General features: G+C 39.1%; 2 protein-coding genes across 7 annotated transcripts; both read left to right on the top strand.

Annotated features, from left to right (window-relative positions):
• Nucleotides 1–11,237: 11,237 nt before the first annotated feature.
• On the top strand, nucleotides 11,238–58,505 carry TTK (TTK protein kinase). Of its 6 annotated transcripts, XM_027091841.1 has the most exons (23): nucleotides 11,238–11,373; nucleotides 12,499–12,639; nucleotides 14,978–15,200; nucleotides 15,568–15,674; nucleotides 17,876–18,019; nucleotides 18,692–18,803; nucleotides 18,967–19,039; nucleotides 19,130–19,224; nucleotides 21,112–21,199; nucleotides 22,273–22,393; nucleotides 26,547–26,695; nucleotides 33,560–33,696; nucleotides 35,057–35,183; nucleotides 38,633–38,725; nucleotides 42,153–42,310; nucleotides 42,442–42,593; nucleotides 43,962–44,086; nucleotides 45,657–45,737; nucleotides 48,784–48,960; nucleotides 49,468–49,552; nucleotides 49,855–49,952; nucleotides 51,658–51,769; nucleotides 58,086–58,505. In XM_027091841.1, exons 2-22 carry the CDS (start codon nucleotides 12,501–12,503, stop codon nucleotides 51,742–51,744), a joined length of 2,571 nt encoding a protein of 856 aa, XP_026947642.1. In that variant the 5' UTR covers nucleotides 11,238–11,373; nucleotides 12,499–12,500; the 3' UTR covers nucleotides 51,745–51,769; nucleotides 58,086–58,505. The 6 variants fall into 6 exon arrangements, with proteins under 6 accessions (XP_026947642.1, XP_026947652.1, XP_026947632.1 ...); XM_027091851.1 differs by lacking the exon at nucleotides 58,086–58,505 and having other exon boundaries at nucleotides 33,563–33,696; nucleotides 51,658–52,162; XM_027091831.1 differs by lacking the exon at nucleotides 58,086–58,505 and having other exon boundaries at nucleotides 51,658–52,162.
• Nucleotides 58,506–67,460: 8,955 nt separating this feature from the next.
• LOC113612201 (2-oxoisovalerate dehydrogenase subunit beta, mitochondrial-like) lies at nucleotides 67,461–140,943 on the top strand. The gene is made up of 9 exons (XM_027091875.1): nucleotides 67,461–67,860; nucleotides 79,385–79,462; nucleotides 80,960–81,028; nucleotides 114,694–114,827; nucleotides 115,047–115,202; nucleotides 117,630–117,738; nucleotides 118,034–118,041; nucleotides 140,009–140,017; nucleotides 140,686–140,943. Exons 1-9 carry the CDS (start codon nucleotides 67,476–67,478, stop codon nucleotides 140,926–140,928), a joined length of 1,191 nt encoding a protein of 396 aa, XP_026947676.1. The 5' UTR covers nucleotides 67,461–67,475; the 3' UTR covers nucleotides 140,929–140,943.
• Nucleotides 140,944–144,179: the final 3,236 nt, after the last annotated feature.

Genomic DNA, 144,179 nt, shown 5'->3' with positions numbered 1-144,179 from the left:
TGTCTTCGATCTGTCAGCTGAGAGGGTTTAGAAGCATAGACACCCTACTGGCAACAAGCACACTTAGTACCCAGATTTTGGTTTCTAACACTATTCTCCAACCAAAGTAAACAAGGGATCCTTGGAAAAATGACTGATTCTAGGACTGGGGCAGGAAAGTATAAGAGGATCCCAGAACATCTTTTAGTACCAAGAAGTAAAAAAGTGCTCAAAGAAAAAACCTGCAAATTGGTGTAGGTTATGGAGAAGGGACACAGGAAACAACTGGAAAAGCTCCAGTGCCCAGAGCTGGAACACTTTGAGCAAAAAAATAAAGTGGTATTGAACTGTAACCCGAAGTGTAAAATAATACCTATGAGTCCATATGGATAGAAATAAATGATTGAATGAATGAATACATGGGGAAGAAGAGATAAGTATCTCTTGCAGAAGAATTCTAAATAATTAGGTAGCTACTCCACGCTCAAGGGGGTGGGGCATAACAGCCTGCTCCCTAAGTAAGGGCTGCATGTAGTGACTTCTTTCCAAAGAGTACAATGTGGAATGGGAAGGAAAACAGTAACTTTAGGGTGGATAAATCTGACAAACACTACCTCAGCCAGGTGATCAAGGTCAACAGCAATGGTGATAAGAAATATTGATAATATGTACCCTTGCTCTGATGTGATAAAGGTGGCATTTTACCTCCGTGGTCTTTCTCCCCCAAACCCATAACCCCAGCCTAATCATGTGAAAAACATTAGATGGTTTCCAATTGAGGAATATTCTACAAAATATCTAAGTAGTTCTCCGCAAAACTAAGTTCATCAAAAGCAAGGAAAGTCTGATAAACTGTCATAACCAAGAGGAGCCTGAAGACACATGAAAACTGAAAGTAATGTAGTATCCTGGATGCGGTCCTGGAATGGAAAAAAACACTAGGTAAAAACTAAGGAAGTCTGAATAAACTACTGACTCAATATTGGTTTAATAATTGTGACAAATGTGCCATATGAATGTAAGATATTCATAATAAGGGAAAATGTGTGGAATACATGGGAACCCTGTATTTTGCAATTTTCATTTAAATTCAAACTGTTCTAAAGAATAAAGATTATTTTTAAAATCATAAATAAATAAAATGTGAAAAATAATTATAGACTTTTGCAATAATTTCAATCATATGGTATATCTTTTTTTTTTTTTTTGCAGTATGCGGACCTCTCACTGTTGTGGCTTCTCCCGTTGCGGAGCACAGGCTCCGGACATGCACGCTCAGCGGCCATGGCTCACGGGCCCAGCCGCTCCGTGGCATGTGGGATCTTTCCAGACCGGGGCACGAACCCGTGTCCCCTGCATCGGCAGGTGGACTCTCAACCACTGCGCCACCCAGGGAAGCCCCATATGGTATATCTTAAAGAAATAACTACCAAATGTATCTTATGGTAAAATAGGTTGAATAGTACCTAAGCATAAGCATGTTGTGAAATTTAAATGAGGTCAACCATGTAAAGTAGTATGACTACTCAGTGAATGTTGTTTGCTACTGTTCTTGTTATTACGGAAGCTGACTCTGACTCAGGTTCAATCCTCAAAGAATCAGCAGTGCAGTAGAGAGACAAGTAAGAAGATGAGTGTAATAAAGGGTAATAAGTGATGACAAATGAGTCTTCCTTTACTAACTATGTGACCTTGTAATCTGAGTTAATCTCCCTTACTAACTATGTGACCTTGTAATCTGAGTTAATCTCCCTTACTAACTATGTGACCTTGTAATCTGAGTTAATCTCCCTTACTAACTATGTGACCTTGTAATCTGAGTTAATCTCAGTGCCTCAGCCTCTGGCACCCAATAAATATAGCAATAATAATGATACTAATCTCAACAATACCATTGATGACAAATTACAACAGAAGTATGATGGGGTGCCGTGGAAACAGTAGTATCTCCTAACCTAGACTGGGGATGTCAGTGGCTTACTAGAAAAGGTAATAGCTAAGATATATGTCATGAATACATGTTAACTAATTCATGTATTCATTCAACAAACATTCAATGAGTTTCTACTTTGTTTATCAGGCACTCCCCCATCATTTTTTGAGAAACACATCAAGAGTGATTTCCCCATCACATTTCAGCCTTCTAATAATTTTTATTTTTCTTTTAAATAATTGACATTAGTCAATTTCATATCTGGAGCTAACAGGCATTCTTTAAAGAAAAATGTCTTTGTAAATTGGACACTGTTGTCCAGAACATATATAGAATTAAATTGCAGGGGGTTGGCAGTAAATAGGGCCTAAACGGTCATAAAAGTAACCCAAGTTTTAAAGTCAAGCTAGAAAGTGAAAGGAATATTATGCTCTCATGCCCTACTGAGAAGATCATTTTACCAAGAAACTAAATCAAGTCTGTAAGTAATAAGGTCTATCTGGTAGAGCTGGTCTGCAAACTCACAAATTTTAATTGTCAAAGATGAATTAGATTCAGCAACATTTTTTAAAAATAGATTCAGCAACATTTTTTTTAAATTTTATTTATTTATTTTTGTCTGCACTGGGTCTTTGTTGCTGCGCACAGGCTTTCTCTAATTGTGGCAAGTGGGAGCTACTCTTCGTTGTGGTGCAGGGTCTTCTCATTGCGGTGGCTTCTCTTGTTGTGGAGCTTGGGCTCTAGGTGCACAGGCTTAGTAGTTGTGGCGCACGGACTTAGTTGTTCCGCAGCACATGGGATCTTCCTGGACCAGGATCGAACCCGTGTTCCCTGCATTGCCAGGCAGATTCCTAACCATTGTGCCAGCAGGGAAGCCCTCGGCAACGTTTCTTATATCACTAGTAAGATTTTGGTCCAGAATCATACAAAAGATGTCCAAATAAAGGATGATATATGAATTAGTGTTGGCACAAAATCCTCAAAACTGTGAAATAACTGGTTTCTTGGTAAATCTGTGGTGGTATGCATTCATTTGTTCTTTTTTGATCTAGAATAAGTAAGAATAAGACCAAAGGAAAACAACATAGTTTGAGCACATTTTATTAGATCCTAACTAGTAGGTTGCTTATTTTACTGATAGAATTTTCCTTTGGCACTTTGTCTGCAACAGATCATAGATTTTTTTTTAAATTTAATTTAATTTAATTTTATTTTTTTTTGCGGTACGCGGGCTTCTCACTGTTGAGGCCTCTCCCGTTGCGGAGCACAGGCTCCGGACGCGCAGGCTCAGCGGCCATGGCTCACGGGCCCAGCCGCTCCGCGGCATGTGGCATCTTCCTGGACTGGGGCATGAACCCGTGTCCCCTACATCAGCAGGCGGACTCTCAACCACTGCGCCACCAGGGAAGCCCCAGATCATAGATTTTAAGAGCAACTAAGGAGATAAATACTATGTTATAATGGAAAACATCCTGGTCCAGGAATCAGGAGACCTCAGTTCTATTTTTATTTCTGGCCCTCACATGTGTGGGCATGGGCAAATCACTGGTCTCTTTAAGGTTCTCCTTACCTGATAAATGAAGATAATGCATTCCCTATCTTCTTCATATAATTGTCGTGTGGGTCAAATGAGATAATGACTATTAAAGTATAGTTAAAGCATGGCATTTTTATTTTTTGGCCAGTGAAAATAGTATAACACCATAATGATGGATATATGCCATTATGCATGTCTAAACCCATAGAATGTATAATACCAAGAATGAACCCTAAGGTGTCTATGGACTTTGGGTGATTATGATGTGTTAACATGGGTTCATCAGTTGTAACAAGCGTACCACTCTAGTGGGAGAAGTTGATAATAGAGAAATCTATACATATGTGGGCCCAGGGGGTATATGGGAAATCTCTTTAACCCAAAACTGTTCTAAAACAAAATGAAGTCTTAAAAAAGGGGGAAAAAAAAAAAAAAAAAGGAAGGAGGGAGGGAGGGAAGGAAGGAAGAGAGGGAGGGAGGAAAATTTGTACTTAATTCCAAAGTCCAGGAGGATGGAGTCAGTATTAGATTTAACTTTATTTAGAAAAATATTTTTACATGCCCAAATGTTATGTAATAATTCATGTTGATTATATGTTTTTGCCACTGAAAGAAGAGTAAAACTGAGTGTCTTGTCTTGGCCAAAAAACAAAAAGCATGGCATTTTAACCACTGAGGTTGTTACCCATAATTTTACTGTAAAGAGAGTAAGTTCTTTAGTGGATATTGAAAAGTTTTTTTAAAAACTTTGTGGGGCTTTCCTGGTGACGCAGTGGTTAAGAATCCTCCTGCCAATGCAGGGGACATGGGTTCGAGCCCTGGTCTGGGAAGATCCCACATGCCGCAGAACAACTAAGGCCGTGAGCCACAGCTACTGAGCCTGCGCTCTAGAGCCCGCGTGCCACAACTACTGAAGCCCGCACGCCTAGAGCCCATGCTCCGCAACAAGAGAAGACACCTCAACGAGAAGCCCGTGCACCACAATGAAGAGTAGCCCCTGCTCGCCGCAACTAGAGAAAGCCCACGTGCAGCAACGAAGACCCAACACTGCCAAAAATAAATAAATACATAAAATTTATTTTAAAAAAAGCTATTGTGATATATCTTTTCATTAATAATTGAATTAAGTAACCATATATAATGTTCTGAATTTTACTTTGTAAGTACAAAAAGGAAATAACCATCGTTATTTCTTCCCATGGGGAAAAATATGGATATTCTATAGTGTATTCTCATGTTGAAAAAACCACCCCCAATACCAAGGTAATTTAAAAGAATTATATAGATTTGGCCACCACAAGTGTAATTTAGATAACTTAGCATTGTTAATTGTTTTTATTGTTCTTAAAAAAATAACATGAACTATATTCTCTAATCTTTGATTAGATATTTGTTAACATTTTCTCTCTCACAGAGGGCTATACTGGGAAAAGACAATATAAGTTTTCTTTAGAATTTTTATCTGTCCCCCCACAACAAATCCTTTTCTCCCGAACCTCTATGAGAAAAGGAAGTTTTACAGTGGAAAACTGACAGATAGCACCTTAACAAAATGATCATGTTAATATGACCAGTAATGGGACAGACTGATGCCATATGCCTTCTCAAGTGAGGCACTGAAAAGGCCACTGCATAGGTAATACTACATGGCAGTGCGTCTCTAGAAGGGCGAGTGGTTCCATGGCTCCTTTTCACTAGGCTCTCAGGGGAACTATTAGGTTGAGTCATAAAATGAAGTGTGGGTGAAAGTTTTAGGAGTGGGTATGAGCAAAATGTACTGACAGCAAGTGTTTCTGGGAGACTGTGTGTCCCCTCAGAAAACCAGCATTCATATAGAAACAGTTCTCAGCTGCTGGAGAAGCGGTAGTATGCTACACCGACGTTTTTGCACGGGGCGCATAGAAAAATGTCCATGGGGCTCTGGAGCCAATTCAAATATTTCTGTCTCAGGATGGCCCAGAGCCAGGGCCCTGCCCCAAGTGATCATGCTTCTCATCTCCCAACAAAAGCTCACTGATGAGGTCCGTCCTGGTGGTTTTGAACAAGACACCACTTAATCAAGAAATGTATCCCAGGCCAGTGCCTCTCAAACTTTAAGGCGTACACAGGCCCCTGGGGATCTTGTTAAATTGCAGATTCCAATTCAGTATGTTGGACGTGGCACCCAAGATTTTGCATTCCTAAGGAGTTCCTAGGTATTGCTGATGTGGGTCTGCAGACCACACTTTTGAGGGTCCTACACATCCCATTTCTGTCCCCACAAACAAAGTGATGACCAGTGATTACTGGTAAAACAGGCCTAATTTAGCCAACTTTTATCAATTGGCATGAAATTAAAATTGTTCTGGCTGAAAGACTTGCATTCAAGTTTTCTTGAATAGCATTTTAACTATAAATTAAACTGATTTTATGCTTATCACTAATGAATATATATAAAACTCTGTAACAGTCTGCTGTATGGCAGATCTTTTCTCCAAATTAGATTGAGGATTTCATTCTGAAAATGGCAGATGGTGGAAAACATTAACATTCTAAATTCTCTTAAGACCTATCTGGACCACATAGCATGGAGCAAAAATTGGGCTTGTTGGGGCTTCCCTGGTGGCGCAGTGGTTGAGAGTCCGCCTGCCGAGGTAGGCGTCGCGGGTTCGTGCCCCGGTCCGGGAAGATCCCACATGCCGCGGAGTGGCTGGGCCTGTGAGCCATGGCCGCTGGGCCTGCGCGTCCGGAGCCTGTGCTCCGCAACGGGAGAGGCCACAACAGTGAGAGGCCCGCGTACCGCAAAAAAAAAAAAAAAAAGGGCTTGTTATGCTAAAATATTAATTTTATCATTTACTTTTAGTTTGAGCAGAGTTTGCAAACTGATAGCTCTTGGGCCCAAGTCGATCTATAGATGTGTTTTTTGTGGCATATGTAGTTCTTGTTTGTTGTTGTTGTTTATTTGTCATAGTATTTTACAATTGGAACCTCATCCATAAAAATACTTTAGAAATATTAACCTTCTTTTGATCTGTTGACATGCTAAACTTTCTTTACTAAAGAAAAAATTTAAAAACACGAAAACATTTGACTCTCCATATAATTGTTATGACTATATTGTTAATTGATTACATTCAATGAAATCCAGAGCAGAATAATGTGAGAAAAGAAATAGCAATGCTGTTTAAAAAAAAAAAAAATCTATGAATTCAATGAAACACAAAATGATATTGATAATAAAACGAAATAGTTAAAGGAGATAATTAAATTCAAATACTAAATATGGAAAATGAAATCCATGCACTGAGGTTGATATCTTTAATTGACAAAATATGCTCCCACTTTAATAATTAAGAAAATTATACATTAGAATTTTCAATGATCTTGTGGTGATTGCCACATTAATGCCCCATGAATCATTCTTCCCAGTACCTGTGCCCTTGTGGATCCCCTTCCGAATCGACTCTGGATTTGGCCATGTGTCTGCATTGGCCCATGGGGACATCAGCAGACATGATACAAACAGATGCTTGGTAAGTGTTTGTATGTTGAGGCTTTAGATCACCAAATAGTACAATTTACTTGAAATGTCACAGATATCTCTAACTGCCAAGTCAGAATCATAATAATAATCACTAAGAGACTCTGCATCTAGATATTTGGCTACTTAAGGAAAATTAGAAGGTTAGCAAAACCTAATGGATTATGTTCATTCCTAGTCACCGTGGTAGGCCAACCATACCCAGGCATTCATGCTCTTAGACCTGGGCTTGCCACTCAGCATTCTTAGAATGATGCTATGGTCACATGAAAGGGCCCATTTAGCTTCTTTTAAGATGAAAGACCGCATGTAAAGAGAAGCTAGTCATCTTGGCCTCCAAGTGAGCCCTGCCACAAGCCTGTGGACTTGCAGACTATAGCTGCATGTATAAATGCAGAGACCAAAAGATTTCTTCTACCTCCTTCTCTCTCACTTGTAGATTAATTAAGTTACTTACGTGGAACAAACCTGTAAATTAAAATATTCTTAATAAACTTATACAAACCTGTAAATTAAAATATTTGTAATAAACAAAACATTGCTGTATTCCGTATTCTAAAATATGAACATAATTATATGTATTAAAATTGTTTGAATGCCCAGGGAGTGTGGAGAGTGAGGATAAATAAATGAATAAAGTTAAAGCCAAAGTGTAGTCTATCACATCCAAGATTTTTTTTAAAAGGAGCTAAAAAATGATGACTCATGATAAAAGCAATTTTTATTTTTTGAGTTATTTATTTATTTATTGTATCTTTATTGGAGTATAATTGCTTTACAATGTTGTGTTAGTTTCTGTTGTACAACAAAGTGAATCAGCTATAAGTATACATATATCCCCATATCCCCTCCCTCTTCAGCCTCCCTCCCACCCTCCCTATCCTACCCCTCTAGGTCATCACAAAGCAACGAGCTGGTCTCCCTGTGCTATGCAGCAGCTTCCCACTAGCTATCTATTTTACACTTGGTAGTGAGTATATGTCAATGCTACTCTCTCACTTCGTCCCAGCTTCCCCTTCCCCTCCTGTGTCCTCAAGTCCATTTTCTACATCTGTGTCTTTATTCCTGCCATGCCACTAGGTTCATCAGTACCGTTTTTTTAGATTCCATATATATGTGTTAGCATACGGTATTTGTTTTTCTCTTTCTGACTTACTTCACTCTGTATGACAGACTCTAGGTCCATCCACCTCACTACAAATAACTCAATTTCGTTTCTTTTTATAGCTGAGTAATATTCCATTGTATATATGTATCACCAGTTTTGAGCAATTTAATTACGTGCCTACATGTAATTTTTGTAAAGTTTCTTGTGCTTGGGGTTCGTTAAGATTCTTCAATCTGTTGGCTGATAGCTTTTACCATATTTGGACAATTTTTGGCCATATTTCCTTCAAATACATTCTTTAGTTCTCCTACCTTTCCTTTGAAAATTCCAAATTTTAAGAAATTTTTTATTTTGGAGTAATTTTTAATTGCACAAGTGCTGCAAAAGTGCAGGGAGTTGATGTGCACTCTTCTCTCAACTTCCCTATTATTAAGATCATATGTACTGTGGTACCTTTGTCAAAATTAAGAAACTAACGCTGGTACATCACTATTAACTAAACCTCTATTACTTGGATTTCATCAGTTTTTCCATTAATGTTCACTTTTTGTTCCAGGATCCAATCCATGATACTACCTTGCTTTTATTTGTCAAGTCTTAGTCTCTTCTGGTCTGTGACTGGGGATATTAATTTTAATAATATATTTTAACACAATATATCAAAACATCATTTAAAACTGATCAATATTTTAAAAATTATCAATAATGTATTTTACATTATTTTTTCATACTAAATCTTCAAAATCTAGTGTGTATACTTACAACACAAATTAAACTCAGACACTTTCATTGGAAGTACTTCATCTGCATTTAGAGCTCACAAAATTTACAGTTGAAAAAGTAGATTCATATTCTCCAGTTGTTCCAATATACTTAAAATTCTTCCAATAATTGCACTGAGTATCAGTTTTTAAATTTAAATTAACTAATTAAGAAATTCAGTTCAGTTGCAGTAGCCATAGTTCAAGTGCACGATTGCCCTATGTGGCTAACAGCTACCATATTAAATAGTGCAGTTCTAGACCACTGTAAGGACTTTTGCTTTTATTCTGAGCTCTGAAGGGTTTTGAGCAAAGGAGTGACATGATCTCATTGAAGATTACTCAGCTGTGCTGGAGAACAAATTGAGGTGAGGGCAGAAGCTAAGAGACCAGCCAGGAGGCTACTGCAATAACCCAGGTGAGTGAGGCAGGTGCTCGGTACTAGGGCAGTAGCAGTAGAGGTGGAGAAAGGTGGTAGGATTCCAGGACTACCTGGTTGGACCTGACACAATCTGCTTACAGATTAGATGTGGGGTCAGGAATGACACCAAGATTTGGGGCTTAAAAATGGAACAAGGAATGTCTTTTACAGAGAAGACTTTGTAGGAAGTACGTTGGGAGTGGGGAGATCAGGGGCTGTTTTGAACATTTTGAGTTTAAAATACCTATGAGACAGTTAAGTGGAGACGTTAGGTAGACAGTGGATATTTGAGTCTGGGGTTCAGGAGAGAGAGTTCTGCTGGGGTTATACATTTGGGAATCGTTAACACATAGATAGTATTTTATTTTATAAAATATTTATTTACTTTTGGCTGCGTCAGGTGTTGGTCTTAGTTGCGGCACGTGGGACCTTTCGTTGGGGTCCCCCAGCTCTCCAGCTGTAGCGCACTTGTGGCACACAGGCTTAGTTGCCCCGCAGCCTGTGGGATCTTAGTTCTTGACCAGGGATCGAACCCACATCCCCTGCATTGGAAGGCAGATTCTTAACCTCTGGACCACCAGGGAAGTCCCCAACGGTGGTATTTTAAAAGGTAAGATTTGAGGACTTCCCTGGTGGTCTAGTGGTTAAGACTCCCCTGCTTCCAATGCAGGGGGCACAGGTTCGATCTCTGGTGAGGGAAGTTCCGCATGCCACAGAGTGCGGCCCCCACCCCAAAAAAGAAAAAAGTAAGATTGGAGGAGCTTACCAAAGGAGTGAGTGTACAGAAAGAAGAGTTAGTAGCAGAATTTTCAGGAAAATGCAATTTTCAAAATGCATTTCAAAACGCAAGTTTTGAGATCAGGCCCCAAAGAGATCAACAAGAATTGGTGGAATAGTATATTCCTCCAATTAAAAGCAGTGTTAGGCTCAACGATGCAAAGGTAGTGATTAGCCAACCAGGTATAGCAAATCATTTTGCTGTGCTGAAGCAAAAATACAGAGCCAGAAGGTATGGAAAGATGTATTCGGTGAGGAAGGGCTTTCAGGCTGGCCGGGTGGCTAGTCAGAGCTGGGAATGCGAGGGTTCTAAGGACAGCTTTGGAGTTAACAAGTGACAGCTGCAGTTAGTTTCCTACACGTACACAAAACTAACCAACCTGTCCTGCCACAGAGCATATGTCATAATGCGGGTACAACAGGCATCTCGTTCCGCAAATGAAGAGAGGCACTGCCTTGGACCACAAAGCCACTTAGCCGCAGAGCCTCGCCCTCGCGTAATTACCAGGGAGGTGCCCTTCCCCCGAGGGCACTTGAGCTCTAAAGTGGGACAGGCCCGGAGGGAGGGGGGCTAACAAGGCGAGTTCAGAAATACCAACAGTGATGGGAGTGTGAGTTTTGCGCAGAATTCTGACAAACGGGAGGGCCTTGGCTTGAAGACGAGGCATACAGTCATTTAAGTATAGTGGAAGAACTAAGGCTAGTGGAAGCTCAAGGACAAAAAGCACTGAGATTCTTGAGTTGGCGCTGTGAACTATCCTTCCTGGCCGCATCCTCCCTAAGTCGGGCAGTGAGGAGCCTGAAGAACCGAGGAGTGAGGGGGCTGTGGCGGGGAAGGGCCGACTGACACGGCCCCTTTTAGGTCCTGATGCTGGGAGCAGCGTCCGCACTCCTATTTTCCTTTCACCGGGTCACTCTGCCCGGGAGTGGCTAGCTCTCGGGCAAAACTACGACCTGGTTAAACGGGAAGGTGCAGGAAAGCCAGTCTACCGGCGCCCCGGGGACACCCGCTGACGGCCAGCATCTCTTTGACTCCCGGCGCCGAGTGGACAGAGTCAGACCGGAAGACCCCGCGGGGCTGGGCTCGTGGGCCGCAGTAGAAGGGGCGGTGCCAGGGCACACGAACCAATCACGGCAGACGTGTTCACGTAGCTAGCACTGGCCAATAGGCGGCCGCGGCGACCGCGGCGGGGAAATTCAAACGTGTTTGCGGAGCGGGGCTGGGATTCCATCTTTTGTTCTCAACTCAGCTTTCCGGCGGAGAGTCCGACCTTACCGGCGCACGGAGGGACGGCGGCGGCCGGTGTGTGGGCTCTTTAGCCGCGCCGCGCGGGCCGGTGAGCGGTGGGGGCGAGGCGGGGAGGGCTCACAGCCTGGCAGAAGACGTAGGGTGCGGCTCAACGGGCTGGAGGGGGAGGGGCGGGCTCTCTGCCCCTCCAATCCTCCCGGTAGTGCCGGAGATTTTTTTTTGTTGAGAACCCGGGAAACGAGAGGTAGATGTGGACTTGGCTGGAGAGAGGGCCTGGCAGGGCATCTGGGGAGACTCCCTCTCTTGTCTGGTGTTTTAGAACAGGGAGAGGAGATGGTGGCCGTGATTCTGACAGTTACCTTTGGAACCTGGCTTCAAGGGGTGATACCTAGCTGCCCGCTTTATCCCCCTTTTTCATTGTTACGCTCGAGGTCTGGGGCGCCATTGATATCAGTGGCCCTGGGTTACTGGATTGATGGGTTTGAGAATCACAAAGATGAGATTGACAGGAAGAAAGACTGCGGACACTGCGGACTAAACATCAACACCATGCAGATGAGCAAGTGCTCAGTACTGTACTAATACAGTAGATTCTTGGTATTAGAATGATTAAGGTAGCACATCATGTTTCTGCCAGATATGCACAAGAACAAGCTGCTGATACCTCATTTATCAATAAAGGGCAGTGATGTTGCATGTATCATGCTTTGAAAGCACTTGCAATGTGCAGGTTTACTGACATAAAGCAGATGAATAAATGAATGGTTATTCTCACTACCAAAAGGGTTTTTTTATGCCTATATGTCACTACCAGAATCCAAGCAAACATACCATCACATTTTTTTAAACGACTGAATTTGCAGATGGCCCAGAGGAAATAATTCTGGAAAAAGAGTGAAAGGAAGGCAGAGAAGAAAAATGGAAAGTTTGAAAGGGGGCAGCAACTTCTGTGTTGTGCAATGGCTTCATTGACGTTCTGGTGGAAAGAAGAGGTGGACTTACGTGTTGGAATCCTTGCTGGGTAGATTACAAAGACATGCTGTTGTTTTTGTGCACATAGCTTCATAAATACTACCTTGATAATATCTGTGTTGAGATATTCATATTTATAATGCTTTAGTCTCCTGGGTTCTAAAAGGCTAGTTGCAACATTTTTTTCTTTAATGCTAGTAAAAATAGGAATTCTGAATAGTTCGATTTTTTTTTTCCTTAGAAATGGAGGCTGAGGATTTAAGTGGCAGAGAATTGACAATTGATTCCATAATGAACAAAGTGAGAGATATTAAAAATAAATTTAAAAACGAAGACCTTACTGATGAGCTAAGCTTGAATAAAGCCTCTGCTGATACTACAGGTGAGTTCCCTTGTTTTGAATACCTCTGTGGTAAAGGAAGGAAATGTTAACCACTGGGTGTTCACATGGTGTACTTTTCTCAGTAATTGACGCTCACCAGTTAGAGTACAAACATTTTATGTTTTAACCCTTTTGTGTGGAAATATTCCCACAATTTTCCACTTTCTTAAGAAAGGACACTTAACATCACATATTACAGTGTGCTCAGAGGTAATTTTCATAACTCTTCCATTATTGGTAGCTCTCATTTCTGCTGATATGCCTGCCATCAATAGGTATGCCATTTTTTTTCCATTCCTTTTTTTGCTGCAAACTGAGAAAACCTCACCAATCTCAATAAAAGGATGTACAGGTTTAAGGTTAAACACTCAGTATTTGATTTGAAGAATCTTCCTCTTACTCTCCTGGCCTTTCCTATTCTCCCTTGCTCACAGCAGCTTCCTTGCTATGCCTCCTGTGTGCTGGACCAGCTCCTATCCCAGTGCCTTCGTCCTTGCTCTCTGCCTGGAACACCGCTGCCCAGCTACCTGCCCACTCTTACCTCCTTCAAGTCTTTGTTCAAATGTCATCTCATCAAGGCCTTCCCTAACTCACCTATTTAAAATAGCAACCTGTGGGTTTGGGTGTGTGTCCCCTGTTTCCTTTCCCTGTATTATTTTTCTCTATAGCACTAATCACTTTATATCTCATTTACTCATGTGTTTATTGTCTCTCTCCTCCACTAGAAAGTGAGCTCTCTGAGGGTGTGGCTTTTATCTGTTGTGTTGTGTCTGCAGAACTAAGAATGGTGCCTAGCAAGTAGTAGGTACTTAAATGTTTATTGAATGATGAATGAGTGAAAGTGCCCAAAGTTTAATGCCCTAGTTTTATGAAAAGTATTAGCTCAGAAGCCGAATTCTTTACTATATTTTAGATTGTTGAGATTTTTGAAAAGTGACCTTTGGATAAGTTTGTTGTATCTGTACTAACCATTAAGTGGATGAGGGATTGAAAGCAAATGGAAGAACCTATAACTAGTCATGATGGCAGGTCATATTCACTTGAAACCACTTAGAAACTGATCATTTTGGTGTTAAGCAAATTCTTAATATGGTGATATTCTATCACCACACTTTGTGTATTTAAACAGTGGTAACAAAGCTTGTATGCCAAGGTAGATAAGTCCTTATTTAAAATCTTTAGTTGCTCAAAACTGTGAATACTTAACATATATTGATAATTGGGATGTAAAACATGATACTGAGGAAGATTAAAACCGTGGTTTCTAGATGAGAAGAATTTAGTATCTACTATGCTGCATTGTAACATATGTTTGACATCGAATGAATACTAACACAATAAGACAGGATGCTTTAAGGTTTTAACAGAGGGAGAATGAGGTATGAGAAATACATCTTCAAAGACCTTTTTTTAGACACCTTGAAGGCTAACTTGTTAGGAAGGCGATGGGAGGTAAAACTGAAAATGAAGTTAAGATCAGACCAGATTAAATTTAAGGGTAAAAACAAAGTTATGAATCTGTTTTTTTGGTTTTTGGTTTTTTTTTTTAGTAAAAAGCAGAAACAGTAATTTTGTTTGTAAAAGCAAATATTTAACCCTTGTTGAAGGTAACTGAAACTAATAGAAGGAACGATAGTTTCTCTGAGAAATCTAAATATAATAATGTTTAATAATGACTAAAATATCCTGAACAGGACAACTAGTAACACTAAAGAAGGTTAAAAATAGATTAACAACATGAAAATTTTGGAGAAATGTGGGTAAATTGGAGGGAGAGGAAAATGACCATACTAGTTGCTTATCTTTTGTAAATTGGTTTTGTTTGATCGGTTTAAAACTAAGTTTGAGGAATATGGATATAATGTTGGATCAATAAGGTTGTAAAGGTTATGTTAGGACTAGGGCAGTAAGTTTCTAAATTTTGAATGAATAAGTATGAAGAATTTTCCAAGAAAGTTGGTACTGGTGGTGGTGAGAGAGGCTCAGGTTTTCTTTGCATCGTTAGGACGCTAAGATAGAATTATGCTGCTGCAGCATACAATATTCTTAGACTGCATATGGTTTTCTAAAGCTCCTCATAAACATTTATTTCCAAGTTTTTTTTCCTTCAAAATATATAGCTTTTTGTAGTACAGTATACCATCATAAAAATATATATACAGTAAATAAGTTTGCTTATATTTACATGAGTTGTTAAAGTTTTAAAAAAGTATTTTAGGGAGTTTGTGTATGTTCATACTGAGAGTATCAGTGATTAACTGTAATTTGAAAGAAAAGTGCAATTTGGCATTTGTTTTATGTCTTTCCTCTGTTGTGGTATATTTTGTCCCCTGTTCAGATAACTCGGGAACTGTTAACCAAATTATGATGATGGCAAACAACCCAGAGGACTGGTTGAACTTGTTGCTCAAACTAGAGAAAAACAGTGTCCCTTTAAATGATGCCCTTTTAAATAAATTGATTGGTCGTTACAATCAAGCAATTGAAGCACTTCCTCCAGATAAATACGGCCAAAATGAGAGTTTTGCTAGAATTCAAGTGAGATTTGCTGAATTAAAAGCGTAAGTATTACCATTTTAACTGCATTTAGCTAACTACATTACATAACACATAACTACATCACCAAAAGGTAAAATGAAAACATGTTGTCAGAATTACTTGTAAGAAATTTAATATTTTTTGACGAAATCCTTTTGTTTATAATTAACAAGTGAGTAATGTAAACCTTTATCTTTACTATGTACATATTTCCACAAAGTTACATACTCTAGACTCTGCCTAAAAAGATTGTAAAAATTAACTTATTTAATTTTACATACAGAAAAAAGAACAATATCCTGTGTCTTCTGGAAAATAGAATGAGGAGTTATCAAACTTAGGCAAATGTGTCTTTTTTCTTAAAGCTTGACTCTGAAATCTTTATTTCAGTATTCAAGAGCCAGATGACGCACGCGACTACTTTCAGATGGCCAGAGCAAACTGCAAGAAATTTGCTTTCGTGCATATATCTTTTGCACAATTTGAACTATCACAAGGTAATCTGAAAATGTCAAGTCCGAATTTTAAGTAGAAGATAACTTCCTACTGTAACGTACATTCGAATATTAAATCATGTGTATGAAATAGAAGTATGAGGCAAAACGTCAGGTGAGAATATGGGGGAAGAATGCTACCTAAGTGTACATGTGGAGAATATTTGTCATACTGGCCCTTCCACTTGTGAGGAGTAACCCAGGAAGATAAGCATGAACATCACGTGTGTGCTATTAGATTCAGGAAACATCTAAAGGAAAGTGGCTTCTTTACTGAGTATTTCTGGGATGAGGATATAAGATATTTAAACCAGAGCTTAGATAAGTTTATCTTGTGCGATGGTGTCATAGCACCAAAATATATATCAGAATATAATTGTAGCATTAATTGGTAGTTCAATTAAAAAAAAGTAAACTGCTGTAGAAGCTTTTATTTCTTGCTCACTTGGTTCTCCCTAATCTGGACATTTTAGATAGAACAAGGGCAGTCTCTTCCTCAGACACTTTTAGCCTGGCCATTAGCCTTTACTCCTTTCATTTTCTGGGGCCTTTGGATCTATCCTGCTGGCCCTCTGGCCATGTTTTCCTGTTTTTCCATTTGCCTTGTTGCTGCTCCAACCCTGATCCCATTTCCCACCAGTAATACACATATTATTACCATTTTTTCTTTTTGGCTCAGCCGGAATCCTTGTAGTCGTGTCCAAAGCAGGGCTAACTCCTTAGAGAGTGTTCGCCAAGACCGAGGTTGGAGAAAAGCACTGTATAAACTCAAATCCTGAACTTCTACTTATGCAGATGATTTCTGAGTCCTAGTTATCTGAATCATCTTCTCTGGTCTATCCTGTGCACTATCAGGTGACTTAAAAAAAAAAAAAAAAAATCATCCCTTTCCTGCCTAGGAGAACTGACTCACTGCTCGTTAGAGTATGGCCAGGCCTTTAAGATCATCTATCTCTCCTTCATTCTACTTTTTAAAATTTTTGAGGTGTTATGGCCTATCCACAGCAGCTATAAACTTATATCTTTAGAATACAAATTTTGAAAATCTCAAATTATATTATCTGTAAATAAGAAATAAACCTCATTGGTACCACTGGGATGTAGTAGTAACCTCAAGGTCCAAATTGTGATTATTTTGAACAAGGTTGATGAATAGGGTTTCAGGAAAAATGCAAAATCCCCAAAGTCCTATGTGCTTTTGGTGTGTACGTGTATTTTTGTAGGAGTGGAGGACATTCCATAGTTTTTATCAGATTCTCAAAGGGGTCTATGACCTTAGTAAGCTCCCTAATTACTAGTTCCTGTCCAAGCCTTTCTTTCTTCTTTTGCTGTCCTGAAATGCTCAATATATGAAATCTCAGTACTCTGAATAAATGTAGTCTTAGTCTCTATCAAATATGTTTATGTTCTTAAAATTTGTAAACTGTGAGAAACTAGAGGCTGACTCTTAACCATTTTTACACCCAAGTGCCAAGTGCATAGCATAGCCTAGTGGCTCCCAAAAATGCTAACACATTTCATAACATACATGAAGTATACATTTAATATTTATAAATGAAATTCTAAACTAAATGTATTGGGTAAGTTTGCAGTTGAAAGAAAATTTGTTTGGTAATTTATCTGTAGTCAAAAGGTGATTTTGGTAGTTTCTCAGTTATTTTGCATTTTGGGGGTGGTGTAGCTAAGTCTGGTAGCTGAAGATTAATCTTTATTGTTACATTTTTTCACATGAATCCTTTTGATGGGAATTCCCTTTAGCAAAAGGTGTCAACCTTAATGACTAAATGTTATTATAAATGATAATTATTATGCTGTGTTGTAACAGATTGATGCTCTTGAGACTGTTGCAACATCTAAGGCTTAGTTTTCCCTTTTACTAAATTCTCTCAAGTTTCTGTTTGAGTTGACCTTTGCTGCCCCCATTTTGTAACTGCTTTGCTAACATTTCTTTTACTTGTGAAAATGGACCGTGGCAATAAACCAATACATAATCACATCAGTTACATCTTACACAAGTAAACTGTTTGACATGACTTGTTATCAGAAGTGAGAAATTGCTTATTTTTTTATGAATAACGTGCGTGAGCCTTGGAGTAAACATTTTTGCCTAAGACTTTTCAATTTTTTTCCTAGGTCCTGATGAATACGCCTCTGGGGAGTAAAGGTTGCTGCATTAAAATGACGATTATTTTTTACTTTGTTAGGTAATTTCAAAAAAAGTAAGCAACTTCTTCATAAAGCTGTGGAATGTGGAGCAGTGCCCCTAGAAATGCTGGAAATTGCCATTCGGAATTTAAACCTTCAAAAAAAGCAGCTGCTTTCAGAGGAAGAAAAGAAGAGTTTATCAGGTAAATACGTTAGTGTGTGCTAATACTTTTCTGTGGTGTTTTGTCCTGCAAAAAAGGATTCAGGATAATATTTTATAGAAAAATATCATTTATTTAGAATGATCAAAATCTAAGATTACGTTTTAGATGTAAAGGAGGTAAGACTTTTAGAAGTAACAAAGTCATTACTTTCTTGTTGGAATTTTTTTTTCCCTAATCAAACTCTAATTGGTAACACATTAAAAACAGCTTGATCTAAAACAATAAGGTCCCACTGTATAGTACAGGGAACTGTATTCAATATCCTGTAATAAACAATAATGGAAAGGAATATGAAAAAGAATATATATATAAAAATTACTTTGCTGTACACCAGAAACTATTACAGCATTGTAAATCAACTATACTTCAGTTAAAAACAAACAAACAAAAACTTGATCTAGGCGAGAGAATGACTTTTTGCTATTAGAAATAAGGAATGTGTCTACTCTTGAGAAAACAGTTATATAATTATGGAATAGTTTTGAAGTATAGGTAGAGAATTATCTTCATAACATCTTCATGTCTGCATATCTTATTTGGGGACAAATATTTACTATGAATTGACTTTTAAAACATTCTTATTTATGAGATTACTTTTTTGTGTATTTCTTATGTCCTTATAAATTTAATTACAATTTCAAATGTTTACAGCATCTACAGTATCAAATGTGCAAGAACCGTTCCCCAGTACACTTGGACATTTACCGAATAGGAACATCAGTTGTGATTCCAGAGCACAGACTAAAGCCAGGTTTTTGTATGGGTAAGGAAACTGAATCCATTTTTTAAATGCTCGTCCTACATTTATATTATTTATACATCTGCATATATATTTTCATGTTACAATAACAGTGTTTAACAGTTGATGAAAATGCATGTGTCAGTATTATTCTTTTAAAAATCAGGAGTATTTTCTTTCTGTTTAGGGAGAACATACCCCCTCAAGATGCAGAGATAGGCCATCGAAATCCTTTGAAACAAACAAACAAAGCTAAACGAGTAAGTTATTTTTAACTCTGATTAAAATGGTAGTGGTGAGGTCTATACTGATTTCCTAGTTAGTTACTCAATCTTTCAAAACATTTTTAGTCATGCCCGTTCGGAAGAGTCCCAGTTAACCTTCTAAGTAGCCCGGATTACCATGAGAAGACAGATGCTTCAGTTGCACCACCTTTTACTAAAAGGTATGTTTGAGTTTTAATTTTTTAATTTGGTTTCAAAACTTGAAGATTGATGGCAGAATGATCTTAAAGTCTTTTACTATGTGAAAGTAATTATGATTACATTTTTATTTAGTATGAGTGGGAGATATGACTTTATTTTGCTTTTGCACTCATTAAAATATTCATTAAAAGAACTATTAAAGAATTAGGAAACACAGAGGAAAAAAGATTAAGTCAACACGAAGCTTAAAAAGACTATGCAAACAGCCCTGGGGTAAAAACTCCTGATGTTTGAACATTTCTCCCTTATGGTAGCCTCTCTGGTAAGACTCTTTTTAGTGGGTATGGAAGTCTCCATAGGGGTGAAGGGAGGTCTGGGAACAATTTCTTTTGCAGCTAGTTCAAGGAAAGGCGCAGCTATCAGTGGGAGAGATGATTAATTCACTCACTTGCTCCTTCTTTTTTTACATGTGCACCTCACTTTACAGTCAGCATAGCCCTTCTTCTTCTTTTTTTTTTTTTTAATTTATTTATTTTGGCTGCGCTGGGTCTTCATTGTGGTATGCAGGCTTCCCTAGTTGGCAGTGCATGGGCTCAGTAGTTGTGGCATGCAGGCTTAGTTACAGTATGTGGGATCTTAGTTCCCTGACCAGGGATTGAACCCTTGCATTGGGAGGGAGTCTTAACCGCTGGCCCACCAGGGAAGTCCCCACTCATTTGCTTCTGAGCCTAGGGCTTCAAGAAGTGGGGCAGGGTAGGTAGAGATGAAGTATTGTTCACTACATCTAATGTGTTCTCCTTCCTTCAACTTGAAAACTGAGAATCTCGTATTCCAGCTTAGCTAGGGGACCTCATTTTTCTACTCTATTTTTAACTATAACCACTATTCATTACATTATTTCTAATGGGAAAGGCTCCTTGGATGCTAGAAAATCATTTTACAAGTAAACTTTAGAAATATAACCGTTTGTTTTTAGCTGGTGTCTTCTATACTTAAATTCTTATTATACTTAGGGCTTGACTGAACATTGATATTAAAGAGCATTTTGGATGTCAAGGTTAAGCTCCAAAATCTTATGACTATTTTCTTGTCATCTCCATTTCAAGTGCTAGCTTAGGAGATTTTCTCCCACTCAAAAAAATAAACAAGCCAGCCATTTTCTTGGTGCTTGTTTTGATAGATTGTGAGCTAGGCAGTCTCCCACAGGAGGGCCTACACCCTAGTTCTTATCCTTAAGCTATTTGCAACCTGAAGTGTAGTTTGATCTACATACTGCTTTTCCCTTGTCCTTTCCCACATTCATACCTTGACTCCAGCTGTTACTTATTACATAACAGGGTAGGCAATCACCTACTTACTACTCATCTCTCTCACTTTTATCACTGCCCAGCACTTTAGTCACGTTTATACTGGAATCTTGTTATTTTTAAAAATATCTTTCCAGGGGACTTCCCTGATGGCGCAGTGGTTAAGAATCCTCCCGCCAGTGCAGGGGACACGGGTTTGAGCCCTGGTCCGGGAAGATCCCACATGCCGCGGAGCAACTAAGCCCGTGTGCCACAGCTACTGAGCCTGTGTGCCACAACTACTGAAGACTGCATGCCTAGAGCCCGTGCTCTGCAACAAAGAGAAGCCACCGCAATGAGAAGCCCACGCACCACAATGAAGGGTAGCCCCCGCTCGCCGCAACTAGAGAAAGTCTGCACGCAGCAACGAAGACCCAACACGGCCAAAAATAAATACATACATACATTCATACATTTATTTAAAAAAATCTTTCCAAGTGATTTTTCCAATTAAAAGGTGTACATATTGTTAAAAAGTCAACTTTAAAATTGAAAAAATAATTCGTTGAAATGATTGATTTCAGGTTAAACATTACGATTGTTTTGTTTCATGGGTAACAGACAGATCTCTGGATCAGAATGCCGAGATACAGTCGTTTCTGGATCTAAATCAAGTGGAAATGATTCCAGTGACTTGAGACATTTAACGGTATGTCCATTTTTAAATCTTTCCATGAAGCAAGGGTTCCTGACCCAGGGTCCATGGAGCTTTTTCCGGGAAAGGAGTCCATGATTTATGTATCTCCAGCAGTGCTCCTGAAGCCCCAAGATATGCCGGACCACTGACGGGAAGTGGCACATAAGTCCTAAACTGTTTCTCCTCAGTTGAGGTGGTAGGGCAATGATCAGCGATCTTCTGGGGTAACTCTGAATTAGCAATTATTATATAGTGTTTTAGCAGGTTAGTTGGCCTGGATTTGGGAATAGCGGGGCGAGCCATGCCCCCCAGCTTTTGTTTCTTGGTGTGTTTAATCATATGACCTGGCAGGGCATCTTAGACAAAAATGAGGGAGTGGCTTTGTGATGGGGCAGAGGTGAGGGCTTAGATAATCCTGGCGTCCTGATATGGCAGATGTGTGAACTTCAAAGACAGGAAACAGCTTTAATCCCTGGTGCACTGATTTTTAGGGGTTATACTATTGTTACTATAGTTGAGTTAAACCCCTGGCATCACAATGTAGGTCTTTTTGATTTTCGATTCCTTGTAATTTGTCTCTCTCTTTCATGGTCTTTGCTTTTAAATAATGAGTTTAACTAGTTTACAGCTATCTTAGAGAATAGTGCATAGTTGTGTCAAAAGTTTATTTTCTGGATTTAGAATAATACTGTCTTAGACTTATGCAAATCTTAATTTTGACCAGTGCTGTTATTTTTGGTGATAAAATATGATCACAGTAACAAAATAATGAAGTGTGTTTTATGTTAGATTCAAATTTTCCAACCTCTCGTTTTAAGTGACTAAATTTTACCATTTGATTAATATGTCTATTGAAAGTAAATTGGCCAGTTTTATGGTTGTGGCCATTCCCGTTGCTCTACTCAGTAATTCAAGAAGTTATCTTCCTTGCACGTGAGTCCACGTGCAAGTATAATAGATAATCTTCCTAGCAGTCTTTTCATATAGGCGAGACTTTAGTATACTGAACACTAAGACAGATTAGTACTACTTCCGTTGATGAGACTTTATATAAAATCCAATCAAATCTTATTCTTTTTATGTAGTCTGTTAAAAATATTCGTTCCAAGGAACCTCAGATGTCAGATGAGAAGAGTTCTGAACTTATTACTGATTCAGTAACCCTGAAGAATAAAAGTGAATCAAGCCTTCTAACAAAATTAGAAGGTAAGAGTGACAAAACAGACTACTTCTTTAATTAAGAGAATCACTTTGTACTTGTGAAAGTTGACCGGCCACCTAACAATTGCCATGTAAGACTATCTATGACTGTGTCCCTTTATCTTGTATTTCAGTTAAATTTTATAGATTGTATGAAAAGTATTCAATTGTATAGCAAAGAAAGTTTATTTGCCTAAAAGGTGCATTAAAGGAAGTTAGGAGGGAAAATACCGTGACACGGAGTTATTGTTCTCAGTTGGCCTGATAAATACTTTCTGGAAAGGACGCAGAGGCTGTATTTCTATGATAATTCTCCCTTTCCTCTTTTATCAAACATTTGCTTTTCCAATATATGAGTACTGTGGTGCATGTTCTAAGGATATATACATGAATGAGACAGGGTCCCAAGGAGATTGCCAAGCAGTGTGGGACATCTGCTGATAAATATAATGCTGGGTAGAATATAGAGTATCATGAGAACCACATCAATAAAATGCTATGAGGATTCAGTGCAAGGAGAAATCTGAGGAACTAATTCGGTTTAGGGGAAATAAGGAAATAGTTTGTGGAGGAGAAGAAACGTGAAGCATTGTTAGCATTTAAATAGGAAGAAATGGCAGTGATAGAGTATTTCAGATGGAGGGAGTAACATAAGCAAAAGAATAAAATATTCTAGGAACAAAGATGGTCAATTATGCTGAAAACTGTAGCACAGGTAGTATAGAAGTGGGAGATAAGACTAGTTAGACTTAGAATGTCAGGCTTAAATTTTTTATTTGTTTAGATGTCAGAGCACCATCAGAGGTTTTTGAATGGGATCATGAATTGGATGACCATTGTCCAAACAAAGTTTGCCAGATTGGGTGTAATGTTTTCTTTTGATTGGACTGAAGAGGAACACTGGGACTTTTCTGGTTTTAGCCCGGAAAGTCCCATGTCACAGGAGAGCCCTCCATCCCTGCAAACTGGGCGGCCATTATTTTGATTGGGAACATCAGCGTCCCTTCGGATCAGCAGGGCATTGTTTCCAGGATCCCCCTCGGCTGCCCAAATCCGCAGTTGCTCAAGTCCCTTCTGTAAATTGATGTGGTATAGTCAGCCCTGTGGAAGCTGCGGGTATGGAGGGCCAACTGTAGATTCCTCTTGCTAGTAATTGGGGGAAACTCATATTCTGTATTTTCATGGCACCTATTACAAACGGATATGATTGAAAAATCATCTTTACCAAAAATTCTTGTTTATAGTACTGACCTGGCACCTAATTTAATGCTTTCATTTCTTTCACACACATTTCCGTCAAGTGTATTCCGAGTGGGGCTGTGGGGTCACAGGACGTTGTATATATTCGTCTCATCGATAGTGCTGGACGGTTTTCCAAAGTGTTGTGTTTCACCAGCACTTATGTTACTCTTGCTCCACATTCTTCCCAATAGTTTTTATTGTTGGTTTTTAATGTTAAACATTCTGATTCTGCTAAGTGATATCTCGCTGTGGTTTTAATGCGCATTTCCCTGATGTCTAACGATGCTGAAGGCCTTTTTGTGTTCATCGGCCATATGGGTATCCTCTTGTGAAGTACTTGTTCAAGCCTCCCCAGTTTTTCCATTGGGTTTCCTTTCTTTCTCGCATTGATGTTAGGAGACATTAATATGATCTAGATACAGCTCCTTTGTTGGGTATATATTTTACAAGTAACTTCTCCTATTATGTGGTGAAGACTTGATGAAATTGTTAATTATCATGCATTTTAATTTATCAGTCTTTTCCTTTGTGGTGAGTGTATTCTGTGACTTTAAACAAATCTTTTCCTCCTCCAAGATCATAAAGATATTTTCATATATTTTATTTAATTTATTTTTTTATAAATTTATTTATTTATTTTTGGCTGCGTTGCGTCTTCGTTGCTGCGGGCGGGCTTTCTCTAGTTGCGGCGAGTGGGGGCTGCTCTCCGTTGCAGTGCGCGGGCTTCTCATTGCGGTGGCTTCTCTTGTTGCAGAGTTTGGGCTCTAAGCGTGCGGGCTTTAGTATTGTGGCGCACGGGCTCCATAGTTGTGGCTCGTGGGCTCTAGAGCACAGGCTCAGTAGTTGAGGCACACGGGCTTAGTTGCTCCGTGGCACGTGTGATCTTCCCGGACCAGGGCTCGAACCCATGTCCCCTGCATTCCCAATAGTTTTTATTGTTGGTTTTTATTGTTGGTTTTATTAGTTGGTTTTAGGCGGATTCCTAACCACTGAGCCACCAGGGAAGAAGCCCTTTCCATATATTGCAGAAGACATCATTTTACGTTTCACATTTAGAGTTATATTCTACTTGAATTTGATGTTTGTGTATAGCTAAGATCAAGTGTCTGGATTCATTCTTTTCTCCCCATGTGGATATCCAGTAGATCCAGAAGCATTTATTGAAAAGACCCTTTTTCCCCTCAGTGATTTGTTATAAATTAGATGAGTCTATGTTTGATGTCTGGTCTTGAATTCTTCTCTGTTCCATAGTCCTTTGTGTCTTTGTGCTAATACTGACATAATTACTGCAGTTAAGTCTTCATATCTGTCAGTGTAAATTCCACCTTTGTTCTTTGTCAAAGCTATTTTAGTTATTCTAAGCCTTTTGGATTTCCATATAAATATTAGAATCTGTCAGATTTCCTTTTTTTTTTTTTTTTCCGGTACGCGGGCCTCTCACTGTTGTGGCCTCTCCCGTTGCGGAGCACAGGCTCCGGACGCGCAGGCTCAGCGGCCATGGCTCATGGGCCCAGCCGCTCCGCGGCATGTGGGATCTTCCCGGACCGGGGCACGAACCCGTGTCCCCTGCATCGGCAGGCGGACTCTCAACCACTGCACCACCAGGGAAGCCCCATTTTTTTTTTTTTTTTAAATGGGATTTTGATTGAGATCTAGTGGGACAGGTTGACATCTTAACAGATGAAATTTCTAGTCCACTAACCTGGCATATCCCTTCATTCATTTAAGTAATCTTTAAAAGATTATTGAAGAAATACTTTTCTGTGTAGAGATTTTGCTTATCTTTTGCTAGAGATGTACTTAAAGATCTGATTTTTTTTTTGATATGATAATGAATGGGATCTTTTTAAAAAAAAATACTTATCCTCTACTTTGTTGCTGATATGTAAACATACAACTGATTTTTAGCTATTTATCATATTTACAGTGACATTGCTAAAGTCACTGAATAATTCTAATATTTTCCTATAAATTCTTTCATGTTGTTTGAAAATAATGTAACATTTTTTGCCTTCCAGTCCTTTAACTTTCTTTTCTTTGCTGTATTGCACTTATAACCTCTAGCATAATGGTGAATAGAAGGAATGATAGGTGGCGTTTTTGTTCATTCCTTATTTTAGAGAGCCACTTTCATTATTTTACCCTCACATGATAATTGCCTTAGAGTCTTACAGCTATTCTTTATCAAATATCAAAACAGAGTGAGTTTTGCTTTATAGCTAGACTAAAAGTTTTTTTGTGACTGGGTATTGAATTTTATGAAATGCCTTTTCCGCATTTTTGGAGTTGACCACAGACTATTCTCCTCTATTATTATGGCAAATTGAATTAACTTTCAAGTGTTAAGCAACTTTGCATTTAGGAATAAACACAACTTGGTCATAATTTATTATATATTTTGTATATCAGTTGCAAATATTTTGTTTAGAATTTTTGCATCTGTTATGATAAGGACAGAATATTGACATTCATAAAATAGTCAATGTTATTGTTGAGGCTCTTTCGTTCAGGCGCTTAAGGAAGTAAATTACAGGCTAGTTTAACGTAAAAATTTTGTTAAAAAGCTAGAGGTCTATGAAAAGTGGTGAACTAGCTTCTCTTTATTAGTAAGACATACATGTTTTTAAATTTTTACTTATTTATTTCCTTGTTTTCTGGTAAAGACCAGAAGCATTTAAATTCAGAATGGTCTTTGGTAAAGCTCTAGGTAACAACCAAGGAAGATGGCTGTTGCAGCTTTGAAAAATTAACTTGCTAAAAGCAAATTGTCAGCAGCTGGCTTAAAGTTTTTAGTTTCTTTGTTTTTTAAGAGCAAAATGCTAATACAGTTTTTTAACATGTTCTATCATTTAGGTTTATTTTGTTATTATCAAATAGTCTTGCCTTTTAATGACAATAGCAACAAATACAATTTCAGAAACTAGAGAACATCAAGAACCAAAGGTTCCAGAAAGTAACCAGAAACAATGGCCATCTAAGAGAAAGTCAGAATGTGTAAACCAGAATCCTGCTGCATCTTCAAATCAGTGGCAAATTTCAGAGGTAATCTCAAAAGTTGATACAGAGGTAACTTTCCTTTTCAAGTGTAGCATTGCTATTGTTCATAATGTGATGATCATGTTAAATGTTTTCTTCTTTTATTAAATTCTTGTGTACCATATTTAGTGGAGCAGTTTGCTCAAGTGTGTGGTGTTTTGTTTTTAATTCACAAAACAATGATCAGTAATAAAGGTTTAGTTTAGTAAGAATATATGTCAAGCTGAATTCTTTTCTGTTTTCAATAGTATTTTTGGATGCTGGTAGACTGGGGCAGGGGTCAGCAAACTACAGCCTAGGAGCCAAATCTAGTTCCCAGCCTGTCTGTAAACAACATTTTATTGAAACACAGCCATACCCGTTTATTTACTTACTGTCTGTGCTTGCTTTTGAACTGTAACAGCAGAGCTGAGTAACTGCAGCAGAGACCACCTGGCCTGCAAAGCTGAAAATGTTTACTATCTTACCTTTTACAGAAAACAGTATGCAGATGGCTGAACCAGTGCAATGCTGTACCAAGCATTTGACAATTTCCTATTGTCGTCCTCATGGATAAAATAGAAAAATATAGACTAGATAATGTGAATTCATAATAGGTTGAATGATCATTCCCACTGGCTGGGCTCCATTTCAGAAGCAAGGATCTGGTAGAGAGCCATACCTGTATGTAGTCCATGGCCATACTCTTGTCATTATTACTTTTCGGTTGTATTCTAACTCAGCAGTTCTCAAATATTTTGGTCTTGGTGCCTTCTTTTATACTCTTAATTATCGAGGTTCCTAAAGAGCTTTGGGGGAATTCCCTGGCAGTCCAGTTGTTAGGAGTCCTTACTTTCACTGCCAAGGGCCCAGGTTCAATCCCTGGTCGGGGAACTAAGATCCCACAAGCTGCATGACGTGGCCAAAAATGGGGAAAAAAAGAGCTTTGGTTTACGTAGGCTATGTTTATCTGTATTTGCTATATTAGAAAGTAAAGCCAATACATTTTTAAAATATTTACTAATTTATTAAAAATAACAAGAATAAATTTTTTACATGTGAATGTAGATACACTTAAAAATAAGTATTTTGTTTTATTGAGATATAACTGATATACAACATTATATTAGTTTTAGGTGTACAACATAATGATTCGATATTTGTATATTTGTATATACAGTTGACCCTTGTACAACATGGGTTAGAACTGTGTGGGTCCACTTATGCATGGATATTTTTCAATAAATATGTACTATAGGACTACATGATATTTGGTTGGTTGATTCCGAGAATGTGGAACTGTGGATACATAGCGCCAACTGTAAACTTATATGTGGATTTTTGACTTCATGGGAGGTTGGTGCCCCTAATCTCCCAGTTGCTCAAAGATCAACTCTATTGCAAAATGATCACCACAATAAGTCTAGTTAATATTCTTTACCATACATAGCTACAAATTTTTTTCTTGTGATGAGAATTTTTAAGGTCTACTCACTTAGCAACTTTCAAATATGCCATTCAGTATTATAAACTATTGTCACCACGTTTTTCATTACATCCCCATGATTTATTTATCTTGTAACTAGAAGTTTGTACCTTTTGATCCTCTTCACCCAGCCCCGCCCCCCCCCCCCCCCCCCCCCCCCCCCCCCCAGCAAACTATCTGTGAGCTTGGTGTTTTGTTGTTGTTGGGTTTTTTTTTCCCCCATGTAAGATTTTACATGTAAGTGATACTATGCAGTATTCGTTTTTCTCTAGCTATTTCACTTAGTATAATGCCCTCAGGGTCCATTGGTGTTGTCACAAATGGCAAGATTTCATACCTTTTTATGGCTGAATAATATTCCGTTGTGTTTATGTATTGCATTTTCTTTATCCATTCGGCCATCAATGGATATTTAGGTTGTTTCCATTTCTTGGCTATTGTAAATAATGATGCTATGAACATGAGGGTACAGATATCTTTCCAAGTTAGTGTTTTCCTTTTCTTTGGATAAATACCCAGAAGTAGAATTGCTAGGTCATATGGTAGTTCTATTTACATTTTCACCAACACTGCACAAGACTTCCATTTTCTCCACATCCTTGTCAACACTTCTTATTTCTTCTCTTTTTGATAATAGGCACTCTGACAGGTGTGAGGTGATATCTCATTGTGATTTTGATTTGCATTTCCCTAATGATTAGTGATGTTGAGCATCTTTTCATATATCTGTTGGCTATTTATCTGTATGTCTTCTATGGAAAAATATCTAATCACCTCCACTGTCCATTTATAAGTTGGTTATTTGATTTTTGGTATTGAGTTGTAATGAGTTCCCTGTGGTTTTTTTTTTTTTTGGCTGTGTTGGGTCTTTGTTGCTGTGCACAGGCTTTTCTCTAGTTTGCGGCGAGCAGGGGCTACTCTTTGTTGCTGTGTGTGGGCTTCTTATTGCTGTGGCTTCTCTTGTCGCGGAGCACGGGCTCTAGGCGCATGGGCCTCAGTAGTTGTAGCACACAGGCTCTAAAGTGCGGCTCAGTAGTTGTGACGCATGGGCTTAGTTGTTCCATGGCATGTGGGATCTTCCTGGGCCAGGGGTCGAACCCATGTGCCCTGCATTGGCAGGTGGATTCTTAACCACTGTGCTACCTGGGAAGCCCCTCCGTGTGTATTTTGGATATTAACCTCTTATTGGATATGTGGTTTGCAAATATTTTTTCCCATTCCATGGATTGTCTTTTCATTCTGTTGATGGTTTCCTTTGCTGTGCAGAAGCTTTTTAGTTTGATGTAGTCCTACTTGTTTATTTTTGCTTTTGTCTTTACTTTAGGTGTCAGATCTAAAAATTCATTGCCAAGACCTGTGTTAAGGAGCTTACCACCTATGTTTTCTTCTAGAATTTTTATATTTTAAGGTCTTATATTCAGGTCTTTAATTCATTTTGAGTGAATTTTTGTGTATGGTATGAGAAAGTAGTCCAGTTTCATTCTTTTGCATGTGGCTGTCCAGTTTTCCCAACACCATTGATCTATGTGTCTGTTTTTATGACAGTGTCATACTGTCTTGAATACTATAGCTTTGTGATGTGGTTTGAAATCAGAGAGCATGATGCCTCCAGCTTTGTTCTTCTTTCTCAAGGCTGCTTTGTCTATTCATGATCTTTTGTGGTTCCATATGAATTTTAGGGTTGTTCTATTTCTGTGAGAAATGCTATTGGAATTTTGATAGGGATTGCATTGAATCTGTAGATTGCTTTGGGTAGTTATGGTCATTTTAACAATATTCTTCCAATCCATGAACACAGAATATCTTTCCATTTATTTGGGTCTTCAGTTTCTTTCATTGGTGTCTTACAGTTTTCAGTATACAAGTGTTTCACTTACTTGGTTAAATTTGTTCCTAGGTATTTTATTGTTTTTAATGGGATTGTTTCTAACAGGTGTTTTTAGTGGAGTCTTTAGGGCTTTCTGTATATAATATCATGTCTGCAAATAGTAACAGTTTTACCTCTTCCTTTTCAATTTGGATACCTTTTATTTCTGTTTCTTGTCTAATTCCTGTGGCTAGGACTTCCAATACCATGTTAAGTAACAGTGTGAAGAGTGGGCATCCTTGTCTTGTTCCTGATTTTAGAGGAAAGCTTTCACCGTTGAGTATGATGTCTGCTGTGGGCTTGTCATACATGGATTTATTATGTTGAGCTATGTTCCTTCTGAAAAATAAGTATTTTTCAAATCAAAATAATTACAGTGAAGAGAGTGATATTGTTTTACAATTTTTACAATTTCTATAATGGTTGGCTTAACAGAAGACTGGATTTCTTGTATCTACTTTTGCATTCAATCTATTTCACTATCACATGCCTTCTAGCCTTGGGAAAACTCTAGTTTACATTCATGAAAGAATGAAAGTGAAAAAGGCAAATAATGTCCTAGTATGATTATGAAAATAGTTTTAACCTCTCAGACTCCAGGAAAAGATCTTGGGAACCCCTCTCTTTCTGCTATTTCTAGATCACTCTTTGAGAACTGTTGATCTAAGTAATGGAGTAGGTAACAAATGTTAGATGAGAAGAATCCTGACAGGTTGAACCTTGGACAAACAGCATTTCCTCTTTTTTTCTTTTTAAAACTTGTAAACCGGTAGAATGGTAAAGGGACTTAAAACTATTTATCTGTCATTAGGGAAATGCAAATCAAAACTGCAATGAGACACCATTTCATACACACTAAGGTGGCTATCATTAAAAAGAGACAGTAATAAGTGTTGATGAAGATGTGGATAAATGAACCCTCATACACTGCTGGTGAGAATGTAGAATGGTGCAGTCACTTGAAATGGTATGGCATAGCAGTATAACTTACCTCCACTGCTTCTTCTTGGGTCAAGGCAGAAGAGGACCATTCGGAGACCTAAATAAATGGTGATCACCTTACCAGAGTTATTATGAGGTGCTGGTTGAGAAAATTTACACTTAAGAAAAAAATCTAAATGTGCCTTCTTAAAAGAGATTTCCTACTAGTAATTTTCTGCCTTTTACTCCTGGTTGCACGTGAGGTCTAGTTTTCCTCTGCCTGCTAGTTGCCCTCCAGGTTTGCATCTATATGCTGCTTCATTAACTACCAACTTGCATTGCGCTATTCATAAAAATTGCTTTGTACGCTTAGTTATTTTATGTTTATTCATGCATTTTTTATGATCATATCAATTATAGTGCTCATTATAACATATTTAATTCCTAAGAATTTTGGGGGGAAGATATTAAAAAGTAAAGCACCTATCATAATTACTAATTGTGCTTAATTTGAAATTAGAATGTCCTGAATTTAAAAAAAAAATGGTATGGTAGTTCCTCAAAAGGTTACATACAGTTACCATATGATCCAGCAATTCTACTGCTAGGTATATACTCAAGGGAATTGAAAATATATATCCACACAAAAACTTGTACATGAATGTTCATGGCAGCATTATTCATAATTGTAAAAAAGTAGAAATAACCCAAATATCTATCACCTGGTGAGTCAATAAGCAAATGTGTTACTCTGATTTTATTATTTCATTTTTTTATTCAATAATAAAAGTAATGAAGTACTGATAAATGCTATAGCATGGATGAACCTTGAAAACATGCTAAATGATGGAAGCCTGTCACAAAAGGCCATATATTTTGTGATCCCTTTTATAAGAAATGTCTAGAATAGGCAAATCCATAGAGACAGAACGTAAATTAGTGGTTGCCAGAGCCCAGGAGGAGTGGGGAATGAGAGTGACTGCTAATACAGAGCTGCTTCTTAGGATGATGAAAACGTTCTGTAATTAAATAGTGGTGATGATTGCCTACTCTTGTGAATATATTAAAAACCACTGAATAGTACACTTAGGTAAAGAAGAAAAGACTAGGCAGTTTCTTGAGGTTGCTACTTCTGCAGCAGCCCACTCAAGTGGAGGCTGTTTTTGTCTCCCATCTCACTTACCTACAAGCTCCCCGAAGCTATGTCCAGACCATTTCTTCTCTTGCCAAAACCCTGTCCTTTTGAGGCGCCTGCCTTCTGGATATGCTCTCCTATCTTGCTCGTTGCCATCATCTCTGAACATCCTAGTGACTCCCCATCATTCTTTGAAAACATTAGGCTCTGGATCACTTCTTTCAGCTTCAACCCAACATCTATCATCACGTTTTGTTAGCTTCTCACCCCTATGTATCGCTAGTCCTACACCTGGCCTCCAGATTCATAACTTCTTCCTCCCTCATGCCCATTTCTTAATGTCACCTTAGCTACCCATTCCTATATTCTCAATTCTGATCTCCAAAATCTCAAATGCAAACATCCCGGTCTATGAGTACAACCATTCCACTTACCTTGCTTAATAATCTTACTATCACAGATTCTTAATACCATCCTGACCACTAATCCAGATATATATATGAGGAAGTCTTAAAGGAAGGGGAAAATTTACCCAGGAAAAGAGATACAGTGGCCATGCTAGCTATCTTCAAAAACTCAAAGGATTGAAATGCAGAAAATAGTATAGATTTATCCACTGTGGATCTCCAGAGCATAATGTGGACCCAGTGGGTTGAAATTATAATATAGAAGCTGATTTAACCTAAATATCTGTGAATACTTGCTAACAGCTAAAACTGTCCCCAAATTGAAGTAGAGGTAGTGAGCGCTCACTAATAGCGTTCAAGCAAAATGTGGTTTGCAGGAGTTGGCAAGCTTTTTCTGCAAAAGCCTAGTAAGCTTTGCAGGCCAGATGGTCACTGCTGCAACTCTTGAACTCTGTCATTATCTCATGAAAACAGCCACAGACAAGATGTAGGCAAATAGACATTGCTGTGTTCCAATAAAAGTTTATTTACAAAAACAAGCAGCAGGCCAGATTCAGCCAATCTCTACTGTAGAGGATGTTCATTATTGCTTTGGGATTTGTATGAGATAAATTCTACAAGCTCTATGTCTTTTACAAGGGAGAAAGAAGAACACTAGATAGGTATTTGCCATTTCAAATTTTGCTAAATAATTAGTATTTGGTCATTTTCCCTCCAAACATAAAAGTAGGGAATGATTTTACTGATTAAAGAAAGACTAGTTTTCTGAAGCACAGAGTACTTACTTAGATTATAAAAGTTCAATGCTAGTAGTAGTAGCCCTAATGGGAGAGGATATTAGATCCTGTTTTGTTAAACAATGCTGTGTACCTTCCCTCTACTTGTAGTCCCTTTGAGGAAAATATAACAGGCTTCAAAATTTAGAGTAAAAGAGCTGTACTAAAAAGTTATTGAAAGTCTGGAACACATACGTCTACCTATTTTAGCATGCTTTTGTATTTCATATGTTAATTTTCTTTTAGAAGTTATGTTTGTGAAACTGTTGAACAGGTGACTAATTTAAAAACCCGAAATCGTGATGTTTTTTATTTTGGTCTAGCAGAAACAAACCAGTTTTGAGCAACCTGCCCTTTCGGTTTCAAAGCAGTCGCCACCGATATCAACACCTAAATGGATTGACCCAAAATCTATTTGCAAGACACCCAGCAACAGTGTCTTGGATGATTACATGAGCTGGTAATTACTTTTCTTTGCTTGGTACAATAGAAATAATATGGGCTTCGGGGCCAAACAGATCTGGAGGTGGATCCCACTCTTTTACTTTAAACACTTTCCAAATTCATATTATTTTTCTCAGCATCAGTTTTTTTATCTGTAAAAGGGGAGGGGAAGGTGGCTACGATATATTTTTAAGGATTGTAATGAAAGTCTCTGTCATATTGTAATCTGTACCTACTATATATACTCTATACTTTTTATACTTACCTATAGGCAGTACCTTTAAATACTCTAAGTATGCAAAACTTCTTGATAATCATGCATTGCCACACGGATAACTCTCTGTAATTGAGAGAGAGATTTTAAAGGTTAGCATTCTTAGAGCGGGTAAAGTGTGGATACATTACACGGCAAAGGAGCTGTTAACTGGAGCGTGCTGGTCTCTGCTGGTGGTGCAGCTCATATAGTTCTGGTGGTGTTCAAGACCGGAGCGGCGGGCAGTGAGGGATGAGTGAAGAAGTTGGTCGGTGTTGATTGACAGGAAACACAAGGGATATTGAAAAGCAAATCAATGGCATTTCTAAGAAAAGAAAGAAAGGGATGTGGTATATCCTATAACTAGGGGCTATATTTTTAATGTCTTAGAGGATAACGGAAATCCATGATGCCTTTTGCTTTTCATTTTCATAATGTAATCTTTGATCTTAATTAGAACTGGCCTTGGGGTTTTATAACCTAGTCTCTTTCCTACTTAATACAATTTTGCTATATATTACCTAATTTTATTATACTTAGAATATTTTAAAGAATGACAGCTAACTAAGCAAGGTATATAGTTATTTCTTGCGAAACTATTTACTGTCAACAAATACTTGTAGAATTCCTTTGTGCCAAGCACCATTCTTGGTGTTGAGAATACAACAGTAGACAAGACAAGCAAAGCACGAACGGGAGCTGAGCTGCTTTATGCTCAAAGGCCAAACTCCTCTGATGTAATTGGCTTTCACATACTTCCAGGAGGCTGTGTAGAACGTTATCGTTAAGAAGCACTCATAAAATCTGTGATCAGCCATAGGCTGAGATTTGCCTTGGCTAAATTTTATAAAATAACCCCAACTCTATATTTTAAATGACATCTTATTTATTTTAATAAGGATTTCTTGTCTGGGGACAAAAAATTACTTTCAGAAAGAACTCCCCCAAAATGAAATTTCTGGTGATGGTGTCTCAAGGATAAATAATTCAGATGTACTAGGAAAACTCATTTGGATTCTGTTTGATGTAACACATGTAAATGTATATCCACCATACAAAATCTGAGTCAGAATCTTGTTTTCAAAGCTTTAATGTTTTAAATTTTGAAAAATACCTTTCCCAGTTTCAGGACTCCAGTTGTAAAGAACGACTTTCTACCTGCTTGTCAGTTGTCAACACCATATAGCCACCTTCCCTATTTCCAGCAGCAACAGCAGCAAGTACCCGTTACTCCACTTCAAAATTTGCAGGTTTGATAAGCTTTATTTATAATGGTACATGTTAAGGTATGATCAGTTTTAAAGGTTTTATTTTTGCAGGATCTAGTTTTTAAGAATGGTGTTAAAGACTTGTCCATTCTTAGTCCCATTAGGCAAAACTCTTTTCTGCTATTCTCATAAAGGTGCCTTATGACTTTGAGAGGTTAGTTATTGAAGAAGCTAATGAAGCTTTTTTCACTAACTAGCCCGAAGTATCTAGTTTGAGTAGCTAGATAAAATTTCTTCTGTAATCTAGGCTATTTTTTTATTCTGTTTAACAATGTAAACCAGCTGTTAGTGAGCAGCTTCATTTCACTGGCTGTTTAATATACAAGTAAATTTTTAAGAATATCAGAATAGCAATATGAGATACTACTAGAATATATTATAAAGTAGTTATTATAAAGTATTGATAAGGTAAAAAATTTTTTGCTGGTAAGGTATTGCCATCTGGGAAAAAAATTATTTAGAGACTCTCTCGACATCAATACTAAAATTTGTTTCTAATAACTATCTGAAAAGCAGCTTACTATTGATAGAAAGAATAGGCTTTGAAGGGAGACTGCCTGTCCTTGACTCTCGGCCTCACTACTTACCAGCTATGTGACCTTTTACAAGTTAAATAAACTCTTGTGCTCATTTCATCATCTTTAAAATGGGGGTGATGAACCTATCTACCCCATAGGATGATTGTGAAGATTGAATTAGTTAATATATACGTAGTTCTTACAACAGAGCCTGGTGCTTAGTAAATAATAAAATTTAGCAGCAATTGTTTAAATAAAACAGCAAAAAAAACCCCAAATAAACTACAAGTGATTAACTAAACAAATCAAGAGATTAAAAAACTAGACGACAGAAAGTAGACAATGGGTACCAGGGGCTAGAGGGAGAGAGGAATGGGGAGTTACTGTTTGAGGGGTGCAGGGTTTTTTCAGTATGAGATGATGAGAAGTCCTGGAGGTAGATGGTGGTAATGGTTGCACAACAGTGTGAATGTACTCAACCCCACTGAAGAGTATACTTAAAAATGGTTAAGATGTTACATTTTGTGTTATGTAAATTTTACCATAATTTTAAAAATAATGGCATAAAAAATTTAGCCAACAGTAGAGTATACTAACTGTGGAAAGAGGTAATAGTGCTTTGAGGATTGACTCAGCAGTATAATAACTATAAAGGAGACAGAGCAGGTTGACCAGGTTTGCCCACACGTTCATTCAAAAAGCATTCATTGAGCTACTAGTCATGTAGTAGTAACTCAGCCTGTTTGAGCTGAACTCTGATTGACTCAGCAGTATAATAACTATAAAGGAGACAGAGCAGGATGACCAGGTTTGCCCACACGTTCATTCAAAAAGCATTCATTGAGCTACTAGTTATGTAGTAGTAGTTCAGCCTGTTTGAGCTGAACTCTGAAAGCCAAGCAGACATGACCGAGTGAAGGGTCGAGGAGCCTTCTAGAAGAGGCCAGTGTCGGGAGGAAACTAAAGGAGGCCAGAGTGTGGCTAGAGCTCCCCAAGGGGCAGGGGTGACCCTGAGGGTTCTGCTGGGCCCTTTAAGTTTTGCCCCAAGAGGGATAGATAGTAAGCTGTGGCACAGGTTGGAGAAGGGAAGTGAAGTGACCTTAGACTAAGCGCCTTGCGGGATGTCCGGTGTAGGAGACTGAATGTCACATCGGCATTGAATCCGAAATAGGTCAGAATTACTTTATCTAATAACTTTCAGCAGCTAGGGGGAAAGACTATTGAAGGGCTTCCTTTCCTCTCAGAAATTTTCAGTTTAAGTAGGAGAGGAAGCTCCAAAAGCAAGAGAGGGGAGGGAGCAGTGAAGACTTGTGATGAAGTTACAACTCAATGACAAATAATGGGTACATGTTTCAAAGCCTAACACTTTCTTACAGAAAACATACTTCATGACTCAACAGTGTTGTTCAGCCCTAGATTAAAGAAATTAGAAACCGTATCTTTTATTTTTTTAACACCTTTATTGGAATATAATTGCTTTACAATGTTGTATTAGTTTCTGCTGTATAACACAGTGAATCAGCTATATGTATACATACATCCCCATATCCCCTCCCTATTGTGTCTCCCTCCCACCCCTCTAGGTGGTCACAAAGCACCAAGCTGATCTCCCTGTGCTCTGCGGCTGCTTCCCACTAGCTATCTATTTTACGTTCGGTAGTGTATATATGTCCATGCCACTCTCTCACTTCGTCCCAGCTTACCCTTCCCCCTCCCCGTGTCCTCAGGTCCATTCTCTATGTCTGCGTCTTTATTCCTGTCCTAAAATCGTTCATCAGAACCTTTTTTTTTTTTTTTTAGATTCCATATATATCTGTTAGCATACGGTATTTGTTTTTCTCTTTCTGACTTTCTTCACTCTGTATGACAGACTCTAGGACCATCCACCTCACTACAAATAACTCAATTTCATTTCTTTTTATGGCTGAGTAATATTCCATTGTATATATGTGCCACATTTTCTTTATCCATTCATCTGTTGATGGGCACTTAGGTTGCTTCCATGTCCTGGCTATTGTGAATAGTGCTGCAGTGAACATTGGGGTACATACATTATTGTTTTTGAATTATGAGAAGGCTTATCTTTTATGTTATGTAGAAGGAGAGCACGTGAGAAAGATTCTACCATTTGGGCTGTAAAGCAGGACTTAGTTGAATTGAGGTTTATTCAGACCTTGTTTCAACTTGGTTAATCAGCTAATCAGGCACTCTCTGTGTCTCCAGCTTCCTTGTCAGCTCAGAGTAAGTCCTCACACACTCCATCTGTTCAGAGCGTTTATAGGTCCACAGATGGTCTAGCATCAGGGAAGAGAGGGGAGGCGTGTTGTATATAGTACATCGGTTGAGAGTTTGCTGAGGAAGATGCTCAAGTTCAAAATAAGCAGCGTGTTGAATAGCACCCAGCATAAAGGGGGCATCACTAAAATCTGCATCTGTCTGATTGACTCTGGAACTCTTAGCACCTTAGCATGCTGCTTCCTTTATAATGTAATGCTCCAGGAGAAAAAAATATATAGTTAAAGTTGTGTGTTTATATATGTACGTATGTAAGTAAAAAGGTTTGTGTAAGAAAAAAGAACAGGTAAGAAAGATGAAAAGCGATAGCTTGTGAGTTTGTGTGTTGGACATTAAGAGGGTTTTTTCCCCCTTAAATTTTCTATTTATGTATTATGTTAAGAAGTAAAGGCAAGTTGGAAGTGGAGACTTTGGAACTTTGCCTATATATTAATTTAATAAGTTTATTTTTTTGACTAAAGTATGTAAATTGCTTCTTTAAAATATTGAAATATTGTGACATCTAATTAAGAGTTCAGATAATTTCAGAATTGGAAGCATTTCACTGTACTAAATGCAAGCTAGTTTCTCAGGCATGTTCTCTGAACATTTGAATCCTTATCTATTTTAATGATTTAGATTTCAGCATCCTCTTCAGCAAATGAATGCATTTCAGTTAACGGAAAAATGTATTCCATACTGAAGCAGCTAGGAAGTGGAGGTTCAAGTAAGGTAGGTATCCTGAATATTTAAGGAATGGATAAAAATATTTTAAACTTTCCTCTCTTTGTCTTTTTACCTTTTGAGGCCTTTTTTCTTAACTTCTAGGGGCCTGTATTTCCCTTGAGCCAAAAACTCCTTCTCATCCCCTTCTCCCATCCCTTCCCCCCATCCCCTCCCCTCAACAAATGGCATATTTCTTTAGACCCACCTCTTAATTTCAGTTCCCTGTTCTTCCCTCCAATGTCCTATGATTCCATATTTCTTCTCTAAATAACATTAACATTGACTTGGGGGTGGCAAATGACAGCTTCGTATTATCACCAGAGTCTTTCTAAAAGTGAGTCAGACTGTGATGTGAATAACTGCTATGCCTAGGATGATTCAGCAAGGTATTTGATTAATGGGTTTTGTTTTGTTCTGAGTTTTTCTTTTCAGAAACAGAATTTAGCAACACATGAATTTCTAGATTTGGAATAGATCATTTCCTAAATTTATCTGGGTTCTAAATGTATATGGTTCTAATTCTCTGGCTGGAAGGGATCTCAAAAGAGTTGTCTAAACCTCCCATCTTCAATTCTTCTCATTTTGTTCACTTAAATCCACTTAAATCAGATTTTTACTTTTACCTTCATTATTCACCAAACAATTGTTATCAAAATCACTAGTGACCTCCATGTTTTTGCCAAAACTAATTGTTAGCCTTGGTTGTGGGTTACCTAGCAATTGGCACAGTTGATTTTTCTTTCCTCACTGAAGCTTTTTTTCCCACTCCGCCTCTTTCAGTGTTCCTCCTGGCCAGCGACCGTTCCTTCTCTGTCCTCCTCATATCCCTGATCTGAATGGTGCAGAGCCCCTGAGCTCAGTTCTTGGCTTTTCTTCTCTTTTCTTCTCTGTCTAAACTCGCTCACTCCCTTGGCGTTCTCATCCAGTCTCGTGGTTTCATGTACCATGTACATGCTGACAATTCCCAAATCTGTATTTCCAGCTCAGACTTCTTCTTTGAATTCCGGGCTTACGTATCCAATTTGACTGCTCAGCGTCTCTTCTTGGGTGTCTATAGATACTTAAAACTTAATATGTCCCAAGCCTAACTGCTGCTTCATAGTCTTTCCCATTTCAGTAAATGGCAGCTTCATTCTTCCAGTTGCTGGGCCAAGCAGCCTGGGGTCGTCACTGACTGCACTTTCTCTCGACATTCACCCAGCCAATCATCAGTCTTACTGGTTCTACCTCAAAGTCTGTCCACAATCTGACTGTTCCTCACCACCTCCACTATTATCCCTTCGGCCAAAGTAGCTTCATCTTTTCACCTGAACTGTTACAGTCGCCCTCTAACTAGTCTCGCTGACTCAGTCCTTGCTCTCCTGGCCTATTTTAGCATAAGAGTCGATTTTCCTCGATACCCTCACATCTTTGCTCTAGTGTCTTCTCAATCAGTGCTTCCTTGACCATGCTCTACAACCCCAACTCCTACCTTCCAGTTGCCAGCAAGCTCCGTTCCCCTCTCCTGCTTTATTTTTCTCTGTAGCTCATCTGCTAATATGCTCTGTAATTGACTTATTTGGTTTTGTTGTTTGTGTCCCCTTGCACTTGAATGTGAGTTCCATCAGCGTAGGGGTGTTTGTCTGATTTGCTCACCAATGTTTGCTCCGTTATCTAGAACAGTGGCTGGAAAAATAGCAAACACTGAAGTGTTTGTTGAATGAAAAGCCCTCCTCAGCTCTTTTGCTACTCTTAAGTTGTTAAGGATGATACATGAAACACAGCCTGTTTGGTTCATTTTAAGTTTTATTATAATTTTTTAAGCCAGCTGACAATAACTAGACTTGCTTAAGATGTCTTGTTAACTTACTATAAATAAGGTGTATACATTACCATGTTTAGCAGTTGTTCAATAATATTAATTTCTGTGTACATTTCCTTTGTTCTCTTCCTTGCCTTACATTTTAGGCATGGGAATAAAAGGATGATGGAATTGATTTTTACCAACATATTTATTTATTTAGTAGCATGTTTTCAGAAGATGTACAATAATCTTAACAGTGTTTTAAACATTTTTTCCTTGGAGGATAATGAAAATGTAAGCTTACTTAAGTCAAGGGCCAAGTGATAAAGCTATGACTGACCCATATTTTCTTAGTGCGATTGAATTATTATTTAATTATTATGACGGCGTTGACAAAATCATCACGCCTCAGGGAAAAGAGGGTAACATGCTTGATGAAACTAACATTGTTTATGCTGTCTATGCTAGAGTATAGACAGTGACCAACTTACACCCTATTAAGAGAATTTAGAAAATTCATAGGGCTAGTGGGAATGTTCAAAACACTAACCTTTCTAGTTCTTTCATTAACTTTCCATGAAACTGACAGATTCTAACTCTGACACTATAAGGCTGTTTACCTCACACAAAATGGCTTTCTGCTGTTTTAAAATTTTCTTCCTTGCTACTTTCTGCTGCTTCTTGCCCTATCACTGTTTTATGCCCCTCCTCCTCTAATTTGCTTTCTGTGCAAGTAAAACTAGTAATACTTTGTTAGAGTTTTGTATTTAAAATGCAGGTAACTCAGCTGTACCTGACAGACTCTGCTTAACAGTGCACTTGAAATGCATGAACCTCATCTACACTTTGGCTCTTTTCTCACTTCTTGCCAGCATCTGCTGGATAGTCATGGTTAATGGCTTTTAAATAAATGCTGTTTTACTTCAGTGGGTGCAAGGAGATAAATGAATGTAATTTTTCTTGCTTACACTAGCATTTTGTATCTGAATTCTTGCATTTTAGAAGCCCCATCCCTGTTGCACGTTTGCTGAAAGTTAGACACATTAGCAGTGTTTTCGAAATGTACTATCTGCCTTATCAATATTGCTTAGAAGTTGACTGTCATTATAGCCAGAGCAATTTGACCTGGACCTCAATATGCTGACAGGAACATCTTGTTCCTGTCAACTTGATTTTGAAAATTGGACCTGATCTACTTTTTACAGCCGAGTATACTGATAGCTTACAATTAGTACCTATTTTAAAATATTCTCGACCACATGAATGAAATTGTCAACTCCAGGCACAGTGGAATAAACACCATCTGTGCCATGAATTATCTTTATTACAGCCCTCAGTCTTCCTTAGCATTTTTTAATGTCTTTTTCTGGTTGCAACATCTAACAGAGTGTTATGAATGTATATGAAATTTAAATTACCTTTCTTATACGTAGATAGGGCAACTACCTATGCCCATTGTCATAGGTAGTTGAGAATGTACTGTTACTTTCCTAACATGCTTTTTTTCCTTCTATACTCAAAATAAACCCAGACATTTTAAATTATTCACATCAATAATCCTTAATCTAAGATTTTATCTATTAATGTAGAAATATTGTGGCAGTATGTAAATAGTGTATTCTAACCTTTTTCATTTGTTCTACTCTATAGGTATTTCAGGTGTTGAATGGAAAGAAACAGATACATGCTATAAAGTATGTGAACTTAGAAGAAGCAGATAGCCAAACAATTGATAGTTACCGGAATGAAATTGCTTATCTGAATAAACTACAACAACACAGTGATAAAATCATCCGACTTTATGATTAGTAAGAATTTTTTTTTTAACTTAAAAAGGAGACTTTTTTTTCTCTAATTCTTAAGATAAATACTTTGTAAATCTTAGTAGTATAACCTAACCATTTATTGTTTTGTTGTTTTTGTTTGTTTTTAATGGCAGTGAAATCACAGATCAGTACATCTACATGGTAATGGAATGTGGAAATATTGATCTTAATACTTGGCTTAAAAAGAAAAAATCCATCAATCCATGGGAACGCAAGAGTTACTGGAAAAATATGTTGGAGGCAGTTCACACGATTCATCAACATGGTATTTTAAAATCTCTTCGTATGTAAAATTAAAATATTCATTAGTAGTGCTATCTTAGAGAAATACACCTATAATTTTAAGGTATTGGTTATTGGCACCTTTAGGCTAGATAAACTAAATATTTGGAAGTTTAATAAAGATGAAGGGACAAAACCATTTCTTTAAAATGCTCTTAACAGGGACTTCCCTTGGGGCGCAGTGGTTGAGAATCGCCTGCCAATGCAGGGGACATGGGTTCCATCCCTGGTCCGGGAAGATCCCACATGCTACGGAACAACTGAGCCCGTGTGCCACAACTACTGAGTCCACACGCCGCAACTACTAAAACCCGTGCGCTCTAGGGCCCGTGCTCCGCAACAAGAGAAGCCACCGCAATGAGAAGCCCGCGCACCTCAACAAAGAGTAGCCCCCTCTCGCGGCAACTAGAGAAAGCCCGCGCGTAGCAACGAAGACCCAACACAGCCAAAAATAAATTAATTAATTAAAAAAAAATGCTGTTAACGAGAGGATATAGCGCATGAACTCAAATCCCCACATCCATAGAGCATGCATAATACGAAATGTATCTTTGTCAGTATTAACATAGTCCATAATCCTGGGTCTCCAAATACTTGGATTATAGCAGATATGAGACTGGGGTTCAGGTATCCTAAAAATCTGAGATTTTTTTTCACTTATTCTCCTAGTTGTTTTGTATTGTGTACCTTGTATGGGAGTTGGTTTTACTTTTTTTTTTTTTAACTGTTAGCCCTACATTCTGGGTTGGCTTTCACCTTACTTGGCCTTGGTTCTTTTTATGGCTTCTTTGCCTTTACCTTTTCCTTATTTTAAATAACTGATAATGTAGGTAATTGTAAATCGTCTCCTTGTGTCTCCCGTCCCATAAGTTAAAAGATAATTCACCAGTGATGAAGATCAGGCTGTAGGGAAGGATATGTCAGGAGCATTAGGGTCCTACCACCTGGCAGTGTAATTTACAGTGCTCTCTCGTGGGCAGTGAATCACAGTGGTTGTTAAGAGCATAAACTCTGAAGCCAGACTGCCTGGGTTCAACTCATGACACTGTTACTTAGGCTGTGTGACCTTGAACAGATTGCTTAAACTCTGCCTTAGTTTCCTCAGCTAAAAGTGGGGATAATAATAGTACTTAATCTCAGCATTGGTATGAGGGTTCAATGATTCAATACAAGCGACAAACTTCAAATAGTGCCTGGCACGTAGCAAGTGCTGTATGTTTGTAGTGTACATTAAAAGTGAATATTTAATTTGATTGACTAATTAAAGGAATCAACTCAGCAAATTGTGAAATTTTTTTGTACTTAGGATGTTTATCATGGTCTAATATTATAATGGATTTTTATTTTGAAGGTATTGTTCACAGTGATCTGAAACCTGCTAACTTTCTGATAGTTGATGGAATGCTAAAGCTAATTGATTTTGGAATTGCAAACCAAATGCAACCAGATACAACAAGTATTGTTAAAGACTCTCAGGTAATGAATGGCTGGTTACCACACAGTAGAGTTCAATTCCTTTTCACCTTTGAAGTATTATTTTGCTAATGAGGATTTTATTTTTCCCTACTTCATTTTTCAAAGGATTTGAAGCCTTTTTACAAGAACAGATATTATAACTATAAAAAACAAATTAATCACATGATTAAGACAATTTTAGTATAGAAAGTCAAGATCCGGTAGAAATATATCCAGCAATTTTGAATGATTTTCCTATAGCTGAGGTAGAGAAGCAGTAATATCTGCCTTGGAAATCATCTTGGTCATTATCTAAAATTCACCTGAAACTTTGTCTCAGTTTCCTGGTAGCAACCAAAGAGAGAATTGCAGTTTCATGTTTTTCATTGTCCATAAGGTAAAATTATTTCATTCTTCCAGAGAAGTAAAGCTTTCCCTATCACTTACATTTGAAAAAAAATTCTTAATTGGGCCTTCCTATTGGAAACACCATAATAAATATACTCAGCTGCATTTTTATAATAGGATATGCAATAGCAATCTTAATAAATGTGTCCCCCTAAAAACTGAGGTGATGACAACCAAAGAATGACTAAAAATAATCCTGCTTGGAGCCAAGACAGTGTGTTTCATGTATACAGATTGCTGACGTGGATCTTCCTTAATCCTAGCAGTAAAACTGGATTCTTTCAGGAGTAGATGGGCAGCATGCCCTTCAAACAATTCTATTTGACAATCACTTCTTTCTAGATCAAAAATATGGCTGAACATTTAGTTGTAAATCAGCTTGACGATATCGTCTATGGTAAGGCTCTAAAGTATAGGTATTCTGTGTTTGAAAGCAGAATCATTTTAGAATAAAATGAATGCAGTGTAAGGTTGGCATACTCCTGCTGTGGAAAATCTTGCATAATGCAGACACCCATCTCATCTCTATTTGGACGTGGGCCCAGGGAGACAAAGCTAGATTTTTGGTTGTTGTTTGGTTTATTTAAAAATGTGTTCTGGGGCTTCCCTGGTGGCGCAGTGGTTGAGAGTCCGGCTGCCGATGCAGGGGACGCGGGTTCGTGCCCCGGTCCGGGAAGATCCCACATGCCGAGGAGTGGCTGGGCCCGTGAGCCATGGCCGCCGAGCCTGCGCGTCCGGAGCCTGTGCTCCGCAACAGGAGAGGCCACAACAGTGAGAGGCCCGCTTACGGCAAAAATAAATAAATAAATAAAAATTAAAAAAATAAAAAAGTGTTCTGGGTCTATTCCAGCACAGAAATGAGCGATTGATCAGTTCCTTCAAAGTTTATGGCCATTAATATAATTTTATCCTGGAAAGATTTATGGTTGCTGCCCACCATAAGGAATAGCTCAGCATTCTGTAAGGAGTCAATTATTTTTATTATGAATCTAATTTATTTTGCTGGAATTGTGAAGAAATTTATGCCTTAATATTTTTCTCAGTTATTAGAGTTTCTCAAATATATTAACTGAAACCTGTAACTCTCCAAGTTGCCAAAAATCTGGCATTTGTGTTTAAAAAAATGTAAAGCAGAATGAAGTATTTTCATTGATTTCTGTGTTTTCTGTGATTTGGCAAGTAGGTTGGTACAGTTAATTATATGCCACCAGAAGCAATCAAAGATATGTCTTCCTCAAGAGAAAATGGGAAATCCAAATCGAAGGTACCGTAAGGTTATTTACATACCATTTCTCTGGCACAAATAGGGAATGGGCTAGTCTCTGAATGAACTTAACAGATAACTGAAAAGTTATTTCTTTAAGTTCTAAAACTTTTTAGGCCATTACAGAGACCTTGCTTTATTAAGCAAACTGTCATGGGATTCAGTTTCACTTTTCTTTATTGATTTGAGATTGTTCTTTTAATATTGCGCTTTTAATATGGTGATGCCTCACAATGTGCTCCTGTAAGAAATGCACACAGGATGTTTTCTGAGTTTTAAAAATAAAGAAAAAAAATAAGACTAAATTAGCTCTGATACGGGCACCTTAAATTAAATAACAGTGAACTGATAACCTTTGTTTCCTTTCTGATTCTTAAATTTTATTTACCATTTCTTCATTTGTTAATTTTCTGTTTCCAAGAACAACTCTAGTAGGTAATATTCCCAGGTACCTTCCCACTTTTCTTATTTCACCACCTCTGTGAGCTTTTGTGTTAGCCTCGTTGGTGCCCCTTGCTGGGTCCATTCTGCCTGCCATGGTGCCTCTGGCTCCCAAGCTAATCCTTCTTTCTCTATACCAGTGTCTTCAAATGGATGCAAGCACACACCACTGTGCAGTACCTGCGTTCAAGTCATAGATCTGCCTCTTTATCAACTGTCTTTGTGACTTAACTTGCCTAGTTTCTTCATCTGCAAGTTAGGCTTGCACACAGTACCTATTTTAAAAGTAATTGAGGATTAAATGAGAAAGAATACAGAGCACTTAGTACATTGTCCAGCTTGAAACAATTGCTTAATAAATGTGCTTTCATTTACTAAATTATGTTTTCCTTCCTAGGAAATTGTGGCTTCTAAATATCTTTTCAAATAGCTGGCATAAAATTATGCCAAATAGTCTCTCTTATAAAAATCCTTTTTATACCTCTTTAGCTTCTCCTTTTCTTTTAATACTTAGATTTGTCTTTCTCTTTTTCTTGATTAGGCTTGCCAGGGTTTTGTTAATTTTAAAGAACCAGGTCTTCATTTCATTTATTAATTCTATTTTCATTTGTCTTCTAATTAGTTTCTGCTTTTATCTTTGTTATTTATATTCCCTTTAGGTTTCTCCCCCAGCTTCTGCATTTAAATAATTGCTAATTTAATTTTAGTATTCTTCCTTATAATTAAAACATTAAAACTGAATTTTACTTTGAGTTTTACTTTAGCTGCTACTTCTAGGTTTTATGGTAGTGTTTCTTATTTTCATTAATTTCCAAAATTTCTAATTTTAGTTTTAAAATTGTTTCATTCTTTGTTACTTTAAAATAAAATTTACTTTGAACTGCATGTAGTGTTCAGATTCTTTTCAGTTTTCAACTCAGTACTTAAATAGGTCGTATTGGTCAATCTCAACTAGTGATTCTGAATAGAAGATAAATTTTTATCCCAACATGGGAGGTAATCCTTGTTATGGAAGAGCTCAAAGCCCCTCCCAGTCTCCCTCTGTTCTCGAATTGCTTTCCGGTGAACAGGCTTGGCCATCTGGGGCTCCTGTTCTGAGGTCTGTTGGGCCCATTCATTACTCCTCTCTCCTCTCTGCTTCAAATGCCTCTACCACGCATGACCTGTGGCTGTGGGTAGTTTGTCTCCATTCACGTTCCGCTTTTATTGTAAATATTTTCCATATGTTTACGGTTTTGCTACCAGGCTGCTCTGTCTGTCTTATCTGGGGCTTTGGAGAGTTTGAAAACCACACGGCCACAGCCATTTTTCCAGAATCTGAAATTCTTTTTAATTCATGATTTAGTATTTAGAAATGGACTTATATTTCCAAGTGGTTAAATTGGAGGAAGAGGAGGTTATTTTTTTATTAATTTTCAGTTTTCTTTGTGTTCAGATAATGGGATCTATTCTGTCATGTTTTGAAAGGCATGTTTAAATCTGCCCTCCTTCAAAGAATTTAATACAATTTTTGCTTTATATAGTTCTATTAAATGTGGTTTCAGTGCATAGAAGTTCATAACTGTCATCTCTTCTTGGTTGATTGTACCTTTTATCACTGTAAAATGGCTTTCTCTTCTGTTAGAAGCATTTTGCCATGTTCTCTTTTTCTAATATTAATATTGCTGTCTCTGCTTTCGTTTCCTTTTTTTTTTTCTTTCTTGCATTTGGTTATAGATGTCCATTTCTTTTTTCCTTGTACCTTTCTGTGTCATTTGGTTTAGATTAATCCTTTGTGTAGAGCATGTGGTTACATTTTGTTTTAATGCATATTGAGTATCTTTTAAAAGAGGAATTTAGCCATTCTCATTTATTATGCTCACTTCTGTGTTTGGTCTTAATCATGTTCTTTTAAAAGTCAAAAGCATAATTATGTTATAATATCACATTATTTCTAATGAGATTATTTAATACAAAGAACATTTAATAATAAGTAATATTTATTGAGTACTTACTATACCAGAAACTATTCTCTATGCTTACCCATATCTCATGGTTACATCATTTAAGGCCCATGACAACGTACCTTTGTTATTTCTGTTTTAGAGATGAGGAAACAGAGACATGTAGAATTACTAACTAGTGATAAGACCAGGATTCAAGCCCAGCCCAGCCCAGTCTGGCTCTATAGTTTGTGTTCTTAAGTTTAGGATAGCTCAACTTAAACAACCTTTTTAAAATCTATACATACTTATGAATTTATATAAAAACTTATTTTAATTCAGTAATTTTGGGGAAAACATGTAAATTTAAAATGTGCACTTAGGGTTTTTAGTTTTGTGTTTTCACAGGCTGACAAGAATGTCATATTTTGTTTCAGTTGAAATATTTTGATTATGAGTTTGTTGAAAGATTTAAACTGAAGTTCATTTCTTTTGATAAAATAACCAAGTGTAATCAAAACGAGAAGAGGATGTTTTGTCACGAACATAGTCTAATAGTTGGACATTTATTGAGATTTAGTTATGATTTTAAATATTAGGGTGTGTGTGTGTGTGTGTATAATATTTTAATTTTATGTTAAAATAACAGTAACTTCTTCTTTTTTTTTTTTTTTTTAACTTAGATAAGCCCCAAAAGTGATGTTTGGTCCTTAGGTTGCATTTTGTACTATATGACTTACGGGAAAACACCATTTCAGCATATCATTAATCAGATTTCTAAATTACATGCCATAATTGACCCTAATCATGAAATTGAATTTCCTGATATTCCAGAGAAAGATCTTCAAGATGTGTTAAAGGTAACATTAATAGTATATACATATAGAAGAGCTATATTGCATGTAGTACTTAATTGTTTACTTAAAGAAATAGCTGAGGGAGTTCTCTGGCTGTCCAGTGGTTAGGACTCAGCACTTTCACTGCCATGGCCCGGGTTCAATCCCTGGTCAGGGAACTAAGATCCCACAAGCCGCATGGCACACCCAGAAAAGAAAAAAGAAAGAAAAAGAAATAGTTGAAATGATTGGAATTATGTAACTGGCTTAGATATAACTGAGAGGTCTATTGAGAGGAATTGCTTACTGAGTTAGTTTTTAAAGATGTGTTAAGCTCACTTTGAAGGTTTTTAAAACTTATGAATACTTGGAGATTTTGCAAAAATGACGTGTAAAATAATTTTGTCATTTCTAAGTAGGCTCTCTAGAAAGCAACTTCTGTAATATGATGCAGTCTGGGAAAATACTGTATCAATATTGCATAAGAAAACTTGCTTCATTTTTTTAAAAAATTTATCTTTATTTTTATAGTGTTGTTTAATAAGGGACCCTAAACAGAGGATCTCCATTCCTGAGCTCCTGGCACATCCATATGTTCAGATTCAAACTCATCCAGGTACTTCTTTAAAAATAAGTTTATTACCAGATTGCTAATATAAACAGCCTTCTGGCTGCTCTCCTCCTGCCTGCCTCCTTCCTTAAGGATATTCCTTAATGCTAAATACTAAAATAAATGAGATCACCTTTCTCTACCTGCTGGCATTCATTTTTACCTATCCTAGGTAAGGGGCTATGATCAGTGATAAGTTACAAGAATGCCAGTTATTGTGCTTTTAAACAGAATACATATTTATGTATGAACTTATATTTTTCTTATTTGATGCCAGTGTGCTATTGATTATATATATCATTTTACAGGGAACCAGATGGCTAAGGGAACCACTGAAGAAATGAAATATGTTCTGGGCCAACTTGTTGGCCTGAATTCTCCTAACTCCATTTTGAAAACTGCTAAAGTATGTCTATTCTTTGTCTACACTAATTTTAATCGTTTTGTATAATTTAGTGAGTTAGACACTTAAACAGGTAATGCAAAGGAAAGTTGGCCCAATCATCAGATCAGCTATGAAGTGTGTTTCTGTATTTAGATACTTAACATGTACTTTTTGACAAATATAGATTTATTTGATTTATATTCTTACTGTGCAGACAGCACAATTGAAAATGGATTGTCATATAGGGTGCATTGAAAAGACTGCTGTTGGGTCTCAACTGGAATAAATTCAATAAGGAATCTTAACACCATTTTTAACACAGCTTTTGAATTCATTTTTTTCTAGCCAACTTTATTTTTAAACCGTCGTAGAGAAATCACAGTACTTGTCACATGTAATGACTTCTGTGAGGCTGTATATAGCAGTCAGTACATTTCTCAAAGCAAATGTCTCAAATCTTTTAGTCTCCCAATGCCTCTTTATATCTATACCATAATTTTTTGGATCTCACTGACATCAAACACCTAGTCATTTCCAGAACACTAGGTATGCTTATTGACTTTAGTTACTAGTTATATATATCAGTTATAACATTATTGTAAAATTATGAGAGCTTAAACTAAAATCACTGTTAGCTCTATGGATAGGGATAACACCAATCTAAGATGTTAAGAACTTGGATACAGTTTTGGAGGAATTTACTATATATTCACCATTATATTTGTATCCATATGATATAAGGTAAATTTTTTCTTAAATTTTCTCAAGTTCTGATAGCTAAATCAATGGCTTTAGGAATTGAAATTGGACAAAATTTGTTTTGTAATTTTCCTCTATGTTTCATATCTCTATGTTGTAAATTTCTACCAGTGTATTGTTTAAAGCCTTTTATAAATAAAACTGAGGTGGGTTACCTTTATCACTAAGGTTATGTGTTCCTTGATGGCAAAGATATCTTTCATCTTCATAAATTAGATGTTGGCTTAGCCTTAAGTCCTTTACTAAATATGTAGATTTTAATGTAGCTAATTATACTTATTTGTATAGCAGTTGTATTTTTTTTTAAATGTCTTCCATTCTTTAGTTTAAATATCAGCTGAAAGTATATTTCCTGATGAGTGTATTTTACAGTATAGGAATTTATCTAAGACTGGCTTTATTTAAGAAAAAGTAAGGTATCTTGTAATAACCTATAATGAAAAAGCATATGAAAAACAATATATAGAGAGAGGGATAGATAGATACAGATACAGATATAGATATAATCTGAATCACTTTGCTGTACACCAGATACTAACACAATATTATAAATCAGCTGTACTTCAATTTTTAAGAAAAGAGTTTTGCTATGCAATATTGTACATCAACTATACTTCAATAAAAATAAACAATTTAAAAAGAGGTTTGTTGAAACAGAAAAGAAAAAGAAAAAGTAAGGGAGATTAAGAAGGCTTTGAGGATGCATATATATGCTTATAAATAGCTATGTTACATTTTTCTTACAGAAAGATTGATCTGCATTGCATGATCGCTGATTCTTAGGCCAAGCTGGCTGTTTAAAAATTTTTCATTATCTCCAATAGTGTACAAAATAATTTCCTAATTATAAGAACAAGGGAGAAATTTGTTACATATTAGAAGATGTGGAGTTAAACCTTTGTTAATCTGATATGGTAATACATTGAATTTTAAAAGTTATAAATCGGATGTGTGTTTTTAATTTCAGACTTTATATGAGCACTATAGTGGTGGTGAGAGTCATGATTCCTGTTCATCATCCAAGACTTTGGAAAAAAAATGGGGAAAAAAATGATTTGCAGCTACACATAAACTGTCAGGTATCACCTGTAAAATATATTGGACTGTTATACTCTTGATTCTATGTGGAAATCTACTCCTGAAGACAACTTCACTCTGAAATGTCATTGGCAGAAAAATTCAGTGGATTATCCTCAAAAGAAAACTGTAAAAAACCACTAATGACACTGTATGTATTAAATTGTAGAATTGTTTTCTCTTTTGTGCTTCCCTGTAAATCTAATCTATTTGATATCATTTTCACACTTGGAATAGTGGGTGAAAAGTGGAAATATTTTCTGAAGGACTATGTAAATAGGCTTTGTATAGTATAAAATGACACTAAAATGTCAAAGTTGTAGAACTGTTTTCTTCAAGCAAATACATTGTTGGTGAGGCAACAGAATTCTTAATAAAAATGGATTAAGGGGAAACATGAGAGTAGACCTTAGTAAATTAACTTTGGGGGAAAAAAAATTCCAGAGTGTTCAAATTCTAAAATAGATTTCCAGTTGTTTTATGGCACTGATAATACTCCAGCATTTTAGGGCTTCACTTGGCTTTCTTAATTCTCCGTTTCATTCTTCATAGTATCTATTGTTTTGGGTGTTCAGAGTATCATGCTGGATTCTAAGATGTAGTCTGTATAGGGCATGACCTCAATTGTACGACTTGCTTGGTAATGAGTAATTACAAATGTGGTCCCAGAATTTCTGAGTCTGAATTGAACAGATTATTTAAGGATATTACCATGTAGTATTCTTTTCCCCAAATTTTTCTTTAGCTTTTAAAACAGTTTTAGAGTCTCAGCAAAATTGAGGGGAAGGTGCAGAGATTTCCCATTTAACCCCTGCCCCACACATGCACAGCCTCCCCCATTACCAACATCCCCACCAGAGTGGTACTTTTGTTACATTTAAGGAACCTACATTGACGCACTGTAATAATCACCCGAAGTCTATAGTATACATATACCTAGTTCACTCTTGGTGGTGCATGTTCTAGGGATTTGGACAAATGTATAATAGCATGTATCTATCATTATACTATTGTAAAAATATTTTCAGTGCCTGAAAATTCACTGTGCTCCACCTATTCATCCCTCCCCTACCCCCAACCCCTGGGAACCACTGATCTTTTTACTGTTTCCATAGTTTTGCCCTGTCTAGAATGTCATATAGCTGGAATTGTACAGTACGTAGCCTTTCAGATTAGCTTCTTTCACTTAGCAATGTGCACTTAGTAACATGCACCTCCATGTCTTTTCATAGCTTGAGAGCTCATTTCTTTTTAGTGCCTAGTAGTATTCCATTGTCTGGATGGACCACAGTTTATCCATTCACCTCCTGAAGGACATCTTGGTTGCTTCCAGTTTTTGGCAATTATGAATAAAGCTGCTGTAAACATCTGTGTGCAGGGCTTTGTGTGGTGTTCAGCTTCAGAGGAGTTGACTACCATGGAGCATGACTGATGGATTATATGGTAAGAGTATGTGTAGTTCTGTAAGAAAGTGCCAAATGGTCTTGCACAGTGGCTGCGCCATTGTGCATTGTCTCCCGCAGTGAGTGAGCGTTCCTGTTGCTCCACATCCTCGCCAGCACTTGGTGTTGTCAGTGTTCCAGATCTGGGTCACTCTAGTAGATGTGTTGTGGTATCTCATTGTTTTTTTTTTGTTGTTGTTTTTTTTGCAGTACGTGGGCTTCTCACTGTTGTGGCCTCCTCCGTTGCAGAGCACAGGCTCCGGAGGTGAAGGCTCAGCGGCCATGGCTTACGGGCCCAGCCGCTCCGCGGCATGTGGGATCTTCCCGGACCAGGGCACGAACCCGTGTCCCCTGCATCGGCAGGCGGACTCTCAACCACTGCGCCACCAGGGAAGCCCCCTCATTGTTGTTTTAATTTGCATTTCCCTGGTGACAGCTGATGTGTGGAGCATTGTTTCATATACTTACATGCCATCCACCTGATACCTTCTTAAGTGAGATCTTTGCTTCTTTGTCAAAGATCTGTTAACTATATTTATGGGGTTCTATTTCTGGGCCGTCCATTCTGTTCCATTGATCAATTTAGCTTTTCCTTCACCAATACCACGCTGTCTTGATTACTGTCACTTTACAGTAAGTCTTGAAGTCAGGTGGTGTCAATCCTCCAACTTTGTTCTTCTCCTTCAGTAGTGTGTTGGCTGTTCTGGGGGGTTTTGCCATTTCACATAGAGTTAAAATCTGTTTGTCAGTATCCCCAAGTAACTTGCTGGAATTTTGATTGGGATTATATTGAATCCCAATTGTAGATCAAATTGGGAAGAACTGACATCTTGACAGTATGGAGTCTTCCTGTCCAAGAACATGGACTATTTCTCCATTTATTTAGTTCTTCCTTGATTTCATTCTTCAGAGTTTTGTAGTTTTCCCTATATAGACCTTGTACATACATTGTTAGATTTGTACATGAATATTTCATTTTGGGGGCTGCTAATGTAAATGGCATTGTGTTTTTCATTTCAAATTCCACTTCTTCTTTGCTGTTATATAGGAAAATGATTGACGTTTATATATTAACCTTGTATCCTGCAGTGTTGCTATAGTTGCTTATTTGTTCCAGGAGTGGTTTTATGGATTCTTTTGGATTTTCTACATACATGATAACGTCATCTGCAAACAGGACGGTTTTATTTCTTCCTTCCCAATCTGTATACCTTTTATTTCTTCTTATTGCAGTAGGTAATACTTCCAGTATGATGTTGGAAGGAGTGACGCCAAGTCTTTGCCTTGTTTTTGGTCTTAGTGGGAAAACCTCAAGTTTTTATTAAGTATGATGTTTGCTGTATGTTTTTTATAGATATTCTTTATCAAATTAAGAAAGTTCTCTGTTTCTAGCTTGCTGAAAGTTTTTATCGTGAATGGGTGTTGGATTTTGTCAAATGCTTTTTCCGCATCGATCAATAATGGTCATGTGATTTTTCTTTTCTTAGCCTGTTGATGTGATGGATTATTGTGTGTTATTATAACTGACACCATCTTGGGCCCTTCTAGTTTCTCCTGTCCTTCTGCTGACCCTGCGCAGGACTGTACTCTGTCTTGTTTCCAAGCACCTACCCCCATACCCTAAGTTAACTATAAAATTGTCCCAGTGGCCCCTCAGCGTGCCGCTGTGAATGCTTCCGGGTCATTATCTGTCCAATCCCAATCCCATCCTATGATTAAATTACCATAAAATAAACTGATCCGCTGATTGTAAGGATCAGTTTGTCCGTCTCAAGATGCCTTTCCAGCTCAGTGGGCACTTTTCATTTCTTCCGTCCTCTAGCAATTACATTAATTGATTTTTGAATGTTGAACCAGTCTTGCATATCTGGGATAAATCCCACTTGGTTGTGGTTTATCATTTTTTTATACATTCTCTCTTAAAATTATCCCTTGAAAGTGACACCCTTTACTTCCACTCACAATTCATTGGCTAAAGAATTTACATGGTTAAATGTAATAACCGTGTGTTCAAAAGAAAAAGAAAAAAAGAGCTAGAAATATATGATGAACAGCACCGATTAAAATTTATCAGAAGATATAGCAATACTCTTTTATTTTGCTTCAATCAGGGGTTCCTACCCTGTAGTTCAGGGCCTCCCAGGACTACTGGGTATTGAGTGGCACAAAGAGAATAGAAGTATTCTATTTTCTTACGTCACTTTGGAGGGGTTTTATTTTATGCTGCTTTCCCGAAGTAGTTACAAACAACTTGGGGATGCTCTCCATGAATCTTCTCCTTTCTCTTCCTTCTTTTCTTCCTTCCTTCCTTCCTCTCTCCTCTACTTCTCCACTTTTACCTTTGGAGAAAGTGTATTGTACCGAAGAGGAAAATGTATGAGTAATTACACTACTTAGTTGCTTAATAGTTAAAGTAAGAAATAACCTTTATTGGGTTACAATGTTTGTAGAGCTATAATAATGTAAAAATTATGTATAGAATACATATAATATATACATAATCTGTATGCTATGTTATTAGAAATATACAAAATGAGTGCATTTGAGAGAATAAGGTCAGAAAGGCCCCTATAGGCACAGATAGGGTAAGGAGGAGGTGATTGTGGATGGCCGTTCACATTCTGACACAGTTGGCACTCAATCAAGCAAGTGAAGCGCAGCGCCCAGCCCACACTCTGTTACAAAGTCTCCTTGGCACTGGAGCAAGTGAAGCAGAGGGCCCAGCCCACACTCTGTTACAAAGTCTCCACTTAGTTTAAGGCTACTATATGTTATGTCCTTATAGGATATCTAATATGTCGGAGGTACAATATGCTTTTTTCAAAGCATGTGCCAGTGAAGAAAAATGATAGCTAGTCACAGAGCAATGGTGGGCTAGCTAACTGTAGCCGGGAGAAAAGTCTAGTGGAGTCTGTGGTGATGGTGGGGCTGGGTGGGGGGTATTGAAAGCAGGGAGAGGAGTGAGATTCTTTGGAGAAGGGTTAGGAGCCATATCTGGGGAGGCTCGAGCATGCTGCCTCTCTTCTCTTCCGTGGGACCGATCATCCCAAATAAACCTGGGACGTTGCCTCCTCCAGTTCATTTCTTTTGATAAATGGAAAGCAGTCATAGATGGAGGCTTTTCCGTGTGCATCTGTCATTTAGTGGGTTGGTTTTTCTTTTTAATTTTTATTTTATAGTGGAGTCTAGTTGATTTGCAATGCTGTGTTAGTTTCAGGTGTACAGCACAGTGATTCAGTTATACATATACATGCATCTATTCTTTTTCAGATTCCTTTCCCACATAGGTTATTATAGAGTATTGAGTAGAGTTCCCTGTGCTCTACAGTACGTCCTTGTGGACTATCTAGTTTATTCATTTAGTGTGTTTCTTTGTTTTGTTTTGTTTTTTTGCGGTATGCGGGCCTCTCACTGTTGTGGCCTCTCCCGTTACGGAGCACAGGCTCCGGACACACAGGCTCAGCGGCCATGGCTCACGGGCCCAGCCGCTCCACAGCATGTGGGATCTTCCCGGACCGGGGCACGAACCCCTGTCCCCTGCATCGGCAGGTGGACTCTCAACCACTGCGCCACCAGGGAAGCCCCATTTAGTGTGTTTTTTAATGTTATTATAAAAGGAAAAAGGTCTCCTCTTTTTTTTGGGGGGGGGGGCGTACCACAGTTTGTGGGATCTTAGTTCCCCGACCAGGGATTGAACCCAGACCCTCAGCACTGAGGGCGTGGAGTCCTAACCACTGGACCGCCAGGGAATTCCTTTTTTTTTTTTTTTCCTTGAAAATAGTCTCATCTTAATCTAGTTGAAAAGTAAGTAGAAAGAAGCATAAGTTACACCTAATCCCATCACCCTGAGTTAGTTACTAATAACATTTGGCATATTTGCACAATTGAGATAATATGTTAATAACTTTATACTCCTGTTTTTTCACCTACCTTTCTCATAGGCATTTTCCTAAGTCATTTAAACCTTTCATAAATATAATTTTGATTCCTATGAAATGTCCTATCACGTGAATATACATAGTTCCTTATTTTTTATTTTGTGTAAAATAATTCAGAATAAACCTTAACAAAGCTGTTTTGTTTTTAAAGAATGGAAGTTAATGTTTGTCCAAAAACATAACTAACAATATAAATCCACAAATAAATAAACATCATGACACCATCTTTGTTCAAATGTCAGTTTGCTAATGAGACCCTCCTTAAACAGCATATTTAAAATCATAATCCCCCTGTTCCCTGTACTCCATAATCCCCTTACTTTCTTTATTACTTATAATAGTATTTATCCTTCTAACATTCTCTATAATTGATTTTTTACTGTTCATCTCCCTCCATTGTAATACCAGTCCCAGAATGCAAACCTTTGTATTGGTTTTGTTCACTCCTGTATCCCCAGCACTGAATACAGTGTCTGGCCTGTAGTTGCCACTTGATACATCCTGGTTGGAAACATGAATAAAAGCTTTTCTTCCTGGAAAGGGAGAATTATAAGACATTTCTTAGGGAGGATATACAATAGGAGCCGTTTTAGCAAACCGTGGCTAGCCCAGCAGACGGCTGTAATAACCCCTAGAGCGCTAGACAAGATGAGATGTCCTTGATGGCGATCACCTGTTCAGCGTGACCTGGTTTGCGACACTGGTATTCGAGGAGCAAAGGATGCTCACAGGGGCAGACCCTTCTTCCAGGCTGATAGGATTGCACACAGAATCAGGATCTGCCTTTCCACAGAGGCGTTACAGGACATGGTCCCAGATGCAGTATTTCTGTGTTCAAATAAATGAAGTACACTGAAGTCTCTGCCCCTGGGTGCTTATTTCTGTGTTTCTCCTCTTCCTAAGATATGAAGGGAATTTTTTTTTTTCTTTTTCTGTAGCCCAGATGTCCTGGCATTGACTTTCTAGTCCGCGCTGACGCCACAGGAGAGCAAACGCTTGGAAGTTTGACAGGAACAAGGGGCAAGCAGTGAGCCTGTGTGTGCCCACAGCTCTGGGAAGCAGGTGAGGGCGGGGGCCATCGTTCCCCGACTCTGAGGGGCTCCCTGGCTCTCTCTCGCATGCAGACTCCCCAGAACTGACTGCTTGTCACCCCCAGATGCTCTCCCCACCCCAGGCTGAGGCTCGCTCTGCTCCACGCGCTTGGCTGGCTGGAGAGGGCCCCCTTGTGGTAGGAGCGGGGATGCCGCTCACCCCAGAAATTTGGAAGCCAGGCTTAGTGCGTCAAAGTTCACAGCCCCCAGGCCGGTGTGGCATAGCAGCGACAGCAGTTGTGGTTCTGGTTCTGGGCAAGAATTTCTGGTTTGGGTGTGAGTCTGCACAAATGACTCACTTGAAACAATGCTGTAGGGCTCAGCCAGGGACTGGCTTGCTAAGTGGGTCAGGTCAGGTTGAAAGACATTGGCAATCACAGGTTACCCAATCTGTCTGGGTCACTGCCCAGACCACTTTCCTTGCATTCTTGCAAATTTTTGTGTTTATTTTGTCCTCATCAGCTGGTGCTGCTTAATCTTCTATGACTGGGGGCAACGGAACAAGCAGGAAGGGATCAATTCAAGCAGCCACTGCTTATAACAAAGACTGATTTTGTATCTTCTGATAATCAGGACAGCTCTACATCCAACATTCTCCTTTTTTGTTGTTTTTCCTTGCCATTTCAGTCCACAGATTGAAAGTCTAAACAGTTTTGTCTCCCTTTTTCCCTGCTTTTCCCATACCTATCCCAACCACGTGCCGGTTTCTTTCCTGATTCCCTCCTATTTTTTCACTCCTCACTTTGTAAGCTGAGTGATTCTGACATTCGTGAACCTCCAGGAGCCGGGGAATTGCTTCCTCCCTGATTTCATCTTCTTAGAATGGTATCATTCGGGCCATTCTGTGTCACTCTGTAGATGAAGAAACTGAGCCCTGAAAGTTAACAACTTGCCCAGTGATGCACTGCTGTTTATTTTCACAGTGGAAACTAGAATCCAGATCTTCTGACTCGACCATCCTAGGCCTCTTATTTTTTCTTTAAATCTCTACGGCTTTAAAAAATAATAACTACTAATTTTTAAGAGTCTATATTGTATGAATCTTTATTTTATCTAGTGGAGAATAATTAATACCTAACTTGATCCCAAATTTTCAGAAGTGAGACCTAATTCTAAAAAATGTTTAATAACTGAGATGAACTGAAATGATGATGTAAAAGCAATTGTCACACTGACTAGCATAGGCTTGGCCTTTAATGCCGGTCTGTTCTTCTGAACTTTGAAGTATAATTCAGATCCTCACCTGAAAGTTTCTCCATATCCTTTGTTTGCATCATTAAGGGCACTGGCTTTGAAGTTATTCAGATCTGAATTTGAACCCCAGCTGTGTCATGTACTGTGTAATTTTCCCCTAGCTGTTTAATCTCTGCAAGCCTTGGTTTTTCCACCTACGAAATGAAACTCATAAAACCGTGCGTGATTGCTCTGAGCAGTAAATGTCATGATGCTTCAAAGCACTTAGCACAATGTCAGACATTTAACACGTGCTTAATAAATGTGGGTTATTTTGGGCTTCCCTGGTGGCGCAGTGGCTGAGAGTCCGCCTGCCGATGCAGGGGACACGGGTTTGTGCCCCGGTCCGGGAGGATCCCACATGCTGCGGAGAGGCTGGGCCCGTGAGCCACGGCTGCTGAGCCTGTATGTCTGGAGCCTGTGCTCCGCAGCGGGAGAGGCCACAACAGTGAGAGGCCTGCATATTGCCAAAAAAAAAAAAATTGTAGATACACAACTTTTCCATAATTTATTTGTGACTGCTGAAGAAGACAGCTCAGGCACAGAGGGCAGTCAGCAGTGAGCAGTGGAAGAAGTGGAGAACTAGATATTTATTTAGATATAATCTCACTGATATTCTCATTGTACAAATGAGGAAACGGGCCCAAAACTGTTCTAAGTCTTACCCAAAGTCTTACTGCTCGTGGGTGCATTTCTTTTTTAATTGATGTTTATTATTATTTTTTTTTGCGGTACGCGGGCCCCTCACTGTTGTGGCTTCTCCCGTTGTGGAGCACAGGCTCCGGACGCTCAGCCTCAGCGGCCACGGCTCACAGGCCCAGCCACTCCGCGGCATGTGGGATCCTCCTGGACCGGGGCACGAACCTGCGTTCCCTGCATCGGCAGACGGACTCTCAACCACTGTGCCACCAGGGAAGCCCGTCATGGGTGCATTTTAATATACACAAATGAGCTTCTTGCCCCAGATCATGTGATTCTGATGATTAGATAGTGCATCTATTCCTTGACTTTGCCCCTTCTTGTGAGACTTAACAAATATTCACAGAGAAGCATTCAAGGATGTTCATGACAGCACACTTATGGGCAAGGAATTGGAGGCAATCTGGGTGTCTGTCACAGGGGAGATGGAATCAAAGGGGTAAATGCCAGCAGCAATAGACTAGGTGTCCATGGGCCACCATGCACAGATCTTGAAAACAGTGCGAAGAAAGTGAGAAACAGAAAGAACTCTTGGGCACAAAAGCATTTAATTAAAATAAGGGCACACAGAACAATACATATTTTATAAGGAAATGTACAAATAAAATGATACATGTCAAAAATTAAAATAGGTGCATATTTGGGGAAAGGCAATGGTAGTGGAGAAAGGAAAAATACATCAACTTATACAAAAATCAAGAGAAGATATTTACACGTATTAGCGATGAGCCTGTGCCATAAATGGGACAAGAATATGAGTATGGATTAACTCTCTACACTGGAGGGTCCAAATAAATACATAAATAAATAGCAAAAGAGGGGATTATCTATAGTGGGAGGGTTGAGAGATGTTTCTGAATGCCGTTTCCATAAAGAGGCAGACTTGCTATGTCCCAGATATTGGGACATCTAAAGCCAGGCTAATGACAGTCCTGTGGGATGCTAGAGTTTGATTTACTTGGTAAGATGATGTGACTGTCAACATGAGTATCCTACTGGCAGGGATGAGTGCTGAGAGCCATGGAATTTGCCCCATTGCCAATAGATCGCAATTTTCTCAGCGTTCTGTTAGACATAATAATACCTTACATTTGTATGGCATTTAATATTATTCAAAGCACTTCTGTGTTTACAGTTTCATTTGATTTTCCTAAGAGAGGCTAAGTGAATTATGCATTTCACAGATGAGGACTCTGAAACATGGAGTGTGTTCAGTTACTATTCCAAGGTCACAAAAGCTAGTAGAAAACCTGGTCTAGAAGCCATGTCTCCTGAGCAAATGGTATGCTTCTGTTCCTTCTCCTGGTGAAAATAGAGAGCTGACTGGGGCATACCCTTTTTGCCTTCTGATATCCCCCCCATGAGCAGGACACAATATAATTTCTTTGGCATCCTTGCCCCAGAAAATGCATAACCTGAATTTAATCATGAACGAATGCCAATTAAACCCAAACTCTATGAATGATTATAGAAGCTACCCCAATCTGAGTTTCACTCTGAATCACGAAAAAAACTTACACTAATCCTCCAAATTACAGAATAGGCTTCAACCTATGTGTCAGAAGTGGATGTCAGCTTCTACCCAGATGGCCTCAAGGACAGCACTGGGAAGGATACTTACACTGAGAAGGGTGAAAGGAGGAAGAGGAACCTCTGAAGGAAGTAACAGAGTGGTAGGGGAAAGAGAAGTGGCAGACGAAAAGAGGGAAAATGGCTGGTCAGGAGTGTCCAATGTTTCCTATCAGTCTAGAGAGATGAGTGCTGGGAAGGGGCTAATGAATGTCACTCCTTACTTCCTTTAAGATGACTGTTTCAGAGGCGGGTATGTCTAGGCAGAAGCCAAATAGGTATGAGGAAGAGTGTCATGGTGGATGGCCCCATTTGCTTGTTCTTATTGACCTGCTTCATTTTTTTTTTTTTTTTGCGGTACGCGGGCCTCTCCCGTTGCGGAGCACAGGCTCCGGACGCGCAGGCTCAGCGGCCATGGCTTACGGGCCCAGCCGCTCCGCAGCACATGGGATCTTGCTGGACCGGGCACGAACCCGTGTCCCCTGCATCGGCAGGCGGACTCTCAACCACTGCGCCACCAGGGAAGCCCCTGCCAACACTTTTATCTTGGACTTCTAGCCTCAGAACTGTGGCACAAAAAAATTCTGTACCGTGAGTGGTACTTTGTTACAGAAGCCTTAGGAAAATAATACATTCACTTTATATTTTGGACTTTCTTTTCAGATTGATCCCAATAGGATCATTCCTTGTGGTAATCAGCAAAGCAAGAAAAATCATGGAGCTCTTCCATCTAAGCATGCCCAGTCCTGAGTTGAAACAAATTTCAAACAGTCTGTGAACTAACATACATGTTATGGAACACATGCTGTAGGGGGATGGATCCCCTAACCCACATATGTTGGTGTACAAATGTATTTTTCTATGACTCGATTTTTAAGCAACAGCTTTGCTGAGATATAATTGAAAACTATCACTGTTATTTACTTTTAGAACATTTTCATCTCCCCCAAAAGAAACTCCATATTCAGTAGCAGCCCTTCCCCACTACTCCTTTACCCCAGTCCCTGGAACCACAACTTTCTCTTTCCATTGATTTGTCTATTCTCGACATTTCATACAAATGAAATTGTATAGTATGTGGTCTTCTGTGCCTGGCTTCTTTCACTGAGCATAATGTTTTCAAGGTTCATCCATGTAGCAGTACTTCATTTATTTTTATTGCCAAATAATATTCTGCCATCTAGATATATGACACTTTGTTTACCCATATCAGTTGCTGGACACTTGGCTTGTTTCCACTGTTTGGCTATTATGAACAATGATGCTATGAGCATTTGTGTACAGGTTTTTGTGTGTACATACGTTTTCATTTCTCTTAGGAGTGGAATTGCTAGGTCATATAATAAAACCATGTTTAACATTTTGAGGGATGGTTAAGCTATTTTCCATAGCAGCTGAACCATTTTACACATTTTACATTCTCTCCATCAATGTAAAAGGGTTCCAATTGCTCCGTATCCTAACCAATACTTGCTATAGATGTCTTATTTTAGCCATTCTAGTGGATGTGAAGTGAAACCTCATGGTTTTGTCTGCATTTCCCTAATGCATAATGATGTTGACCATCTTTTGATGTGTTTATTGGCCATCTGTATATCTTCTTTGGAGAAATGTCTATTCAAAACCGTTGCCTGTTTTAAAAAAAAAATAAACTTTATTTTTAGAGCAGCTTAAGTTCACAGCAATATTGAGTGGAGAGTACAGAGAGTTTCTATATACCCCTGGCCCTCACACAAACACAGATGCCCCCACTATCAACACTTCACACCAGAGTAGTGCTTTCGTTATGACTGATTAACCTACACACGTCATCATCACTCAAAGTCCATAGTTTGCATTAAGGTTCACTCTTGGTATGTACAATGGGTTTTGACAAATGTATAATGACATTTACCCCCGTTATAGTATCATATAGAACAGTTTCACTGTCCTGAAAATCCTTTGTGCTCTGCCTATTCATCCCTCCGCCACTCCCAACCCCTGGCAACCACAGATCTTTTTATTGCCTCCATAGTTTCGCCTTTTCCAGAATGTCATATGGTTGGAATTATACAGTACGTAGCCTTTTCAGATTGGCTTCTTTCACTTAGTAATATGCATTTAAGTTTCCTCCATATCTTTTCATGACTTGATAGCTCATTTATTTTCAGTGCTAAGTAGTATTCCACTGTGTGGATGTACCAGAGTTTATTTATCTAATAAGCTACTGAAGGACATCTTGGTTGCATGCAAATTTTGGCAGTTATGAATAAAGCTGCAATGAAAATTTGTGGACAGGTTTTTGTTGGGCATAATTTTCCAGTTCCTTTGGGAAAATACCAAAGAGTGTGATTACTGGATTATATGGTAAGAATATGTCTAGTTAAAAAAACCCCAAACTGCCCGATTGTCTTCCAAACCATTCTGCATTCCCACTGTCAATGAATGCGAATTCTTTGCCTATGTTTTAGCTGGGTAATTTATCAGTTTATTGTTAAGAGTTTTTAAAAAGTATATTCCGGATATAAGTTCCTTATCATTCTGACTGCTGGGCCTCTTCAAGTTCCCTAGACCATATCTGCATCTGGGTTGGCCATATAGAAGAAACATTCTGCTATTCCAAATGCCATGCCCTGGAGGGGTGTTTGAGGACTGTGTGATGCTCCTCCAGGCCCATCTACAGTTCTTCGAGTTCTATGGCTCTACCTCCATGGAAGGTGGGAAAGACTGGGTCTTAAATTAGCAGGCTACTTATAATCTTTTGCTTAGGTCATAAATTTTGTTCCCTAAGTCATTCAGGTTCTTGAGGTTTAATACTCAGAAACCAGTCTTTAAACTCACACTCTTTTCTCAAATGATTATTTTGGCCATCAGCATTACAATCTATTTTAAAATTCTAAAGCGAGAGTTTGAGTCCTTGGCTACTTGCCTCCCTGATGCCTCTGGTTGAGTTTGAATGGGAGCAGGGGCCAGGATATAAGGATGTATCACTATGAAATATTATGTTGCTATAAATGATGGGTGTCCAAAAGCACGCTGAGTTCAAACAGGTACAGGCTGCAAAGTAGTTCAGCTCAGGGACAGAAATTAAGTCAAGAGTCATTCTGAAGAACGGCCAGCAACTTTGAACTCTGGCTCCCCAGGGCTCTGTATGTGTCCAGGGAGGTTACGGTGTCAGAAATGCAACTGGAAGTAGCTTAAGCAAAGAGAAGAATCTATTTTGAGAAAATCACGGCATCTCACAGAACTTCAGCACCAGAAAGTGTTTAGGCTTCAAGAACAAACAGAGTTAGGAACTCAAATACAGTCACATTCTTCACCTTTTCTGGTCCACGAGATTGCTGAAAACTGTCTTTGCATCTCCCAGTGGCATTGAAAGATAGCCTATCTTTCTTTCTCAAGTACTTTTCCAAAATTCCCAGAAAATAACAGTCAGTTTCCCAAATTAGTATCAATGAAATGTGGCCAGGGTGGGTCCACTTTAATAACATAGACATTTCCATGGTTACTGGGTAGATAGTGTGGTGGAGGGTAGGAGAAATTCCACCCCCCACCCCCCAAAAAGTGATTTGCTGGTGGACACATCTGTTAGGTGCTCTCTTTGTTGTTCCTGACTGAATACAGCTGGAAATGCAAACTTCTTAGACCAGCATATGAAGACCTCCAAAATCTCCCTCTAATCTTTTTTCCCTACTTCTGTCAATTCCTGTATCTTTCCCTATACCCTGAGTCTGATAGTACCAAGTTGTTTTCTCTTCCTGGAAGGCACTATGTTTTTTTTTGCCTGTTCACATTTTTTTCTTGGTTTGGAATGCCTTCTCCTCCCTAGTTTGCCTGGTAACTTCTACTCATCTTTTGGGTGCAGCTCAGTGTTACTTCTGGAAGCATTCTTGACTTAACAAAAGCAGAGTTTATTGCTCTTTGTATGTTTCATTTTATTTACATTGTCCTAGGGCCCCATCACATTGGATTATACTTGTCATGTAATCTGTCTCCTTTCTTTGCCACCTGGGACATTCTTAAAGGCAAGACTATATCTTGAACATATTTGTCTCAATGGCAGCTTGTTTCCAGCTGGTATACATAGCAGAGGTTCAATAAATTCTCACCAGTTCTTTTATTATTTTTCTTTTTTTCCCCCAGGCCTAAATCATCTCAGCACCCCAGCTCCCTAGACTATCAGCAAACTGAGAAAATGCAGATTGATTGGTTTTTATCCTTGCTTTTTACCCTCTTTTTTTAAAAAATTAATTTATTTAATTAATTTATTTGTGGCTGTGTTGGGTCTTCGTTGCTGTGCACGGGCTTTCTCTAGTTGTGGCGAGCGGGGGCTACTCTTTGTTGAGGTGCACAGGCTTCTCATTGCAGTGGCTTCTCTTGTTGCGGAGCACAGGCTCTAGGTGCACAGGCTTCAGTAGCTGTGGCACGTGGGTTCAGTAGTTGTGGCTCCCGGGCTCTAGAGGTCAGGTTCAGTAGTTGTGGTGCACGGGCTTGGTTGCTCCGCAGCATGTGGGATCTTCCTGGACCAGGGCTTGAACCTGTGCCCCTGCATTGGCAGGCGGATTCTTAACCACTGCGCCACCAGGGAAGCCCTTTTTCCTCTTTTTTAAAAATTAAATTTTGACTATGTAAATGTAATTTAATTTTGTTACCCCCTCCTTCATTAAAATTAAATAAAAAATCCTTCACTCACATAAAAATAAAAGACATAATACAGCACGCATGCACACGCACGTGTACACATGCACACACATACACCATGAAACAGAAGAGGTGAACAAAACAAAAGACAAGATTAAAAATCCCTGAAATGTTAAATTTTGGGGCTTACATGGGAGTAGGAATAATGGCGACAGAATTCTGATTCTCCTTTGGGCAGTTTTAAATTCCTGTCTCTTAATCCCAATCAGAAAACAGGCAGCTGGTGCATCTCTTTGTCTCTCCTTTCACCCCATTTCTTCTCTCTTGTCCTTTGCCTCCTTGCAAAACCAATTATGGATTGGGAGGCCAGGAATAGCAGAAGGGAGACAATCTTTCCCCCTCTTCCTTCTTCATATTGCTTTGGGCCTGTATTTTCCCACCTTCATCTGATGGAAACACTTTCACTCTTGTTTCTATCGTATTTTGCTATAATTTGTAAATTCATGGACAGAGTAGGTATCCTTTTAAACATCTGAATTTTTAAAAGGAAAATTTACAAAGTTGATAATTTTAAACGTAAATTAATGAATTCTCAAATTCTCCAGGTTTCTAAGCTAATCAGCTATTTTCACTGTACCTGGGCAAAACTGCATCCGAATTCGTATTAAGTGGATTTGCAGGATGAAATCTAAATTTACCTCTTTCACTCTCATTTAAATCCAGAAAAACAAAATAAAAATCTATACAAAATTATTAAATACTCAGGGAGGGTTTGACTAAAGAGCGCAGGTTTAGAGCAGCGATTCCCGCAGTGTTCTGAAACTCAAAGCCAGTAACCAATGCCGATCGGTAACCCTTTCCATCCCTTACTTACAGGATAATAAAGGTAAAGAGCAGGAGAGGATAAAAAAGGGTTACATTTCAAAAGAAAATATAAATCTTAAAATGGAAAAGCCATCGGAACCTCACAACGCAGATTACGTTGGAAAAGAACAAACCCAGGTAGAGCGTGGAACTTTGCAGAACCGCGTTCTGCTCCCGGACCCTGGCAGCTGACACTGGGAGGACTCCGCCTCCAGGAACAATCTCATTGGAGCTCACCTGCCCCTTTTCCGCATGCGCACAACGGGCAAACACTGCTGGCTCTTCTCGTCGCCTTTCCCACCCCCGAATTCCGAGCTCCGATTGGTTCGCTTCACGGGGCCGCCCCTTCGGTCCACCCAGTGTGGAAGCCGCCTCGGCGCTCCGCCCTCCCTGCCGGCAGCGGGCCGCGGCGCAGCCTGCAAACCCCGGCGGCGTGTGGGGATGGCGGCGACGGCGGTGACGGTTGGCAGGCTGCTGCGGCTCCGCGCGGCCGGGCCCGAGGGACACTGGCGTCGGCTGCGTGGCGCGGGGCTGCCGCGGGGCTTCCTGCAGCCCGCCTCGGCCGACGGGGATGCGGCCCAGAGGCGGCAGGTGGCTCACTTCACTTTCCAGCCTGACCCGGAGCCACTGGAGTACGGTGAGCTAGCGGCTGCCCTGTCCGCTCCCGCGCAACCCAGACTCCCAGGCCCGCGGGAGGTCATAACGGATGCCGCCCTGCCTGTTCTGGGCGGGGTCCGTCGGGCTGACCTCCTTGCATCCCGGCATAATCCCTGCCCTGCCCTCCGGAGCCTTGTTCTACCTTAGGGTCTGACTGTGATTTCCTCCTTGCTACATTTTTGTGACTACTCAACCCTCGAGAGGCAGCCCCTCGGCACCCTCGAGATGGGTGACAAGGCACACCAGGTGTGCAAGGGCCTGGGGGTGGAGGGGTGGTGCCAGGGACAGCCTCCCTTTCTCCGTTCTCTATCCTTGCTTTTCCAAGTGCCCCCCGACCCCCAGAGTTGCCCCAGCTTGCCCATTGCTGGGCCACAAAGTACAGGCATCGGTATGTTAAAAAAATAAATAAATAAAGCGCCCCTCCCCTTTTTTTTGCTTTAGTAGGTAAGAGAAAACGGAGGGACTAAAGTAACTGAATTGATTTCCCCAAGGTCACAGAAAACATCCAGCTTCCTATCTGAGCCTAGTACTAAGCTTGTGCTGGGCTAGGCTGCCACTTAGTCAAGGAGGGGTAAGCGATGTAGGTGACGATGTAGGTGATGGGCAGAGGAAGCCTTCAAGTGCTTCCAACGGCAGCAGACACGTAGCACCTCTCACGCTTCACGGTATGACAGTTGCATAACATTTACGGTTTCTTCTGCGAGTTTTCTGTAATCTCCAACAGATCCAGTGTCTATCATCAGAACATTGGAAACAATGAGAAAACAGCTACCTTTTCCTTGGCTAAGAACTTCTCACATGCTAGAGTTGACATTTTGCGAAGTGTGCCAGTATTTGCTTGTGAGTAATAAAAATGAACATTTATTGAGCACTTACCACAGGCAGGCATGGGCTGAGAAGTTTACATTCATCCTCTCATTTGATGCTTAGGACAACCTTAAGAGGTAGGTAATGTTGTTATTCCCAGTTAAGTTAAATGAGGTCTTGAGATGGTTTGTCCTGGATTACACAGATAAGTTAGTGGTAGCATCAGCTTTGGAATCTAATTGTTCAGATTCCAGAGCTTCCATTCTAAACGATGTGCTAAACTGCATGTGGAAACTATTTACTAAGAGGTGTTCCGGTTTTGTGAAATAGTAGACACCATAAAGGCGAATAGCGACTTTTTCTATTCAACAAGATGGACCTCGAATTCTGTCTTCAAAGCAAAGAAACTTTAGCCCGATACTTGAGAAATAGAGCATAGGTCTTCTTAACCTCCTTCCATAATTACGAAATTACTAAAACTTGAGTAAAATGATAATAAAATGTTTGTTCTTATTATAACAATAATAAAAGCATATCACAGATATTTTGGATAATAGAAAAGAGCAAAAAAAGAAAGTAATCTCACCACCCACCACTGTAAATATTGCTAATATTTTGGGGTGTATCCTTTAAGTATTTCCTTTCAGTTTAGTGGAATTAATGTATTCCACTAATAAAATGAGTGGAATAAAAGTTTCCCCTAATTGTAGTTTTAATACAGATACAATTTGCATTATTTAATCAGAAGCATTTTCCCATATTGTTATATAGTTTTTATAACCTTCTTTGGAAGAAGACATGTTCTGGGAATTCCCTGGGCGGTCCAGTGGTTAGGACTCCATGTTTTCACTGCCGAGTGCCCAGGTTCTATCCCTGGTTGGGAGACTAAGATCCCACAAGCCATGTGGCATGGCCAAAAAAAAAAAAAAGACGTGTTCCGTCGAGCAGAAACACTGTATAATTCAGTGGTTAAAATCTTGGCTCTAAAATCAGATTAGGCTAGGTTCCATCTTCACACTGTTACCTATAACTTTAAACTCATCACTTAGCCTCCATGAACCTCAATTTCTTTATAAGGAGTTAATAATATCTAATTTGGAAGGTTGTTATGAGGACTAAATAAGGATAACGTGCATAATGTACTTAACACAGTCTCTGACTACTAAGAAGCACTCGGTAAGTAAATGGAAACTTTTAATAATTACCTTTATGCTTTTGTTGTTACAGTTTTGCTGTGTTGTAAATAATTCAGATAGAAACATTTCAGGTATCTTTTACTGTATCTGAGATTATTTCTTTAGGATAAAGTCCCAGGGATAAGATTTCTGATTCGAAGATATGAACACTTTAATGGATTTTTAATGCATAGTTCAAATTACCAGTTCATACTTCTATTTGAGGTGTGAGAGTGTGAGTACTGGGTGTCATGCTAAAATCACAGGTGTACTGTGATACTGTGATTTGTAGTAAGAAATACATATTTGGTCTTTGTTCTGTTCCTGGCACAGAACTCTTGAAAATTCCCATGATGAGAGCAATAAAGGTGTCTTTAGTTATGTTACTGTTGACTTTTGGTAAGCCCCTAAGTCACCTAAGGATGGGAGCTGGTGACCCATGTGCTTAGAGGTTTGGAACTTTCAATCCCACCCTTCTGACCTCTGGGGAGGGTAGGGGGACCTCCAGGTCAGTGGATTGCCAATGGCCAATGATTTAATCAATCATGCCTAGGGAAGTCTCCCTAAAACTTCAAAGGACAGGGTTCAGATGGCTTCGGAGAGGGAAATCCCTGGTGGTCCCATGGTTAGGACTCTTGCTTTCACTGCCAGGGGCCTGGGTTTGATCCCTGGTTGGGGAACTAAGATCCCACAAGCCGTGCAGTGTGGACAAAAACAATAAAAATTAAAAATTAACCCTCCCCCCTCCCCAAACAGCTTCTGAGAGAGTGGCATTCTCAGAGAGCAGGGAAGCGCCTCACCTTCTCCCACACACCGTGCTCTGTGCAGCTCTTCCATCTGGCTGCTCCTGAGTTATATATAGTTTATTATAGTTATGATAAACCAGCGATCTAGTAAGTAAAATGTTTCTGGGTTCTGTGCACTGCTCTAGCAAATTAATCAAACCCAAGGAGGAGCTGTGGGAACCTCCCATCTTAAGCTGGTCAGTCAGAAGCACAGGTGACAACCTCACTTGGTGTTGGCATCTGAATTGGGGGAGGGGCGGTTTTGTAGGGCTGAGCCCTTAATCTGTAGGAGTTGAGATGAATTATAGGACACCCAGCTGGTGTTGCAGACTTGCTTGGTGATGTGTTAAAAAGACACATGCACTTTGGAATTGGTGTCAGAATCGTATGTGCTCATGCGTGTGAGTGTGTCTGCAGCGCGCGCTCACACACACACACACACACACACACACACACACTCGGGTATTTTGTGTATTTTAAAAATTGTACACGGGGTTATTTCTTCTCTCAGTGCTAATACTGTCTGCCATTCTTGAGCAGCTGCTCTGTTCCAGGTGTTGTGGTAGACATCAGTCTGTAATTCTCACAGTAACCTTGTGAGCTGGAGAATATTATGCTCATTTTACAGATGAGAAAATTGAGGCGTAGAGATGTTGGTGGCCTGCCCGAGTCTGATAAGCAGCACAAGAATTTGAACCCAGATGTGTCTAATGCCAAAGTCTCCCACACGTACTGTTGTACGTACTAATGAAGATACCTATTCTCTCTCTGCCTTTCTATGTTACTGTCTCTCTGCCTTTCATGCGTGCTACAGATAACTTTTATTCTTTTATTTTGGCTATTTTGACACGTGAAACGGACTCCTTAAATAGAGTGGTGGTCATGGTCAACTCTGAGAAGGTGACATTTAAGCTGCATGGTGAGGATTGATAAAGGAATCACCTCAGCAAGGACCAGAGTGGAAGCTTGTTTTCCAGGAAGAAACAAGGACAAGCAAGGGTGAAGGCCCTGAGGTGGGGTGAGATGTGCTGTAGGAGTCGAGAAGGCCACTGTGGTCGGGGATGTCCTGTGTACGGGACAGTAGGCAGCTTTCAAAGATCAACGGCATAATGAAGAATCTTTGTATTATGGGATGACGGCCTTCTTGCCAGTATTAGAATTTTTAGGGTTGGGAACAGTGTAAGCAAAGAGAGGTTAGAAAGCATGGAGTTTATATGAGGAACAGGAAGTAGTGAGTTTATTTGGAGGAGAACGAAAATGGGTGGGAAACAAGTTAGGAAAAGTAAACGGAGGCCTCTAAAGCTAGAGTAAAGTTTGGGGAGAAGGAAAGATTGAATATCTCTAACGCGCCTTTCACTGCGCCGGTGCATTACATATAGATTCAAATGTGGTTCTGTGGGCGGTGGAGGGCCATTGAGTGTTTTTAGGCAAGAAAGTGACCTGAGATGTCCTTGTATTATATTACTGGGCAAGTTTATAGAATGGATTGGTGAAGGGAAGGTAAAGAGGCAGAGAGATGCGTCAGAGAGATATTGTAATTGTCCACATGAGGAGCTTGAACTTGGTGAGTGTCAGTGGAAATGGTGGCATGTTTGGGAGGCTCTGGCACCGTTTTGCATGCAGGGGCTCAGTCAGGGGAAGGTGTATCGAAGGTGACTTCACATTTTCAACCTGGGAGGCTGAAAGGATGGTGAAGTGGTGGTCGCACTGATAGAAATGAGGGATGGCAGAGGAGAAGCACGTTTTCAGAGAGGGAGAGGGTGACTTAAATTTTGGATGTGTTGAGATGTCTTAGTCCTTTTGGGCTGCTGTAACAAAAATGCCAATAGGGCTTCCCTGGTGGCGCAGTGGTTAAGAATCTGCCTGCCAATGCAGGGGACACGGGTTTGAGCCCTGGTCTGGGAAGATCCCACATGCTGCGGAGCAACTAAGCCCGTGAGCCACAACTACTGAGCCTGCGCGTCTAGACCCTGTGCTCCACAACAATAGAAGCCACAACAATGAGAAGCCCGCACACCGCGATGAAGAGTAGCCCCCGCTTGCCGCAACTAGAGAAAGCCTGTGCACAGAAACGAAGATCCAACACGGCCAAAAATAAATAAATAAATAAATAAATATATTTAAAAAAATGCCAATAGACTGGGTGGCTTATAAACAACAGAAATTTATTTCTTATAGTTCTGGAAGTCCAAGGTCACAGCACTGGCAGATGATTCAGTGTCTGGTGAGGGTCTGCTTCTTGGTTCTTAGCCATCTATCTTCTCACTGTGTCCTCACATAGTGGAAGGGGTGAGAGAGCTTTCTGGGGTCTCTTTTGTAAGTGCACTAATCCTATTCATGAGGGCTCCACCCTCATGACATACTCACCTCCCAAAGGCCCCACATCCAAATACCATCACATTGGGAATTAAGTTTCAACATCTGCATTTGGGGGGACACAAACATTCAGTCTCTAGCATTGGCAGTGTTGACGGAATAGAACACTCTGAGTGAGGTAAGGTGGTGTGAGTTCTGATCTGGCACCAAAACAACTACGTCACAGGTAGAAACCCTTGGGGCCAGAGAATTCTCTCCAGGTCTCTTTTCCTCATCTTTTTTAGAATTGCCCTCAGTGAATGTCCTTCCTCTTTTCTCCTCTTACTCTGTGTTTCCTGTGCTGACTGACTTTATCATTGCTCATCCAAACCTCTCGTGGTACCCCACAGAATGAAGATAACGATGAGAGCGGACACTTTGATCTGTGCTCACCGTGTGCCAGGTGCTATTCTGGGTGCCTTGCGTGTATCGATTCATTTAATCCTCAAGTAACAGTGCTGTGATAGAGAATTTGAGCCGCACTTTACAACGTAGCATTGTGACATTGGCCATGTGTGTTAGTCTTCATAAGCTTTATTTTCCTCATTTGCACTGCCTCAGAGGGTCGCTGGGGGCACTCAATAAGATAATCCATACAACTACTGGTGCCTGACACCCATTGTGCTAGAAGGGTCTCCCTAATTAGGGGAGAGGGAAGGTAACTGGTGCAGAGTAGATGCTCCCTAAATATTGGGACATTTGATAGTAGTTATCTCACTGAATTCTCACAATAGCCCAATGGAAGTAGGATTTAGGGGATTAGATACATAGAATGGATGAAAGGAGGACATTCAAGGATGCCTCCTTGGTTTCTGGCTTGGGCACCTGGGTGCCATCTAGTGCGGTTTTTAAAGTGGAAAGACTGGTTTTGGGAGTGGACATCAAGAGTTCAGTTCTGTGCTGGTTGAGTTAGAAAAGCCCAAGACACCCAAGTGGAGAACTGACAGCTGTTGGATATAAAAGCCAAGAGCACAGAGGAGAGGTCTGGATTGGAGAAACCCATTTGTGAGTAACCAGCAATATAGATGGATTTAAGAATCATAGAGACTGAGTAGATTAGGGCCAGCAAAGGTAAGGGAAGCGCCGCAGGTTGTCATACCATGGGCGTCATGCGTTGGCAGATGTTAGCATGAGCCCACCTCACCCCGAACTGTTAATTTCTTCCTTTTCGTGGATATGCAGTAACACGGGCACCTTCAAAAGGCATTTGCGTTTGGAGACCCTTCATTTACATTTCAATATAAAATGTTCCGTCCCTGTTACTTGAATTCTCCCCGAAACTTACTTTATGGGGTAGAGGTCGGGACACCCTTTAATAGGGGTTAGGATGGGGTAGAGGTATATACGTGGCTCCTAGCAAAAGATTCCTGGAGAGTAGGGTATCTGGAGGGGTGGAAGAGGTTTTGCTGGGGGAAGACAGGTAGCTTCTTAGGCATCCTCCCATTTTACAGTGTGGTTCATGCCAGATTATGCCACGGAAATCACGCATTCGTCGTGCTTCAACAGGCGTGTACTGCCTGTCATGTATGTGTCAGGCAGTGTGCTCAACGCGGGGGTTTCTAAGAGGCACACAACGAGGAGGGGCTGTGATACACAGGTCTCCACCAGGGACCAGGCAGCCCAGAGCAGAACCAGCGCTGGATGTGTTGGTGGAAGCTTCGTTTTCCGAAGTAGACCCTAATCCACGTCTTAGCTGTGTATTTATTTGTATTTGTTCGGGGTCTAAGTGTAGATACACTTACTGTCAGCATGGGCTGCTGTTGACCTGGGTTATTTCTGGACGCTGCTCCTGGGGCACCTGTGTGACCCACTAAATCTCAGGTGCTCTAGCTCTGCTGATGGCCTCTCTCTCCCTTCAGTGCTACCCCATGCTGCATATGGAATGGTTACTCAGAATAACTGAGTACTGCTCATCAGACTGGTACTGCAGTACTGCCTCTCCCCCACTCCCCTTGGCCTGGAATTTGTCTTTGAATTGTGACACTGGTAGATTTTTTCCTATCCCATTCCTTTGTTTTTAAGTGGTTGATGAACAATTTGCTTTGTCTGTTTTTTAATTTTTTTTTTTTTTTTTTTTTTTGCGGTACGTGGGCCTCTCACTGCTGTGGCCTCTCCCATTGCGGAGCACAGGCTCCGGACGCGCAGGCTCAGTGGCCATGGCTCACGGGCCCAGCCGCTCCGCGGCATGTGGGATCTTCCCGGACCGGGGCACGAACCCGTGTCCCCTGCATCGGCAGGCGGACTCTCAACCACTGCGCCACCAGGGAAGCCCTATTTTTTAATTTTTAAGAAACAGCCTCATAGGTTTATTTGTTCAGCTGTTCACTCAGCAAATATTTATTGAGCACCTATTGCATGTCAGATACTGTTGTAAGGGCTGAGCACATAGCTCTGATCAAAGGCAGTTAAGAACCTCTGCCCCCTTATGTTCTATTGTGTCCCTTACATCCCAGCAACATGCCACTTTGTCTTTGCAGCAATGATGATGACCTGGTTTTTAAAATTTTTTATTTAAAATTAAAATTTATTCTTTTCCATTATGGTTTATTACAGGATATTGGATATTGTTCCCTATGCTATACAGTAGGACCTTGTTGTTTATCTATTTTATATATAGTAGTTTGTATCTGCTGTCTACTCCTAATTTATCCCCCCCTCCACTTTGGTAACCATAAGTTTGTTTTCTTTGTGAGTCTATTTCTGTTTTGTAAATAAGTTCATTTATAGCATATTTTAGATTCCACATATAACTGACAACATGTGATATTTGTCTTTCTCTTTCTGACTGAGTTCACTTAGTATGATAATCTCTAGGTTGATCCATGTTGCTGAAAATGGCATTATTTCATTCTTTTTTATGGCTGAGTACTATTCCATTGTATATATGTACCACATCTTCTTTATCCATTCCTCTGTTGATGGGCATTCAGGTTGCTTCCATGTCTTGGCTGTTGTAAATAGTGCTGCTATGAACATTGGGGTGCCTGTATCTTTTCAGATTAGAGTTTTCTCTGGATGTATGCCCAGGAGTGGGATTGTAGGATCACATGGTAGTTCTATTTTTAGTTTTTTAAGGAACCACCGTACTGTTCTCCATAGTGGCTGCACCAATTTACATTCCCACCAACAGTGTAGGAGGGTTTCCTTTTCTCCACACCCTCTCCAGCACTTATTATTTGTAGACTTTTTAATGATGGCCATTCTGACCAGTGTGAGGTGATACCGCATTGTAGTTTTGATTTGCATTTCTCTAATAGTTAGCGAAGTTAAGATCTTTTCATGTGCCTACTGGCCAGATGGTGACCCGGTTTTTCACAGTGTTCTACTTAGGACAGTTTTGAGTAAGCAGCTCATTTCCAACCATAAAACCCCATTTTACCAATGGGTACCCTTTAGCTTGCATCCTTGGCTTGGGAAATTGCACGCTGTGTATATTTATGTTCATTTTGTTATAACTTTTTATCCTGGAAAAGAAGAGTCGTCAGTCTGGCTTTGAAATTTTGCAGCCAGTTATTGATACTGGTAATTGTGTGATTTGGCAACTGGGTTTAATAATTTTGTAGTGGTGTTCATAGGCCTTTTTCTTTTCTCCTTTTTAAGGTCTTACCAGTGGCACAGCTTTGGTTAGACATGCTCCAGGTGTGCTTATCTTATCATGAGGGAACTTTAGGCATACTTTATCAATAGTTTTTGGTGTAACCCCCAGGAAAATAAGTAATTCTAAGGAAAATAAATATTTAAATGATGTTACCTCTGAATAACTTGTGATTTCTTTCAGACCCATCCATAAATCACACTGCAGATTAAAAAAGAATCACAAGTAGATGTTGTTCTACTAAAAATTGTCACTTAAAGCTTTTAAAAGCATCTAGTAGAATAGCAGTTAATCCAAAACCCCAAAATTCTGACTTTGTTTGGGAAAAAAAAAGTATTCAGAAGGGAAAGATTATGTGTTCATGTGGAAATATAACATTTAGATACCCTTACTTGTAAATTATTTTCATACAAGATGAACAAATTCTTTGTGGTTATCAAGCAATACTTTTCAGATTCACTCTGTTTGATTTTTATTATTAAAGTCTTTGCTTTCTCCTTACTGGAAACTTGCCAAGCAGCAGTGAGATGAGATGTCTTAGAGGCATTCAGTATTAATTCAAACGGTCAGCAGACTTGAAATAAGTACCAGTTTAGACGTTTCGGCAGTTTCATCCTCCCTAGAGTCTTAGCTATGAAAATCCTCATTAGATTTTCCTAGATAAAAATCTTACTTTAGGAAATGTATGAAAGAGGTGAAGGAGTGGGAATGTCACGGTGGTTGGGAAAATAGTTTACCCTAAACGATTATCATCTGATGCTGGGCACCAGTCAACCCTTCTAAGAGTTTTTATAGAATGGAGAAGGATTTAAGGAAAGTATCTATTAAATGGCTTAGCCTTTAAGAAAAATACATTATGAAGTAATTATGGACATGGGGTGTGATGGTGATATGACAGTGATTTCTTGAATAAATTCCTATTCTCTACACCAGAAATAAGAGTAGAACCAGGCTTTATTCTGGGCTCAGAGGGCATCAGGGCAGATCTGACTGGGTATCGCCGAGACCTGTAGCCTGGGTATTAAACAGTGTGGAAGGGATCAGAGACAGGTGGGAGCCCAGAGCTGGACAGAGAATCAGAAGGCGGGAAAGATGGAAGGTTGCAGGTGTCCTAGGTCAGAGCCTGCTGTGGAGCCAGGGCACTCCAGGGATGGGCCTCCAGGAAAAGGATGACTGATCAGTCAGTGTCTCTGGGCTGCAGGGTTGAAGGCAACAGCAGTCATGGTTGTGACCCACCCTGGGAATTAGACCTTGGCTTTTGGGATGCACAGGCCACTGGGGTTCACAGAGGTTAGATGGGCCAGTAGTCAGGGTAGGCAGCAGGTGTTGGAGGGATTTGATATCAGCATGGCTATGGGTTAAGGTGCATGGATCAGGCAGTAACATGAAGACGGGTCCTGTGTATCAGAGAAGGTTCAGGCAGAAGCCTTTTCTGCTCTGAGTAGTGCTTTTGTGGATGATCTGACCCTACAGTTCTGGGACGATTGTGGGCACTGGGCAGCACCGAGGCTTAAAGCAAAGCCCTAAAATCATGGTATTTCTGAATTCCAACGTTTGGAACTTTATCACATAAAGCTTTATACCGCTCAGAATGATGCCAAGGTCCAGATGAAGGCCACATTCACAGACCAGAGTCTGACAATTAATGCTAATATTTATTCAACACTCACTGTCTCATGTACTGTTCTAAGTGCTTTACATGTATTGTTCCAGTTAATCCTCTCAGCAACCCATTTAGGGAGACAGAGATTGGCTCACAGAGATTCTGCTTGAGCAATAAGAAATAGGAAGGGCCAAGCTGGTGTGCTTAGGCATGGGGTTATAGAGTTCTCCATACACCAGCAGTTCTGGGCACTGAAGTTTTTTAGCCTTCCTCACTGTTCTGTGGCCCATGACCATTTGTTCTTATTGGCACATTTAACACATGACATTGGTCACATGTATTTGTTATGGCTTATGTTCCTAAGATTCATCCAGGGCGTCTTCCCAGACCGCTACCACTCTGGCTGCTTCCCTTTTCTGACTTTCCATAGCTTTTATTTATTGTCTACACACATTCGTTCAACTTTGTCATGTTCCTTCCTCCTTTTTTTTATACTCGTCTTAAAATTGTTTAATATGTTTAAATTTTGCCTCTTCAACAAGTGTCTTAAAGTTTGTATTGCTTTTGTATCCTCTACAGAGCCTGCATCATTGTAAATAATTCAGTAAATTTGCGCAATATATTCTATACCTTTCTTTCTACCTTGACTTTATTTTTTTTTAATTTTGTTAAATTAAATTAAGTTAAATTTAATTTTTTTGGCTGCACTGGGTCTCGCTGCGTGTGGGCTTTCTCTAGTTACAGTGAGGGGGGTCTACTCTTCGTTGCAGTGCATGGGCTTCTCATTGCGGCGGCTTCTCTTGTTGGGCAGCATGGGCTCTAGGTGCGTGGGCTTCAGTAATTGCAGCATGCGGGCTCAGTAGTTGCGGCACATGAGTCCCAGAGCGCGTGGGCTTCAGTAGTTGTGGCACATGGTCTCAGTAGTTGTGGCTTGAGGGCTCTTAGAGTGCAGGCTCAGTAGTTGTGGCACACGGGCTTAGTTGCTCCACGGCAGGTGGGATCTTCCTGGACCAGGGCTTGAACCTGTGTCCCCTGCATTGGCAGGCGGATTCTTAACCACTGTGCCACTAGGGAAGTCCCATCTACCTTGACTTTAATTAAATTTTAATCAACAGTTAAACTGGTTATTTTTTACATATGTTACAATGCATGAATTTTCTTTTTTTTTTTTTTAATTTTCACAGGGCAAACTCAGAAAATGAATCTGTTCCAGGCAGTAACAAGTGCCTTAGATAACTCACTGGCCAAAGACCCTACTGCAGGTAAACTTCCTTTGTGCTTGACTGTGGTAGTTGTGTTAATTCAGAATTGAAGATTTGCTAGAAATATTTGTCTGGAGCTCAATGGGTAACATTATATCTACTTGAAATTTTTAAAAGACCTGAACAAATGCTTAAGGCTAAATAATCAAATTATGATATTTAAACACATTTTTTAATCCTCTTATTATGAATTAGTTCGCACGTATATCTGGCATCATTAAGTTAACTTTCTCCCACAGTATGTGTGGTCCTTATATTACATTAATACCTTCTGGGTTTTTTGAATAAGTACTGCTGTTTCTCTAGCATGTAGAAAAAAATGGAAAATACCACTTCGTTCAGCTATCTATTTATAAAATGAAGGTTTGATTCTGTGCTTTCCTTTGGGATACGTTGTCATTCAACTTGTAAGATTTTTTGGGAAATAACTGTAATATTTATAATTAACTTTATAAGTAACTTTATCTTATTCAATTAAATTATTGCTATAAAGCCAGTTGTCCCACTGTGTATTTTCTACATTTGACTGACTTGACTTCCTATGTATATTTAGTGTACCTTGGGTTTCCACTTGGGAATCTCTGGTTTTAAGGTCAAGTGAAAAACAGGTTCATTTTTAGGAGGAAGTGAGAGCTGGACTAGTGGATGGTTAGACCTTCCTTTGTTTTGACCGAGAATGACTGATGTAGCCCCGTAGAGAAGGGTGAGTTATTTTCCTGAGGTCCACGAAGCCGATGAGGTGCCTTAATGGGACTAGAATTCAGCTTTGTGAACACCCGTTGTTTGGTTCTCTTTGCCTTACTACGAGGTGCCCCTCAGTTTTCACCTATACTATTCTTTGCCTCGTTCCTTACATCCGTCATACTTGCCTCCTTTCTCTTTCACGCAATCTGCCACTTTCCTATTTGTGACTGTTCTCTCAGCTTGAAATGCTGTTCCTTTAGCTCTTCGATTGCTGACTCTCATTGTATGTCGTGTATTTAAAACAACAACAACAACAACAACAAAAACAAAAACGCTGCTCTGGGACTCAGGAGCCTGGTGTGTGAGTCACAGGTCTGCCTCTTGCTTTCTGACTTGTTAAGTTACTTTACTACTTTTCTGGCCTCGTTTCCTTCATGGGTAAAACAAGATGAGATTCCAGATCTGTGTTTCTTTCTCAACTGGGGATTTTAATCCCCCCTCCTCCCCTCACAGTTAATAATGTCTGGAGACAGACTTGAGGCTGTTACAGCTCTGTGTGGGGTCACTGTCATCCACTGGATAGAGACCCGGGGTGCTGCTCTGTGTCTGCAATGCACAGGACAGGCCACTATGACAAAAGAATTAACCAGTCCAAAGTGTCCCTGATGTCGAAATTGGGAAACCTTGATTTAGATCTGTGGTCCATTCCTGTTTTCTAATTGAAAATGTAAACATTTAAATTACTTATTTCTCATTGTTAGTATCATTTAGGGATTATTAAATACAATGTGTTTTTTAAACATTGTTTTTCAGTAATATTTGGTGAAGATGTTGCCTTTGGTGGAGTCTTTAGATGTACTGTTGGCTTGCGAGACAAGTATGGTAAGTTAGTATCTTTATATATGAACAGTATTCCTGTAGAACTTTTACTTAAAGATCTTGAAAATACAAAGTTTGCCTGTTGAAATGTTTGCCGTATCCTTATTGTACAGATGGGTTCCTTTCGTTTCCACGGCCACCCACAGACTCCTTTGGCTTAGATTTCTCCAAGCGTGTTCTAACTGTAGCTTCCCTCTGATCTAGTTCATTATACATATTATAGATTCCAAAATAGTCTTCATTAAATACACTGTTTGTCATGTCCTTCATGCTCTGGGAATCTTTGACCTCTTATTGCCGTCTACCTTAGCCGATTTCTTTTGTTTTTTTAAAATTAACTAATTAATTAAATTTAGTTGGCTGCATCAGGTCTTAGTTGTGGCCCATGGGATCTTTCATTGCAGCACGCGGGGTTCTCCCTAGTTGTGGCGTGGGCTCAGTAGTTGCGGCCCATGGGCTTAGTTGCCCCGCGGCATGTGGAATCTTAGTTACCCGATTGGGGATCAAACCCACGTCCCCTGCGTTGGAAAGCAGATTCTTAACCACTGGACCACCAGGAAAGCCCCAACCCCAAGAACATGGATTACTCTTTTTTGCTGTTTTTTGTTTTGGCCATGCTGTGGGGCATGGAGGACCTTAGTTCCTCGACCAGGGATTGAACCCACGCCCTCTGCAGTGGGAGCACAGAGTCTTAACCACTGGACCGCCAGGGAAGTCCCCTACCTTAGCCCATTTCAGTCCCATTGCGTCTAGTTCAAGGTTCTGCCCTATTGGTCTCTGTTAATAGATTTCATCTTCTATTATCTGCAATAGGATTCTCCAGAGAAATCGAACCATTAGGATATATCTATGTGTGTGTAGATATGTGTGTGTATATGTATTATATATCTGTATTATCTATACTTATACTTATATCTATATTTATACCTATACTTATATCTATATTGAGAGAGAGAAAGTGAGAGAGAAAGTGAGAAAGAGAGATTTATATTTTAAGGAGCTGGCTTACACCATTGTGGGGCTTGCAAATCTGAAATCTGCAGGGCAAGCCAGCAGACTGGAAAACGGGGCAGGCTTCAGGACAAATGTTTTCTTGTTTGGGAAACCTTAGTCTTTTCTTCTAAGGCCTTCAAGTGATTGGATGAAGCCCATGCACATTAAGAAGGATGATCTGCTTTACTTAAAGTCTACTGATGTAAATGTTAATCACATCTAAAAATACCATCACAGCAATATCTTAGACTGGGATCTGACAGCCAGGCACCATCACCTTGCCAAGTGGACACCTGGCATTAACCATCACATTATCCTTCCACATGTTTCATCCCCACCAGTCTGTGCCTTTTGCCTGGCATTGATCCATTTCCACCTATTGCTTTCACTCATTTCATTTGCCTCAGACTTAAAACCATCATAGAATGCATATTCCTCTGTAAGGAATGTGTTTCAACCTCTTTCTGTGACGGGTGACTTTGAGGTGCTTTGACCTTTCTTGTTTTTCCTCAGCTTTATCTACTGTGGAAATCAAAGCAGTTAAGTTTGGGGTGGAGTCGACATCTGCCTACTGTCTTACCTTTGCCGCTGTCCTGTAAATCTCCTGTGTGCAGTAAGGAGTGAGGGGCCTTAAGATTTTTTTTTTTCTAACTGTTGTTCCTTCTTGTTGCACTCTTCTCTGAGGTTATACTTGCATCCAGGAAACCATAGTTGAATCTGGGAAATCAAGTGTCCCATCCCACTTAGCAGGAACTCTCAGGTTGTTCTTTTCCCTTCCTTTACAGCAGTTTCATTTTTCTGGGTCCTGTCCCTCTGCTTTCTCCTAGCTGTCTATTTTAACAGCTCTTTAGAGTTTGAGATACTTGGACCAGTCTCAGCTATCTCAAACTGTCTCAGTTCTCTCCAGCTAATTCTGACTCCTAGAGATTTTAGATCGTAAAAAAGAAATTAAAAACCTTGGGCTTCCCTGGTGGCACAGTGGTTGAGAGTCTGCCTGCCGATGCAGGGGACGCGGGTTCGTTCCCTGGTCCGGGAGGATCCCACATGCTGCGAAGCGGCTGGGCCCGTGAGCCATGGCCGCTGAGCCTGTGCGTCCGGAGCCTGTGCTCCGCAACGGGAGACGCCACAACAGTGAGAGTCCTGCGCACCGCAAGAAAAAAACAAAACAAAACAAAAAAACCTTTATACATTCGATTTCAAAATGCATATGCATCGTAGAAAATTTGGAAGATGTAGAAAAGTGTAAAGAAGAAAATAAAAATTGCCCAAACTACCAGAGATAACCTAGAGAAAACCACTGTATGTATCTTGGTATTGTTGTCACTTCTAGACATATTTGAATATATTTATATATATTAACTAGTATTTAAAACATAGAACTATGCTTTTTTTTTTCTTAGGATTTTCATCTCTGTTTACATTGCCCATCTGTTCTTGCATGCTGTCTACTTTATCCATTAGAGACCTTAGCATATTAATCATTTAAATTCCCAGTCTGATAATTCCAGCATCCCTGCCACGTCTGGAACGATGCTTGCGCTATCTCTTCAAACGTGTCTTTTGCCTTTTGATGTGCCTTGTAATTTTTTTCTTGCTAGCCAGACGTGATGCACTGGGTAACTGCTGTAAATAGGCCTTCAGGGATGTGGTGGTGAGGTGTGGGGAGAGGGCAAGTGTTCTATAATCCTAGGATGAGGTTTGTCTTTAGTGAGCCTGTGCCCCTGGACTGTGAACTTCACAAACATTTCTCAGTTTTTTCTCCCTGCCTCAGGTAGGACAGGGTTGCTAGAGTGAGCTGGAGCTGGGTATTTCCCTTCCCCCAGGTCAGTTAGGTTCTGATGATACCCAGTAGGTTGGGCTCTGGTTAACTAGTTTTATATGACTATTACTTAAGGAGGGAAGTGCTCTGGCATATTTCAGAATGGTTGCTTGTTCACTTCCCTTGCTGGAAGCACGAGGGGATTTTCTCCGACATTTACTGTGGAAACCTGATTGAGCTCCTGGAGGTAAGCCTCACAAAATTGTGGGGAGCCCCTGCAACTTGGTCCCTGGAGGTTTTAACTCTCAGGCTTGTCCACACAGAACCTCCAGCAATTCGTCAGTTACAGCCCAGGTTTCCTGCCCCAGCTCTGGAAAGTTGAGATTCCCTGTATTCACCCATCCGTCTCTCCAGTCTTGGGGGCAGTGGTTTGCCCTATGTCCTCACCTCTCTAAGGATCCAAGAAGAGCTGTCGATTTTAGTCTGTTGAGCTTTTTACTTGTTAGGATGGAGTGGCGACTGCCAAGCTCCTTACATGTGGGACTGGAAACCAAAAGTTGGATTACACTTTTTAAAAAATAATTAATTAATTGTGTCTGCGTTGGGTCTTCATTGCCGCGCACAGGCTTTCTCTACTTGCAGCGAGCGGGGGCTACTCTTCGTTGCGCGGGCTTCTCATTGCGGTGGCTTCTCTTGTTGTGGAACATGGGCTCTAGGTGCATGGGCCTGCTCAGTAGTTGTGGCTAGCCGGCTCTAGAGCACAAGCTCAGTAGTTGTGGCACACGGGCTTAGTTGCTGCACAGCATGTGGGATCTTCCCGGAGCAGGGCTTGAACCTGTGTCCCCTGCATTGGCAGGCGCAGTCTTAACCACTGAGCCACCAGGGAAGTCCCAGATTACACTTTTGTAACTAGTCTTATCTGTATCTACGCTGAGCAGTTTCTAGCCCTCACTGTTTTGCCCTGCCTGAGCCAGCGTGGTGGCATGCCACGTGCTTTACAAAGCTGGCAGGTCTTCTGTTGGCTTCTGCCCAGGTTCTCATCCAGGACATTTCATTCCTGTCACCTGTGCTCACACACTAGCGACTTCCGAGTTTCTATCTCTGGTCTAGACCTCTGCCCTGAGCTTCATCTCTGTGGATTCAGTCCCCCACCCCTCCACAATCTTCTCCTCGGTGTTCGAGTCCTTTCAGACTCAGTGTTTCCAAACTTTTCAAACTCAGCTGAATTTATTATATCCTCCAGCAAATCCATGCCTCCTACTACATTTCCTATCTTGGTGAGTATACCACCATTCACTTCTCTCTTTCTCATTCTCCATGTCCAGTCAGGTCCTACAATTTTATCTTCAGAGTTTGTCTTTTTTTCTTTTTCAATTTAGAATGTTACTTTTACATTTAAAAAAAATGAATTTATTTATTTATTATTTGGCTGTGTTGGGTCTTCATTGCTATGTGCGGGCTTTCTCTAGTTGCGGTGAGCAGAGGCTACTCTTAGTTGCGGTGCGTGGGCTTCTCATTGTGGTCGTTTCTCATTGTTGCAGAGCACAGGCCCTAGAGTGCAGGCTCAGTAGTTGTGGTGCACAGGCTTAGTTGCTCTGAGGCATGTGGGGTCTTCCTGGACCAGGGCTTGAACCCGTGTCCCCTGCATTGGCAGGTGGATTCTTAACCACTGCACTACCAGCAAAGTTCCTAGAGTGTTACTTTTAAAAATTTATTTTTTACTTTATTATTTTTTTATTGAAGTATAGTTGACTTACAATGTTGTGTTAGTTTCAGGTGTACAGCAAACTGATTCAGTTACACATATATATATATATATATGTGTAAAAAATATATATATATTCTTTTCAGATTCTTTTCCCTTACAAGTTATTATAAAATATTGAGTATAGCTCCCTGTGTAGAGTTTGTCTTTAATATGGCCTCTCCTTTCCGTTCTCACTGCCCTGGAGTTTCGTTTCAGATCCCTAATCATCCCTGCTCGGACAGTTTCACTGCTTTCCTTAGTAATCGCCCTCCCTTCAGTCACTGCCTGTTGCCAGTGTGATCATGCTGAAATGCACATTTCTTGGCAGAATATGCAAAAGACTTTGAGATCTGCTCCCTCCCTACATACCTGGCCTCATTCACTTTATTCATTAATATTGAATTATGGGACGTTTTCCCTAAGCCCTTGTGTTTTTCATCTCTCTTCCTTTGCACATGCTATTTGGATCTCTCTTCCCCATCTGATTCCCTGGGAAACTCCTATTTCACCTTCAGTCACTACTTTATCACTGTCCAGATTTTACATCTTTTACATATTGCAAATTATTGTAATTGTCTTCCCACGAGATCTCTGTACCAGACAACTTCTCAAAGGAAATAGACATTTAAATCGTGGGTTCATCCCTAGCTCCTAATATAGCATCATGCAGTACTTATTGAGTGAATGTTGTTGAGTGTATTTACCCCTCACTCTGTCACCAAGACAGTGGCTGCTGCCTCTGAAAGGGGGTTTCCTTATCTCCCTTTAGTGATTTTTAGTTGGTCTGATTTTCTTTAAAAAGAGCTTAAAACAGGGAGAAACTAGCTCTCACTAGGAAAAAGTCCACTGCTCATAGAAGGTGCTGGAAGATTTATGTCTGCATGACAAAGGGTTGGGCTAATTAACAGCTAAATTAATTCTTAGCTTTATTGTCAGCAGCTGTTGTGAATTTTTACACTAGCTTTAGGACTATGAATTCAAATTTTGAATAATTCCAGGTTGATCAATACGAACAATGAAATCACCACCACTTTCTCTAAGAGGAAATGAGCTTCCGTTTTCAGGAGTGAAGAACAAAGGAAATGGTGAAGAGAAATCTATCCAAACAGAACTTTTTGTATATTTAAGAAATAGCACATCTTTTAAAAATAATGCTCTGCTCTTTTGAGTATAGGCTGAGAATTTTAAGCTATACACAAGCATGCTTGTCTTGGTAGTCTCTCTCTCTCTCTTTTTTTTTTTGTGGTACGCGGGCCTCTCACCGTTGTGGCCTCTCCCGTTGCGGAGCACAGGCTCCGGACGCGCAGCCCCAGCGGCCATGGCTCACGGGCCCAGCCGCTCTGCAGCATGTGGGATCCTCCCGGACCGGGGCACGAACCTGCGTCCCCTGCATCGGCAGGCGGACTCTCAACCACTGCGCCACCAGGGAAGCCCGGTAGTCTCTTTTTGAAGTTAAAAAAATTTGTATTTACTTAACTTAAAAAATTTTTGAAGTATAGCTGATTTACAATATTGTGTTAGTTTCAGGTGTACAGCAGAGTGGTTCTGTTGTACATATTTATATGTACAAATCTATATTTTTTTGATTCTTTTTCGTTATAGTTTATTACAAGATATTCAGTATAGTTCCCTGTGCTGTACAGTAAATCCTTGTTGTTTAAAGACTTTGTATTGAAAAGAATGAAAAAGATTATGCTGCTATAGTTGAATACATTGCATTGAATGACATAGCAAGCAAACCTCTTGTGAGGGATTGATTCACTTTCTGGAGAGAGCTGGATGTTGAGAAGCGCTCAGCCAGTAGGTGGCAGCCTACACTTTGAAATGAGACTTGTCTCGGTTGGCCTTGTATCAGTACTCTGGAACTGCAGAGAAGGGTTTTAAATTCCACCAGAAGGGAGAATTTGAAGGATTGCAGGTTACTGACATAATATTGTGACGCTGAATACTACTTAATATTAAAAAGAAGGAACTGACTCATTAGGGACAATGCTATTAAAAAAAAAGTAGGGGAGGTAGACCCCTTTTGTACCCCAGGTAATACAGATGAGTGTGAGTTTAGCGTCACCGAACTGCGTTTCTCCTTCCTTGTCCTTTGACAGAACAAAATAAAGAGAGTGCTCGGAAATTGAAAGTAGAAGAGCATAACCGCATAAACACATGGCATTTTTAACCTTTTTAGGGGAGGGGATCCCTTGGTCAGGAGCAATGGTGGGGACTGGAGGTAGTTCTAGGGAAGCAGGGGATGGGGGAGGGCCATTAACGGCAGTTGATTTTGAGGGTAGGGTGTGATTTTATGTTGAATTCCACACATCCTTTCATTTATGTAAGTCACTGAGATGGAGTCTGCACGTCATGTACAAAATCTGCCCTCATTATTGTCATTCTCTGTATGAGGCAGTGTTTGTGTATGTTTTATTCACATAAGACTTTGGTGTGTCAGGTTCAGGGCACGTTTTTATTTAACACTATCCTGTACTGCAGTGAATGTGGCTGGGCTGTGGTCCCCAAGGCGGTATTTTGTTCCACTTATTGGAGGAAACTCAGGTGAGAAAAGGAACAGCAGAGGCTTTGCTGAATTAATCTACAAGCCTAAACGTCTGCCTTTTCATGGGATTTGATGTTTTTCCATTACTCTCTTCATTCCTGTCCACCACGACTGTGGCCTGTCGTAGCAGCTTGGGAAAACGAATATAACCACTTACTTGTTTTCTTATGTAAACATCAGAGAAATTGTAAAACCAGATACTTTAAGACACTGAATTCAGGAAGGAAAACTAGGACAAGCATGTGGAGAAGGCGGGTTTTTGTCTGTAATGTGCCAATATTTGGGAGTTGACTTTGGGCCCCAGTATCCTCATCAGTAAAGTGAAAGTACACGTTTAGGTATTCTTTATGCTTTTATCTTTTTAAAAAAGAGGAGCACATTTTCTTTATGCTTTAATTTCCTTTACATTTAGAGGTTTTATGAATATAACAATTGTTATGTCATCCTAGAACCATGGGCTACATTAGGCACTTAATTTTCTCTCTCTTTTTTTTTTCAATTTTGTTGGAGTATAGTTGATTTACAATGTTGTGTTAGTTTCAGGTGTACAGTGATTCAGTTATACATATACATATATTCATTGTTTTTCAGATTCTTTTCCCATATAGGTTATTACAGAATATTGAGTAGAGTTCCCTGTGCTATACAGTAGGTCCTTATTGGCTATCTATTTTAATATATAGTAGTGTGTTTCTTAATTTTCTCTTAAGAAATCCCTTTTCCAGTATGATAAGTTTTAAATGTGGAGGCTGAAGGCAAAATCTTTTGACAAGTCTCATACTTTCACCAGAATTAGGAAATGAACATCTTCAACAGAAAAAGTGACCTTGCATTATATGTTCCTCCAACAAAGAAAGGGTTACTTGAGTAATAATCACACTCTTGTATTTTCTGTCAGGTTCCACTGAATAATGGTAACCTGTGAGATGGGGTTTGGCCTCTGGGCAGTTGAAACTAATTTTAGTGAAAAAAAAAACAACAAAAAAAACTTGGTAAACTAATGATAGTTCTTCAGGAATAGGTTTATTTCCCCTATGGAAGTATATACATTTATGACTTCAGGGCAAATTGAATACCAGATACAGATTGTAAGATACCTAACTCTTCCATAAATTTGGAGTAAAAACAGGAATTCATAAGATGGTGTAAACTTTTTTTCTAATATGCTTAAAAAATATTTTAAAAGGCTTGAGAGTAGCTGTGTTTTTCTTTCTTCTTAAAAGTCAGTCACTTTAAATTGCTCCTGTTATTATAAGGCCCCTTTGTTTACTGAAAGTACACATGTGGGAAAACTAGTTAAAGAACATGTTAAAATGCCTTTCTTTTCATCCAGTTGAAGGAGTTACCCTCAAAAATGGGATGGAGATATTATTGGCATATACTTTATATTAGTTTCCCTTATATGTTGCTTTAATGTCCTTTTGTGAATTTTCACTGCAAAAAAAAAAACTGTTTTAGAATCTGCTAAAATTAGAATTGGTACAGACAGTCACTGTATTTCAATTTCTTTAAAAATCAAACTGAGTATCCTCACAGTAGGCATGTTGACCAGTGGCTTAACAAATTACATTTAAGAGAGTAAGGTATTTATTTTGTAGGGTATCAGGGCTGGAGAGAAATTGAGTATATATCTAGTCCAGCAAGTCTCAACTGGGGGTGGTTTTGCTCTTCTGGGGGCATTTGGCCACGTCTAGAGCCATTTCTGGTTGTCACAACGGGGGGTTGCCACTGGTACGCAGTGGGTAGAGGTCAGAGATGCTGATAACTATCCTTTGGTACAGAGGGCAACCCTCCAAACAAAGAATGATCTGACCCCAAATGTCAGTAGCTCTGAGGTTGAGAAACCTTGATCTAGTTCTTCTCCACATAATGTAGAAACTGAAGTTCTGCGAGGTTAGATGTTATCAAGTTGCCCAGCGGCAAGTAGGTGAGCCAGACCCAGAAGGCAATTCTGAGCTTTTGGTACTACATTGTTTTTCCTTCTTATTTTATAAATGAGCAACTCATTGATATAAAAACATGAGAAATATAAGGAATGTATAAGGAATTTTAATAACAAAGCTCAGGGGTTTTGACTGTTCATGAGGTAAGAAGCAGCTAGTCATCGATAACCCATATTAAAAAGTTTTTAACAATTCTTTTCGTGACTCTTGTGAACAAGGTTTTCGATTAGTGCATTAAGTTGTTCTGAGGTGGCAGCTGGTGCTTTGACTTTTTTTTTTTCCTTAGTTGATTAAATAATAAATGTCAGAGCTGCCAGCAGGTGTTCTCTTTGACATTTTAAGCATCAGAGTGTAATGACCTTGAGCCTGTTTTTCTCAACCTTATTTGCAATGGCAGGCATTTAAAATGATCAGATGTGAGCACCAGCAGGGGCTTAGGAGGTGGGCTTGGGCTAAAGTAGACCAGGAGAAATGGGAATATAGACCATTCTTGTCAGAAAGTATAAAATTGATTCATGTATCTTTTTAAACATCATCATTAAGAATTTGAAAAATGAAACTATATCAAGAGCAACATAGATTAAGAGAGAGTAAAAGGTCTCTTATTTTATATTTTCACTGTCAAGTATGACATATCTCATCTGTCCATTTGATATTAGGGATGTTATCTCTATGTTAGCATCCAAAATCTGGTGCTGGGTCATAAAAAAATCCTCTTTTAGACCGGTACTTTTTTCTTTTTTAATTTTTTTTAAAAAATTTATGATTTATAAATTTATTTTATTTATTTTTGGCTGTGTTGGGTCTTCGCTGCTGTGTGCGGGCTTTCTCTAGTTGTGGCAAGCAGGGGCTACTCTTTGTCGCGGTGCACGGGCTTCTCATTGCAGTGGCTTCTCTTGTTGCGGAGCACGGGCTCTAGGTACACAGCCTTCAGTAGTTGTGGCACGTGGGCTCAGTAGTTGTGGCTTGCGGACTCTAGAGCGCAGGCTCAGTAGTTGTGGCGCATGGGCTTAGTTGCTCCGTGGCATGTGGGATCTTCCCGGACCAGGGCTTGAACCCGTGTCCCCTGCGTCGGCAGGCAGACTCTCAACCACTGCGCCACCGGGGAAGCCCTAGACCGGTACTTTTAACAGAGGGAAAAACACAAACTTTTTTCTTCAGCATTTCCTGGATTTGGGTGCACTGGACATTTTTAATTGTTTTAGTTGGGACAGCTCACTTTCTAATATTTACATATTGAAGCAAGTGATTTTTTTTTTTAAACTTTACTTTTCATGGGTTCAGAATTGTTGCTCATTTGATTCAAGTCTAATTTTTGAATTATAAGGCTTTTCTTTTTAGATCCCAGAAATGATCAGGGGCAGAAGCGGACCAGTATAACCATTTTCACATGGGCAGTTCAGATTGCCCAATATCTGGGAATCCCTGGATTCTCCCACTCTCTTTTGTTTATCTTAAGGAAACAGATCACAAACGCATTAAATTACAACTGAGAAAGAACTGCTCTTTCTTCTAAAAGTAGCATGGCTGGTGGCATGGCAGCTATATGGCAGCTTAACTTCTACAGGCTTGCATATCGAGCTGTTGTTGTCGCTTACCTGTCTCAGGAGGTTTGAGGCTAAATGTGTAGGTTATTACATAGCTAGGCAGTCTGTGCTTCAATTCTAACTTGGAATTCCACTGGTTAGTGCCTTGCATGCAGTTATAAAGTCACAGAGTAATTAAATTCACGAGGAACAATGATTTTCTAGTCAAGTTGGGAGTAGCCAGTAAAAACAGCCCCGCGTGGAGGACAGCATTCATTGTCATTTGCGAGATCCTTGTGGAGCGAGGCCTCCTATGTCAAGCCATAGAGGTGGGAGCCCAGTGCTTTGTTTTCTGTTCCTGTTGAGTGGAGGGTTCTCAGTTGCTTAGATTGGCAGAGGGGATGGGGGATCAGTTAGGTAAATGTTGGTGAGTGTCACGTGCTAAGGAATCACTTGGGAAACCTGTTGGACAAAAAGTTTTTGGTTTCCGACTGAGCAGCTACACCCAAAGGCAGCTTCAGCAATGCAATGCCTGACCTTCTCTAGGGGCATCCTGTTAGCCCTCTCCCCCTGAGGGCCTCTGGCCACCAGCCAGAAGTGGTGGCATGGGGCCAGCCTTAAAATTAGCCAGTAGATTCTTTTTCTGTAGTTTTGGCTTCTGGACACTTAAGCAAAGTTGGTAATAAGAGATTTCTCCTTATCTCTGTTTCTGGGCAGGCTGTTCCTTTTAATCCTCGTCTTTTTCTCTTCTGGTTGCTGCCAGCTTGGAGTCCAGCAGAAACAAAGAAACTTGTTTCTAAGCCAAAAGGGAACACACGCGAACACAGTATTACATTCTTCATTAATCGAGAATCTGTAGACTCCGAACTTGAGCATTTTGTTCTTTAAAAAGGGAAGGTTCCTCGAAACTCAAAAGGAACCTTTTATATTACTTTAGGAACGTGTTAGTTCATTAATCAGATGGAGAAAGGAACATATGAACTGGCATAAACCCCTTATATCACTTCAGATCTAAATTAAACACCGATAGACACTAAAAAGTTCCACAGCGTTCTGAACAAATTCCTAAGTCCAGCTGAGTCATTTGCCTGAAGAAGGCAACTTTTCCTTTGTTAAATATTCTACAGAGTTTCTGCCCAAGGACCTTCTAGCTTTTAATTATTCTGTACATATATATCAAGGTTACAACTCTGCTCGCAGTATTTAACCTTTATACAAAAAGAGGAAAAAGTTAGATATTGTGGCATCCAATTATTGCACTAGTTGTGTTCTTTTAAATGGCTTCCTTTATCCCACAATCTGTTGATAGTGACTCAGGTGGGGAACCAGGAACCTCTAACCTACATAGTCTCTCCTGATCTCTCTCAGATACTTAGAAGCGGAATTTGAGCCATATAGACTCAGTGAAGCGTTGCACTCACTCAGTTCTTGCCAAATTACCTTTATTCACTTTCTTACCTAGTTCCTGCTATTTCTTTCTGCAGGCAGAAGGCGGCTCACCACTCAGCTTTAGCTCCCATTATACTTAAGGATTTCGGTCAAGTAAAATTTCAGTGAAATGTGTTCCCAGTGTTTCCAGGCTGGGCGATCCTTAGGTGATTCATTTTACCAAGGGAGCAATAGCCAAGTTACTGAAAACTCTTTCCTGGTTTAAATTTCCTAGTGGCCATGGAGTGCTACTGCTGTCACTTATTTCCACCCCACTTCCCTTTCTCTCAGAAAAATCTCTGTGGTCCAGGGAATTATAGGATCAGAGAATAGACATGGTTCTTTGGAAGAGCTGTAGATAGGTACTTGGCTTTCGGTGGGAGAAGAGTCTAACATACCAGGATCTCCTTGCCCAGTTTTATTGGTGCAGGTCCCTTTCTGGTATGATTTGTGTCTATCTGTGGACTCATGTTGGGAGGTCTTTGTTCAACAGCAGGACGCTTTCCTCCCTAATTTCTGCAGGACCGCTAAGGGATCAGGCCCAGCTGTTAGGCTTTGGTGTTATTTTCTTTTTTCCTCTTGTGGGTCCCTCTGGTGGAGGCTTTATTTAGCAGTTAGTAACTGTATTGCCTTGCCTGTCCTCTTCTCTGTGTGCAGCCGTAAGTGGACTGGTGTCCAGCCTCTGGAGAACAGCCAAAGGAAGGAAATGAAGAGGTTCTGTTGATGGTGCAGTGACATGGATCTGTGGTCCCTGACTTTGCTAACATGGTGGTATCAGTGGTGCTTGAGGCAACTTTAACCTTTACCAATTCTCCCAACCACCTCATGCGTACATACAGTCTAAGTAAAAATGATGGGCTAGCTATGAGAGTGAAAGGTCAAGACGAGTCATCTGCCTTTAGTCTCTAACTAGAACGCTTCTCCTGTGCTCCCCCTATATAGATATTCTGGAGCCTCTGTTGCCTGGCAACTTCATCAGTTTCTTTGGGTCAGTTTTATGATTTCTGCAGAAAGGGAAGGTTGCCACTCAAAATAGCCCCGGGTCAGTTCAAGCATGTGGTGCGATTGCTAGGCCAGCCGTTCGCAAGTAACGAATAAGGGAGGCAGTGATGGGCTGAATCACAGTCAGTGGAGAAAGGCTGGCATTGACTGTTACCATTGCCACATTGACTAATGGACACAGGAAGCAGATGGTTAATATTAATGTGTCATCCGACAAGTAGAAAAAACATCCCCCAACTTTGTCTTAGGCTGAGGCATTTCTTTAGTATTTCCTCAGATTACTCAGGTTATTTTCCTGGGTTCAGAGACCAATGTATTAGGCCCCAGAGTTTGTTGAAGACGCCACCATAGGAGGGCCGGTGCCTTTCAGTTGTGTGTGTACGTATGTGGGGTAAGTGTCTGACATAGGTCTCCAGACACCAACACTATTCACTGCCCCGCACTGCTGCTCAGCCGTGCCTGTAGGTTACAATACTGATGCTTCCGTTTCACCCCAGAGATTCTGGGTTACTGGTCTGGGGTGTGGCCGGGGTGTTGGAGTTTTCAAAGGTCCCCAGGTGATTCAAATGTGCAGTCGAGTTTGAGAACTACTGTTCTAGAAGATAGTAAAAATTTTAACATATAGTTCCTACCTTTAAGAACATCCAGTACACGTGGTAGACCAAAGCATCATCCCATGGGGAGTAAAGTAACAGTTTAAGAGTGAAATAAAAATGTGAAATGATGGAAGCCGTGCCCAGCAACTTTCTTCTATTTAGTCCAGAATGTAAACGACAGGGTGAATGAAACTGTGTGCTGAGAATTTTGGTGGAAAATGGTGGCTAAGACCTCTGGGAAAAGAGACAATTGGACGCAGATAGCGATATTTGTTTCCTTTCGAACTCCCACTGAAAGGTCTATGGATCTTCTTTTGTAAAGGCCTAAATCCGTAAGGATGGGGAGAATGGGATTGGAGACGACAACATGAACAAAATGTTGGAAGCTGGAAGGTCAAGGGTGTAATAAGTTTGGAAAAACAGAATCTGGAATGGGCAGCGGGGCAGCTAAGAACCAGCCTCACTTACGTCACAGAGTTACGCAAAGGCTCGGGAATTGGCAACACCAACACCTCTGGGAATAGGAGTGAAGGGAGGTGGTGCTCCAGAATAAGGAGAATTGGTTGAAAGTCTTTTAAAGAAGCCCTCAGATCTCCAGCATCCCTTCACCACCTGGCAGAATCCTGGAGGTTAATGATGCATGGAGAGGGTAGATGTTGACCAGCTAGATGTAGGGAGGCTGGGAAGTGTAGTCTTTAAAGTGTGTGGATATGTGCTTGGCTAAAACTCCGGGGTTCTGTTACTGTAGAAGAAAGAGAGAATGAATATTGGGGAATAACTTGTGGTCAGTACTATGCCTATACATACAGGTATTTGCTCCGTAAGTTTAATATTATTAGTAATGATAATGATGATGGTGATAACAGTAGCTTACAAACTCTTAACCATGTTTTCTATGTGCCTAACCCTGTTCTAGGAACTTTACATATATTAGTTCACTTAGTCCTCACAATTCTGTGAAATTCGTTCTGCTATTATCCCATTTTGCAGATGTAGACACTGAGGCCCGGAGAGGTTAAGTCACTTCTTCAAGGTTCCAGAACCTTGAAGAACCAGGCCTGAGACCTCATCTTCCTGTGAAGAAAGCTGACATTGTGATAAAGCTTCAGGAAAATTTGATTTCAAATTAATGTTGTTGAATGTACTGGTTTTGGGTTCTCTGTGAAAGAAATTATTCTAATATCTATGCTTGAGAAGTAGAAGGGATATTGCGTTTTATGAAACTTCCATGTGTATACAAATTCAACTAACATTAGAATGCAAATTTAAGTTAATATTTGAAGTCTATGTTTTGTTTAAAAAGGGTTCACATGTTTTGAATCCTGTTGTAGAAGCCGGTAAATGACATAATCAAATTGGTCATTTAGGACCTAACTGTGGCCACAGCCTTGGGGAGCTGGGAGACTAAGGGCAGGGAGACCAGGAATGAGATGATTGTTGATTACAGAGGGTCTTAAATTTTAGTACACATCAGAGTCACCTGGAAGGCTTGCCCCATCACAGGTTACCCGGTGCTGTCCCCAGAGTTTCTGATTCAGTAGTTCTCAGGTGGGGCCCAAGCAATTTCACTTCAGTAAGTTTCCTGCTGCTGCTGCTGCTGGTCCGAGGACCACAGTTTGAGAACCACGGCGTCTATCTGAGAGGTAATGAGAGTCTAAGCCGTGGCAGTGGAGGAGAGATGGAGTCAGGAAGGGGTCAGTGAAGAATTAATCAGGGACAGTTGATAGGACTTGTGGTTCTTTGCAGGTAGAGGCAGATGGAGAGTAAAGGATTTAGAGCAATTGTCAGGGGTTAAATATTGAAATATTGACTGCAAAGTTTCCATTGGGTATGCACCTAGAAGGCCATCGGTGACTTGTGACCTAAAAAAATAAAAGCGATTTTCATGGAAAAGTGAGGTAAGAAATAGCTTAGATGACTAAAGCTTAGAGGAGGTATGATTATCCGGTAAGAGCGTGTAGAATATAGATTTCCTTAATTCTGAGACATCGGATTGTACTCTGTCCCGTTGCTCGTTTTAGCTGGCCAGCTGGTTTGGACCAAACTAAAGGCTTCATCGTGTTACACATGGTGATACTTCCTGGCTTTCCCCTGACCTTTTGTTTAAAAATTGATCTGCCATTTACAAAGTATTAATCCGGTTTATTTCAGGTGAAACTCATCCTTCTGAATGTGTGCACATTGGTTTTAAATCAGGGAGCAGCTGTTTCCCTTTCATTTCATTAAGTTCGGTGACTTTCAAGCTGCCTCTTGGATCCTGCTGTGGGTTCTCAAAAGAAGCCAGATTGAAAACTTCAGAGCTATGGAGTTCTGATGGTTCTATCTTGGGGTTTCTCTCACTACTGTTTCTACTGTGATTGGCAGAGTTCACTCCCTCCTTATTACTCTTTTAAAACAAAAATTTTAAATTGAAGCATAGTTGACTTATCATGTGTTAGTTTCTGGCGTACAACAAGGTGATTCAGTTATATAAAAATACACATTCTTTTTAATATTCTTTTCCATTATGGTTTATCACAGGATACTGAATGTAGTTCCCTGTGCTCTACAGTAGGGCCTCATTGTTTATCCATTCTCTATATAAAAGTTTGCATCTGCTCATCCCAAACTCCCAATCCATCCCTCCCCCTTGGCAATCATAAATCTGTTCGCTATGTCTGTGAGTCTGTTTCTGTTTTGTAGATAAGTTCATTTGTGTCATATTTTAGATTCCACATGTAAGTGATATATGGTATTTGTCTTTCTCTGTCTGACTTACTTCACTTAGTATGATAATCTCTAGATCCATCCATGCTGCTGCAGATGGCATGATTTCCTTCTTTTTTATATGCCCTCCTTACTTCTGATCTGAGTGATTATAATCTTTGTCACGAGTCTGTTCTAACTCTCTTCCCTCCTCGAGTTCGTGTTATATACATCTGTGAGATTAGCTTTTCCAGAATACAGCTCTGATCACAATACTTTCTTGCTTAAAATCTTCCCCGTGTTGAATGGTAAAATCCAGTTTCCTTAGCTTGTGTTTAAGATCATAAATGGTCTGGCTTTGAATTTTCTTCTCAACTTTAGTTTTTCCCCCAATACTATTGGCTGCGTCCCACACTGCTCCCAACTGCCTCTCTGCCTATGTGATGCTGTTTCTGCCCCTCAGAAGCTCCTCCTCTGCTTCCCATCTGACCTGTGCCATCCCCCACAATGCTTCTTGCTCAGCCTTTACCACCTAGAAGTAATTTCTCTGTCTGTTTCCATCTAGCACCGCATCGGTAACTCATATACTTTGAGTTACTTTGTCCCATGTTTTACTTATATTTACAATTCATCTTCCTATCTCCCACGAGGCCCAGAATAATGCCAAGCATGGAAATTGGTCGAATGACTGGAGGAGTGGGCAGCCGGTTGTCTTAGTGCAGATAAAGGGATGATTCCCTTAACTGCCACAGCAAGAGTATTACATATCAGGAAAGACTTCTGATGGGATTCTTTTTTAAAGCTGCTGTGAGTGAGGGCTTAGGGAACCTCTTTAAGGATCGTCTGTCAACTTCGTCGGACCTCTTTTCAATCAGAAATCTTTTTTATTTAACTTAAGTCTTCGTTTTTGATTGTGTCCTAGATATTTCAGGGAGCCGGCCGCTACTCTGATTGCATGTGGGATCTCACTGTGGCAAGCTTATAAAGTATTGCCAGATGACACGTGTGTACGTATATGTGTGGCACATATACATGAATGTCTGTCTTACCTGAGATTAATATGGGGAGCCTCTGTGTTTTCCCGCACCGTGGTTATTAGATGGATTCATGGGCTCACTACGCTGCTTAATGATCTATACCAGTTATTTTCTACTTTTTGATAAAGTCCATTGATGTTTACTGATTCTGCTTTATTATCGTTGAAGTATGAACTAGAAAAGTGCTGTACACAAGTACTTAGACTGTAGGAGTGATATGCGGGTTTTGTTCATAATCATTGATTTTAGAGGAAGAAATATCTAGAGCTAGCAAAAGAAGTGATAACGCGATGGGTTATCAAAACTATTAAACGTTGCAGATTTAGAAGAGAATGATATCATTGAATCTTCAAAACTAACTTCTTTTTGGCTGAACGTCAATCATCTGGGGCTTTTAAACTGTATTATTTTGGGGGCCGTATTAAGGATTGTAATTATGGTATCTGTGTTTAGCTCTGCGTGTATGTGGACCTTGAATTATTTCTCTAGCCCTGTGACTCATGGATACTTTAAAAAGAGCGGATAGAGTTTGTGAATGTTGTTTATTTTCTGGTTAAAACTGGTCCTTCATTCTCTTGAGCTTTATTCTATTAATAGCTCTTCAGTTCGGACTTAGAATTGGTTTAATGTCGACTTTCTCCTATTTACAAAGGGGAAAGTTCATTTATTTTTTTGTGCTTCTTTGTCATGCTGTTCCCTTTGCTTCTGAGAAAAGGGCACCAGCCTATTTAGATAGGGACCTTTAGGCTATTTATAAAGCAAGGCAGGTTAATTGAAATTGAAAGCTCGGTATCGTCCTCCTCGGTGAATGACGCACATGGATGATGTCGCGTGCTGTGTGCCCTTCTAGGCAGGAATCAGCTGGAGGAACTTGTGTGCTTTGAGCTCTGGTGTTGACGTAGGTGCTGGGTACGGATATGTTTTAGGAAACATCTCATTTCCATATAAATGAAAGAAGATTAAAAAAATTTTTTTTAGATGGCTTGCCCTGAAATTCCAGCTGGTACCACAAAGATGATGAAAATATTTCTTTGGATGATCTGGAAAAACAGCTTTGGTTGTATTCAAGCACAGTGAAGTCATCACAGGTTTCTTCCGAAATACTTATTGTATTCATTTATTGGAATCTGTTTATTCCAGCATCGTCTATGTGTATGTTTATTTGAAAAAATTAATACACTTTTTAGTGTGTATTTCTCTAAATAACACTCTAGACTCTCAATAAATTTTAAGTAGCTTCACTTAATAAATGTGTATAGTTTCGTCAGTAAATGTGTCGATTTGATTATAATAAAAGGTAGAACCAAATAGGTCATCTTCTTTCTTACGTGATGAAACTGTGGTTCTTCTTTTGAGACGTAGTACAACATCAGTTTGACTGGAATGAGTTTTTGTGTTTTTCTTTCCAAGTGTCACTTAAAGGACAGTCTTACTTAAGCTTGGATAGTTGTATAGTACATATCCCCTAAAACCCAAGCATTCAGATTACATTTGTCTAAATTCAGTTTTGTATAAGACAAGGTGATTTTGTAAGTGGGAATTCTGCCTCCTTAACTCTCATTGATAATGCTCAGAAACAAAATTTCAGCTTACGCACAAGTGTTAAAATACCAGTGGTTGATATATTACTAGTTATACTTGGTCTCCTGTGGGCCCGTAGCCCCCATCAGAGTCAGTGCTGGGCGATTCCTGCAGGTGCCCGGGGCCCTGCGGTGCTGAGTTGGTCCCGTTCTGCCAGGGTCATACGGTTACCTTTGTGGATCATTGTGTGTAAGGGTCTTACTCAGATGCCTGGTGAACAGCACATAGTTCAGGACCAGACATCGGTTTGCTCACATCCCGCCCGTGGGGTGGCGTGGGGCCACGGCTTCCAAGTGGAGGTCTGCTTAAATAGCACTGCAATGTGTTAGAATCAGCTGGCCCTCGTGCCCAAGCAGTGCGTTGGAAGGCTGTGGGCCTCTCGGGCTCAGTCCCTGCCCTGCACCATCTCCAGGCCTCTGCACATACACAGCTGCAGCCGTAGAGCATTTGTTCCTCAATCCAGGAGTTGCCCTTGATTGTCAACCCTTCATTCTCACTCCTGGGATACCTTTTGTGTTGTTGCTGTTATTTTTTAATTGAAATGTAGTTGATATAATACAATATTACGTTAGTTTCAGTTGTACTACATAGCGAGTTGACATTTGCGTGCGTTATGCAACGATCACCACGACAGGCCTAGGGACCATCTGTACTCCTGGGCTGTCTCTGGCGGAAGGTTAGCAGTGGCTGGGCATGTGTAGCCCTCCTCCACCCAGTGGTAAACCTCAATCTTTGGATGAAGGTGTGTGCCAGCCTCCGGCTGTGCCCGTCCGTGGTCCTACTAATGGAACAAGATTTTGGTTCATTGTTGAGAATTGCTTGTCACGACCCTGCCGCCATGACTGACCTTGCTTCCCTGTCCCCCGCCAGCCTTCACCCCGGGTGGAGAGAGTACTCGTTGTGGAGTGACTCAACCTGCCCTTGACATCTGCTAGCTGGGCTGCTGCGCTGAGTGGGCTCCTCCAGATGGTCGGGGGTCTTGAAGACTGCTTATGGGCCCCAGTACCTCTCAGTGCCAATCCTCAGGGCTTCTCAACTAACAACACTTAAATCCCTTTGATTCTGTAGTGTCGCTCAAACCCTTTCTTCATTTTATTTTCATTACCACTATCCTGATAATACTTTACATTCTTATAATACCTTATGATTTGCAAAGCACTTATATATGCCTTATCTTACTTGATCCTGGTTGGTAGGCAGGTTCATTATTATTATGTTTTAAAATAATTTTATTTGCTCTTTTGGCTGCGTTGGGTCTTCGTTGTTGTCTGCGGGCTTTCTCTAGTTGTGGTGAGCAGGCGCTACTCTTCATTGCGGTGCGTGGGCTTCTCATTTTGGTGGCTTCTCCTGTTGCAGAGCATGGGTTCTAGGCGTGCGGGCTTCAGTAGTTGCAGCACATGGGCTCAGTAGTTGCGGCATGTGGGCCCTAGAGCACACGGGCTTCAGGAGTTGCAGCGCATGGGTTCAGTAGTTGCTGCGTGTGGTCTCTAGGATACGTGGGCTTCAGTAGTTGTGGCATGCAGGCTCAGTAGTTGTGGCTTGCAGGCTCAGTAGTTGTGGTGCACGGGCTTAGTTGCTTTGTGGCATGTGGGATCTTCCTGGACCAGGGGTCGAACCCGGGTCCCCTGCATTGACAGGTGGATTCTTCACCACTGCGCCACCAGGGAAGTCCAGATTAGTTATTTTTATCCTAATTTTATGAATGAAGAAACTGAAGCCCAATCCAAGATCATACAGATCAAAAGTGGTGGGACCACATCTGAACCCATGAGTTCTGACTTGGAGTCCACAGTTTTAACCATCATGCTAACTAGTGTATATACCCCAGACTTCCCATCTTTATCTCCCACTACTCTTTCTAATCCATTTGTACTTCAGCTGCCTTGATTCACTTCCCAACTCTGAATTTGCACTTTATTTCTTGCCTCTGTGCCTTTGGTCACACTATTCCTTCTTCTATGTGTGCCTATTGAAATTCTGCCCATTTTTTCAGGGTCCAGTTCCAGTGTGTTCTCCTTCATGAAACTTTGCGTGATTCCTCCAAGCCTGAAAGAATCTCTCCTTCCCCCTCCTCTAATAGCATTTTATTTTTACATCGCTTTCTTGTATCATAGTTATTTATATTTGACTTATCTCCTTATTACATTGTAAGTTGTTTGAATATTTAAAAGTGTAACATTGTTTAAATGGTATATTATCTCTGTCATTTGTAGCATCCAACTACAGTGCCTTGTATATGGTCAGGTACATATTGGGTAAATATTTATTCCACTGGGTAAAAAAAATTATATCAAACAATATTTTTCACTGGGTCAGAGTTAAAGCTCTGATGGTGTCAAAAGGATGCAGGGCTTGATATTATTTCTTGCTACATCCATCTAATAAGCTTAGAGGGGTGAGAAAGGGAGGGTGGCAGGGAGGTGCAAGAGGGAGGAGATACGGGGATTTATGTATACGTATAGCTGATTCATTTTGTTATACAGCAGAAACTAACACACCATTGTAAAGCAATTATACGCCAACAAAGATGTTAAGAAAAAAAAAAAGAAAGGTATACTTGAGATATCTCACTCTCTTAATATATCCTCAGTTTATCCTACATCTTAGGATACAACTCATTTGTTAAAGATCTTATCTAAGTTGCAACAATTTGAGCACATCATTCATCTTTAAAAATTTTTTTTTAATTGAAGTATAGTTGATTTACAATGTTGTGTTAATTACTGCTGTACAGCAAAGTGATTGTTACACACACACACACATATATATATACATATTCTTTTTTAAAATATTCTTTTCCATTATGGTTTATCTTAACATCTCATTCCAATGTTTCATATTTTTAGTAACCTTCAATCTGATAATTGCTAAGAGTAATTGCATTTCTTGGCAAACAAAAGAAGATCCAACTTCTAAGTCCCCAAATAATTTTATTTCACCCTTTAAGATTTCTTTATAATTCATTAAAAGTAAAAAAAACTCTTTAAAATTTATGCCCAACTTCTAAGAGTGTAGCAAGCAGGAAATATTGAATTTTTTTGAATAACTCTATCATAATTATGATCATGTGAACTGTGAAGTTGAGATAGTCATTTGGAGATACTCGGTTGAATCTGAACTGATGTGAGGACTTTACTTGAAATTTCCCTTATATCTCATAGCTTCCCTTTCTCTGCACCCCTTTTCCTATAAGATGGATGATGTAAAGACTACTTGACACTTTACTATTAGTAACATCTTAGTTTTATGCACAAGCTTGGAGATTTTCTACTGCCTTTTCAGGATAGAAACATGTATGCATTTATGCAGAGTAATAGTACTGTACTGCAGTGGGATTAATTATTGAATCAAAGTTTGAAGCACTTCTTTTTTTTTTAAGATTTTTTTTTGATGTGAACCATTTTTAAAGTCTTTATTGAATTAGTTACAATATTGCTTCTGTTTTATGTTTTGTTTTTTTGGCGGAGAGGCATGTGGGATCTTACCTCCCCGACCAGGGATCGAACCCTCACCCCCTGCATTGGAAGGCTAAGTCTTAACCACTGGACTGCCAGGGAAGTCCCTGAAGCTCCTCTTTTAAAAGTTCTTTTAAGGAAATTCTCAAGTGTTTTCTTGACCATTTTTAAAATCACTGTTTTAAAGATGCTTCTAATTTTACTTCGTTGTTGGTAAGTAGATTATATACTGTGAATTCTTAAACCAACATCTTATTTGCTTTAGTTTTTGGAGAAATATCTGAGGGAATTTCAGGACACTGTTCATAAAGAATTTTTACATTCAGATTAAATGTTCAGAATTATTTTGCATCCGTGACTGTGTTGCCAGATAAGGTGTAATTAGATATATTATAGCATTGATGAGTTGAGTAGTTTGCAGTAGCCAATTTAGGAAAGAAACTTCTCCAATAGAATGGAGCAAGTCTTGATAAAGGAAACAAGGCCACACTCAAATCAAAGCTCAGTTTCCTTATTTGAAGATGTGGGGCTGGTGGGAAGATCTTCAGTAGTACTAGGATTTTGTGCTTCTGTAATTTGTTTTTCTGCTTGCTGTCCTTTCATACCCAACCATAATTGTTACATGATCCTTAAGTTATTTCACAGATTCTCTACCTAGTTTTCCCTTTTGATTTAAAGAACATATTTTCCCCCTGTGGAATCCCTTATAGGTATAACTTTGAACTTTTTTCTTCCAGTAGATAATAGGAGTGTTCCGATATGCCCTTCCATTTAAATGAAGATTTCTAAATTAAAGATTAATTTACCCCATGATAAGTTGTTTTCTAATGATAGTGCTTTTAAACAATTGCTGTACTCTCCTTGGGTAATTTATTTTTAAAACCATTGTTTTTTTCAATGTATTCCTAAGTAGAATTTTTCTTCTAAAATTGAACAGTGGAATTATTTTATTTGATATTTTCCTAAGATTTTTTTTTAAGAGTTTAAAATTATTTATTTATCTATTTTATTTTTATTTTTGGCTGCATCGGGTCTTAGTTGCGGCACATGGGGGATCTTCGCTGAGGCACGCAGGCTCTTCGTCGTGGTGTGCGGGCTTCTCTCTAGTTGCAGCATGTGGGTTTTCTTTCTCTAGTTGTGGTGCACTGGCTCCAGGGCACATGGCCTCTGCAGTTGTGGTGCGTGGGTTCCAGAGCATGTAGTTTGCGGCAGGCGGGCTCTAGTTGAGGCGTGCAAACTCAGTAGTCGTGGCACACGGGCCCAGCCGCCCCACAGCATGTGGGATCTTAGTTCCCTGACCAGGGATCGAACCCGCGTCCCCTGCACTGTAAGGTAGATTCTTTACCACTGGACCACCAGGGAAGTCCCTTCCTAGGATATTTTTTCTCTAACTTGTGTGAGCTAACTATTCTGGGAGTTTTCACATTTTCAGTGAGATTTAATATTTGAGGGTTTTAGTATCAGTGATAATCTTAAAAAAATAATATAAGCATATCATCTGGATCACTTGCCATGTAATCAAATATTGCCATGTGATAAATTGGTGTTTGTGCTGTGTGAAGGCCAGCTACTTCACAGTGTCTGAAGTCTATGAAGCATTCACTGAACTTCAGATAACAAACTGTTCTAATAGCATCCCTGCATGCCATACCCAGAGGAACCAGCATTATAGCAATAACATGTTCAAGTTACAGACAGATGAATTTAATAGATTCCATTTAACTTTCAACCATTCATTAATAGTCAGTATATCCGTAAGTACACACTGAAGAATTTTCTATACCTGATTCCAGCGATAATTGAATAGATACGCATTTAATGAGGATTTCAACATGGTGGTGATATCAACTTTATCTGGAAGTAACTTCCTTAAAATTAGCATTCAAGGAATGCCGTGGGTATTTTTTTTAGTATGAGGTCTGATTATCCTCAATTGTCAAAGAAAGCCATGAGGTTACGTATACTATTTTGTGCAGTGAATTTAAGTGAAAAGGCATTTTTTTTTCATTAGAATGATTAAGTAAAAAAAAAAATCAGAAAGATTATAGATAGAATCCTGTCTGAAGCTATGTTGCTACAGCAGACAACCATTATTTGTGATACTCCATTTTTGCTGTTAACTTGAGTTGAATTGGTTATGCAGTATTTTTTTTTGTATTTAAAAGTTTGCTTTGCCTTTATCTTCTTATCAGGGTAATAAATGCTGAGTTTAATTTTGTATAAATTAAAATATATTAAAATTGATTTAAGTTGACATTAGGAATGCAGAGTATATTTTTCCTTTAAAAGTTGTCTATCTAATACTTGGTTTGAGAAGTCCTGGTCTATGATATTGAACATTATTGTATCATAATTATAGTGGCTAACCCCAACCAGATGTTTCCTATTTCAGTTTCTATTAGATGATTTTATAATTTCCCCTGATTTTGGCTATCATTTCTTATTTTAATGTTATTTTGGTCATTTGTTTTTTTCATTCATTCATCTGTTGAACAGATATTTTTAAAATGTTGTATGTCAAGGACTATTTAAGGCACTAGAGATGATTGAAGATAATTCTCCTCTTTATGCCTGGGTGAGTCTGTGGTCTCTCTTCACTGTCACATTTTCCCATTCTTTAAATGAAAAATGTCATGTATGTATTACTACATTTTCAAGTAAACTACTATCTGCCTTGCTGTCATATCTATATGTTTTGAGCACTTGGTGGGACATTACTACATCCTGACTGTCATAGACTAAGTGCCTTTTCAGCCCAAGCTTGATGGGCCTTTTAAGCCTGTTCATTCAGGTAAAACTATTGAATGACCACTAAATTCAAGACATTGTGCTAGGTACTATTGAGTGTTCAAAGATGAGTGAGATAATAATCTGTACTCTCAGTAGAGGAGCTCACAAATTCTAATCCGGTCATTGAATCCTCGGAGCTGATTTGGGCTTTGCTGGATCTGGACATTGTTGGTTCTGCACCTAGAGTTGTAGGCTCATTGGTTACAGTGGGACCTTCTGCATTTCATCTATCCATTCATTCAATAAACATTTACTAAGCACATTTGCTCCTGGTTGATTTTTATCCTCTTTAATTTTTCTGTCTTATCTATTTTAATAACCCAGATCTCTTTCCTAGGAGTATTCAGAATAATAAATGTAGAATCTATAGAACAAAACTCACAAACAGCACTTTCTAGCTATTGTTGCCTGGAGGCTACAGTTTGGAGAATGTTACTGTAAGATCATTGTAAGCAGAGGTAAACTTACTCAATCTGGAGGCCTTGGAACTGGCATCTTCTGGAACCATAAATATAGTGCTGCTTTCCAGGAAAGCAGGGTTAATCAGAAGATAGGGGCTGATTATTAATCATCTATATTCCCATTTTACTGTTAATTTACAGGATTAATTAATCAGACTGTCCAGAGTGATGCAGGTCCAAGGATGGCCTTGGCCAACCTGTGGGATGTCTGCAGTCATAATGACCCTTTTGAGTTGTCCGTAGGTGGGCTGAAATGACCAGGCCTTTATACTCTCACGCTGACTAATCATTGGATGTTGGCCCCCAAGCATGACCTCGAGCTTGGAGGTCAGTGTAGTCGAGGCTGAGGGCACTCTCAGCAACTGGGGCTGCAAGTTCTTCATGGACCGGGGAGCTGGGCTGCATGCATCAGTGCCCACCCCAGGCAGTAGACCATGACCGCTACCTTGATGGTAGGAGTGCCTATTCAACTCACTTTTTCGTTTTTCTAGTTATGGGTCATGAGTAGCCAAATTTAGTATGCTAGTATATGGCAGATTAGTTATGGCCAAGGTGGTTTATATTTCCCCTTTTACTTTATACACTTTATATACTTTCCACCTAAGTATTAATATTCCTTACCTCCAATAATAAGTCTTGGTTTACTGAGGACAATCCTGTTTTCCTGGGACTGCTCAGTTTAGGCCTGTTGATCAGCTAACATCTGTTAATTATTTTTGGTATCCCAATACTCCCAGACATATTTCAGTTTGGAACATAACTTGTATGCTCGTCTTACCTAGTATGTTTAGAAACATTTATTTGCATATTTATCTTCTAAATGTCTATCTGGCCTGTTTATCTAATGAATGCGATGTTCTGTTCTTTTCTACCTCTTATTTTAAGAATAGAAGTGATCTGGATTAACTTTGTATTTTTGCTTTATTTGACCCTCAAACAAATGCTTTTCATCTTTATTAAATTCTTCACCAGCAAACTTTATATCACAACATATTCCAGAAAGTGTGTGACTAAAATTACTGGGATATATTACCTGCCCTGTTAAAATTGTGTCTATAATGACATTTATGTCCCATGTTTTGTGTCTTAGTCACAAACGTTTATGTCCTTGTTTATCTTTCTGCTCAAGGAATCTGGGACTTGAGGGCTTTCTCTGATGGAGTTGATCTTTTTTCTGGAAGGATGTTCTGACCTATTCAGATTTGTGTCCTAAGGAAATCCTAGTTCCTTAGATAGAGATGGCCAGTTTTAGAGCTGCCTTTTCAGAATTTTTTATTGGGAAAAATTTAATTTTACCCTAGGTGGATTTAATAACTTACAGGACCACTTTATTCACAAGAAAAACTCTAATTTAAAACTAGCTATGCGTTCCAAACAATGTCTAGGCATTAAAGATACTGAGATCTTCAATTTTCTTAACCTACCAGGAGGTAATTGGTTGTCACCTTAAACCATGCTGCCGCTTTTTCCTAAGTGTTGTTTCTTTGCACTCTTTTTACTGTTTCTGGTCCACAGTTGTGGCCTAGATGTTGTCATAGGGAACGGGGTTCACTGGTGGATTCAGTTTGCCCATCTGTGATTCTTTGGCCGGAGAAGTCAACTGCTGGTGATGTTTGGCGTCATTTAGCGGATGATGTCTTTAACAGATAGTACACTGCCAGTGGTGTCAAACTTCTTATCACATTCCCTTTACAAAAGAAAAGCTGCTAGAAAGTGGTGGTATGACTTTATACTTAACCTTCAACAAATGAGAAGTTGGAGTCAGCTATTTAAATGATCAGCCATCTACACTTGTGCATTCTACATATTTTTATTGACTCAGGGGATCATGGAGTTACACAAAGAGATTAGCCCAAAAGTTAAGGAGAGTTACCAAAATATAAGAAAGTGGCATCTTGTATGAATATCTTTTATTTTTATTATTAAAACTTTTTTATTTTTTAAATTGAAGTATAGTTGATTTACAAAGTTGTGTTGGTTTCTAGTGTAGGTCAAAGTGATTCAGTTACATGTATATATATATTCTTTTCCATTATGATTTATTACAGGATATTGAATATAGTTCCCTGTGCTATACAGTAGGACCTTGTTGCTTATCCATTCTCTACATAATAGTTTGTATCTGCTAACCCCAAATTCTGAATCTAACCCTCCCCCTCCCCCCACTTGGCAACCACAAGTCTGTTCTTTATGTCTGTGAGTCTGTTTCTGTTTTGTAGTTAAGTTCATTTGTGTCTTAGTTTAGATTCCACATGTAAGTGATATCATACAGTATTTGTCTTTCTCTTTCTGACTTACCTCACTTAGTATGATAATCTCTAGGTCCATCCATGTTGCTGCAAATGAATATCTCCTATTATTATCTGTATTATCAATAACCATAAGTTTATCTGAAATGTTAATCTTACTCAGTTGTCTTAAATTCAGAAAGAAGTAATTCAGGTATTATTTATTCTTTTCTGACCCAGTCAACGCTGTTGGTCATTGAAGAACTTTTAGTAACTGCAGTCCCACCATCATCTCAGTTGGAAGCCTCCCCAGCTCTGATGTCTACCTTGAACCTGCCCAGCTCACTGCCTCTAGTGCTTTGACTCCAACAGTCCTTTGACCTTATTGATTCTTAAAATCCACGAATCCCACCACCCTGTCACTGACTCTTACTCCCCCGACGACTTTTCTTCTCTTTACACCCAGTTTAAATTCCGTGCCATGATTTGCTTGGCAAAATCCAATGCCAGTTAAATCCATCTCTGTCTAAATCCTAAATCCTGGGCTGAATATTGCTGGAACAAAACATGTCATCTTGCCAACTGACCTCACTTTCCGTTCAAGACTAGTGATCTCCACAGCCCACTCCTGCTGCATGTTCCTGTTGCATTCACTCTTCCATTTTCCCAGATGACTATTTCATACACTCTTTTCTCAACACTGCCTCCCCTGTCCTTACTCTTAGCTAATAATCTAGTTTCACATTTTACTAAGACGATAGATGCAGTGAACATAGAACTTTGGCAGGCTCTTTCCACTGCATCTTTCTGTGTACCAGCATCAGTGCCCGCAAATGCTTTCCTCCTGCACTCTGAATGAACGTCAGGGTTCTTGTCACCTCTCCATACCAGACCCCTGCCTCTGTCACCTTTGCAAACACATGGTTCCAATCGTTCTTCCTTCTCTCCATTTCATTAATCTTCTCAATCATCAGTGTCCCCCTCTCTATTGATCATTTCTATCAGCCTGCAAATATCCTGTTATTTCTTCCATCTTAAAATAATCCCTCTATTGATTCCATATTCCTCTCCAGCTAGTTGTTCCTTTTCTCTTCTTTCCTTTACAGCTGAATTTCTCCAAGTAATTGTCATTATTTCTTGTCTCCAATTTCTCTTCTCCCATCCCTCTTGAATTAGGCATTTGTTTTCTCCCTCCCTCCCACTTGGCAGACACTGTTATGTCTGGGTCACCAGTTAGAAAACCCTCAGCCCTCATCTCACTTTCAACTGGAACAGGTTGGTCTTAGAATCACTTGCTTCATTTGACTTCTAGGCCAGCACGTTCTACTATTTTTCCTCCAAACTCTGGCTTTTTTTCGTTCTCAACTTTGCTGATTATTTTTCATGTCTTTTTAACACTGGGTCTCTCCTTTCTCTAGGTACCCATTTAAATGTACTTGGGAATCTCATCCAATCACATGTTTTTTTAATGCAATCTTCATGCTGAAGACTTTCAACTCATATATCCAACAGTCTAATGAGTGGCTTTACCTTAATGTCTGAAGGCATCTCAAATGTAACATCTCCACAACTGGGCTCCTGGTTTCTCATCCCAACATGCTGCTTCCTAGTTTTCCCTTCCTTGGGCAGTGGTAACTCTCTCCTCAGGCTACTCAAGCCAAAAGCCACTGACTCATCTTTAGCGTTTCTCTGACTCATGCTCCACGTCCCTTTCCCTTTCCTTGGTAAATCCTTCTGACGCTATCTTTAGACTATATCTGGAGGCTCTTATCATCTCTTATTGGGATGATTGCAGCATCCTGTCATCAGTCTTGCTGTGTCCACATTTGCCTATTTACAGGCTGTTCACCAAATACCAGCCAGAGGGATCCTGCTGAAATGCAACTTGGAGGATGGCGTGACTTTGCTCCATGGCTTCCTGTCTCACTCACCTACTTACTGACTCACTCATTCTCACAGTCAAAGTCAGACTGTTTACAGTGCCCCCCCTCCCCGCACCCCAGGCCCCGTCCGACCTGTGCCACTGCCCCAGCCCATCCTTTTAACTCTTTAGCTTCATCTCTTACCACTATTTCTCTTACTCCATACCAGGCACTCTGGTCTTCATACCTTTCCTCTGAAGTGCTAAACATATTTATACCCCAGGACTTTTGCACTTGCTGGTCCCTCTGTCCAGAACACTGATGCCCTGGGATGTACTCACGGTACATTTCCTCACTTCCTTCAACTCTTCCTTTAAATGTCATCTCTCAGTGGTGCCTCCCCTATCTCCCTGTTTAAAACCATAGGAGTTCCACTTCCTCTCCCCTGACCACTTACTCCCTGTGTTACTGTTCTCTGCAGCTCTTGTCATCATCTAATACGCTATGTATTTTACTCATTTATTTTGTTTTTATTGTCTGTTTTCCCTGACCAGAATCTAAGTTCCATGAGGATAGGATTTTTTTTGGTTTTCTTTGCTGCTGTATCCTCTGCATCTAGAATAGCATCTAGACAATATTAGGTACTTCGTAAACATTTGAATACATGTATGAATTATTTTTGTCTTTTCAGTATCATGATTGTTCTGTTACAGATATGAAACTGAGCCATAGGGAGTTTAGTAACTTGTGGTGATAGCACTTAAACCCAGATCTGTCTTAACTCATGGTGTAATCCCTGTATGTATTAATCACCCATTGGGATACTATGTGTATGAACTTTATGTTAGGTTAATTGCATTCTAAAGTAAAGGAAGTTATCAGTATTGTGCATTTTATTTGTACTCTTACCCTCAATCATGACCTGTTTGGGAGAAAATAGAAACAGATTTTAAAAAATTTTATACTTGCTTTTCATCTTTTTATTTTTTTTTAAGAAACAGACTTTTATTATTTAGTTCATGTTGAAGCAGTTTCTGTTAGAGCTTAGAAACTTGTTGGCGAGAGCTGTTAAACAGTTTCCTCAAACTGTTTTGGAGTAAGAGTTCTGAGAGACTCAACTTTTGCCCTCTAGCAGCAAAAAGGGTTATGTTTACTGAGATGAAAAATATCTGAATCTGGCACTTGAGGTAGCAAGGAATAGATAGGAACCCTGCTCATCTGGTTACGGTGCTTGCGGTATTCAGGGATGTGGATTCCACAGGTGGCAGCTGGAATCTGTGTTCATTTTCTACCAGTGAATTGTTCTTGGTCTAATGGAAGTGCAGATCTTCAGCAGTTATCAAGCTACTTGCAGTCAGATAGGAAACTGATGAGGGATGGGGGTCACAATTTCAGAAGGTAATCCCAGATCATGATGACAAACTAAACACGAATCCTGATTGGTCCCCATACTTTTCATCCCCTGGCCAGACTGTGGCCACTGCTTGTGTCCATCCAGCTCCCTGAAATGAGAATTTTTCATGAAATACTGATACTGGTTGAGAGGTGATAAAATTTCAAGTGAGAATTGAGTTGTATGCTAATAACGTATCCTGCGGATTAATGGAAAACCTAAGGTGTTTATCAAGACGCTTTCATTGGAAGAGTGTCTAAAAGTCTTCAGTGGGTACGGCTGACATCTCTGATCAGCCCGGTGGGTCCCAGCTCTTGTCATCTGAGGCAGGCACGGGGTCAGCCGAGGGTTTGAGCAGAGTGCATGCACAGATTTTGGGGTGCCCCCATGGAGTGCCCTGTTTTGAGGGACTTAGTGTCTCAGGTTCCAGCCACTGGCAGCCCCAGACTCCATTCCCTGACACCTCAGGTCAACAGGACTGAGTCTGTGTGTCTGAGTTCTAGCTGTCTCATGTCAGCCTGGGGAGTCCCCCACTGGGAACAAGCCTGATAAAGGTGGGGCCCGTCCTGCATGTGCTTCCTTTCTTTCAAGGGTCAAGTCTCCTTCTGTTCAGACCTGCTTTTTGGTTCTCTGACACCTTTAAGTAGTTGTTATATTCTGTCCAGATTTGTAATCATTAGATGTGGGAGGGCTAGTGTGACAAAAGCTACTCTGCCATTACTGAAATGGGAACTTCAATAAGTTGTGACACGTAGTTTTTTCATTATCATTCAGTTCAAGATACTTTCTAATTTCCATTATAATTTCTTCTCTGAGACATGGGTTATTTAGACGTATATTTAAAGTTTTCTTTCCTAATGCAAGGCTTAAAACAATTTTTTTTGAGGCATAACTGACATATTAGTTTTAGGTGTACAACATAAGTGGGTATTTGTATACTTTGTGAGATGATCACCACCGTAAGTCTAGTCAACCTCTGTCACCTCACATAGTTAAAAAATTTTTTCTTGTGATGAGAACTTTTAAGATCTACTCTCTTAGAAACTTTCAACTATGCAATACAGTATTATTAACCATAGCCACCGTGCTGTACATTACATGACTTATTTGTTTTATAACTGGAAGTTTGTAGCTTTTGACCACCTTCACTCATTCCCCAACCCTCCTACCCACTTCTGGCAACCAGCAACCTGTTCTCTGTACCTATGAGCCTGGTGTTTTGGTTTTCTTTCTTTCTTTTTTTTTTTTTTTCAGATTATACATATGAGTAAAATCACACAGTATTTGTCTTTCTCTGTCTGACTTATTTCACTTAGCATAATACCCTTTAGGTCCATCCATGTTGTTGCAAATGGCAAGATTTCATTCTTTGTTATGGCTGAGTAATATTCCATTGTGTGTGTGTGTATGTGTGTGTGTGTGTGTGTGTGTGTGTGTCTGTCTGTCTCTCTATCTATCCATCTATCTATCACATCTTCTTTATCCATTCATCCATTGATGGACACTCAAGTTGCTTCCTCCATATCTTGGCTGTTGTAAATAATGCTGCAGTGAACGTGGGGGTGCAGATTTTTTTTTAAAACTTTACTATTGATTTCTAGCTTAATTCCACCATGGTCTGAGAATATACTATGTAGGATTTTAATCCTTTGGAAGTTGTTGATTGGATGTATAGCCCACTCTGTGGTCAGTTAGTGTCAGTGTTCTCTGTTTACTTGAAAAGAATTTGTGTTCTTAGTTCTCGGGTGTAGTATGTCAATTAGGTTATGTTTGTTAATCATGTTCAAATGTTCAATAGTTTTAAACTTTTTATTTTATTTATTTATTTATTTATTGCGGTGCGCGGGCCTCTCACTGCTGTGGCCTCTTCCGTTGTGGAGCACAGGCTCCGGATGTGCAGGCTTAGCGGCCATGGCTCACGGGCCCAGCCGCTCCACGGCACGTGGGATCCTCCCGGACCGGGGCACGAACCCATGTCCCCTGCATCGGCAGGCGGACTCTCAACCACTGCGCCACCAGGGAAGCCCTTAACTTTTTATTTTGGTGTGCTTTTTCTGTCAGTGAGACTGGTACATGAAAATCTCCTACTATATTGGGAATTTTATCTATTTATCCTCTTAATTCTGTCAATTTTTTCTGTTTATTTGGAGCTTGTGTTATTAGATGACTATAAATTTGGAATTATATCCTCCTTATGAATTGAACCCTTTAACAGTATGAATTTTCCCTCTTTATCTCTGGTAATGCCTTTTCCCTTAAAGTCTACTTTGTCTGCAATTAACGTAGTGACACCAACTTCTTTTGGTTAGGTTTTCCATTGTGCGTTTTTTCCTTCCTTTTCTTTACATTTATCTTTATCGTTTGAGTGTTTTTTTTTCAGTAGTTAGGTTTTGGTTTCTTGTATCCCAGTGTTACAATCTTTCTTTTAATTAGGATATTTAGATTATTTAGAGTTCATATAATTACTATGTTTGCATTGAAACCAACCATTGTACTATTTCTTTTCTGTTTCATCCACATATTCTATGCTTTTTTCTTCTATCTCACCATTATTAACTCAGTGAATTTTCAGATGTATTGTGCATTACATTACTCCCTTTTGTCACATTAAGATGACTTTCATTTCTTTTGTAGGTAAAGATAGAGTTTTTAATACCCCATTGTGTGAACAAGGAATTGTTGGATTTGGAATTGGAATTGCAGTCACTGGTGCTACCGCCATTGCGGAAATTCAGTTTGCAGATTATATTTTCCCTGCTTTTGATCAGGTAAGAAGATTGCATTTTACCATAATCGAGCCTTTCTAAGGGAAGTCCGTGAAGTATTAAAGAATTATCTCCACTCTCCCAACCCCTATCTTAGGAACTTTTTGTTACCTTTGAGCTATTTTGTTATGGACATATATTTAAAGATCAAATAAATGGCTTATGAAAATGGATGGGAAAAGGGACTCATTGTGACATGTTCCTTCTCTCTTTCCCCCTCAGATTGTTAATGAAGCCGCCAAGTATCGCTATCGCTCTGGGGATCTTTTTAATTGTGGAAGCCTCACCATCCGGTCCCCTTGGGGCTGTGTCGGCCATGGGGCTCTCTACCATTCCCAGAGTCCTGAAGCTTTTTTTGCCCACTGCCCAGGAATCAAGGTATTCTCACTTATGTACTTTATTTGCTCTCCATTTGATGTTTCTGTTTTGGTTCATTCGATTAATATTAACTAATATGGTTATCTAGAGAAAAGCAATCAGGATTTTTGGAATTTATGTGAACTTAATTGTTTTTAAGAAAGAGAGCTTTTATTTCATTTACATTAAGCAGCCAACATCCAGGTTTATAGAATATTTTCCTTGAAGCAGCACTGGCGTTACCCCGATGTGAATTTCATAGACTTCAAATAATAAAACCGAGAACATAGTTTATCTTCCATCTCTTTCAAAGCTCTCCTTCTTTCTTTCTTTTTGTTTTTTTTTGTGATAGAAATCATCTTTATTTATCAAAATAACATATATTACCAAGACATGAAAAATGAAACTGACAGTTATACATTCCTATCAATCAAGTTATACATTCCTACATTTGTCAAGTTATACATTCCTATCAGTCTTTGGCAAGTTTCACAGATTTGTTCAGCAAAAAGGCCTTACTTGCAAATTCCATTTGAGCAGAAAGCTTGGTTTCTTTCTAATGGGGCTTTCTCACTTAACAGTTGATTCTGGAGTAATTTTAATAAGTCTACTGCTTAGTGCATATTTACCTCAAAGTCACAGGAATAAAATTTTGCTTTCAGTCTATTTCTTACTTTTAAATAGACCGACAGAAGACTTGGTTACCTAGGTATGTTTTCCAGTCCAGGGTAACGTAATACTTGCTCAAGCAATTAATTTTGAAGCATCTGCCTTTTACAGCCTTCCACAATAATCTTAGGTCTTCCACAACAGCTTGGGTCTCTTGATTAAAAAAATATATATTTTTTGCTTATTTTATGTCCTAATTTTTTACATTATCTTCTTTTCTATTTTCTGAAGAGCTTTCCAGGGAATCAGTATAAAAACTCATAGATATTTCTACCCAGAGCTTTATGTCTGGTTTTTGATAACGTGAGTCATTTGTAAGTATGTCTATGTTTTATTGTTTTTTCTACCAGATCAAAGTTGTAAAATTTTGTAGTTAAGTAGGGGTTGCATAATTTTTCAATGTAAGCTAGAAATGGTAGGTTGGGACAAAAACCACATTTGAGGCAACAGTTATTTTTGTGCTTGAGCTGAAGATTGATTCACATTTAATGTTTATGATGTTACCCAGTATTTTTGAGAGCAGTTCTTTTCTCTCACCCCTACCTCTCTCCCCCCATGCTTTCTCTTTTATTTTATCCCAAATGAGAATATACATATAGTACAAAAGGCTAAAAATAAATACATGAAGAAAGCAGCTGAATAAAAACTAAAATAGGAACATAAGATAAAGACATTGTGTGCTATGATGAGCAATGTATTTAACAGTCTCTTTTCGGAAAATAGTGAGATTTGTGTTATTTTACTTTTTAAATAAAAATTCTTCAATAAAATGGTATAAAAATGATTTTGAAAGCCAAATATAGTTTGCTTCAAGGAATCTTATTTGAGTCTTTGTGATAAATTCAGGTTTATTTTAATGATAACTCTTCCTATGTAATAACATCTTTATGTAGTTATTTAACAATCATTAAACTGGACAAGAGTTTGTGATTTGAGGCAAAATGGTGTAGAAATTAAGAGCTTGGTCAGTCAGAACAGGCAAGAATCCTTGCTTTCGCAATCGAGGTAACCTTGGGCAGGCTACTTGTCTCTCTTTAAGCCTCAGTCTCTATTTCTAAATTGGGGAAAATAATAATTGCTACTTCATGGGGTTGCTATGAACATGAATTAATCCACATAGTGGATTAATCAACAGTTAACACGTATGCCACCTGCTGTTATTACCATCATCTTCCTCATTATCAGTCTCATTCTCAAGAAGGTCCTGAGCCCTTTCCCCAACTGGAAATGTGCAACGTCCACACTTTTCTTTTAGCTTTGCAGTAACTGCACATTATATTACCTGGATCATAAAGTTCAGTGGATTATTTTTCCACTTAGGAAATGAAGGCCAGATTTTTCATGGGAAAGGAGGAGATTTTGGCATCTTAAAATTGGAGAAGAGAGTTGCATGCCTTTGAAAAGTACCAGTTGGATATTAGTAGAAAAGATTTCTTTATAAGTAAATACAGGAAGATATTGACAAATTTACTTTTTTGTTTTGATGAGTGCTCTTTGTGGTTTCCTTTTATTTTTTATGTATATGCCAGTTTAACTCCTTGAGAGAATAGCAGTATCTTAATTACCAGAATATGGTGGGCATCTGATAAATATTTGTGGAACAAATGGGATCATTTTGGACAATATGTGAATTTTATGACAAATGGTAATTAGTCTAAAAATACAAGATTTCTATATTTAATTAGTAACAATTGGTTATTTAAATATCAACCCTTGTATGTGAGTTTACTGGGATTCATTTTCACTGAACTTGTCTTAAAAAAAAATCTGTTTTTGCAGGTGGTTATACCCAGAAGCCCTTTCCAGGCCAAGGGACTTCTTTTGTCATGCATAGAGGATAAAAATCCTTGTATATTTTTTGAACCTAAAATACTTTACAGGGCAGCAGGTAAATTTTTCCTTTATTTTATATTTATGAACATCTTTATACATTTTGTTTTGCATAGCTCAAAATTATAATTTTTCTTTCATAAGCTTGATTTATATTTCCCTGTAGAAAAAAAAATTCTGTTGTCTTCTATATTTAGTTTGTCCTCAGCTGTATATTTTAAGTTAACTTTAGACAAAATCCATCTAGCTATTTAAATTTTAATTTTGGAAACAGGGAAGCAATGTGAAGTGGTAGCAAGAAAGTAGGGATTATGTTTGGCTACATAGTAGATGCCAAGTAGATGTGGGTTGAGTGGAAAAGGTTGAGTGGAAAAGGTAGCCAGAAAGTAGGGATTGTGTTTGGCTACATAGTAGATGCTAAGTAGATGTGGGTTGAGTGGAAAAGGTACTAAATAATATCAAATGTCCTTTTAGCTAAAGTGTCCTTGTAGGTCTTCATCTAAATTAGGATTCCTTTGATAGTGAAGGGGGCACTATTAGTTTTGTAACATCAGGTCTGCACTGGGATGAGTGTCTAGGGCAAACTGAAATGTTTGATCACCCTCTTTCTAGCTCAGAATCATAATTCTGTAAACACTCATCTATCATTGCTTCTTTATCAGCCATAATGGACTTTTAAACATCAAACTGTTTATTCTGCCTAAAGTGTATTTTATTTCAAATTCAGGGTGCTTTGGCAAACCACTCTTTTCCTCGAATAGTTAGGCTTAAAACATTTTGTTTTATTGTGATGTGAATTACGTACATTTAAATACATATGCAGAGATTGTAAGTGTTCAGTTGGATAGATTTGACAGTCTTCTACATCCATGTAACTACTATGTAAAACAAGACTGGAAAACTTTCATTGCTCCAGGAAGCTCCTTCCTGCCTCTTCTCTGCCAATCCATTCTTCCTACCCCAAACTTTCTGATCGCCACTTTCTGATTGCTTTCAGCATGGATTAGTTGCGTATGCTTTGGGCCCTCATATAAGTCATACTGTGCTGTGTATATTCTTTTGTGTTTGCCTTCTTTTGCTCAGCCTAATGGTTTTGAGATTCATTCATGTTGTTGCTTGTATCAGTGGTTTATTCCTTTTTCATTGCTGAGTAGCATTTGCATTGTATGAATATATCACAGTTTATCCCTTCCCCTGTTGATGGACAAATGATCATTGTTTTCAGTTTTTGCCTATTTTGTACAAGGCTGCTAGAGACATTCTTACACGAGTGTTTTTGTGAACATACTGTTTCTTTCTTTCTTTCTTTTTGTTTTTGGCGATAAACATCCAGGAATAGAATTGATGTGTCAGAGCAGATTGAATGTTATAAGAATCTACTGAAGACTTTTTCTAAGTGGTTATGCCATTTTGCATTTCTGCGGGAAATTTATCAGAGTTCCAGTTGCTCTTCATTTAAGCATACTTTAAATTGAATCTCTACATTTTCGGGGAACTCTATAGTTATCTATATCCCATTATGCAATAAAAAATAACAAAAGAGTTTATAAGCTTGAGGTGAAAAGGAAAACACCAATGTTATATACTGAGTAGCTATTTGATTTCTAATTACTATGAATACCCTATAAGTACTATATTTGTAAGGCCAACCAATTCAAGCTAATCAATTAATACAGGTTTTTTTTTTTTTTTTTCCCAGTTTTTAATAAATGGGGACTAAGTAACATTTGGAAAAGTACTATTCACTTTGCTCCGGATTTTGATATCAGGATTGGTGAGGGAAATGTTTAATGTTATAGAATTCCAGCTAAGAGAATGAGCTTGAGAAATTTGTTGTAGGTGTGGCCCTGGGAGAGATTATGAAAGACCCTGATGAGGATCGAGGCTCAGAAGTTTTTCAGCTTTTTCCCTGTGATTGTTTATGTGTCATTTCAGGGATTCTTAACTGAATCTTTTCTTGTCCCAGTAAAGACTAAAAAAGAATTTATTTCATAGGTAGAGAATTTCTCTGCCGAAGAAAGTAGGCTTGGAAAAGAGTTAGCCACTGAAATCCTTATAGGAGTGTTCTCCAGGTGGTTATCAAGCTTGATCCCTGTGCCAGCAGCAGGAGCACTGTGGGAGCTAATGAGAAATGCAGGCTGTCAGGCCTCAGTCAGTTCAAGACCTACTGAATCAGAACCCCTGGGGACGGCCCAGCTCATTCTGTCTTCACAGCCTTCCAGGTGCTTCTGACTCATACTAACTTTTGAGAACCAGTGCATAACGTCAGTTCTAAAGCAATAACTATCTCCATTTATTTTTTATAATTCTTAGTTCTTATGTAGAATTCAGGATGCTTTTTTTTTTATTGGAGTATAATTGCTTTACAATGGTGTGTTAGTTTCTGCTTTATAACAAAGTGAATCAGTTATACATATGTTCCCATATCTCTTCCCTCTTGCATCTCCCTCCCTCTCACCCTCCCATCCCACCCCTCCAGGTGGTTACAAAGCACCGAGCTGATCTCCCTGTGCTATGTGGCTGCTTCCCACTAGCTATCTATTTTACGTTTGGTAGTGTATGTATGTCCATGCCACTCACTTTGTCACAGCTTACCCTTCCCCCTCCCCATATCCTCAAGTCCATTCTCTAGTAGGTCTGAGTCTTTATTCCTGTCTTACCCCTAGGTTCTTCATGACATTTTTTTTTTCTTAAATTCCATATATATGTGTTAGCATACGGTATTTGTCTTTCTCTTTCTGACTTACTTCACTCTGTATGACAGACTCTAGGTCTATCCGCCTCATTACAAATAGCTCAATTTCGTTTCTTTTTATGGCTGAGTAATATTCCATTGTATATATGTGCCACATCTTCTTTTAACCCATAGTTTTCTTAGCCTTGGCCTCTGGTTCAAATCCGTATCTTGCAGCTGGCCATATTTTGGTTTCTGCTCTTTTGTGGGGACGGGGATGTGAACAGGGGCTCTGAACGTTCTCACGCTGATTCTGCAGTTGCTGCCTGCGTGCAGCCTCCTTTTCTCTAGCTCTGTCTGTTCATCTCTCAGATCTGCTTTGCACTGGTGGAGGAAACTCCAAAATTAAAGTTGTTTGGAATGATGTAGAACGGAATGGCGTATTTTGATTCAATAATCTGGATTATTGTGCTTTGTGGAAGACGTTTCTGTATTGACAGAGTCCAATAAATAAAAGAAGGTGCTTTAGATTCATTTAAAAGATCGGAGTAGCCTGATAATTTCTAAGTGCTAATAATAGGAAGACTTGTAGTATCCACAAACACTAACTTAACAGACTGACTTTATTATTTTTTTTAATTGGGGTATAGTTGTTTTACAATGTTGTGTTAGTTTCTATTGTACAGTGAAGTGGAGTTCCCTGTGCTATACAGCAGGTTCTCATTAGTTATCTATTTTATACATATTAGTGTATATATGTCAATCCCAATCTCCCAATTCATCCCAAGCCCCCCTTCCCCCCTTGGTGTCCATATGTTTGTTCTCTACATCTGTGTCTCTATTTCTGCCTTGCAAACCGGTTCATCTGTATCATTTTTCTAGATTCCACATATATGCGTTAATGAACGTTATTTGCTTTTTCTCTTTGTGACTTACTTCACTCTGTGTAACAGTCTCTAGGTCCATCCACGTCTCTACAAATGACCCAATTTCGTTCCTTTTTATGGCTGAGTAATATTACATTGTGTATATGTACCACATTTTCTTTATCCATTCAAATAGACTGACTTTTTTTCTGACATTCATTCGTCTTGAATTTCTAGCATACATTTGGGAATAGTCAAAACAGAGGAGACTAAAGATGTGAACCTTTACATTTAAATTTTTTTTTAAAGTTCATGTTGGGAAAATTCACAGAGTAATAAATATAGATGTATATTCTTATATTACAAACACGATGCTGATAATTCCTTGTAAAAATGGGAGCTGTGTTTATTGCATAATAGCTCATTTAGGTTAATTATCCAGTAATCTTAACTAAATGCGACATGGTCAAGTATAAGGAAGGCCATAAAAGCTAACTTTTAAAAAAGTAGCCTAAGGCAATGTTTATAAAATCTATGCATTTAAGTCCTCATTTTATTTATGGAATAGTATCTTAAATACATAGATAGATACAGTCATGAGTTATCCAATTTCAAAAAACTAGGCTAACAATAAAACCCATTATAAGACCTTAAGTACAATGGAAATTTATCTTTCTCTCACATAAACATCCTGGTTGGCAGTGCAGTGGTGCCTTAGTCATCAAGGTACCAGGGACCTTCTGTCTGGTTTCTCTATTGTCTTCAACATGGTCCCAGATGGATGCTCCACTCCCAACATCACATATACATTCCAGCCACCAGGAAGGGGCGAGGGAGGTGGAAGGGGAAAGGGAGTCATCTTCTCTTTAAAGAATGACTTGGAAGTTGCACATATTAAATCTACTTACATCCCATTGGCCAGAACTTAATTACAGGGCCACACCTCGCCACAAGGAAGGCTGAAAAAGTAGTTGGGGGCTTCCCTGGTGGCGCAGTGGTTGAGAATCTGCCTGCTAATGCAGGGGACATGGGTTTGAGCCCTGGTCTGGGAGGATCCCACATGCCGCGGAGCAACTAGGCCCGTGAGCCACAGCTACTGAGCCTGCGCGTCTGGAGCCTGTGCTCCGCAACAAGAGAGGCCGCAACAGTGAGAGGCCCGCGCAACGCAATGAGGAGTGGCCCCCACTTGCCACCACTAGAGAAAGCCCTCGCACAGAAATGAAGACCCAACACAGCAAAAATAAATAATTAGTAAAACTCCTACCCCCAACATCTTAAAAAAAAAAAAGTAGTTGGGTACTAGGCTAAAGACTAAAAATTTTATTGTTACACAGTGATGGGAGACACGTATTGACAACTACCAATCTCTGTCACAGTTGCTTGCGTGGTTTCCAAAAGAAGTTACACATTTTTAAATTTTTATATATTTTTTATTTTTTTAATTATTTTTATTTTTTTTTGAGGTATGCAGGCCTCTCACTGTTGTGGCCTCTCCCGTTGTGGAGCACAGGCTCCGGACGTGCAGGCTCAGCAACCATGGCTCACGGGCTCAGCCGCTCTGCGGCATGTGGGATCTTCCCAGACCGGGGCACGAACCCGCGTCCCCTGCATCGGCAGGCGGACTCTCAACCACTGCGCCACCAGGGAAGCCCAGAAGTTATACATTTTAAGGAGGGGATAGAACTCTTAGGAATAATATGGTTTGGCTCATAGTCTACTTTTAGGAATCTATTTCAGAGATGCACTGATAAAAGTCTGAGAAAATGTTACTGTTCATTATAGCACCATTTTTAAGAACAAGGACTGGAAATAACCCATTCGTCCGTCACTAGGGGATTTGGGCTTGGTTGAGTAAATTAAATTACATTCTTTTGATGGATCACGCTGCAGGTCTTTAAAGAAGTGAGACAGATCTCTGTATACTGCTCTATCAGTCAGGGTTTGATCAGAAGCAAAACACTAGAAGGTATTATATTTATATATAATATATGCAGTTGTAGAAGCTAAATAGTCCATGAAAGGTTGTTGTTTCTGTGTTTGGTGCTATATCTTGAAGTTTGCAGGACAGACTGTTGGGAAGGGAAGATGGACATGAAGCAAGGCAGAGCCAGGACAAACTAGAACCTGCTTGGATGGATTAGAGCCCAGGGGGCAGTCTGGAACTTCCGTCCATCTCTCACCACCGCCAAGGCTTAGTGTGAGAAAAAGATTGCTTTGATAGGAGGTGCTTCAAACAGCTAGGAGGCTGTTTGAACAGCCTGTCCAAGAAATGGCGGGGGCTTAATTAGCAGACAAAGATGGGTTAGAAATTTGTTAGATCGTATGAAATATTTGTGTCTAAGTAAATTTAAGAAGGGGAAAGAAGAGGGAGGGGTCAAGAGTAAGTGTAGAGTAAGATTTCTTTGTCTGGTAGTAATGGAGGAGTGGTAGATACCCTGCAATAAAAGGTGTGTGTGTGTGTGTGTGTTTATTAATTTTTATTGGAGTATAGTTGCTTTACAATGTTGTGTTAGTTTCTGCTGTACAGCAAAGTGAATCAGCTCTACGTATACATATATCCCCTCTTTTTCGTGTTTCCTTCCCATTTAGGTCACCACAGAGCATTGAGTAGAGTTCCCTGTGCTATACAGTAGGTTCTCATTAGTTATCTCTTTTATACATAGTAGTGTATATATGTCAATCCCCGTCTCCTAATTCATCCCACCCCTATTTGTTTGTTTATTTTAAATGTGTACGGAGCTGGCTTGGAAGTTAGGACTCTGGAGTCTTGAAATAAGTGAACCTCAGAACGCTGGGATAGAAGCGAATGCCCAAATCTTCCAGAAGGTGTTTGCCTGGTCCTGGAAACATTGAGCTTTTGCTCTGATGACTCCATGGAACAGTGGGGACAGGAGACAAAGTCCAGGACCTACTTTAGGTAGAGAATGTACTAGGAGCCCTTGCTTAAAGGTGGGACTCCACGTGCCACATCCACAGTGTGAAGTACAGAAGTGGCAGGAAGAAACATTACCTGTCTTGACTTTATGCTGGTGGAGAGAAAAGAAGAAATCTCTAAGAATTCCGATCACAATATGACCCTTACACAGGATTACAATTTCAATATGTGCCCATAAGTGTGGTGTGAAAACTCTTAAGCAGGTAATTTAATTTAAGTGGTTCCAGGTTGTTGGAGCCCAAGAGAGCTGTCAGGAGGTAACAAAATCCTCTCTGGAGTCACTTCAAGTCAGGCTTCAGAACAGTCCTACAGGTAGAGTTCCACAAAGAAGATAGAGTCCCCTTGAGTAAGGACAAGGAAAGGAAGATACATACAGGCCCCTCAAGACTTCGGATATTAGAACCAGCATATAGACATTGCAGAAAAGTAGGCGTCACATCAAAAAAGGAGGCACTTGAGAATATAAGCAGTAGACAAGCAAATCTGAAGAACAGAATGGAGTGTTTAGTAAAGAAAAATAATAAATGAAAGAAAAAAAAATCTCTGGTTTAACCAGAAATTATAAACAGAGAAAGGAAGAACTGGTAAACTAGAAGACAAGGTCAAAAAAATTTACCAGAATGTAGTCTAGAGAAACAACGAGTAGGAAAATAGGAAAGATGTTGAGTATGAAGGGACAGTGAGAAAGTGTAAATATATCTAAGGAACAGAGTTGAGCGCGATTCCTAATAATGCTCATTAATAGAATTTTACTGACAGAAAAGTAATTCCCTAGCAGTTGCCACTCTTTACAATCAGAACTAGATTGATGCAGTTGGAAATATTTCAGGGAAGCCTCAGCTATTACGTATTTTCCCCTCCAGCAACCTCATTAAGATGGTATTTTCCCAAGTCTGGAATTGTATTCTCTCCTTGATTCCTGCAGTAAAGTATTTAAAGGATACTAGGTAAGGAGTTCCTTAGGAAGCTAAAGTATTAGGCATCCAAAAAAAGGTAACTTGCTAACTCAAAGGTGAATTTTCTCCTAACGTATAATTTTTACCTATATCGTTTATATCACTAAATCCTGTTCAAGACTGGTTCCGTTATAGAGAGTCACAGTTACCCAAGGCTTTAGCTTGAGGTTGTGTGCACAGGTCTCTCCCAGTAGTTAATTTTTCAGCATCTATTATAAGTCCTTTATTTTCTTTGTGGGGCACAGTCCTCCCATGGGCACTGTTCTGGGTCCACTCCATTTGGTTCTGAAGGGGCTGCCAGCTGTCTTATCTGACCTCCATCATCTCGGGGAATGGCTATGTGGCTCCAGCCCAGCTATTCTGACTTCTCTTCTGGGACTTTCTATGTGGAGACAAGGCTGCACTTTCTGTGGGCGGTTTGTCTGGGGTGACATGGGACTGCAGCCACGTCCCCTGCCACTTGGTAAACGGTGGTCTCTAGTAGAAGAGAAGTAGCCCCTGCTAGCTGCAAGGTCAAGCATACATGTTCGCTGTGGATGAGAGGAAGGGAGAGAAATAGACACCCAAAGTGGAAATCCTCGCCATTCCCATTCTTTAGGTTAGTTCCTAAGGTTCTCTGGATTCCTTCTTTCTTTTTTTTTTTTTTTTTTTAAATTTCTTTTATTTATTTTCTGCTGCGTTGGCTCTTTGTTGTTGCGTGTGGGCTTTCTCTAGTTGCGGCCAGCAGGGGCTACTCTTCCTTTTGATGGGCAGCCTTCTCATTGCGGTGGCTTCTCTTGTTGCGGAGCACAGGCTCTAGGCACGTGGGCTTCAGTAGTTGTGTCACGCAGGCTCAGTAGTTGTGGCGCATGGGCTTAGTTGCTCCGTGGCATGTGGGATCTTCCCGGACCGGGGCACGAACCCGTGTCCCCTGCATCGGCAGGCAGACTCTCAACCACTGAGCCACCAGGGAAGCCCTGCACTTTTTTTTAACGCTTCTGTACTAGACACAGCACTATATTGTATAGGCTAATGGACTATTTCATTTAATACAACAGCCTTGCCAGAAATTCTGTTACTATCACCATTTTATCCGTGAGGAACCTGAGGATTAGAGAAGTTAAACAATTTGCCCAAATCCACACAAACAGGATTCAAACCCAGACAGTCTAGAGTCAGGTATTGGGTATGTATGGCACAGATGGTTGCATTTAATTGTCACAAAACCTCTGCCAGGTGGTATTATCCTGAAACTGAAGTTGAGAGAGTTTAAGAAACTTGTTCACAGAGGAATGAGTGATAGAGTTAGGTTTTAAACCAAGATGTTCTGACCCCAGAGGCAGCCTTCTTTCTAAGATTACCCTATTTTACATCCTATTTAAACACTGTTGAGTGGAGGGCATCAATGAAACAATTTGCTCCAGTGTCCTAGTTTCATACCAAGAAATATGCTACTTAAAAAAAAAAATTCCTGCAGAATTAAAATGATCCATTTTGTGATTGAATGGAAATATATGCTATCAATAGCCATTCATTAAGGCAGTGAATCCCACCTGTAGTATATAGTCCAAAGTTTGACCATGTACTGACTGCGTTAACTTCTCCATTGGCATAGGATTAATTTTCTTCTTAGAAAGGTATAAAAACCATATGACACGGTACATTGTGGCCACAGGTGGGGTTTGGGAGCCTTTGCTCTGTGCTATCATTAAGGGACTTAGTCTTATGTCCCCAGCTAGAGGCAAGGGCAGCTGAGAAATGTAGTCTGTCTGCATTTCAGAGAGAGGGGGTGAAATCATTTGTCCCTGTCACAGCTCTTCTCGACCTATCTGACCCCTCATTTTTGGACCTGGTCCCCATATACTGTTCTATGTTCAAATATCTGTGCTGTGGTCACTCTCCTCTATGTCTAGTCTACAACATTTAGAAAGGATTTCTTCAGTTCAGCCATTCACTTTACAAACTACAAAGAGGAAAGTAAAAAGAGGTCAATCATCCATTCTTTACAGAGCAATTTTCTCAAATTCCGTTTCTGCTTACCTCAAATATACAGTAGATATAAAACTTGTACCTTCTAAATTTAGAAAGAAAACGTAACTAAATAGTACTTCTGGATCGCTTATTCTAATGATGACATTTAAATGCAATTAGGGACTTCCCTGGTGGCTCAGTGGTTGGGAATCCGCCTGCCAATGTAGAGGACACGGGTTCGAGCCCTGGTCCAGGAGGATCCCACATGCTGTGGAGCGACTGGGCCCGTGTGCCACAGCTGCTGAGCCTGCGCTCTGGAACCCACGAGCCACAACTACCGAGCCCACGTGCCACAACTACTGAGGCCCGCGCGCCTAGAGCCCGTGCTTCGCAACGGGAGAAGCCACCGCAGTGAGAGGCCTGCGCACAGCAGCGAAGAGTAGCCCCCGCTAGCTGCAACTAGAGAAAGCCCGCACAGCGGCGAAGACCCAATGCAGCCAAAAATGAATAAAATATAAAAATAAATAAATAAGTAAATGCAATTAAACTTTTTAAAAGTGGCAGAGGGATATTTAGAAAAGGTAGATAAGGAAGAGCAATCTAGACAGTGTCAAAAATGTACAAACTAGTTATGATTCAAAAAGAATGAGTCAGTGACATTATCAGATGTAGGCGTCTTGTGGAGAAGCTGTTCCTGTATGTGTTTTGAACTTTTTGATTTTATAATTGAATGATTCAGGACATCAGTGATACTGAAGTAAATATGGCTTTCATCTGTGGTTCTTCTAGTGAGAAGTAAGACTAAAAGCCTGTGCTGCCTTATTTCCTGAATTTACTCTACTCTTTTAGGCAAAAATAGGTCATAAGGATATTGAGGGTTTTTTCGTTCTGTTTTATTTTTTTGAGCAAATACATGAATTATATATGAATTCATACATTCTGAAGAGAAGAAAATTGCTTTAAGTAGTTTTTGAATGGTAGAAGACTTTAAAAATATTTTTGCCAGATATCAGTGTACACAGAAAACGAATTTGTATTTTCTATTTTAAATTTTTTTTGGTGGGCATCGTTAACACATTATTTTTGTGCAAGCTAGAACGGCATGCTCACTGACGAGAATTAAGTTCCATCCATAAGGAGAGAAAATTCATTTGTTACATTTGCTAGCTTTGAAATTAAAATGATACACAGAACTTAAAAAAGCAAATAATGTAACCAAAAATAGTAGTTCCATACCTCAGCCTTTACCAAATCCATGCTTCTCTCCCCACCGGCAATCATTTCTAGTAGTTTCTTGTAATATATCATCATATTTATAACTAATTTGCTTACACTGCTTTTTACAATTTTAGGCATTATTATTTTAACTTCTTACTAGAATTTAGCTATTTTTAATTAAACTCCTTTCCCCCAGCATGTGCCATTCCTCCTCTTCACAATATCCAAACTTTAAAAAATATCTCTATAGAGTTATAGTGTAATTTTGGATCAGATCATTACTTAGCGGTTCCATTGCTATTACTATATTGGTGTGATTCACAACTGAGCCAAAAAAAAAATGCATTCTTTTATTTCCACTTTGGTATCCAACTCTGTTTTCTCTGAAATGCTTTTTTCTCTTCCTTCTCTTTTCATTTGCTTGATTTCTCATGTTTCCATTACTAATATAGTTCTTAATCTCCTCAACATAATCTCGTGTTTTCTTTATGTTCAGACACATTAGGTGGTCAGTCTGGTTTCTCTTTTCCCCAGACTGTCGATTCTTGGGGCCGTCAATTAAAATGGTTAAGATTGTAGATTTTGGAACCAGTCTGACTGAGTTGGAAGTACTGACTCCACCACTTACTAGTTAGGTGACTTTTGGCAAGCTGCTTAACCTCTCTGTTTTAGTTTGCTCAGCTGTACAATGAGGAGAATGATAATACCTATCTTATCAAGTTGACTTAAAAATGAAATGAGTAGATGTAACGATACTGGCACAGTGAAAGTTCTCAGTCAGCACTGCTGGTGGTGGATGTGCCTTCCAAGGATAACTTAGTTCTATCATTTCTTTAACATGTGATGAAAATATCTATTTTTATATCAGCTATTTAACTGCATATATGACGGCAGCATTAAGGTTTGCTAAATGCAACTTGAAACTCCAAAGGAATTTAATTACCCTGTTGAGGTACTTTAGTTTTCTTTTTTTTTTTCAATTAAAAAGACATACACCTATTGAAAAAAAGGAATTTAATTACCCTGTTGAGGTACTTTAGTTTTCTTCTTTTTTTTTCAATTAAAAATATATATACCTATTGAAAATAAGATATTTTAATATTTCAGTGTAAACAACATTATAGTTAAGTGGTTAGCAATGCCTCACATTACTTTCTTAAAAAAGATCAATTTTTCTCATTATAAAGGTATTGCACGCTCTACTGGCAAGCTTTGATGCTTAACGAGCCACTTACTGGCTTAAATCAACTTTCTGTACAGCTCATGTACAGGCCAGTGATACAGGCTGAACTCACCTGGATAGTTCAGGTTTCACCTGGGCTCCATCATAGGTCTGCCATGAGTTGCAAGTCAAGTGTGGGTTGGATTTGCTGATCTTAGTTGGGCTATCTCATGTATCTGGAGCTGCGGTGGGTGATCTTTGGTCTTCCTGTCTCTCATCCTCCAGCAGGTTAGCTTGGACTTGTTCACACGGTAGAAGCAGATGTCACAAGGGACCAAGCACAAGCATGCAAGGCTCTCGAGTCATAGGCTAGGAGCTGGCACACAGTCTCTTATGCTAGAGTGTGTTGGCTGAAGCAAGTCACAACACCAGCCCAAGTTCAGAAGGAGGGCAAAGAGATTCCATCTCTTCATGGGAACAACTGCAAAGTCACAGTGCAAAGGGTGTGGATACAGGTTAAAGGATTATGGCTATTTTTCAAGCTTTCATATGTGTTTGTTGAAACTCCTGAAAAGTACAAAAGCGATGATAGAAGGAGCTCATAAATCCATCCCCTGACTACTGTTGACTTTTTGTTGTACATACTGCTAGACTTTTATCTACAAGTTTAAACATTTTATTACTGTCAATTTATTTCAGTTTTCATTTATTTGATTATAAGTGACCTTTTACCTTTCATGTTTTTTAATTTCATATTTGTTTCTACTGTATGAATTGTTCACATAGACTTCAGTCTTAACCTTCTGGAGCAGCACTTATTGTAAATTTAAAATGAGCATGGAATGCAGTGAATAGATTATTATTCTATTTTGTGGTGAGAAGGCCTTGATCTAGTATTGAGTAGCAGGAAGAATCAGCAGGTTTGCAACTTGAAGTGCAAGATTACCTTTGAATTTGTTTATATATCCTCTGTGATTGACCTGATAAGTTGAAATATTCATGGAATAGAACCCTATGGAATTTTCTTATACTCTGGCACATTCTTTATATTGTTAATTCACTTCTTTTTTAAAATTTATTTATTTAATTTATTTATTTTTGGTTGTGTTGGGTCTTCGTTGCTGCGCATGGGCTTTCTCTAATTGCAGCAAGCGGGGGCTACTCTTCATTGAGGTGCACAGGCTTATCATTGCGGTGGCTTCTCTTATTGCGGAGCACGGGCTCTAGGCACGTGGGCTTCAGTAGTTGTGGCACACGGGTTCAGTAGTTGTGGCTCGCGGGCTCTAGAGCACAGGCTCAGTAGTTGCGGCGCACGGGCTTAGTTGCTCCGTGGCATGTGGGATCTTCCTGGACCAGGGCTCGAACCTGTGTCCCCTGCATTGACAGGCAGATTCTTAACGACTGCGCCACTAGGGAAGCCCTGTTCATTCACTTTTCAGGATAATTTTGGACATTAAACAGATGTCTATTTTTCATCATTGGCTTAATCCAACTGGATATATTCTTAATGCCTGAGTTTATACTACATGATAAAGAGTGATGTATTTTTTTGGTTGTGTTTAATAAAATTTAATATCATGAATCATGCACTCTTTGTAAAAAGTTCAGTTATCACAAAGCTATAGAATGTGTATAGAATAAAAAGTGAAAGTTCCTTTTTCCCTACCCAACTACCCAACTCCTACCCAACTCCCTTCCTCAGACCTTTTTCTATGCATTTATCTTTATATATATGTGAATGTATAGAACACACTTACATATAAACAGAGTTATGTAAGATCATACTATAAACATTGTTCTGCAACTTTGCAAATCTTTTTCCATGCATTTACATTTATACAAATATGTGAATATATCGAACATATATACGCAAATAATAAAAATAAGCATGTTATAACCATTCTGTAACTTGCTTTTCTTACCAATTTATTTTGGATACATTTTCAATGTCAGTTCACAAAAATTTAGCTGATTTTTACCTTATAAAGTTTCTTGGGATGTACCATAATTTATTTTTTCTCCTGTTATGGATTGTCAAGTTGTCTCTAAATTTCTGCCCATTCTAAACAGTGTTGAGGTAAACATCCCTATATATATATATTTGGGCATGTGGAAGGAGAAAATTATAAGCCTCTGTTTTTTGTATTATAAACTTTAAAACCTATATTTCTTAATTTTATTCTTATTTTCTGTAAGCCTCTTATATTCTTTGATTAAGCTCCAAGTAATAAATAATTGATTAAGGCAGACACTGCAAGTCTCCAAATGGCAGCTAGTGAAAAATTAGAAGGATCACGTATTACTGACACAGATATTGTGGGGAGACAAGACTCAATAGGTAACTATTTATAGCCTGAAAGCTGAAATTTTTGTAAGACATTTAAGTTGGGGATACTAAGAATAAAACCCTTGCATTTTTATTCTCTTGTGTATCAGAATTTTGCCTATTCTTATATTTTTCAAACTTTTTTTTCTGTATTCTGTTATAAAAAGTGTCTTATTAGTCTGTTTATTAGAAGTCCCCCTTGAAAGAACTGGATCTCAGCAGTTTCATGTTACCTTTTGGTAAATGTCACCATTACATCTATACCCATAGGCTGGTTGTCATTGAGAGCAGCATTTATCCTATTATTTGGAAATATTTATGTTTGTTTCCAAAGATAAATTATTTGGAAAAATATACATAGTTTAAAAAAATTTTTTTTAATAAATTTATTTATTTTTGGCTGTGTTGGGTCTTCATTGCTGTGTGGGCTTTTTGTAGTTGTGGCGAGTGGGGACAACTCTTAGTTGTGGTGCACAGCCTTCTCATTGCGGTGGCTTCTCTTGTTGCAGAGAACGGGCTCTAGTGCTCTAGTGCACAGGCTCAGTAGTTGTGGCGCATGGGCTTAGCTGCTCTGCGGCATCTGGGATCTTCCCAGACCAGGGCTTGAACCCAGGTCCCCTGCGTTGGTAGGTGGATCTCTAACCACTGTGCCACCAGGGAAGTCCCTAAAGTTTTTTTTTTTTAAGTGGGCAGAAAACATTAGAACATTTTTTTCCCTATTCTTTACATCTTAACTCTAATGATTCTTCTTTTCCAAGAACATGGTTGTCTCCATTTATTCACACTTTTTATGTTCATGAATAAATTGTGTAGATATTTCCATTAGGTTTGGCACATTTTGTTGTTAGGGTTATTACTAGGTTTTTCATATATATATATATATATATATATATATTTTTTTTTTTTTTTTTGCTATTACAGGTAGGATATTTTTCCATTACATATTTCTAATTGGTTATTACTGGTATATAGAAAGCTATTGATTTTGTATGTTAGTATTGACATTTGGAGACCTTACTCAATTCTCTAATGATATTTCAGTTAGTTATCTTAGATATTCTAGGCAGAAAATCTTATCCTCTATAGCTAATGATAGTTATAGTTCTTTTTTTCCCCAATAATTGATGAGACATTTCTTTTTTCTTTATTAGAACTGTCTCATCCTTTTAAAAAATTTTATTGAAGTATAGTTGATATACAATATTATATGTTACAGATGTACAGTATAGTGATTCACAGTCTAAAGTTATAAAATATTGACTATATTCCCTGTGCTGTACAATATATCCTTGCAGCTTATTTTATATATAATAGTTTGTACTTCTTAAATGTCTCATTCTTTCTTAACTTGGAACCCATTCGGTACTCTTTATTTCTAAGTCACGGGCCCCTTCCTCCCATTTCTCCCAAGGTGTTGAATTTTATCAAATTCTTTTTAGCTGTCTGATGAGAGGATTATGTGGTCTTTCTTCTTTCATGTCTTGATGATGTGAATTTCATTAACATATTTCCTAATGTTGAGTAATTCTTGTATTCCTGGGATAAATTCTACTTGATCATGATGCATTACTCTTTCAACTTATTGCTGGATTCAATTAGAAGATTTTAAAAAAGACCTTTATGTTCATAAATAAAGTTAGACCATAGTTTTCTTTCTTGTATGTGTGAACATGAATATATATTTATATGTAATATTGGTCTGTAGTTTATCCTTCCTTGTAGAATGAACTGGGCTGCTTTCTTTTTCTGTGCTTCAGACCGGATTGAATAACTAGGTATTATCTGTTCTATAAGGTTTAAGATAATTTACTTATAAAACTGTCTGTTTCTGGTGCGGGACATCTTTTACTTCCTTTTCAGTATCGTTTCTGGTTGTTGGTCTACTATCTATTCTATTCTTGAGTAAATATTGGTCATCTATATCTTTTTGTAATATATATTCTCTCTGGATTTTCAAGTTTAGTAGCATAAACTTTTCTTCACAGTATCATTTGATTAAATATTTTAAAACCTATAAAATATTTAGAATAATGCCTGACACATAACAGATGCTTAATAAATGATAGTAGCATATTAAAAGATGTTTCTATAGTTATTATTTACAAAGCTTCGATAATTTATTTTAATATGAACACCATAAGCCTAAGCCTTTATTTGGAATGTTGAGCCATGAGCACCCTCAGAAAGAGTGTTCTGATTCAGGAGAGAGAGCGGGGTATAAGATTTCTTAGAGATTTAGCAAGAGAGGGCAGCCAACGAGCAACCAGTTTCAGGAATAATTGGTCCAAAATGGTTTCCAGAAGAGAGAGGAATCATTCTTGTGATTTTTGTATCTGTTGGTTGGACAATTCAGATTTTATAAGAAGGTGAGAAGGAATAGTTGCTAGGTACATGGTAACATGAGGGCCACTGTGGAATGTTTTTAACCTGTCAGGGATTCTTACGAAGATTATTTAGGATTTATAACATATCCCAGCATATTTGGATGCACATTGTATCATGTTAAACCAAGCCAGAGTCCTCTACTTCTTAATTACAGGTAGTTCCTAATGTGTTTCTCAAAATGTGAACCAAATCAGATGTCTGAAAGTCAAAGATTGACTTACATTTAATAGAGTTCTTTATCAAGAGAGGAAATATAAAAATTCCAGTTTGAACCTCACCTTTTAGATATAGTTGTCAGTGACATAGTTACCAGCATTATATATATGTCTCTTTCATTTTTTTTTTCTTTCTGAATTGAACAATTCAAGTGACTTAAATGCATCAAGCATCCAAGTCAGGTGAAAAATTTGTGTGCAGTGTACCAAATGATTTCTTTGTTGATCTCAGTTTTACAGTATTTTCTTTGGTGGCATCAGTGTGTTTGTTTTTCTGTTTTTTACTTACAAAATATTGAGGGCAAATATAATAGTAGTATAGAAACATTGCTATCCATTGTCATGATATTATTAATGATATTATTAACATCATCAAAACTGAACTATTGACTAACATATAGGGATGTTTTGAGCTGACGTTTTCATAGTTGACCTACAGAATTTCAAATTCGGAGTAAAAGGCACACAAAAAGCCCTTCTAGGTTTTTCTTTTTCTTTTTTTTTTTTTTTTGGCCACGCCACGTGGCTTATGAGGTCTTAGTTCCCTGACCAGGGGATTGAACCCGGGCCCTCGGCAGTGAAAGTACAGACTCCTAACCACTGGACCACCTGGGAATTCCCAGGTTTTTCATTTTCAATACATATAAGTGTGTGTTGAGCAAAAGTTGAAGCTGTGTAAACTGAGGTCTGCCCATGCTAATAGGTTAGATAAGTAGGAAACGTTAAACTCTTAAGGCCACTAGGTTATTTAGGAATTTTTGTATATATTCACTTTTCACAGATAGAAATAGAGTTGTCAGGTTTGTAAAAGTTACAGTTGGGGAATTTTTCTCAATTTGAAACATCCATTAATATTTTCTTGATTCTTTCAGCATCTTTCAATGTTGTCCTTGAATTTATGGATTCTACCTAATTTATCTTTATGTCAAGCACTGAGTATGTCTTGGGGTATGAAATGATTATTAAATAAATGATATTTGTCTTTCTTAAATCACTGGACTGCAGATTACAGTTTCCGCCTGTATAAGTATGCCCAGCATCCTTAGTAATTTGGTAGTTTTAATCCATGATTTGTTATAAAGGAATTTATGTAAAAGAAAAATATATATTTCTAACAGAGGGGTGACATACAGTCATTCACAGAGGCAGGTACTGGGTTGATATGTATGTGGAGATTTTAAAGAATATTTGATTTATCGAATAAAAAGCCCAATTAGTGTATAAATTTGAGAAAATGGGAGTGATTTGCTGCAGGTGAGTGAGAATTCTAGATTTAATAGTTGATTGGTCTCAGGAAAAACAGCATTTATTCTTAGGATTTCATTGTCAATTTTTTAAAAATATGACAAACATAACATCCTCTTTCTTAAAATATGTAGTTGTTGCTATGATTTTTAAGGCTTATGGTGAAGGTCAAGTCTGATACGTGTTCAAATTTAATATTTCTATGGAAATCCACTTTGGGCAGATTTCTGCACAGTGTAACATAGTGGTTGTCAGCTTGGATCCCAAAGTTACCACTTATTATTTTATAACTTTACCAAGTTACTTAATATCTCTGTGCCTGAGTTTTCTTATCTGTAGAATTGGGATAAATCTAATATCAATCATGTTGATTGTGAGGATGAAAGGAGATGATACATTTAAGATGCTTGAAACAGGGACTTCCCTGGTGGTCCAGTGGTTAAGACTCCGTGCTTCCACTGCAGGGGGCATGGTTCGATTCCGCATGTCGCAGCCAAAAAAAAAAAAAAAGCTGCTTGAAACAGTGTCTGGTTTGTAGAAAGGGCTTGATAAGTAGTAGCTTTTTTTGTTGTTATTACTATATTGTGGTTTCCTTTATTTCTTACCAAAGGTGACTTTTTCTTCTCTTAATACTATTTATAAGGTAAGCCTGTTGCATATTTATCAGATGGCTCTCATCTCCATACTTGTCGTTCTCTGTTCTCCTCTGTAGTACTTGGAAAGGGGTTGGAAATTAGTAAACTGCATTTTCTTGACGTCCTGGCGATCTAAGTTTCAGCAAGAGTCTGTCAATGGACAGTACGTGCGCTTGTTTAGAAGGTGGGATGAAGGTGGAGAGGAAGGAGGCCATTGTAGTTTTGGAGGCGTCTCCAGTCGTGGCATTGACGAGACTCTGTTCTCGTTCTGCAGCCTTGATGTCGGCAGCCTTGACGGGCCTTTTGTGGGGACTGTCCTGCTCAGCAGCAGCACAGGGTGGTTCCAGCACAGCTAGTGGCTCTTGTGGGTGACTGGGTCCAGCCCAGAGGTGGTATCTGTTTCCTGATCTCTGAGTTGCATTATTTCACCATTTGCTACAGCAGCATTTTCAACATCTTCCTAACAGAGTCCCTGAATTAAATTCCTCTAGAGAAGTTTGTTTTCCTGATTGGATTGTGGTTCAAAGTCAGTAGCTACTCTTCAGCGTTACATACGCAAGGGTGAATCTTGCAGTCTGATAGATGTATCACATAGTTCCAATGTGTCTTTCTTATTCTTAGAAGTATTGTTTTTTGCTGGTGTGTTCCAGTGATTTTTTTTCTGTCCATTCTTTGCATTTAGGAAGTCAGTGGATAAGAGCTAATGTTTGGGAATTGTATTGATATTTATTTATTTATTTATTGACGTATTTACAATATCATGTTAGTTTCAGGTGTACAGCACAGTGATTTAGTTTTATATATTATATTACGTTATATTAAGTGTATATAAATATATATTCTTCAGATTCGCTTCCCTTATAGGTTATTACAAAATATTGAGTATAGTTTCCTGTGCTATACAGTAGGTCCTTGTTGGTTATTTTATATATAGTAGTGTGTACATGTTAATCCCAAACTCCTAATTTATCCCTCCCCCCACTCTCCTTTTCCCTTTGGTAACCATAAGTCTGTTTTCTATGTCTCTGAGTCTCTTTCTGTTTTGGAAATAAGTTTATTTGTATCTTTTTTTTTTTTTGGATTAGATTCCTCATATAAGCAATATCATATGATATTTATCTCTGTCTAGCTTACTTCACCTAGATAATCTCTAGGTCTATCCAAGCTGCTGCAAATGACATTATTTCATTCTTTTTTTGTGACTGAGTAATATTCCATTGTATATATATACCATAGTTTTTTTATCCATTCATCTGTTGATGGACATTTAGGTTGCTTCCATATCTTGGCTATTATAAATAGTGCTGCTGTGAATGAGCTAACTCAGTATTTAAAACAGCCTGTTTTTGATTCCTGCTTCTAAAAGATCACTGAACTATGATTCTCCACTTTCTCCACCCTTCTACCCAATCACAACCACTTAGAACCTAATTGTTAAAAGAGTAGTTCTCTGGCATCTCTGAAATTTTATTCTAAGCTGTGAATACCCATTCTGTAGGTACTGGTACTAGTTGACTATTTTGAGATTTGTGCATGAGTAGGTAATAGTGGCCACTGGATAAGATGATTGCAAGATGCTATTGATTGTTAAGCCACATTCCAGTTTCAGAGATGTTAAAATGTGAGGGGTAAAGGACGTATTAGAATCAATGAAATACAGTACCTTATATTGAGTCAATGACTTTAAAACATTAAAGTATTATTATAGATATTTTCTACATCACATTTTTGTATCTTTAGTCCCTCAGTTTCCATAAATACAGTATTACCCGTGAGGAGCTATTAAATCAATATCAAGGTAGCTTGAAAGCCCTTACCTATCTTTTAATTTCTTAATGGATTCATTTAAAAAGTGCTGCATCACCGATGTGCTTGGTGACACAGAAAATGATATTCTGTAGAGAACATGTACACTGACAATTTTAAGTCAAAAAGTGAGTGGGCAGAATTAGATTCTGAAAGTAAAAGAGTTTGAGGAATTGCTTAACTAATTTTGCTTACATTTTGTTATAATGTATATATAAAGGTGATATATAATATCCACATCTGATTAAATCTAATATTTTCCTTTCAATAAGAATGAAATAAAAATTCTAAATGTTCTGTCAGTTTAATTGGCAGTTTTTTCTTTCTCAGTGGTTCATAAAATAATGGTGATTTTACAATTGACTGTGAAAATTAATATGTTCTTTTTCTACTTACACATAATTGGTTTTGTTGGGTGATTCTTTTTTTCTCTTTTAAATTCTCGACATGCTGATGGAGAACGGCTTTAAAATAATGCCCCTTAACTAAGCATTCCATTATTTCTTTGCCATTTTGCCAGTTTATCTTGTTAGACTCTATATAAATGAAGTTCATTCGTGTCTCCTTGCCATATAGAAAATCTATTGGAAACTATTTACTAAAGGAAATCTAGTATCTTAAACATGAAAAGTGGACAATTGCTAGTGAAATGGTTGATGGGAGAACTTTTGCTAAGTTAGTCAATGCTGCACAGTAGAGAGTACGTGAGGAAAAATAACCCTGAAGAGTAATTGCAGAGATTACACAAGGTATGTTACAAGTGTGGTTGAATTTTTGCATATACACTAAGTATACTGATGCACATTGTGAAATGATATCCATCTCCTAAAAGATTTTCTGTTACATTAAATGAGACAGGAAAATGTAATGAGGCTAACATCGAAATTGTGTAAGGCAGTGGTCCCCAACCTTTTTGGTACCAGGGACCAGTTTCGTGGAAGACAGTTTTTCCACGGACCGGGGGTGGGGGGCATGGGGGTGGAGGAGGAGGGAGATGGTTCAGGAGGTAATGCGAACAATGCTTTGCTCACTTGCCTGCTGCTCACCTCCTGCTGTGCAGCCTGGTTCGTAACAGGCCGTGGACTGGTACTGATCCGTGGTTTTCAAGGACGTTTCTAATTTGGTGTACCTGCCCAACGTATCACGCTTTAATTTCCCCAAATCTATGTGAGGCTTGCTAAGGTGGGCCAGCTCTTGCTAAGGTTGGGGACCCCTGGTGTAAGGAATATGATGGTTGCCTTATCATGTCTTTGCTTTTGTGCTATATGTTTGCAAATGATTTTGAGAAGAAATCTAATTTGTCTCATTGTGCCTCATTGTGTCTCATTCCAAGTACTGGAAATGTGGGATTTTCAAAATAACTAATTATCAAAGAAAAAGAATTAGCATGCATTTGAATTGCAATGGGTCCAGGAATTTTTGTGTCACCCTAGTATAGCTATTCAGTAAAAAATATTGGTTAAAATTTTTTTTTTTTTTTACTTTTCAGTGATAAGACAAAACGATCTGAAACAATTACACTTATAAAAACATTTGAAATCTTAAAATCATATCTTATCTGTAAAAGTTAGTGTGAGAAGTCTCCAGGACACATGTAAGATATTTGCTGATTCTAACTTGATGGTGTATTTATATTTAGACAGTTTGATGTGTTATTGGTTTTTGTTCAGTGGTTAAGAGTCTCTAGCAAAAAGCTGATGGGCATGCAAACACAGATACTAAATTTGTGTCTTCACATCTTCATGTCATTGGATAGTCAGAACTCGCTTCAATTCATCCAGATAGATCAGGAGGTCACAAAAACAACACCAAATGCAGCTGCACTTCTTCTATAGCTGGATAGCTTTATTAATATCCTCATTTTCTCTATTTGTACTAACATTTCCACACACACAGCTTGTTTTACAAGGCACTGCCAATCTACAGTGCCTCTATTATGGCTTGTATAAGCTCAGTTTCCCATAGTTGGTTTTCAAGGACGTTTCTAATTTGGTGTACCTGCCCAACGTATCACGCTTTAATTTCCCCAAATCTATGTGAGGCTTGCTAAGGTAGGCCACCTCCTTTTAAAAAATTTAATATTAAATATTTCATTAAATGTTTCATTTTGAAATATGTCCAAGTAGAAAGGTTGCAGAAATTGTACAAAGAATTCCTATGTACCCCTCTCTCAGCTTCCCTGGTTATTAACCTCATGCGTAACCACAGCAGTAATGATGAAAACTACGAAATTAGCAGATACAATACTGTTAACTCTGCTACACACATAATTCAAATTTCATTAATAGTCCCACTTACATTGGTTTTTTTTTTTTTTTTTTTTTTTTAATGGTCTGGTCGCACCACATGGCATGCGGGACCTTAGTTCTCCGACCAGGGATCGAACCCGCGCCCCCTGCAGTGGAAGCATAGAGTCTTAACCACTGGACCGCCAGGGAAGTCCCCACTTATGTTCTTTTATGGATCAGGGACCCATACAGAATCTCCACTTATTGTTACCTTTCCCTAGTCTCCTTTATTTTGGAACAGATACTTTCTCTTTTTTGTCTGTCATGATCTCTATATTTAGTTCACTCTCTTGAAGAGTGTCTTTCTTCATGATTAAATTCAGGTTATGCCGGTATTTTGTCAGGAATCCATACAAGTGATGCTGTGCCCTCTCAGTGCATCCTGTAGGATGACACATGGTGCTCTTTGCTTACTCGTATTGACTTTTCCATCAGTCATACGTGCTACACCACTGCTTAGAATGCCAACTTTTTGCCTCTGTGCATCTAATTATATTCATTTTTCAGGACCTACCTTTTCTTGTGGTTTTCTCTATTTGCTCCAGTTCATCTCCTTTCTCACTCTTCTGCAGTCCTTTTTGCCTTAAGGTCGAGGTTATCATCTGGCTGTGACCTTCAACCACTGTGGCTCCCAGGACACCTCTCTGATTACTCCCTTGTGGTATTGGGACTTATTATACCCATTTATGCTGTCCACACATGCTCCCAATAATAACCATGGCTTCAGTAATATCAAAGTTTAGCACCTAATTTTATTTATGGAAAGTTAATTTTATCTTCTACTTAGATAGAAATATTCTATTAATATTATAACAAATATATTGACAAATATAGACAAATATTATAAACCAATATTATAATAGTATATTGACTTTCTAATGTAGACTGTTAATCTTTAGATCTTCAGTAATATGAGGGGCAGAGGTCCGGGGAAGGTTGGGTACAACAGTATTTAACGAGTAATTTTATTATTTTTTTAACATCTTTATTGGAGTATAATTGTTTTACAATGGTGTATTAGTTTCTGCTTTATAGCAAAGTGAATCAGTTATACATATACATATGTCCCCATATCTCTTCCCTCTTGCATATCCCTCCCTCCCATCCTCCCTATCCCACCCCTCTAGGTGGTCACAAAGCACCGAGCTGATCTCCTGTGCTATGCGGCTGCTTCCCACTAGCTATCTATTTTACGTTTGGTAGTGTATATATGTCCATGGCACTCTCTCACTTTGTCCCAGCTTACCCGTCCCCCTCCCCGTATCCTCAAGTCCATTCTCTAGTAGGTCTGCATCTTTATTCCCATCTTGCCCCTAGATTCTTCATGACCATTTTTTTTTTTTAGATTCCATATATATGTGTTAGCATACGGTATTTGTTTTTCTCTTTCTGACTTACTTCACTCTGTATGACAGTCTCTAGGTCCATCTACCTCACTACAAATAACTCAGTTTCGTTCCTTTTTATGGCTGAGTAATATTCCATTGTATATATGCGCCACATCTTCTTTATCCATTCATCTGTTGATGGACACTTTGGTTGCTTCCATGTCCTGGCTATTGTAAATAGAGCTGCAATAAGCATTTTGGTACATGACTCTTTTTGAATTATGGTTTTCTCAGGGTATATGCCCAGTAGTGGGATGGCTGGGTCGTATGGTATTTCTCTTTGTAGTTTTTTAAGGAACCTCCATACTGTTCTCCATAGTGGCTGTATCAATTTACATTCCCACCAACAGTGCAAGAGGGTTCCCTTTTCTCCACACCCTCTCCAGCATTTATTGTTTGTAGATTTTTTGATGATGGCCATTCTGACCGGTGTGAGATGATATCTTATTGTAGTTTTGATTTGCATTTCTCTAACGATAAATGATGTTGAGCATTCTTTCATGTGTCTGTTAGCAATCTGTATATCTTCTTTGGAGAAATGTCTATTTAGGTCTTCTGCCCATTTTTGGATTGGGTTGTTTGTTTTTTTAATGTTGAGCTGCATGAGCTGCTTGTAAATTTTGGAGATTAATCCTTTGTCAGTTGCTTCATTTGCAAATATTTTCTCCCATTCTGAGGGTTGTCTTTTTGCCTTGTTTATGGTTTCCTTTGCTGTGAAAAAGCTTTTAAGTTTCATTAGGTCCCATTTATTTATTTTTGTTTTTATTTCTGTTTCTCTAGGAGGTGGGTCAAAAAGGATCTTGCTGTGATTTATGTCATAGAGTGTTCTGCCTATGTTTTCCTCTAAGAGTTTGATGGTGTCTGCCCTTACATTTAGGTCTTTAATCCATTTTGAGTTTATTTTTGTGTATGGTGTTAGGGAGTGTTCTAATTTCATTCTTTTACATGTAGCTGTCCAGTTTTCCCAGCTCCACTTATTGAAGAGGCTGTCTTTTCTCCATTGTATATTCTTGCCTCCTTTATCAAAGATAAGGTGAGCATATGTGCATGGGTTTATCTCTGGGCTTTCTATCCTGTTCCATTGATCTATATTTCTGTTTCTGTGCCACTACCATACTGTCTTGATTATTGTGGCTTTGTAGTACAGTCTGAAGTCAGGGAGTCTGATTCCTCCAGCTTTGTTTTTCTTTCTCAAGATTGCTTTGGCTATTCTGGGTCTTTTGTGTTTCCATACAAATTGTGAAATTATTTGTTCTAGTTCTGTGAAAAATGCCATTGGTAGTTTGATAGGGATTGCATTGAATCTGTAGATTGCTTTGGGTAGTAGAGTCATTTTCACAATGTTGATTCTTCCAATCCAAGAACATGATATATCTCTCCATCTATTTGTATCATCTTTAATTTCTTTCATCAGTGTCTTATAGTTTTCTGCATACAGGTCTTTTGTCTCCTCAGGTAGGTTTATTCCTATATATTTTATTCTTTTTGTTGCAGTGGTAAATGGGAGTGTTTTCTTAATTTCACTTTCAGATTTTTCATCATTAGTGTATAGGAATGCAAGAGATTTCTGTGCATTAATTTTGTATCCTGCTACTTTACCAAATTCATTGATTACCTCTAGTAGTTTTCTGGTAGCATCTTTAGGATTCCCTATGTATAGTATCATGTCGTCTGCAAACAGTGACAGCTTTACTTCTTCTTTTCCAATTTGGATTCCTTTTATTTCTTTTTCTACTCTGATTGCTGTGGCTAAAACTTCCAAAACTATGTTGAATAATAGTGGTGAGAGTGGGCAACCTTGTCTTGTTTCTGATCTTAGTGGAAGTAGTTTCAGTTTTTCACCATTGAGGACGATGTTGCCTGTGGGTTTGTCATATATGGCCTTTATTATGTTGAGGAAAGTTCCCTCTATGCCTACTTTCTGCAGGGTTTTTTTTTTTTTTATCATAAATGGGTGTTGAATTTTGTCGAAAGCTTTCTCTGCATCTATTGAGATGATCATATGGTTTTTCTCCTTCAATTTGTTAATATGGTATATCGCGTTGATTGATTTGCGTATATTGAAGAATCCTTGCATTCCTGGGATAAATCCCACTTGATCATGGTGTATGATCCATTTAATGTGCTGTTGGATTCTGTTTGCTAGTATTTTGTTGAGGATTTTTGCGTCTATGTTCATCAGTGATATTGGCCTGTAGTTTTCTTTCTTTGTGACATCTTTGTCTGGTTTTGGTATCAGAGTGATGGTGGCCTTGCAGAATGAGTTTGGGAGTGTTCCTCCCTCTGCTATATTTTGGAAGAGTTTGAAAAGGATAGGTGTTAGCTCTTCTCTAAATGTTTGATAGAATTTCCTGTGAAGCCATCTGGTCCTGGGCTTTTGTTTGTTGGAAGATTTTTAATCACACTTTCAATTTCAGTGCTTGTGATTGGTCTGTTCATATTTTCTACTT

Source organism: Aethalodelphis obliquidens, unplaced genomic scaffold, assembly GCF_003676395.1.
Source record: "Aethalodelphis obliquidens isolate GAN/ISIS:26980383/991018 unplaced genomic scaffold, ASM367639v1 scaffold3, whole genome shotgun sequence".
NCBI classification, from domain to species: domain Eukaryota; kingdom Metazoa; phylum Chordata; class Mammalia; order Artiodactyla; family Delphinidae; genus Aethalodelphis; species Aethalodelphis obliquidens.
The sequence above is the reverse complement of the archived record's forward strand: the minus strand, read 5'-3'. Positions and strand labels throughout refer to the sequence as shown.

What these genes read in the sequence shown, in the direction of transcription:
- TTK (XM_027091841.1), top strand. Translation starts at nt 12,501, where the DNA reads ATGGAGGCTGAGGATTTAAGTGGCAGAGAATTGACAATTGATTCCATA. An exon ending in AGCCTCTGCTGATACTACAG is followed by an intron (nt 12,640 to 14,977) that starts GTGAGTTCCCTT and finishes TCCCCTGTTCAG; the next exon opens with ATAACTCGGGAACTGTTAAC. An exon ending in TCTCAAAAGTTGATACAGAG is followed by an intron (nt 26,696 to 33,559) that starts GTAACTTTCCTT and finishes ATTTTGGTCTAG; the next exon opens with CAGAAACAAACCAGTTTTGA.
- LOC113612201 (XM_027091875.1), top strand. Translation starts at nt 67,476, where the DNA reads ATGCGCACAACGGGCAAACACTGCTGGCTCTTCTCGTCGCCTTTCCCA. An exon ending in CCCGGAGCCACTGGAGTACG is followed by an intron (nt 67,861 to 79,384) that starts GTGAGCTAGCGG and finishes TAATTTTCACAG; the next exon opens with GGCAAACTCAGAAAATGAAT. An exon ending in TTTTCCCTGCTTTTGATCAG is followed by an intron (nt 114,828 to 115,046) that starts GTAAGAAGATTG and finishes TTTCCCCCTCAG; the next exon opens with ATTGTTAATGAAGCCGCCAA.